At 36.9% G+C, this 144179-nt stretch overlaps 1 protein-coding gene across 1 annotated transcript; it reads left to right on the top strand.

The window, feature by feature from the left end:
* The first annotated feature begins 49037 nt into the window (after positions 1-49037).
* On the top strand, positions 49038-114736 carry LOC134528133 (uncharacterized). The gene is made up of 9 exons (XM_063361448.1): positions 49038-49124; positions 57375-57541; positions 59832-59952; positions 60848-60960; positions 76387-76513; positions 92518-92671; positions 99185-99272; positions 101033-101239; positions 106444-114736. The coding sequence occupies exons 2-9, from the start codon at positions 57397-57399 to the stop codon at positions 106932-106934; spliced, it is 1446 nt and encodes a 481-aa protein (XP_063217518.1). The 5' UTR covers positions 49038-49124; positions 57375-57396; the 3' UTR covers positions 106935-114736.
* The last annotated feature ends 29443 nt before the right edge of the window (positions 114737-144179 follow it).

The following is a 144179-nucleotide window of genomic DNA, read 5'->3' as shown; positions in this document are numbered from 1 at the left end:
TTCAATGGCCTTCAGGATAGTCTACGCATTCCCCTGTACACTCGGGCAAATAACGTAAGTTCATTGACTGCCGACTTGTAAGTCGTCCCGGCTGGTTTGTCTGTGATTCGATCCTTCTTTGGTTGAGGGTTTATAATTGGTTGAGATTCGTCCAGATGAACAGTAAGCCAATAGCAAAATCATCTAAGAGGTATATGTATTTGAATTTTAGTCTATTGGCGAATGAATCCGTGAATTTTTCCGGTCTCTAATAATTATACACACGCTGGTTAACTGTGAGTCTGTGAAAACAAAACACTCCGGTGATCGCGTGTGCAGACTGGCCATTACGTGAGAACGAATTCTGCAACGGAGCTCTCAAGGTCAAGGTTTATACACTAAGCAAAAAAAAATAATAACTAACACCAAGGAAACTGTTGCGTGTAAATGCTTTGGGCGGGGCTGAAGTAGCAAAAGTTTTAAAACCGACTCCACTTGAAAAGCTACGGAAATTTTCACAAATAAGTAGGCAGAATACTTTTTCATTGGGTTAATTGAGTGCGTATCCTGTGCTAAATTTCACGTCGGCGCCTTACTTGCGCGCGCTGGCCCCAAGGGCGGGCGACCTTGCAGGCTGTGTGTACCGCCCTTACGTCTTCAGTACCGCACGATGCTGGCTGCCAAACAACGTGTCGAACCCAGCCTCGCTGCCGCCCTCAAGGGCGTACGTCCAGTTCCAGGGCGTTCATTCATACTTTCATTCCACAAGGTTAAACTTACCGACTTTTTGATGGGCTCAACTTTCACTGAATGAAACAAAAAAAAAAAAAAATTCACACATCGCATATTTTTTTGCATAATTAGCTGGCAAAATTTCATTTATTTAAACTTTTTTTTTGCATTATGGGCAAAGAGAATTAAATGGAAAATAAAACTGGAGATTTTAGGTTAAAGGTGAATTTAACTGGCTGTTTTGTGATATGGTTTAATTTATCTCAGAAAAAAATATATTTAATTATTTTTACCCAGCCTTTTAAAATAATCAGAATTTTTATGATTTGAAACGGCAAAATAAAATTGAATATTTAAAAAAAAAAACTCTAACCATAACACGCAGTATGCACTAGCAATGTGTTTAAACTCAAAAATTTTTGCAGTTATTTACTTAATTTGGTTCTCCTATACATACTGCAAAAAAGTTAAAAATACAACTTTGCCATATAATTATGCAAACCGTATGCGTTCACTGTATATAAATTTCTTTTCCGTCTTGTCTGAAGTTCGGCCACTCATTAAGTGTATAAGTTTAACCGTGTGGAATTTAAAAATATAATAATGACCTGGAACAGGTACACGGGGCGAAGTCCAACACTTCTCTCTCGCCGGCCTTCAGGACTCTGGCACCAGCCCCGCACGGGAAACCTACATTCCTGAAGGTGTTTTCGGGACACACCCGAACGTTTTATCTTCGTGTAACATGGGCTTTTCTTTTATGTTTCCCTACTATACTTGCAAAACAGATCGCTATAATAATGACAAGGCCCTTAAAATCAGAACCTTTCGCGTTATTTTTCTTTCTTCATGTTTATCTGAAATTCAATCATCGATGATTTGAATCCTAAATTCCATTTATAGCGTATGTGCTTTATTTGGTTGAAAGTTTTATGTTGATGGGTTATAACATTGGTAATTTTGTGGGGAAAGCCACTTTTCTGGAAATGAAATATAAAAATTCCAAAATGTTAGTATCTTACCATTTTAACGAATGGTTATGTTAGGTATAAACATTACAAATTTGTGATGTGAGAATGGTCGGTTTGGTTAGCTTATATAATAAATATTTTAATATTGTGGGTGGTTGATTAGGTTAGGATAGCTACACTAAATTCTGAGGTTTGGAATTACAAATTAAAATGTAAATAACTTAAGGGGATTGGTGCACCAGCATCGTATTAAAAAAAACAATATATTTGTTAATGATTCAGCTGCTAGAGAAGATTTGAACCATTCTGGTGAAAAATTTATTTTTTTATTTTTTTATTTTAATTAAGTTATTGCTGATTTTCGGGAATTTTTTAAGTTCAAGCTTTATTAAAAAACTATAAAGAAATCAGTGGTAAAACTTTCGCAGATAAATTTTCAGACACGGGAGATATGACTGTGACCATTTTTTTTATCTGTAATCATTATTAATTTAACGTATTTACAATTTTAATTTTAATAAATGAGCTGCTACGAAATTGCGTGATATTCATTTGCGAATTTAATAACATTCGCGTTTTCATTTGTAATTCAAACGCCTACATATATGTCGGCTGAATGATTGACTTTATTTTAATCTTTAGCTTATTGTAGTCGGACCTAAAGTGAAAACGTAGCTGTAGAAATTTGAGCAGCGTGCAAGCTCGGATACGAGGAATTATGGAGCGCGCTGGACAGTAGTGACACCTTGCGACAGTTTTCCAAACTTTTTGCAGCTCGTTGCCACCCTGCCACAGCTGTCTGCCTTTTACCATTGAATATATATAACTTATAGAAGTCGCGAGGGGATAGGATTTATTATTTCAATTTTCGGATCCAAAACTGTGGTAGTTGTTAGCTCCGCCGCTAGATAGCTCTTCTTTCCACAAGAGGGTACTCGTAGTTACCAGCTTCCACGCCAGAGCGCTGTAGCGTCGCTTTTTTCAAGGTCGTGCGCGTAATTCTCTGTCTCACTCTATCGAGAGGCGGTGCCTTTTGTTGAAATCCGAGCGCTTAGATACGGGCGGGCGCAACTGAATTGGAGGAGTACGACCACCGAAAAAAAAAGTGCTGTTAAAAGATGCCAACATCAAAAATTAATTTTAATAATAAGATAACTACAGAAATTTCTTAAACGTAATAACGTAAAAAAAAATACTGACATTCGTAGTTCAGAATTTATAAAATGTTGTGTTAACGGAGTGGCGCATTGAGTAAAATGGCAAAACATAATTTGGAATAATTCTTGACAACGTTGAATGATTTTGGTAGCTATAAAACAACTTAATGACTGTTCAAACGCGTGCACGTGTTGTTATTTGTTATTAGTAACTGAAACTAATGGTATGATGTCATACTTTGTGGCTATGCAGTTTATAATTTTTTTAACATAAGATGAAGTATTTTTACATAATGTTTTGGTTGTTTCGTAATTCAAAATAAATAATCTTAAACGTTATATGGTGAATATTCCCAGTAACGAATGACCAAAAAAAAATCAATTTTGCCAACATTGATCTGAAAAGTTAACGATTTACTATGTTAAGTTGCTTATAAATAACGCAAATTTCCCGGATCTCCAAAGAAAATAAGAGTATTTGTTATAGCATTGAGTTCCCACTCTTTATATTCCTTGCTTTGAGGTTAGATACACCAGTTATGCTCGTAAAAACGATGCGCAAGTATTTTGAATACAAATATATTTTCTTTTAATAACCGAAAGGTAAATATTATTTCCATGAACTATAATACAATTCTTTAAACACAGACAACATATAAGAGCTATTTTTTGTTTATTATTCCATCTGGCGTGATAAATATTATATTTTAAAAACAGTTTGTGGATTTTTAATATAAAATAAATATTTATTTATGACATCAATTTAAGTTGTTCAAACAATTCACTTTGGTATGAATTCAACCAAATTCATGTTATTCAGGGCACAAAATTAGAAACTACCAAAAAAAGATTATCTACATTGCGGTTTTGTGTAAATCTGTGCACGGACTTAGTAAGTGATATATTTATAATTCCTCATTTTAGCAACCCATTTTAACACAAGAGAAAAATGATTTTATACTAAAAATTATTATGTTAAACCATTAATTAGCAGGAAACATGTATGAATAATCTATTTAAATTTGCATTTGAACAATGAATATTATTTTGCAATAATAAATATTTTTTATCATCGTATATTACGGATGAAAAGTTTGTATTTCCAACTAATCAGAAGTATTATGACACAGTTAATTAACTTGCTTTACAAGTTTTTATTCACATGAAAATCATTAAAAATTGGTTGGGAAGTTATATAAATATACAAAAAGAAATCATTATACATACAATTTTATTATCTTAGTGGATTTAAATAAATGGTGTCCCAGTGACTATTGCGAAGAAAAAGGTCTTGCGAAAGGTTTCCTCGTAATTGAAATTCGTAAAAAAAATCTATCTCTCATTTTTGGTGACATTTCTGACAAGTGGTACGATCAAATTTGAGACTGGCAAATGAATGTTGTGAAGCAATAAACAAAATATCACATTAGTGAACTACAAATGTATAATTGTTTTTATTTTATAATAAAAGTGTATCTAATAACCCGTGGCTTTGCTCACGTAATTTCCGGGTATTGCTGATATTCTACCATTTTAAGAAAAGTATGTATTAAATTCCAAAGATTTTTGAAGAATTATACACAAAGAACTGTCAAGTATAGAACATATTTAATAAATAAAAATATTTTTACGACTTATTTTTAATTGGTTTAGCGTAAGTCTATTTGAACTTTTATTTAAAATTAAGTACCTACCTTATTTTCTATCTCCCTGTATAGTGACTTTGAGAATATATTTTTCCTCGATGAAATCTTAACTCTTTTCCATCTGACGAAGAAGCCAATTAAAAAATAAACCAAGACTCGCGCACTTATTGTGTGTTAAGACTGCCATCGTTTTAAATTACTGTAATTTTTTTAGTTATAGTCATGCTTAGGATAATAACATAATATGCCTTATTACGCATACATTTCAGTATTCATTAACCAATGCATTTTTATTTGAAATTTAGAGCAGTTACCAAATTTATTATCTCGCATATTGATTTTTTGGTATGGCTAGTATTACTTAAACTAAATTTTTGAATTTTCACTGATGTACTCTTTTCCCTTTTCTATGTGATTTAGAAAATATAGCAATATACGTAAACCAATTAAACCAAAATCATCCTGAATTTTTATTACCGAAAAAAGTTAAATACAAAAAAATTAATATGCGTATTTTAATATTGAATTTATATATATCTTGCCAATACTGATTTAGTGGGTTCCATTTTTTTATTTTTAAAAATAATATCTACCCTGTTTTACTACTTAATAGATAACGTTGAATAAGAGAAAGTAAATTTGTACAAACGCGAAATATAGTTTAAATAAGTATTTTACTTTTAAAATAAAACCATATTTTGAACGGAACACTGACTATTGGCCCAATACAAAGTTTTAATAGCTAATTTTCACTTCACTCGGGTAAAGAATACATCATTCAGTGATTTCCGTGGCTAGCTTCTTTTGGGATTTCATCATTCTCAAACGACGGTAAGGGAAGCTCCTCTTCAAGGTCGCCTAACGATGCTGATAAGACCTGCCGGGTAATTTGAATCGTTGGTCTGGGATTTTCGCGGGAGAGGGGGGGGGGGTTGAAGGATGTCACGACTGGGCTGGTTAACCTAGTTCTGCCAAATACCGCCAGGGGCGTATACGGCCGATACCCAGCGATGAAAGCGATCGCAGCGGCGGAGCTTGGAACTACAACAATTCTTCTAAGAAACCGGACAGAAAATTTAAGAGGCCGTGTCAGTAAATTTTTATTTCCAATATTCTGGTCTAGAAGTTCTCTCTTTTAACAGTGAGATTTAGTGGCTTATTCAACCGAAGTAACTGTAACCGCAGCGCGTGATAAAACTACTATACCGCCAGATTACTCGACGAAAAATGTATCTGGTTCCTCGACAATCTGAGAGGATGACAATCTGACCGGCGGCTCACTAGGAAATTGCGGATGCAGGGATTCAGAATCAAGAAACCTCACATTTACAACTGTAGTATGAGTCGTATCTAAAAATTTTAATACTTTAAATGTATCGGAATACAATTAATCTTCAAACATGTGGTAATTATTCTTTATCTGGATGTAATATTCCGTGAAAAATAATGGTAGTTGACATTAAAAAGTATACGAAATTCATAGTGTAACGTTTTAAAAGGATAATAACATAAATTCTTATGCTTAGATATTGCATATGCATTACACACAATCTAAATACAATCTCACTTAAGTCAGACTACCTAATTTTTTTACAATGCACCATCATACAGTTTAACAGAGGTAGGAGAACCTCTTATCGATGTTGTTTCAAAGAATCTAAATTTACAAATATTACTATTTATCTTATTATGATATGTATCTTTATGAATAAGAATTTACACAAAAAAAAATGAATTGATTACATTACACTTTAACATTACAAAAGACTAAAACACTAACAAAACTTAGTTTTATATATTGTTGTAGCATATTAGAAGACGAAATAACTCACTAGACTAACATTAAGAGGGCTGTATCACAAATTTACTTTACAGAGGAGAAAATATCTTTTAAAGATATTTCATTACCTCATTGATTACATAATACTGCCGTTGATGTGATCGTAGATATAAAGTATTGAAAAATTAGATTTCATTATGTTTATGTAAATATTTAGAAAACGTTATTGCTTATAGATGCTCATTATTTAAATAATAAAGAATCTTTTACTTTTATGTACTGGACAAACAAAATACTTATAAGTTAATAAGCTTAGTTGAATAACATCTTCAATTTGTATTGAATTCAATGTACAAATTGAAAATCATGTACAATGAATGCAACTGATTGAATTCAATAAATATTTGATCTTGTGAAACGGCCATAATGGTGATGTAGATAATTATAGATACTCACATGCATTTTGAGAGTCCTTATAAAGCCTATTACAATTCTATAAGTATACATTAAAATGATTTTAAAATAGACATGTGTAATATAATTAAAACTTGTTTAAATAAGATCATAACAAAAAAAAATGAAAATCCTTCAACAGTAAGTTATGTTTTATAAGATTTTAACAAAACACACATACCATAAGAGAATATTAATCATGCCACATAATTCAACACAAAATATTCATTCCAATAGGCGCTACGTAAAAATAACTTCTATTTTTATGCTGATAACTTTGCATTGTTTTATATATATCATTATTTCTAACTTTTAATATTCTCCACACATTAACTGAAATTAAGTATTTTCAGAGCCTTAGCAAGTGTTGGTCTGTACCACATACAGTTCGTACGATATCTCTACGTGAAACACATACAGTTCATTATTTGTAATTTTAATTATATTTCCATGAACATAATGAAATTAGTATAGGGCCTAGGTTGTTCACTGTTGAGTACTTCTGAAGTATTTTCATTGTGAGTTAACATACATACCAAATGCCATTCTTCCAGTAAAGTTACAAAGAAGACAACAAGATAATATATGTATAATATATATAATATGTATAATATATATAATATATATAATATGTATGTAGTACCATATTTTAAACCCCTATTAAATGAATAATAACTCAATCTCTTTTCTGGACTATTAAGTAATAGTTTTTGATTACTGTTATTTGTAACTTAAATAAAATGACAACTAACAAATTAGTAAAATATATAATTACGTGCGATATAGTGACAGGTTTACTTGGACGGCAAACGAATATAATAAAATGTCTATGACAATGTTAACTTTACTCATTATTATGGAAAGAAACAAAATGGGCAGATAAGCATATTCTACGCTGACATTTAAAAATGCTCAATTCAAAATGAACATTTCTTCCCGATGACAAACAAAAAAGTTGTATGGTCGCGAATAATACATTCGTATGGCGTCACATCAGCGGAATATTCCCTTGGCATAAATGTGTGAAGTCTGTGACACAAAAACAAATGAACGAACAGCTTTTTTTTTTATCGGATGTGCAATCGGAGACCCTTGGGGTGGTTGAAGAGTGTCAGGTCGGTCGCCAGACCAGATAGTGAAAGCTCAGGGGCTTAGGATAGAAAAGGCCTATCTCCAAATTATTAAGTATAAATGTTGTCATGAAATAGTTAAAGACTTGATTACAACCAGGTTTTTAAACCCATCATGATCATGAAGACACTGATCGGAAGGTGATGTACAATACATTTCAATGGCCTTTTCAGTTTTTGCTAAATAATTATAAATATAAGCAAAATTCCACTGTATCTGGACAAATCAAAATATTGATTATATTTTTTTCATCACAGAAATAATATATGATATGATAACTAAATTTGAAAAAAGCGGTTATGTTAAATGTATTGTATACTTTCAGTAGGCAAAATTTCTGGCCCCTACCTCTTATAGACTTTGAGAAAAACTGCCTTTTAAAATAACATTGATATAGATAGGAGCGCAAATTTGTGACACGGCCTCTTAACCTGGGCTCGCGACTTCTATACATTATATATATTCAATGCTTTTACGAAGCGGGGACGGGATTTCGCGGGAAACTGATATGAAGATCAACGTACTCAATTTCAGTAGATAAGAGAACGTGTTTGGTCGAGCTCGGCGTATAATTGAATGGTTATTCTCTGTTATTATTTAGCACAGTGATTTAGCTAGATGTTTTTTGTTGTAAGCGTAAGATAAGAGATTATTTTACTATAGCTTTTTTTACCATATATTTATTTTTTAGAGTTGCGTATGTACAACGCGATGGACGCGATGTGACAACAAAAAGATGTGTAAAATTGTAAACATGTTTTTTTTCAGCAATGCGTGAACCATTCATAAACTATACTCAACATGTATCCGTATAATTACGTTTGAATTTTTTTTATGACAGGCATCAATGTTAACAAGTTTATTAAGCCACAATAGACTTTTATCAGAAAACTAAGTGTAGCAGAAAACACTCAACATAGTCTCACACAAAATCTGTTTACATGAATGCAGTTTTAAGAAGTAAGCTACGTAAATAATAGTTAAACATTATTTAATATCTGCTGGTAACGTTTCCAAAGTATCAGCTTCGCCTTCATTCACGAACAATATTCGTGAGCTTATTTATGTATTTTGCTGACTATTCGTTGGTGACTGTTAGGACTGCAAAATTAGTAAATATTTTTCACCCTATCCTGAGTTAAATCTAAGTGTGCGCGGTTAGATGAGGACCTAGATGTGTCTCAGGCTTACGCCTTTACACTCTACTCATGCGGAGTATTAACCATGCGCGTAAGGGCACGTTGCCATTGACCTGTAGGATAGTCTCAACAATCCTCTACGGACTCGAAAAATGTCACCTGCTCATTGGCTACTTGACTTGTGACAACTGTTTGTTGTAATGCCTGTGATTCATCGTTGATTTTGTTGAGGAGTTTTCAGTGATTCAGAGCCTCCCATTTAACTGTGGCCGAATTGAAGAAGCAGTACACATGTTACATGCTTGAATTCATAGGGAATGTAAACCACAAATATTTACTGATGTAGTGGTTGGTAAAAAAAAATATTATTCGTATCGCGTCCATCGCTTCGCACCATGTTGGCTCCTATATTATATGGATTTACAAAATATAACGATTCATTTACGACACTTAAGATAAGGTGTGTAGGATTTTAAGAATTCACTTGAATTAATATTTAAGAACATATTTCAGGATAACTTGTGAAGACGCTCGTACAGACGGCACCGGTTGTGATGACTCATTATTACCAGAGCAGGGGCCATCTCGTGTACACGAAGTGGCATGTGAAACCTCAACATAACTCGAAAATCAGTTAGTGTTACATTGAAATGTGTCCGCTACAAATGTTCAGGAATTATAATTTTGAAATCGAGTAGAAATATTCCTGCAATTAGCATTAGGTATATTTTAATAGACATTGAAAGCGAATCATTAAGTAGCTTCAAAATCCAAATACCAGAATACAGATAGTCTGTAACAATACAGACCTCACCGACTAGATATGGTCCAGTTTGTTAATACTAACACATTTGAAAAACTGACTAGTTACTGAATATGTTGAAATTTTGCAAACCTGTTACTTTAGATGATTGGTGATGTAATAATGTCTCTTGGAAACTACATAAGATTTTAGCTGCTTTTATTTCTCCATAAATTCGCAAATCACCATGGCGGCCATTTTACGATCACGATTTAGTTCTTAAATTTTAAATTAGTTTATTTGTTGAGAGCCTGGTACAATGTGTCTGACCACTAAAGCGACCCGAGCCGCGTAGTGTATACTACTGCGAGGTTGCCGAAGTAGGCTCGGGTCGGGACGAATTTCGCTGTGAAGAAACAAAGGTTTTTAATACATGGAAAACTATCCCAAAGCCGAAAATTTGTACAGTAGTAGAATGAAAATTTCTTAGTAACACGTCAAAAGTTTAAGTATTGGCGCAAACCTTGTGCGTCACACCAAAAACGAGCAGTTAAGTCCAAAATGACAATTTTTTGCAACGATCCACAATAATGGATATTGAAAATGCAGTTTATGGAGTAGACCGTCAGTATGGAACCCAAAATAATCTAGAAACATTGCCCTATCTGAGGATAGTGATAAAAAGCACAAAGTTTAAACATGTTTCTATGAAATAGACCTTTTAAATCATTAAAGTTAACTAATTCACTTTCATTCAATTTTAAGGAAATATAAATACATCTTACATAAACTTAAAGAGCCCAACGTGGAAATCGTTTAGAGTAAACGTTGTTGCATATTTATTCATCTTTAAATTGGTATATTTTTTAAGTGTCTCATACAATTAGTCTGACCACTAAAGCGATCCGAGCCGCGTAGTGTATACTACTGCGAGGTTGTCGAAGTAGGCTCGGGTCGGGACAAATTTCGCTGTAAGGAAACAAAAAATTTTAATACATGGAAAATTACCCCAAAGCAAAAATTTTGTACAGTAGTAGAATGAACATTTGTTAGTTACACGTCAAAAGTTTACCGATGAAAACTTGTGATCACACCAATAATGAGCAGTTGAGTCCTTAATGGTAAGTTCTACAATGATCCACAAAAATGTTTCGTAAATTTAATAACTTTAATACTTTTTTAAGCCGGTTATCATTATGGCACCAAAGTAATATAAAAGAATGTCCTACATGGAAACTGTGATAAACACCTCAATGTTTAAACGTGCTATTATTAAATTGGTAATTTTAATAATAAAAGGTAAGTAATATATATTTTTTTTTATAGAAATTTGACTACATGTTACATAAATATGTTGAGCGTAGCGTCAAAATCACTTCATAAATATTGTCTGTGTTTTTTTTGTAAGGTTTAAATGTATATATTTTGAGTGTCTGGTATAATAGTCTGACCACTGATGTATTTCAAGCTTCGTAGTGTGTGTGCAGCAGTGTTAAAGTCGCTCGTGCTGGGACGTTTTATGCTCCAGAAAACTAAGGTTTTTAATGTATGGTAATTCCAGACTGAAAGAATAAAAGTTTCCAAACTGCAAGTGATTTTTGCTGCAAACGTAGATAAAAATCTTCCAGGATGCGATTTGCTTAGGTAAAAATGTTAGTATGATCGACTCTTTAATTTATAAATTATAAATAAATAAAAACAATAGAACTTCCCGGAAAGTTGTGATGAACTGACGATATTACGCGAGTAGCAGACCCGTACGTGACTACAGAGAAAGGCTATTTTCCTTGACCGTTAGAATTTCTGGGACGAACATCCTCTCACAGCTGGGGTCATAAAATACGGTCAAACTCTTGCGAAAACATCCACCACTGCTCTTTGCCACTAGCAATTCAACGAAGTAAGCTAGGCGCAGCACTCCAATGAATTAACTTAGAAAAAAATACTAAATATGTAATTCTATCAATACATTTTACAACACAATTTATGTTTTATTTATTTTCTGGAAAAAAAATATTATCATACGAATTATGTTATAAAAGTGACAAAACTCAATAAGCACATTTACGGTGTATCGTTTTCTTCAATTGTTATGTAGTAAATTAATTTCATACAATTAAATATATATATATTATAATATAGGCTACATTAAAATTTTGCACAGTTCTGATCTAAAATAATTTAATGTATTAGAAATAAAAAAATAATTATATTTTTTGGTATTAAAATAATTCTTAATAATAAAATTTTTGTAACAAAATACGAACACACATATATAAAACCAGAGGTCCTCTAGAATTTTGATTTACAAGTTCCAAGCAGAAATTGTTTATTGTTAATTTTATTGTATCAAAAATCATTCATATAAGAAAAAAGAATATGTATATCTCAATAGATGTAACATGAATACACCCTATCATATGCATTAAATATATTTTAAGTATTCCCTAAATAAGACCAAGTTTATTGAGTGTCGCAATACGCAGCGTGTTTCAAAGCCCGCCGGCCGTGAAACATCAGTAGGGCTGCAGTACACTGCAACGCTCGGGCAGCTTTAATGAGGCAACTAATTATGCTAGACTCTTTATAAATATACTATCTTAAAGCTAAAAGTATAATCAAAAACATTTATTTAGACATTTTTTCGCATTGGGCTCTTCAAATCGGTGTAAATCGTATTTTTATCTGGGTGGCAAATATAAAAAAATATATGTCGTGAATTAATCGCTTTATATCATATCTTAAATATTAAATATTTAAATTTTTTCTAACATTAATGGGTGTATTACAGTTTCTAGATTATTTTGGTAAGTTTACGGACAGTCAAACATGATAAATGTACGTGAATTGTGTTTTCAACTACATTTCTAGACGCGAATCACACGTAGTTTCCGCACCCTCTGCTAGAATTCGTTACTGTAGCACCTACGTTGATTATCAAAATCATTAATTTTGCAGAGCGAAAGTTACAACTATAAAATAAAACGGCTCTGATACAAAAGAAAAAGACTTGAAAAAAAATAAACTCCGGATTTTGACCTGGTTTTTTGACAAGGAATTGTATTAAAATACTGCCACTCTTCATCAAAGTTAATACTTCAAAGTTTCCCTTTGATTTTGTGAACTTTGGATGGCACCATCCGCCATAGATGTCAGAACCGTAGTTCCATTCACGACATTACTACTACCGAAAGCCATATACCGAGCGCCGAGATGTTACACATCAAAAATAAACGGACAGCGCCAGCCAAGGATCAAGGACATTATCTTTGAAAGATTTGTGCAGTGGGAGTGCATGACTTGATGTAAGCTTCTGGACATACGCCATTGCTAAGCACTTTTTCTGTAGAATAAAACTAAAAAAATACCCAAAAGAAAAAACCACAAATTAAGCACCTGTGTTTTCGTACCATGTGCGTCTCTGCCTGAGGACGGGAGCAGATAGCAGTTCCCGAAACGTCGCTTGTTTCTGTTTTGGAAAAACTATTGTGTTTGTTTCGTTTTTTTTTTCGTTTTGTCGTGTTTTTGTCTCGTTTCAACTGTTGTGCTGAATTTTTTTGGGTTCAATATTTTTGTGTTGTCATCATTTGTGAGGGTTTTTTTTTCGTTCTCTTCTGTTTTGGAAAACTATTGTGTTTTTTTTGTATTTTCGTTTTTTTCGAGTTTTTGTCTCGTTTCAACTGTTCTGCTGAATTTTTTTTTTGTGGGGTTCAATATTTTTGTGCTGTCATCATTTGTGGTTTTTTTTTTTTCGTTCTCTTAGTCCATTTTACTTTGTTTTTCTTTGTTTGTTGACCATATTCCTGTCATGGAATATTATGTGGTGTTTATATCATGTTGACAACAACAATTTTTTTGCTTAATTTGTGTTTTTTTGTCTTTTGGGTATTTTTTTAGTTTTCTTCTACAGAAAAAGTGCTCAGCAATGGCGTATGTCCAAAAGCTTACATCAAGTCAAGGATGAAGGACACGTCACGAGACGCATTTGTGATGTCGGCAGGCGACGGTGTTCGGCGGACCGGCATGGACGTGGGTCGAGAGCAGGAAGAAGTACTACTGGCACGTCTTCACGCCGCAACAACCAGAGATCAACTGGAGGAACAGCAAGCTGGTGGCAGAAATGAAGGTATGATGACTTGCCGAAGGAAAAATACGCCACTTTATTATTTCGTACTCGTTAATTCTTTTAAAATAACTCAGCTCATTTTTTTCCAAATAAAATGTAATTTAATCATTTACCGTAATTCAGATCAATTTTAGTACTAATGTATAATGTGCCTAAACTTCGTAAAGAAATAAAAAAAAACATAAGAGTTTATAGAGCATAGCTGGTAATACGTAAATACAAATAAGTTTTTTTTGACGTGACGTCTAATAAATCGATGAACGCTGGCTGCACGCACGAAAAATTGTCCCACTACGGATGTCCCACTACGGATGTGTTCTGTTTACGCATGCGTGGCATCTCTCTGGTATGTTGCGGACGGTACAGAGAACTCGGCCAGCACGTGGTGGCGTACTGCTCAGGTTTCACCCCGCCATGCTGCAGGGATAGGCAGGTCGCGCCGGTTGGATCACGCCTGCGCATGTCGCCACACACGGCTTGGGGCAGACGACAACATAGCGGGTTTCGAGGTTATTGTTGTGCACCGCGCCACGGGATTATATTCGCAAGGAAATGGCGTTCTTACAAGTACGTATTATTTTAATTACTAGTGTAAATCAGTATATTTAAACAGTGTTGTATGAGTATTGTTTTAGCTGTGTAACTAAATATTTATTGCTGGTATGATACTTTTCACGCTTTAGTTTGACATTGGTAATTATTTGTCATGAGTTATTATTTGATCAACTAAATCACACACCGTGTTATATTTATGAGCCCACAAGCGTGTAAATATTTCGAGTCCAACAGAGAATATGCTGGTTATAAGAAAGTCAAACAAATATCGTGCGTGGAATATTATTAATTTATAACATCTGAAACAATAGTTTTTAATATGGCCTCGTGGCTGTGACTGTTGCTGTGACATCACTGACTGCCAATTCACAGGATGACGGTTCGAATCCCGGCAGAAGCGAATTTTTTTGTACTTATAAAAATAAAAACGACGCGCCCGACACTTCACAAGTAATAAATATATTTGAATTAATGAATGCAAATAAAAGTAAATTTATTAATTAAATTATACACTTCATTTCACTCCTTCTTTGTATCCATACAAAATAGTGATAATTCAATAAAAATGATTCAATTTTATTCATAAAAGTATGCAGAGGTAGATTTTATCATACAAAGGATAGAAAATTTAAAAAAAAAAATTGGTTGTCTGTAAAGTCGGTTTACGGACGATAGTTTAACGTGACAACGTCATAAAAAAACATTGATGAAATTATTGATCCAGAAAAAAAGGAAATATCATATTCGGCCTGAGACTGAGCCGTAATAGGTTTTTGCAACCAAACCATTTAGGCATTAAAAATATTATATTCTTTGAGGAAGAATTTTTTTTAATTTTTCTATATTTTGTATGATAAAATCTACCTCTGCATACTTTTATGAATAAAATTGAATCATTTTTATTGAATTATCATTATTTTGTATGGATACAAAGGAGTGAAATGAAATGTACAATTTAATTAATACATTTACTTATATTTGCATTCATTAATTCAAATATATTTATTACTTTTGAAATGTTGCGTGTGCCGTATTTATTTGTACAAGCACAAAACACAATCGGAGCTGCCGGGATTCGAACCGTCATCCTTATACCTACCATTAAGTTAGTAACGCTGACCACAGGGCCATGAGGGCATACTTGAACGTTACTAGTTTCAGACGTCATATAAATATGTATAAAAATTTTGTTCACGGTAGGGGAGTAATATTATTTCGTTTTTATAACACGATTTTATAACAAATACGCATCCCAAATATACCAAACTTATTAATAATGTGTTATAATATTTTTTTTTAAAACATTGTGCAAAAGATCCTGGGTGCAATTTGAATTATTATGTGTAACTGTAAAACACCATTGTTGGTTCAAAACGTATTTGAATGAAATTTTGCCAGCTAATTATGCAAAAAAAATATGCGATGTGTGAATTTTTTTTTGTTTCATTCAGTGAAAGTTGAGCCCATCAAAATGTCGGAAAGTTTAACCTTGTGGAACGAAAGTAGAATGAACGCCCTGGAACTGGACGTACGCCTTTGAGGGCGGAAGCGAGGCTGGGTTCGACACGTTGTTCGGCAGCGAGCATCGTGCGGTACTGAAGACGTAAGGGCGGCGCACACAGCCTGCAAGGTCGCCCGCCCTTAGGACCAGCGCGCGCAAGTAAGGCGTCGACGTGAAATTTAGCACAGGATACGCACTCAACTAACCCAAAAATAAATTATTTTGCCTACTTATTTGTGAAAATTTCCGTAGCTTTTCAAGTGGTGTCGGTTTTAAAACTTTTGCTACTTCAGCCCCGCTCTAAGCATTTACACGTAACAGTTTCCTTGGCGTTAGTTTTTTTTTTGCTTAGTGTATAAACCTTGACCTTGAGAGCTCCGTTGCAGAATTCGTTCTCACGAAATGGCCAGTCGGCACACGCGATCACCGGCGTGTTTTGTTTTCACAGACTCACAGTTAACGGGGAGCCTAAGATGTACATCAAATTCTGTCCCTGCCCGATTACACCCGAACAATTCACCTTCGGCCAACCTCGGGTTTATTTATATATATTTATATTTCTCTGTTTATTTTAATGTAGCTATACTAACCTAACTAACCGTCCATAGTGTTTTAAAGTGTTTTAATGTAGCTAACCTAACCGACTACTTTTAATATTTGAATTCATTTTTCCTGCGCAAAAATAAAACAAATCCTGAAGTTGGCCGAAGGTGAATTGTTCGGGTGTAATCGGGAAGGGACAGAACTTGATGTACATCTTAGGCTTCTCCACAGTTAACCAGCGCGTGTGTAATTATACCTATAGTCAAAACAAGCTTAAGTTTACCTAGCTTCACTCGCAATTTTACGTCTGCACTTACTCTAATTTACTTGTGGACGGAACTTGGCGAACAGTATTAAACTTACTTACTTGTCATCTGTACCCTCACGTAAACGCGAAACTTGAGCAATTTTTTTTGCGTGTTTGTGTGGAGCGTTCGGACTGACTTGGTGCGGACTAGACTATAGATTTTGATCAGCACGCGGTTGCTTTGAGCAACAGGGGCATATGTGTGTCATCATTCTTGCACGAACTCCGGCTGTATGCAAATTTACGATAGAGTTTAGTTCAGTAACTATATAGAGTGTACAGCAGCCTCTGCGATTTCTTACGACATGCATTTATATAACTTAAGTAATTACTTTGAAGCTCATGTTGTCTCCTCCTCAACGCCTTAGGGAACGCTTACACTGAAACAGACATCTAGTGTTTTCCGTCAGTTTACTCGACTGAACATTTATCGAGGTGGTTTAAACCATTTAGCAGAAGCATTTACGGCAGTGGTTCTAGTCTTATGAATGTACACTAATTAAAAAAAAATATTTAGTTCATTTATCCTATTGGCCACTACTTAATGCGGATTTTACACTCGTCGACTAACTCGGGCGAGTTATGAACTTTGAAAAATAACTTTAACTTTTGTATAGTAATTCAAAAAAGTTTAATGTATTTCTTATAATTAAAATTAGTTACCTTATGTGGTCATTGTATTGTACTTTAATGATTTTGTTAATAAGGTTTAAGGCGATAATAATGGTGTACTTGGTAAATTGATCTATTCTGGCACTATGCCCATATAAACATAGGGTATTTATTTAATTTGTACAAATTGTTTATGATTCAGGACAAAGGCTTGATATAGCGGGTTTAAAAATATTTATTTAATGCATTTTGCCTACATCCGGTGTTTCAGTCATTTTGAATGCCAATTTTAATTGGCCTTCGCAATTCCTCTACGAAATTTGATTGGGCTCTTAGACTACCACAGCTCATGCTTCCGCCCTGCTTGTCTCTCACTCTATTCACCACCAAGCTGATTGTCACAAGAATTTTTGCCTGCACTATATAATGGTTAGTGTCAATGAAAGCTTTTCTCTCGCTAGCTCACAGTGCGAGTTTCTTTTCGAATTATTTCAATTGTATTTTTCACTGCTCTTTTCCATTACATCTTATTAAGTTATTAGTTTTGACATGCACGTGATATAGTAATGTTGGACATATATAAAATAATATATGGCCAGTTTAATGTTGAAAAAAATAATTGTTCTTCCTACCCAGTTGTTCGGGACGGTTCTGACCCCGTTGACGTAGTGACCAGGATGCGTGACGTAGTAGTTGGCGTAAGGCTCCACGCCTTGCTTGGACTTCTGAAACCATTCTATCTGGTCGCTGCAGTAGTCAGGCACGTAGTCTAGGATGAACTTCAGACCTGCAGCAAAGACGCGGTGTATTTGGTTGAAGAAACTTTCAGAATAAGACACCGGAAAAAAAATATTCATCCTTAACAGCATGTAATGGATCTTGAACTGAAATAAGAGCTTTCTTTTTTGTCTTTACAAAACATTTTGTACGTATACAGGGCTCACCAAGTTATTTTGCGGTGGAAACAACATGATTTGGCAGTCCAGACAGAAATAAGCATTTATTATTGACAGTAAAATTTTGCAGTTACTTATGAGCAGAGACCTGAAAAAATCGCGGATTAGATTCGGTGATAGGCTAGAATTCAAACACATATACCTCTTAAATAATTTTGCTATTGGCTTACTGTTCATACGGACGAATCTCAACCAGTTATAAACCCTCAACCAAAGAAGGATCGAATAACAGACAAACCAGCTGAGACAATTTACAAGTCGGCAGCCAATGAACTTGCGTTATTTGCCGGAGTGTACAGTTGTATGTGCAGTCTATCCTGAAGGCCATCGAAACCGCGAATTTTGCAGGTCTCTACTTATAAGTGAAGCAGATGTACATGTGCTTCAAGACTACTTTGGCTACGCACTTTGCTGTGGTATTTCGTTTAATGTATTTTCTTCAGGAAGACGAAACATTTGCGTTGAATTATTTCAATATTGATTTAATCGAAGAAATAAATTTTTGACTAAATATCAGCTAAAGGAAGCCAGGTTTACTACGTAAACGAAAATTTAAAATCCAAAACGATTCTGGTCACCAATTAGAACTTAATTTTACATCAGGTCTCGAAATCTGATTAAAGTTAAAAGATATTTGTGTCAATAATCTTGTAATATGACAAAGAACCACCTATTCAGAACAATTCCAAAAACAAGGCGATTAAAATTGATTGATACTTTGAAAGAATATTCGTTGGCTATACAAAATTATACACAAATATAACCTTTCTAATATAGTATCCGACTAGTTGCCGCAGTATTGATATTTTTTAAGAGAAATTAACCAAGATAAACACTATAATCTTAATATTTTGGAAATGAATCAAACAACCCAACTATATATGATACTAAAATTCAATTCATAACAATAAAAAAACTTAATTAGAGTCAGAAATTGAATCCTTGCACCAATAAAATTACGGCTATTCAGGTCAAGCAACACGAGATACTCTCCACTCTATTGAACCACTGAGATTATAATAAAACACGAATGTTAGAATTAACAGATAACATACAAAAAATTATGAAAATATGTAAAAATTCAAAGGGAAGAAACGATAATGCAAGAATGCAAAGAATTAATCAAGTAATAGTACAAACAATTGGGCACTAATTAAATTTCGCACTAATAGACTAACATACACTACATTTACATACTGTTTCAGAAAAGTATTACATATCATTTGGCTTTACAAACACTTCTGGTTGTAAGAAATTATTTAGGGCATAATATATTCCTCTTGACTCAGGTGGATTTATAACTTCTGTCGATGTCTAAACAACATAGAAGACCTCTCTTGAAGGTTCTGCACGATGATATATTCAGCACAGTCATTGATAACCAAGACACACCAAAAAATGCAAATCATGAAGTCAACTGTCTGTTCTGAAGGTACTAGTTTCCGACCCCACTGTATATAAGCTTTCAACGTATAAAACTTGTAAACTTCCATTAATATTACCAGTACCAAAAATATTTCACAGAAATTTTTAAAACAGCGGAAAATTATAAAGTCTGGCTGTGGAATAGTTAATTCTTGCGTGTGACTTTAACACAAGACTATCTTGATAGTACAGTCATAAAATATCGTAGAAATATATAATTCTGCACTTAATACTTTCAGCCAATTGTAGATACTTTTAAATTCCTTATTTAATATATTTCAAAGATTTCAAACATCTAAAGTCAATGTCTATATGTCGACCGTCTTTCGCAGTGGCTAGGTCTCAAATCTTCCTTCTTAAAGCTGATACCCAATGCCACGACGGACATGACAGCAACCAATGAAATACAAGGTCGCTGTGACGTCAACACGACGAAATACGCGCCCCGAAGGCCCGCAAGAAATAGATTATAATTATTATTTTTTTTTGTCGTGTCGTATCGTACGACAGAAAGCAAAACGGAAAGCTTACAAAACTAAAATTAAAAAATCTTCATGCTTAAAAACCAAATTTCGTTTTATGTGTGGGTACACTAACATAGTTGTATAATGCGTTCAACTGTTTATGTAAAAGGATGTTATCGTGGCTATGGTTAATGTTGTTATTCTACATTCTGTCAAGATTTAATTTTAATTCTTCGCACAGCTAACAGAATAATAAATTTTTCTGTCCCTTATTAACTTGACTCATGGAAACCGTACTCGGCCAATCAATAGTGTCCTTGAATAATCACACTAATTTCAAGACACTATTTAAACACGATAATAAGTAATTTTTCATGAAATTAAATATATTCTGAGGTATTTTGCACGGAAAGAAACGACTGTGAGAAGCATTAAAAACCTCTAACACATTACATTAATTTACAATATCAAAATAAATGAATTTACTATCACAAAGCTTTCTTACTATTATTTACTATGCAAAAACTAGAAAATCAAATTTCAGTAGCATACATCTGAAGTTAAAATGAAGTTCTAAAAGTAACTTTAACAAGTTCATAACATAAAAATTAAGGGAAAAATTTTTTGATTAATTTCTAAACCTTTAAATGAGTTGAGGAAGAATATTCCCCACAATACCCACGAAAACATCTATCACAAGCCACTTCGAGAACAAAATAAAACTATTTTATCGTCACGACAACATATTAAGCTGGGTCTATGTTGACAAAAGAGCACGAAACTATTTTTTTTTCCTGGGTGATAAATGCCTGTCGACACTCAATTGCTAGAGATAGTAAATCATCAATGAAAATTTCGACGATCTCTTATTTATGATATTATTTGTGGTATTTTGTTTGTTATAAAAGCACTATTCGTTTTATTCACAATATAAAATTATGTCTTTTTTTTTTCATACGTACATACCTAGTTTATTCATTTTGGCGATGATCGCCTGGAAGTCCTCCATAGTCCCGAAGAGTCTGTGTTTCGAAGAGTAGTCGGAGACTTCATAGGTCCAGTCCTTATCCGGCGATTTGTGGATGGGCGTGAACCAAATGGCGTCAGCACCCAGCTCTTTGATGTAGTCAAGTTTCTCGAGCACACCTGTGGGAATAATTTACAGCCCTCTTTTTTCAGTAGTTCATCCGAAGATCAGACAAAAAAAAATAGTTTCCATTTTCCAAATGAGAAGGAAACTAACTTAGAATATTGCTGTGGATTAAAAAAAATACTTAACTGGAAATTATAAAATAAACATAAAAAGCAAGTTAAAAAACAAACACAAACTATCCGCATGAAAATTAAAAACAAATGCTTAACAGAAATAATAAATTATATCAGTATTAGTACTACAAAATTTAAACTGAACTTGTTTAATATGTCAGTATAAATGGAAAAATAACCATAGAAAAAAAATATAGGAATAGTCACCGGAAGAGATCGTATTCGTCCTAAATATAGTCGAAATTAACTCAAAAACACACACATAAAAAATAAAACTATCACAATAAACACAGATAAGGAATATAGATTCGTGTCATTCATAGCAGTTAAATTTACTCAGTAATTAATTCATTCCATTCATGAAAGACCCAGAATTCGAACCAAGAAACCATCTCACCGAAGCCTGAAATTCAACTGTCTGTGCTACGGAGGTAAACAAAAAATAGTAGCAAATAATGAAAAATATACATAAACCAATAATATGAACAAACAACGTAGTTTAGCTCACTCGTGTTATCCCGATGTTTGTTTATTTTATTGAGGAACGGGGAAGTTAATTTTAAAATATTATAGTAAATAATACGTAATTCATTATTGACAAGAAAATTTGACGGTAAAAGCATATCACGATGAAAACATGAGCAGAGAAAGGACACTGAGGACAGTCCAGTAATTGGTTTACAAAGCAACAGCTAAGTTTAATGGGTACCATCAACTTTAGTACCAGCAAAAAAACCTTAACCCGTAGACTATAAAAGTTCCGTGTGTTGCAGGGACTGTTTAATGGTACCTTCATCCCAGCATGTTGTTGTCCCTGTATTTAAAGAGTGTGACAAGCGAAGGGTGTATTTATTTTAATGAAGCGGAATGATAATTGAGAAACTGGCTGGTGCTTCTATTGAGGTCGCCTGTGAGAGCTAGCTAGTTTTGACGTGAATACGTCTTTAAAGTTGCTTCCATAGTGGGAGGCAATTCAAAAAACGAATGATAACAAAATCGGGGGATACAGTTTGGTGTTGCAGCTACATATCTATCATCTCAATCCAAAATTTAATTACACCACTGGATAGCTAAAGAATCAAATAATTCGTTAGGCTAAGTGAGGACTGTGACGCATCGCGCGCGGTGGAGGGGGAAGCACCGCCATTTTGAGGTCATTTTGCTATGTAACGAGATTTACATTTAGTAAAACTTTTGACTCGGAGAAGCCACGACTTCGTCAAAATCTATCGATTGCATATATAAAACATTAGTGTAAAATAGTTACAGTGAATATATATGGTGTTAAATTTAAATATATATATAAATATAATGTCGGCCTATACGCAACTTCTTATTGTTCAAAAATGATTATAACATACATAAAATAGCGTATTTTATATTTTTTATAGAAAATATTACATGTTACGTATACGTATTCACGCAGAACACACGACCGAGTCCATGACACAGCCACACACCATTTTTCATTGTGCGAAAGACAATGTGAGGCTTTCAGAACTGAACATCAACATTTTTATCCTGTGGATATTAAGGTGAAGTTGAAAAGCAAGTTTTTATGGTGCTTTCAAGATCTTGCGACGTGAGTTTCATACCTTATTGCACTGTGAAAACACCAATTAAGCTACTTTTACTCTAAAAAAATTTCAAACAATATCTGAAAACTGAATTACTATTCTGACCTAAACATTTCCTTAATTATTTTTCGTGAAAAGAAACCATTTTGATGTCTTGAGTAGTTTTCTAATTCGTGCGGGTTCTTTTGAAGCTCTAGACACAGCTTAAGAGATAACGTAGGCGTAAATATCAGAAAAATGTATGGAATATAATGGTTTCAACCACAATTATTTCAATAAACTCATTTTACGAAAGCAACAATATTTGTTGAGGTTGTAGAAATTTGTTTTACTGAACATTACCTAGAGGCCTAGTTTTTCATTTTAAATACTTTATTATTTCAATCAAAAGGTTGTACAGCGCCAATTCAAAAGCATATACTAGCATTAGGTATCTCTTTGGGCCTTAAGTTCTATGTATTTATCGCTCAGACTTTATTTTTTTTTAACCCATAGCCAAAGTGTGACGGTCGAATTCCGACACAACCAATACATTTTTTTTCTCATCACCATCCCTCAATTAAGAGAGACTGGGAAATTTCGTGAATTAATTTCGCAAAAAAATTAAAAATGGAATTAACTTTAACACATGTGCTGCTTCTGTGGTTAGCTCACAGTTTACCTGATATACCGTTAGCCAATGAGAAACCCTTACAGAACGAAGTATAGAATCCCAAATATCCCAAGTAAAGATGTCGCACAAGCTGGCAGCCAATGAACATGTGAGATTTTCCCGCGATTTTTTTCCAGTTCTTACCAATCGATAGTCCAACCAGTTAGCTCAGAGGCTAGAAACTTCAGGCTGGTTCGTCATTTGACCTGGGTTCGATTCCTTGTCTTTCATTAGTGGTAAATTTTCTTTCCAGGATTCAGGTCTGAGTGAGAGGTTGTCCATTCACCTCCATACTGTGGAAAGCAATGCAAAACCACACTCAGAATCATCTCATCTAGGCTACCTGGCATCACTGTGGTCATAAACCCTCGACAATGGTTGGGGATCTAAGTCAGTCTTCAGGCTAGTAACCACATCGTCATCAGTATCAAACCAGCATCTCAGCATCATCACAAGCATGATTGTCATCACCAGCATGATTGTCATCACCATAAACAGTATCATCACAAGCAGCATCATCAGCATGATTATCACCATCATCGGTATAATCAGCACTATCATCAGCAGCATAATCCTCATCAGCACCATCATAATAAACATCATCAGTATCATCATTGTGATCACCAACATTATCATCATCACATCATCATCAGTACCATCACAAGAAGTATCAGCCAGATCATCACCATCGTCAGTATCATCATCAGCATCATGAGTATCAACATTAGGATCATCAGCATTACCATAATAATCATCACAGGATCACCAGTAACATAATCAGCACTATCATAAGCAACATAATCATTATCATGAGCATTAACTTAATCACATAATCATTAATAGCATCATCATAATCAACATCATCATGCAGCATCAGTCAGATCATCAAACTTATCAGTATATTCATCAGAATTATCAACATAATCATCATTATCAGTATAATCATAATCATCATCACAGCATCATCAGTACCATCACCAGTGACATGAGTATCATTATCATCTTTATCATAATTATCACCAGTATCACCATTATCCTTATTCTGATCAGTATCATCAGTATCATGAGCATTAACATGGTCTATAATCATCATCAGTAGAGTTGTTCACCTTTGAAGTCCCCGTAGCCGTCCCCGTGGTCGTCCTTGAAGGAGAGCGGGTACATCTGGTAGATGAGCGCCGTCTGCCACCAGTCCAGCTCGTGGGTGTCGGGCACGGGCAGGTTGTTGCCGGCAGTCCGACAGCCCCAGGCCACGCAGCACAGCAGCAGCGCGGGGATCGTCCTCATGGCGGTCGCCGTGGCTCGAGTGTGCGGTGGGCCCAATGACGCGCGGGAAGCCGTTATACGCCGCTCCATCACACTTCACGTTACCACTTGAAACTCATCCGTTTCCCCTTGACAAAACAATGGAGCTTCTGAAGAAATAGTTTGGACATAGTTCGAGAGTAATGGATTTCGAGTTCACCTTCAACTATACAAATAAACCAAAACAAAAAAAGAAGATAACATTGAATATCCTTTACATAGATAACGCGGGGGTCAGGTGATAAAGTTCATGCTAGATTTCTCCACTGAGGGACTCAAGAAGAAAAAAAAATGGTCCTTAGAATATTCAATGGACACGAGAAACACTAGTGTATTAGCTAGGTAGGAGACCAGGTGAGATTTGAACAAAACGGAATAAATTAATTTTCCAGAACAATAAATAAAGTTCCATTTAATGGTTGATATCACTTGATAAGAGTCTCAGATAAAAAAATTAAATATAGAACGGATTTGCCAATATCACAGTGGGCTCCGAACCTTTTAAAAATGAAACCAGAATTCAATTTCACCGAGAGAGGTAAAGAGATAAGGCCATTTATAGTACTTCCGAGGAGAAACGATCTCACTTAATAGAGCAATTAAGCTAAATTATATATGCGGGGAGCATTTGGACGTCACGGCCCTGAGATCGCACGTCCCAGCGCCGCTGAAGTGACGACTGATGCGCGGGAAATTCAAATTGGCGCGCTACTGTTTTGGCCTGCAACTTTACAGGGTGCTATTCCTGACTTATGTTGCTTAACGAAAATTGCTTATTTTCGCATGCTCTACCACCCACCATATTCATGCCCTACAATTCGTGAATACTATGTATAATCACGGGTTTTTAGTGTGTTCATTGGTCGATAACGAGGGTCACAGCCTTTGACGGGTTACACGTGATATGGTAATCAACTTCCTCCTTATTCACAACTGGCTCAGGGCTGTCAAGGATGTGTCAGAAGCGCTGTCGTTCAACTATCATCTTGAAGTATGTGCATATGTGCTTCAAGTCTACATTGCTAACCAATGACGCCCTAAAATAATCGTGGCTCTAGCTATAGCAACAAGTAGTTCGCACATCGTAGTGAGGCGCGTTCTATCTTCGGAGGGCGTCGACGGGAATGAGTTAGTGGTGGTTTCTTATGGATGCAGTTATTTTGAGTCGGGGAAAACAAAGTGGTAAAGGTTGAAATAAGTTCCTATGAATCATTTATTTTTGAAAAACACTAACTGTGATGCCAACTTTTTTTTGCTCAAATATGTTATTGTACTGTTATCGAGCCAGTGTTACTAAGCAATATTCTTTCATTGGAATCATGGTGATAAAAAATTCACTGCAAGTTTAAATAACATTAATTTTCATAAATATTTTTAATTAGGGTTTTAAACGTTTTAGAAATTCAATAAGTGCTAGAGTGGGTGGAATGAGGGTCCAATAGTATTAAAAAAACTTTTCGTTTGTTTTAGGGTATTATAATTACCAACGGTGTCAACTTTGAAGGTCACCTTTCAGTATCAAAGGTCACAAAATTTTTTTATGGTCGCCAAAATCAAAGTTAAGATTAAAAATATGAAAGATTTACTGCATAACCACGAACGAGGCCACACATGAAAGTGCAAACATGTATATAATCACACTTATTTTTTGGTGATTCTAAATTAATTCTTAGTTGACAATTATGACCACGTGATGTACCTGTTTAACGTACTGTTGATGTCTACTTTTTCGGTCTTCAGACAAATTTCACGCAATTGGCATACCCTTCTGTACATACTATAAAAATATTTTATCCACACGAAAAGGCTAGTTATTTAATTAACAGTAGGAATTAGTGTTGTCCTTTGTGTTACAATGAATAGTTTTTGATTGTTAACGACAATTCTAAACAATTTCACTCGTATACTTAAAGTAATATTTTAACACCAGGACTTATCTCACTGTTAATTCTTAGGTACTCATTCATACAATAGGTTTAATTAACGTGTGAACTCTAAGTATTTACAGTTCATTTTAAAATTGGTTAAAATGATTTCCGTGCTGATGTTTTGTTTTTAATTTGCTGGCTTAATTCCTTCTTACAAATTCCCTATGTTATTTTTTCGTAATAGCTAATCTTTGTTCTGAACATAATAACGTTTTTTTTATTGAAGTGAAACTTCTTTGGGCGCGATGAGAGTAAAATTTCAAGGCCGAATTTTAATGCAACTTTTTCGTGAAAAACTTGTTATGAAAAGTTTCTGACGCATAAAGGACAGAGAATAGGTACTTGGCCATATATATATATATATATATATATATATATATATATATATATATATATATATATATATATATAGTCGAGGTTTGAACTACCAAAGAAGTTTCACTTCTTTCACGTGTACTGAGTTACACGTGCACTTTTATTTTATTTTTGTTAATCTTGCTTTACTGCGAAAAAAATTTCTCTGCAATGGCATATATCCTAAATGTCTCATCCATTTATTTTCCTTATTGCAACATGCTTTCAACGAACACACGTATATTTTACCACGAATCGATTCACCAAAAGTAGGATATAAAAGTGATACTGGATATGGCGATTTATATCATGATGTACCTACTTAATGAATTAAGAGAGATCACTTTTTGTTTGTCAAGGTATAAACCATAGCTTCCAGACCTTCTATACCTTGTTTTAAGCACATATTTACTAACAGTCTCTAGTCTGTAGGCGTCGCGAGGAAAAACAAATATTATTTCACGCAGGTGACTACAACTGTCATGATAATCACACCAGTTCACATGTATTGACTTCAACAAGTAGCCAAAGCCATGTCAAAACAAACAATTTATTGCAAGTGGTATCAAGATATTTGAAATTGGAAGATGGCAAGGCCTAACCCCTCTTAACGGGTCCAGCACGAATTTTATTTTTCGGGGAGGGAGGAAGATAGTATGAGAATGGGTGGTATATAATATCACCTAGATAAATGGGATGTCAAGATTTTTCATAGTATAACAAATTATTGTTTTATATGGTTATTAATGTTTAAAAAATCACACAAAGTACAGTATCACTAAAAAGTATAGTAAATATATAATTTAAAAAACTTGCTTGGCTTCAGACAATGGCCGTGAAAGCCTGCGATCTTTATTATTTACAAAAAATAATCGAACCGACAGCAAAGGTTTGGTGCAGACTTTATCGCTCTAGTTTTTCTGCATGTAAACATATTATCTCTTGGTGGCGTTTGGTTGGAATAATTTCGTGAATGAAACGGAAGTCGCATGGAACGGAAATGTGTAACCACGGTGCTGCCATCTCTGGCGGATGGCGCCAACTGAAGTTCACAAAGCTAAAGGAAAATTTATAGTATTAACGTTTTATTGAATTTTAACAAGTATGGGCAGTATTTTTAATAAAATTCCTTGTCAAAAATCAGGCCCAAAGCGGGTGTTTGGTATTTTTTTCAAGTCCTTTTCGTTTTTTCGGAGCCGTTTCATATTATATAGTTTGAAATTTTGGACTGCTGATCAAGATTCAATAGTCGATGTAGCTGATCCGGCAACGAATTCTAGCGGTGAGTGCTGACACAACGTATGATTCGCGTCCAGAAATGTAGTTGAAAACACAATTTGCATATTTACATCAAGCTCGGATTTATTTTAAAGAATTGTACGTTACATTTCGTGTCCAAGTTTCGTATTATAAGTGTATCTGACACATGAGAACACATGAATTTGCTCGTTACCGAGGTTAGAATGACTGAAAGACTCGCATTTTTTAGTTAAAGTTATAAGATGTTACAAGAGGAGATCACCCCTCCCAGATGACCACACTGTCTCTAAGGAAATGTTTCATATTAACTTTCATATCAGATCACAAAATAACACACAGCGCAATGACATACTCTTGCTACACTTCTTGCTATTTACTTAAAATTCGAAGTCTAACAACGTAACAATTTAAATGGCATAAATTGATAAAATACAATATTGAATTAATATCTGTAACACACCCACTGTACTGAAGCGCATTTGTTTCGATTTACATTGTAAAGATAACATCGAGTTTCCGAGTGTTTTAACATCTGAAGAACAATTATTTCGCAATGTAAGTGCTGTATCTTATCTTCTATATTGTTTTTTTTAATTTTCTCACTGTATTTTGAAACATATTTTATTTCTGTGTGTAAAATTGAAGTGGTAAAGGTATGGGAAAGGTTCCACAAAAAAGCAGTAAACTTTTTTTTTATGTTATTAAATGTCAAAAATTTAAATATTTATTTTACTAAAACCCGAACTCAAGATTCATGAAACAAATGTATGAGTGAATAATATAATACTACACTGTTCTTTTGCACGCCAAAGCGATTTATTTGTATAACTGTCCGGCCTCACAAACTTTATGCACATAGCTTCAAGTGTGGACGAAATGTAATTTTTTCCTTTCGAAAATTCACCAAGCATCCTCTCTGGTCAACGATTCTGACGACGACTTCGTGTGGCCGCACAACGACTGGAAGGTAAATGATGCTCTGTGGCGCTTCAACTAGTTTATATCCTGGTGGGGCCATTGGCGAAAACTCTTTTAGCATGTTGTTTAGTCTTCCGATTAGATATTGTTACGAATTTGAGCAAGGTTGCGTCACGCGCAGGTGCAGAGCTAGCTGGGCTGATATCACATGCCGCTGTAACATGAGATGTGCCGTGCGCACCTGGGTCGCCGTTTCCCCTCCCTCCAGCCCTCAGCTCCCCGCGCGGCGCTGTGAGTTTGACATATACATAAAACCTTACAGCTGCGGAGTTACGGGAGCCGCCGACACGTGTTTCGAGAGATTTCTGCCGTCGGGTCGGCGCGGAATGACGCGACTGGCCCCAGCCGCGCTCGAGAGTTCTGGAAGGTGTCTGAGGTTAATATAAAAACCGGGGGACGCCGGTCTGAGGAGTTCAGTGGAGTCGGGAGTTCTCCCGCGGCGGAGTTTCCGGGCGATAGAGCGGCGAAGTCCCTGGACGAAGGTCCCAGGGTGAAGAGTTCTGTTCCGGGCGATATTGTCGCGGGCGCGGCGAAGCTCCGAGCGAAGTTCCGAGCGAGGCGGCGAGTGGGATCTCGGCGAAGGGAGTGCGACGGCGGCGGAGTCCCGCGACGGAGGTCCACGAGGGGTGCTGCGGCGAGAGTTGCGCCAGAGGTTCAGCCCAGCGAGGTGTGCGGTGTGTAAAAACGAGTGACTGACGAAGCAACATTTTAAAGAACAATTGATTAATTGACATTTTAGATTATTTGCTAGTAATGTACAAAGTGGCAATAAATAAAGCTGTGTGTGTAATAAAATCTTTAATTGGGCTATCCTTAACGAATACCGCGGTTAAACGTAACTATACGTTACACTTGCCAAATGACAGCTTATTCGTATGGAATTCACGGGCAAAATGTTTACTGCTCGTTTAGATTCGTACGTTTTTCCTGCATCATACAACTGTGCTTCGAATCCTAGAATCGTGCCTATGGTCCAAGTTTCGTAAAGTCGTCATTTTAACTGAAAGTTGGAAGGCTTTTTTTTTTTTTTTTTTGGGTGTGTTTGGGTTTCCAGCAGTTGAAAGTCTACACCCGGTGGTAACTTTTCGTTGTTTTAATTTGTAATTTCGTAGATTTCGTAAGAAGAAACAGGTAACTGTATATCTTGAGCGGTAACATCATTTTTCAGGAAGCAAATCTTGCAGTTATATTAGTCGACTAGCTGCCCGACCCGGCTTCGCACGGCTATACTAATGGAAAAAAATTAAGCCACATCTCCCATTTACAGTAATGGTAAATAGAAACAAATTCAGTGAAAATTTATTACAATGCTGTATAATGTACCAGAGAGAAAATGAATAGCACCGATGGTTTTCCGACTCATGCACGCAACGTACAACTGATGTACCCGTACTTCGCTAAGGCAGTCTAGAGGCAGATCACTCTTGCGTCGCTCATTATACATGCCCCTCCTTGTGGGTACGCCACTGCCGCGCGATGCCCGTTGCCATGGAGACGCAGAAAACATGAACAATGCAAAATCCTGTTCTCATGCAGACAAGTACCCACTGTTGCCTGGTTTTAACACCCATGGGATCTAATTTTCGGAAAATGTCATTCTGCGTAACATAAGGAACATTACTGTGAAGTTTCAAGTCTGTAAAATATATATACTTGAAAAAAAATGGCAATAAAAAAATTAAACACAGAGAGAGTAAAAAAAACAATAGTTTAGGTTTGCGATTTAAAGCGATAAAAAGTATTTAAATATTAATTGAACTCTTATGAGGGTACTGATTGCTTCGTTGTTAATATCACACGGGTGTTTTTTACTTGTATGGGAAAATTAAGAATGATAAGGCATCTAGTGCGTGGCAACAATGTTAATAGGCAATAGGAAATAAACTTCTAGCGCCTGCGGCATTGTCAACACACACTTCGTACGTGTACTGCATGTTGTATCTAACACCCTACAACACATTTGATTCTAAAGTGGACTTTTGGTAAGGATACGTAATGGTATTGTTAATATAATATAGCCTATAGCCTTCCTCGATAAATGTACTATCGAACACTGAAAGAATTTTTTAAATCGGACTAGTGGTTCCTGAGATTAGCGCGTTCAAACAAACAAACCAACAAACATACAAACAAACAAACAAACTTTTCAGCTTTATAATATTGGTATAGATATTCAGTGTAGTAGCATTATACGTTTGAAAACCGGTGAGTCCAGTAAACCGTTCTTCTTCCAACTCTAGAAGCGGGAAACAGACCGCCCGCAGCTCCGAAGTGTGACCTGTCAATGTGTTATCGAAATGGCTAACTTATTTTCATATCTGTACAGCTTTAAAAATGAAAAAAAAAAAAAAGGGCTCTACGTTTGGCGTCGTAGTATATGTGTATTCGCAACACGAGAACACATGTTACCGAGGTTGAAAGTTACACATCTCTAGTGAGTAGTGAACATTTTTTTTCACACCGCACTGTACGAGAATGCCCGACCACGAGGAGTCGACAGGAATACCAGAGCGCCGTGTTCCTTGTCGCTCTCCGGTTCGCCTCAGGGGTCAGAGCTCCCTGCGGATCTCCTTATAGGTCGGGACCGGTGTGCACGCGCGGACTTCGCTACCGCAAGGACGCCCGTGGCTCACTTGCTCCCGGTCAGTCCCGAACATTCCCGAAGTCGGCCGCTCGCTTCGTGCAGCGCCGCCGGACGCTCGTAACCGACCCAGAACTGAACAAGATATAAAGTAGAGCTGTAGCAAACCGTATGTATTCGTTACTGAGTAACGGGTGCGGCATCTAGTAACGAGTAACGTAACGTTACACACGAATGCATTTCGTTACTCGCATCTTTCGTATGTTTCACGCATGCGCGCGCGTATTCGTTTCAAAGAACGATGTTTGTTTATTAATAAAAGTATAATTTGGAAATTCGTCGTCCATGTTTTTTACTGTGTGTGTAGACAAAGTTTTAGATTCGAACAGAAACAACGTAAGAAAGTATTTTTTACAAATTATAAATATGTATGTTTTTGTTTTTTATAATCGCGTATTTTCACGTTTTATGTTCTTATCTTAAAAGATATATTATAATAAAGCCGCTCTAATGAGAGTTAATTATTTATTGGTTATCAAAAGCTGTTAATTATCAAATATTTTTAATTGTTTATATTCGATTTATTTTTATTTACGCGACGTCATACTGTACGCGTACGAAATACGACTCGATTCGATGCTGTTACATAACATAGCATGTGCCATGTCATGCGGTATCAGAAGTAACGAGTAACGATACGAAAGTAACGAGTACTAATTGTTATAGTAACGAATACATACGGGTACACATTTTTTCGTTACTTTTACACCTCTAATATAAAGCGGATCACGCGTCCAAGTCCCCAACCCCCCCGCATGGTGGACTGTTTTCTACTCTGTCCAACTCTTCATCCAGACCATCCTCTGTCTCCTGTATACACCTATGCAATTAAGGCACGCCGTTGCAGGTTTTACCTGGGCCCAAATTTTCCAGCAGTTAAGGGGCCTCCCTAGTAGCATCAGAAGTTAGCGGAACACTATGTTTTTAAAATAATGATGGGACTTTATTAATCGACACTACGAATCTGAAAATTTTTCACCCACGAGAAGATAATACACGAATTGTCTGTATACTTTTACATTTTTGTTTTTTTCTATCAAAATATGAAATAAAAAATCACCAACTTGTCCAACTTTGGGGCCATTTTATACTGCTTAGGAGAATGACAGAAAAAAAGTACAAGTCTAGAAAAAAAGATAATTTTTTTCTGAAGAAATTCATGTATTTAAAACATATAGTCATCGCTTTGAATTCCGAGATATCTTTTCCGCAATTTCCGCAAATCCTGAAAGTTTTCCACCGTCTCGTGCTGCCGCTCGGCGAAGCCAGCTCGCAGCCCACACAGCTCAGGTAGCCGGGTGGAGGAACACGTGGCCGGAGGGGAGGCAGGCTACCTGTGTGTGCGTGCGTGCGTGAGAGGGAGACAACCCACAACCGCAAAGGTAAGATAATCCCGTGACCGAAAGAAATTCTCAGAATTGCTTTTAGTGTGCCTCGCCACAGTACCATGTGCTCGACTTACTCTGTGACTATATTCGTGTATCTCTAAAACATTGCTTTTGTTTAAACTACAAATATCCTAAAGCTTACCATACTAGATCATGTATTACGAAATAAAGTATTGAAACTAATCAATCAACACATTGAAAGTTGTCCTACAAACTATTTATTGGTGGCTTTACAGTCTCGCTAGCTAATTCGACAAAATTATATTTAACTTTTAACATGAAAATACACTTCATTGTTTTTCCTTTTATTTTTAATAAAAATTCAAGAAACAATTATTATACTACCCAATATTTTTTAAAATTATTTTAGTTTTCCAAAATGATTTTACACATCTTACAATGCCGGGGAAAAATTTTATACTGGTATTAATCAAATGGTTAACTATTTACAAAAGTTTTGATACTTAAAAATGTAGGTTTTATATAAAATGTATCTTAAATTAAAAGAAAAATCGTATTTTGAAAACTAAATGTCATTTTGCTATGCTTTTTGGTTAGATAGATATCTGATTGTCTGCACTGTTTTAAAAATGTTCATGGAATGATAAATAAAAAATAAAAACTAGGGAAGTTCTATATTAAATAAGCTAGTCAGAATTATGTAAATGTTCCTCCTGGCGCAGGAATCACGAGGAGGATTGAAGATGAGGTCAGTGACCGATCGCTCACATATGTAGTTATGGATGGAACGTTATTAATTAAAAAATTCAAAAACCATTTTGAAGTTAAAAAGTATAATTAGTGGCAATGTTTAATAAAGATGACGTAAATTTTCAGATAAACTTATTTCTACAGCTCAATTAATTAATAAGGGCAGGAAATAAATTTTTTACAGCAATTATACAAAATTATTAAAAAAATTTAAACCACAATTAATTTATCCAAAAACCAAAATTAAGTAAATATTGCCCACACATTACAACATCCACGAAAGAACCTTGCAAATTATTTTTGTTAGATGCATTATTTTGCATTCAAGTTCTTTATTTTTTTATACTTCACCTACTTATAATTGTTACATATTTGGCACATGGTCCGTCACGCCCAATTAAAGGGCCTGAATAAGTAGAACGCGTTTCTGATCAAATTGCACGCCTGTTACTTTACCTGCAACCCGGAGTGGTGTGAAATAAATTATTGTACATTCGTGACGTTGGCAATCAACTTAAATATTTATGAGTTAAAACCAAACATAACTATAACGGATAATCAAAGAAATTTTGAAATTTTGAAAGTTTGTTCTGTTTTTATATAGTACACAAAGCAGTTAAACCATAAATTATTTGTTGTTGAAAAAAAATAATCCTTAACCTTTCATTTTTTTTTTTCATTTATTTTTATTACCAGATATTTCCGTTTAAGTAATACCTATATATATAACAATATAGCAATCTAGAAAAAAAATTAAGGTAGCCTTATTCCAAATATGTTATGATAGACGTTAGTTAACTAAGAATATAAATTCGCTTTACAACCACAGCTTGTACACAAGTAAAAAAAACATGGTTCTACTTACAGGCCGTATTGAACGTAGGGTACGTTTATGACAAATACAACAGCAATAAACATATGGCTGAGTCTGCTTTCATGTACACTTTTTTTTTAAGTTATCACTTTTAAAGCGGGTAAAGGGTACCTATCAAGTAGCTTAGCATTACCCAAAGTGAATGTCGTGCTCCAGAAAATGTTCGAACTATGTAATATTTGTATCACTGTTGCGTTACAGACCTGCAACTTTTTTCAGTGCGCGATGTCACTCTCATGTAAAAATATGTCGTGTTTAGCGCAAACGTGTTCGAATGAATCCAAATCGAGCTGCCAAAGAATACCTATCGATGTCGGCAACATACATAAGTATACAAACCAACGTTTACAAGTGTATTCATACGTAAGTATAAAACTGGCGGCGGACCATGATGCAGTTTGTTCTTCGCGTACAGTTCACTGACGGGATAAGAAGCGTCAAAGATCTTATATGGCTATTCTGTAAACTTGTATGTCATTTCACTGCCTGCTTTAGACAAACAACATCCATTACTTTTAGCTTTGGCTTGAAAAGAATTACTCCGGCCGACTTTCTTATATGACTTATTTCAGCTCCTCGTGCGACCAGTGTGTATACCTAATTTGTCCGCGGCCTTATCTTTGGGTGAAAGTTATTTGTAAGGGAAGTTGTATCGGTAATGTTCATCATGTATTACATAACAATTCGACTTAGATACGCACATGTGTTTTTAAAATATATGTTTAATAACTTGCAATACAAAGTATGTGTTGAATTTCATGTATTGAATTTTTTTTTACATTATGTACGAACATAATAATCACAATATTTCATGAGAAATTTTTAAAACATTTTACAAAGTAATCTCTAATTTCTTCCACACCTCATGGTTAACCTTACTATTTTATTTCACGTTTCAGTTTATTTAAACTGTTTGGAATCATAATATGACGGACAATGAAGAATATTAGTTTCATTAAATTTTATGAGAGGATTTACTTATTACATTAAATATACCTCAATTTTTACCTCAAAGGAAAATAGTTGCATATCATTAAATGATAAATATTTGTTTCCCATTAATATAGTTTATGAACATAACTTATTGTGATAATACCTACATTAGTTAAATTGTGTTTTTGTAATGCTCTCCTATTGCAGTAAAATTTTTGGGCATATTGAATAGCATATAGTCGATCTTTAACATAAGCTTTTGGAATACATAAATATAATATATTATGTTCTCGTGATTTTAACAATTAAATATTTCTTCGCATGAAAAAATTAATTAACTAAAAAAATATTTCAGTAATTTATACTCAAGGACTAAAAATTTTTATTTTTATAATATAATAATATTGTATGTATGTATACTTTTCTGAAAAAAAGTAGATTCAAGAAAACAAATTTTCTTTTTTTTTTAAATTTTGTTCTTGAACCTACTTGACAAGCGATATTAAACTTCAACTTTATACTTTCGGTATAGCACTTTTCGATTTATTTTCTCCAAACGGGAATTAAAAGTAATGAATAAATAACATTTTCCTCTCTTAATTATTGCAGCCGTATACTGAAAAGTTTAACTTTCCTTTATTTGCATGACGCGGAGCTCCTAACTACACAAAATTTTTGTTATTTATTTTGAACGTTGTATTTATGTTTCCTTACAAACTTAAATGAACCTCTTAACATTTAATTTCATCAAAAGTTATACAATATAAGTATCAAGTTAAAATATTTTTAAGTGTATATTCTGCAGCATTAATTCCTATAAGCAAATACTTATTACGTACAATGTACTTTTAGTCCTGTCGCATAGTTATGCAAAAAATTGTATCAAAAGTATTGTTTCTTCTATGCGGTTATGGTTTAAAAAGAAAAAAAAAGTAATTTAATTTATTTTTAAATTCGGTTGTCAGTAAGAACATGTATTTAGTGTAATACGACATATATTATTCTGTTTATTAAAACATTACTATCGATAACTCCATTTTAGATTTATCTGTCTATGTTATATTTCAAATTGATTCTTTTTCTTCGGCTTATGACAGCAGCAAATTTTGTTTTATCGCATATGTAATGTTTTTATGTTTTGCATATTATAATTAATGAGTTAGTATTGTTGGCGGGTGAGGCTTTTACACAAATGGACGCGTTCTTGGCGGCTAGCAGGTAGGACGCGTGTATTACGCAGGCTGGATAGGGAAGTACGACTGCGGGCGAGCTCCATGATAGAAGCAACGGGAGTAGTATCACTCGGCTATTTGTATAGGTTGGGATAGCTGTGCGAATGGTAGAACAGACCACGGGACTATGGTGAGGAAAAAGGTCCCAAGCTCGACATCCCGACGATGAGACCGTTTACGAACTGTCGATGGATCATCAGGAAAGTTAACAACTTCTTCAGAAACTTGAGTCCCTCTTTCAAAATTCAGTTTAATACCTGGAGATGACTATATTCGGTGTTCTACCAAGCGAAGCATACTCTTAATTCATTACTAGTTGATGTTTAATATTTTGACGCAAAATAAAATTGCGAATCAGCTTACTTTGCTCATGCCAGGTTTTACAAGTTTTGTCAAAGTTAATTAAATGAATAAAAATTGTGTCCCTTTGTTGCTGGCTACCCGTAAGAAATTATCATGGTGAATAATAATAATAATTTTAAGTCGACATGTAACATTATGATTTTTATGGGATTGTGTTTTGGTAATGGTGTGTGTAACTGTCTTGTGTATTTTATTACATTCTCTTCACGTAACGAATTGTCTGAACGTAATGTTATTGTTTGTTTGTTTTAATATTTCGTTTTATTAAACAAAGATACATAGTTTGCCACTTCGAGCGACTACAGAAATGACAATACAATTAGTTTACAGTGTTCCAAACATTTTAGTTTCCTCTACTGTACATGGGGCGAATATTTTTTATGTTATGTTTACTGAAACCATTTTACGCGCTAAGTGAGATGTTGCGATTGAGTAGAAGGGAAAATATGTCTTAACACCCTGCGTAATGTTATGAATTCCATTCATTCGTTTACTCTGTGATCCGGAGGGTCTAATGTTAAGACTGAATACATGTGCACTTCCTCTATGTAGAGTGGCTTCATTGAGATGAAAGCAAAGCTCACGTTGATGAAATACTTATTAATTAAAAAATTAAAATGTTGTTTTATGCTTCAATTTCTGTTATTGTCGTACACAGATTAAAAATGTAATGCAGAGTTCCTCAGTTTTATGTATATTGAAATTTGCTCATGTGTAGAGTAGTTATTAAAAGCATAAAAAACATATATGACGAATTGTTGTGTATTATTTCCATTAGGCGTGACCATGAAAATAGATAAGATTTTATCATTATGTGAAATCTACATTTTAAATGTTGGCGTTTAAATATTTATGAAAGCGTGTGATCTTAAAGCACTATTTATCTATTTAGGAAGTAGGTAGTTTCTTTGATTTTAGAAGGGTTTTTTAAACAAACAACTAAATTAATTCAAAAATTTGAACTACTGCAAGCAAAAAATACTTTATTCCATTTTTATTTTAAAATTAGCCATTGTATTCTACCTTGCTTACACTCTATTATCGAAAAATATTTTTTTTTTTGACAGAGATGAATACCGTAAATTAATACACAAAACATACATGTTTTCGTATGATACAATAATAGCTAGTGACAGTGACGAAACCAAAATTATTTTGATAGTTTGTATAGAAAATCCCCAACAGTAGTGGTGGTATATTTAGGGATTTCTTTGTAGATGGGTACTATTCCACAATAAAAAGGAGTTATCGTCAATTATCAAAGCAGCCATATTTCGTATCTTCTTTGACAGCCTAAATACAGCACCAAATGACGTACTTGGCTAAAAATTAATTCCAGCTGCATGCGTAGATTCCGGGAGGAGGGGAGAATCTCAGGGTGGCCCGAACCTCCCTGAAATAAAAAAGTCCGTCTGAGGGGGCCCGCTTGCATTTGCAAAATCTTCACGTTATCCCGTGGGCCTCATGGGAATCCTACAAATTTTCGCCCGTGATTCCAGCTATACATTTCACTGACACCTTGAGCACAACAGTCAGTGCACACTGAGTTCTTCCATACCACCCGCACTTGTCTTCGATAAAATCTGAACTCAGGTGGATTCAGCGTGACTGACTAAGCCTGCAGTCTGAATCCACCTGTAGGCCGCTGTTGCAACAGCTAAGAAATGTACACTGCTCGTAGTGAACAGTCTGTATGTAACTCGAAACGGGATTCCAGTTCATTCGTGTATACTTATTCATCATATTATGCAACGTTAAAGTCATTAAAAAAATATGCAAAAATAAAATAAAATGCTAAACATGTAATAAGAGCCAGAAAATAATAATATGCAGTAATATTTAGTGTAACTAAATACGACGTGAACCCTAGAATACAAAGTTGACGATGTGTCGTTGGTGGGAACACTTGTTTGTTCCTGACATTTTTTTTCTTTACAGAATTTAAAAGTAAGTTTGACATGCACTTTTTATTCAGGAAGTAAGTTAAAAATTTATTTGTCGTTATTGCGATTTAAAAAGTTGATTTGTGTCTAAGAGTAAAAATAATTAATATTATTTTCATAATTTTATTCCCAGTTTTATTACTCAATTATTAGTAGGACGTGATTTCTCGTCGCGGTGCGGAATACTTTTATGAATGAAAGCATAACTGTTCGTGCAAAACCATTCATCACACAAATGTCAGTTCGAAAGTATAATGTTGGAAATTTTTTTAATGATATAATTTTTGCATTCCCCCCCCCCCCTGAAAACACAAGCTAACACATCGATTGTTGGTGACAGCATTTTTTGTAATGTATGAATATCTCTTAATTATGTAGAACGTTAATTAAAAAATAAAAATACATGTTTTAAACAGAATTGACGATTGTTTGCATTTCATGGATATGGACTGGATCGCAACACTAATTTAATGTTTCAAGTTAATAAACACTGTCAGGAAGCAAGCAAGGCAATGCGAGAACATTATCCTTTTGGTTGAATGTAGCGAAAGCGAAAAACAGTCACCTTTCTTGCCACGATCTTGTTCGCAGATAACGCAGGTATAAGTAGTAAATGGACTCCACACAATGACAACCCTCACATTTTTCCGCCCCCCTCGCTGAAACGCCCTCTCCCCCCTCCACCACGGCGCAGGCGACAGGCTCAGGTATATCGCCCCGCCCAACCACTGGCCATAGCACGTGGCCAGTGGCCCACCGCGCTGAAGATTTTTACTAGGGAGGCCCCTTAAGCCTATAGTTAAGAGCGAGGGGAGTTAGTCGTGGCACCAATCTCTGCCATGGCTGGCCAATCCCCTCCTAGCACACGATGCATGCAACCCTTCCCTGCATGGCTAATCCCAGCATTACTAGGTGTATGGACTTCGGCTTGAGACGCACTTAGGTCACTCCCCTAAATTGGACCCTCATAAACACACTTAGTTTTAGTTAGATTAAGAGAAAAAAAACATAGTGTCAAAAAGTAGCAGAGTACATAATTTAGCAGCAATTAAATAGGTCTACACCAAAGAAAAAAATTTACTGCTAGACGAACAACTTGGTTTTCGTAGGCCACATTCAACAACTTATAAATTGATCCGTATGACAGAACAGATAAAAACTTGCGTCTGCTCAGAATAGCTACAATCTCGCAGCATTTTTGGACATAGAAAAAATCTTTGATAGAGTATTTCTTGCAGGCTTAATTTATAAATTATATCATAATGGCTTCCCCGATTATTATTAAATTACTGTAATCGTCTTTCGACAATCGATCGTTTAAAGTCACGACAACAGGGACACAGTCTGAATCAAAAATAATTAAACCAGGAGTCCCACAAGGTGGCATTTAAAGGCCCGGTTTGATTAAATAATTATTTCCACGAAATGCCTAAACCCGCACACTGATCAGTCCAGTTTGGCTGCTACGCGGACGATACGGTGGTATTGTTTAATACATCTTGTATTTTATAACTCGCAGCAGACAGATTGCAAACCGCGTTTAGTTCAATGAAACAGTGGTGCACCAATTGGTGAATTAAGGTAAATCCTATTAAATCAGAAGCTATAGTATTTACGCGTAAACCTCTACCGCCGTTCGATGACAGGTCACTATGAACACTAATTTTTTTGTTAAATATCTAGGCGTGTACTGTACGTGACTTATGGGAAGATCCCTAGACACGGGTGTGGTGAAGAATGAAGAAGGGGGGGGGGGGGGAACCGGTCCCTACCCGGAAACAAGGGGGGTGGGCGCCAGTTATCGCTTGTCGCCTGAGCAGTGTACAGTTCTGCGCGCAAACATAGTTTCTTGTTTTCAAGTTAAGGCGCAACGCGTGGTCCGCTAGTATTTTTACTAAATGTATATATTTGAAATTTATAGGTAGTTATTTAATTAGTAATTACTAAACTCTACTATTTATGTAACTATAGATAAATTTAAATAGTAAAAATAAACCTAATTTTAGCAATGGCTTTTACCGGGAAAAAGAGGAAAGTTATACATAGTGAAGGACGCGAAATTATAAACACTGTTGTAGAGAAGTGTGACAACGAAGCAAAAGAAGGTAACTTAGCTTTTCCTGTAAGTCAAGCCACACGTCGCGCAGCTTTTCATACAGGTGTGAGTGAAGCGACGGTGAAGCGAATCAGAAAGGAAAACCTAGTAAGAAACGCTACAGATTCTACGAATAAATTATCAACACCTGGAAAAGATCGTTCTGCTTGGCGAAAACACACTACCATGACTGTAGATGATTTCGACAGATGCGTTGTAAGAAATGCTATACATGACTTTTACGTAAGCGAGAAGAAAGATCCGACAGTCCCGAAATTGCTGCCAATAATGAAGAATAAAATAGATTTTCCATAGGGAGCAAAATCACTGCATCGCCTAATTAAAAGTATGGGTTTCAAGTGGAGGAAATGCAGATCCAAGAGAAAAATTCTCGTTGAGAGAGCAGATATTGTTACGTGGCGTAATGATTACCTACGCAAGATACGGCACTACCGCGAAGTCGGCACTGAGATTGTTTATCTCAATGAAAGTTGGATTGACAACAATTTAACATTTTCCAAGTGTTGGCAGCACGACGATGAATTTGGAGTTGAGGCAAATTCAAGTGCAGGTAGGAGGCTTATTATGTTGCAGAATTATTATGTAGCCAGAATGGGTTTATTCCTAATTCGTCACTTGTTTACAAAGCTTGAACTGTTGCCGGAGACTACCACGGACAAATGAACAATGCAAACTTCGAAAAATGGATAGACGAAAAAGTATTACCTAATCTTTCGCCAAATTCTGTCATTGTGATGGACAATGCACCGTACCACATTGTGCAAATAAACAAAACACCGTCAAAGTATGCTACAAATCCGATGTTATGACGTGGCTCGAGAAAAACGGTGTTGGATTCAGTGAGAGCATACGTAAAGTTGATTTGTATAAGCTCGTAGAACTACACAAGCCCAAGGAAAAAACATACCGAATAGATGGTAAACTCAAGTAGTTTGGTCATACTGTACTTAAGCTACCTTCTTACATGTGTGACCTTAACCCAATTGAACTGGCATGGGGGAAAATCAAGAGGCTAGTCAGAGAAAATAATGTTACTGGTGACTTGTCACTTACGAAATTAAATGATCTGACAGAAGCTGTCATTTCGTCAGTAACAAAACAAGATTGGGAGGGATTTTGCAGGCACGTACAACACATTGAAGAAGGATATTGGAAGAAGTATGTCATAATTCCGGACGTTATTGACAGTTTAATTGTTAATTTGGGTACCAACGATAGCACTGATACTGAAAGTGACGAGTCATCATGCGATGAAGAGCCAAGTGATAGTGAATCTGACTCTGAACTGGCGAGGCCATTGTAAAAATTTAACATAAGTGGGAAGATGTATTTTTTAAGTTACTATTTTAAGTTACATCGTTTTTTATTTCGCGTGACTATCAAGAAACACGAGTACATAAGCAAATTCCACCAAGACAAATTCGCAGCCTCCTACACAGCGACTCAGCTTGCCTCTTCCTATTTGTCTATGCAAATGGAGTCAAGTATAAATGGTGAGTTAACATACATTTATGTCATTTTTAATTGTAAGTTAAATCAATGAAATGATTTTGTAAGTATGGATGATTTGTAGTGAATGAAATGTCCGTTATATATTTCTAAAGGGGAGTGTCAGCAAGTTGCCAACATCATTTATTTACAATAACTTCTGCTTTTAGATTATTTAGGAAAAAAATCAATGTGAAGCCATATAATATCATGTCATTATAAAAAAATATGTATAAATATTGGTTTGTTATAAAAAATTAGGAAAAATGTTTACTATTTTTTTCTTCATTAACTACTTGACGAGCGTATAAAAATAACAGCTTCTTCGGAACGTGCTCAGTTCATAGACAATATGACGATTTTTTTACGAAATTGGATTCAATAGCATGAAAATAGCAGCGCTTTATGGTTTTGTCGACGCTCTTTTTAATCTTTTAGCAAAAAATGACGGTTTTTAACGTTGGTAGTAAATAATTGTTCAGGTTTTCTTCCATAACATTCGTGTTTCGTGTTACTGGAAAATTTAACGTTGTGTACGAGGCGAGTAAAGGTTTTCGCTCTCCGTAGTAGCGCATATTCCCTTGTCTGTCTGACCTTGAGACGTCAGAGCTAGCCTCGGCAACCGCATTCCTTCCAGGGATCTTCCCATCAGACATGGATAGTACATGTATAGAAAACTACTATGGCGCGATCACATAGACGCGAAAAGGAAGGCAGCTTTCACTAGGCTCATGACACCGTCATGAGTAGACGATAAGGTAGCTCTGTGAAAAACGGTATAGTAATTTATAACGCGCTAATAAAACAAATAATAACGTACACGTTGAATGTGTGGAAAACAGCAGACGAAACGCATTAATAAAGTTGCAGAGAATACAGATCAAGCATTCGTATCGCGGCAGATGCGCCTGTGTATTGCCCCGTCAAGGCCATGCACAGAGAGTTTAAACTCGAACTTCGGAATTGCTCAGAAAGTTTATGATAAACGCGCAGTAAGAAGAAATCCTTCTGTTTCTTCTTTTGGGGAACATGATCCAGATTTGCACCGTAAATATAAAATGCCGAATACGATTCTTCAACAGAGACCTCCGTAGACGCGATGTGGTTGGCCGGCTTGCCTGACCACTCAAGAGCGCGGCGTCAAATCCGAGAGCAGACCTCAATATCGGCCGTAGTTGCCTGGTTAGATAACTTGGCGATGACACGTACACTGCGTAATGCGGCAAGCACTTTTAACTTATCAGTAGAGTCCCGGAAATTTCGCGGATTCCTCTGGCCTCAGGATAGAATTCAAAGTTATAGGTGTGCTAGACCCATGTTTACTTTCCCATTGGTTGATTTCTAAGCGAGAACATTTTTATCCTTGTTATTTTGCACTACCTGATTCGCTTACTTCTCTCCTAGCTGGACATCGTTGGCTCACGGTCGTAGAGGGGCGTGCCCAGATAACTGCGGTCCAATCATGAACACAGTGCGACAGTGTGGAGGTTTGCATTCTAGCTTGCGGCTAAATGAATCCGCGAAAATTCCGTGGCTCTAAATCAGTTTGCTAATTCAAAATGGTCCGAAGCACGCAGGTGTATGGTCGGCCTCCCTAGGGCTCTCTGCCAGTCGTGTTAGGGCTGACTCCTTATGTCCGCCTGGCAGTTCCTCTATAACTGTTGTTACATGCCTGCTCGTGGTGGGAGGTGAATCCGTCCGGCCTGAGAAACTCGTACCCTACTGCGCAGCTGCCTCTGACGTCATGCGAGTGGCGGTCCCACGCGGACGTAAAAACTCTTCAACTAAACTCATCGTCAATCGAAAATCATTGAGTCAAATGACTTAAACTTTTTTCCAATTTATTTACGAACTGTTCTGCCTGTGATGCTGTTAAGCTTTTTCCTTAAATTTAAATTATTTTACTGTAAACATATATATAACTTTATGCTCTTGACTATGGATATAAAAGTGCAGAGCGAAGACCAGCATGCGATCTTTTTTCCTTAATAGTAGGTGGGTATCAGCGAATAAAGGAAAATGAAATATTAGAAACAACATTTATGTTCCTTTATAATAATTCTGACAATGGCTGTTCTTTTGGTAGTAAATATAATACCTTGAATATTGTTGCAGCCTAGATCAGCGATCAGTACAAAACTTCTACCTAGATTTAGTAGTTACAGATTTGTTGTTCTTTAGCTTCAGTTCGCCAAATAGTTATATATATAACTATTTATATATATATATACATTATTTATATATACATACATACATATATATACATACATTCACTACAAGAATGTGAAATGAAAGCTTCAGAAGTAACATACGCAAAATAATGAAAGAAGAAAGAAGCATGTAAGACTGGTATCTACCCATCACTTACGAGGCGTATGACATTTTCTTAATAATTTCTAACGTTAAGTTAATAACAAAACTCTGGTAGTCGTATTTCTACATGCCGTGACTAAATGCTAGGAATTAGAATTAAAAAAGAAACTTGCTGTTATCTGTAACCATATGTATTATACATGTATCCATATGGTACCACAAACATTTGATTTACGTGTAGGTACTGTTTTTAGTCCATTATTTATAGTTAGAGTTCAAAGATAGGAAAAATGACTGTTTTCGTCATGTGGCTAAGGGTAGAGTGCAGGCTTAAAGTGCCTACTATGGTTTAATGTATTTTAAGTTTCGCTCGCGTTTTACTGTCATACTGTTCGTATTAAATATATAAGAAAGACGCTGCGATGTTGTGAAATCCCTACCAAGTAAACATTTTGAGCCTATTTTGTACGATAAAACATTTTATGAATAATAAAACAAATAATTTAATTCAATTCTTAACTGCGTAATAGTTCGTACTCGAACATTATGCTGCAAGTAGTTATCTGAATGATGATAATGAACTGCAGGTAACTATGAAATTGTAAATAAAATATTGAATAATGTAAATACTTAGTAAATATACTTATTATTAAAAAAAATTGAAACTGAAACAGTTAATGCAGTACTCAACAGTTTAAAAACATATCACACGAGAAGATTTTTTTTAAAGTTTGATATACATAACTGGGGCACAATTTCTGCATTACATAAAAACAGTTGAATCAGTGTTAAGGATTAACATAAGAATATAAATAAATAGAAGCAAATTCATTGCGAGATTATTTTTGCACTACCATAAAAATATATGACCATAAATATTACATATACTTGTTACTGAAAAAATTAATTTGAAATTAAAAGTGTATAATGCAACACATAACCATGAAAAAATATCGCACAACAAGCTTTTCTCAATTTAATATACACAAATGTATCAAACTTTATTAATTGTATTAAAACAGTTCAATAAGTAAGGTTTTGTAGATCAAAAATATATTTATAAGGAAGTAAATCATATATTGAGAGATTATGCCGTCAAATTAATCATTACACCACATTGAACTGCGACTAAACATTTTCAATGGTACTTTGATATTTATATATTTTTTAAAAACATTAAATTTACTCTACGTAGCATATAAACGTTTCCTTAGTGACAGCTCTCACAGGTCTTGACTATCTCTAAGCTCTAACTGACTTAGGAAGACAGCAGGAAGAACATGGGGTGCTATCACAACTTAGAAACACATAACTTAGAAACATACAAGATATAATCTTCTAAGTTATGCCTGTTCTAAGTTGTGTGTTTCTAAGTTATGACGTTTCTAAGTAGTGTGGTTCTGCGTTGCGTGTTTCTAAGTTACGTGTTTCTAAGTTATGACAGTTCTAATTTGTGTGTTTCTAAGTTGTGATAGTTCTAAGTAATGACTTTCTACGTTACGTTTCTAAGTTGTGTGGTCCACCGTTACATGTTTCTAAGTTACGTGTTTCTAAGTTATGACGTTTCTAAGTTATGTGGTTCTGCATTGTGTGTTTCTAAGTTATGACAGTACTAAGTTCTGTGTTTCTAAGTTGTGATGGTTCTAAGTTATGGCTTTCTAAGTTAAGACGTTTCTAAGTTGTGTGGTTCTACATTGTGTGTTTCTAAGTAATGTACGTTTTAACTTATGACAGTTCTAAGTTACGAGGATTTTTCGGTGTTTCTAAGTTATGACTGTTCTAAGTTGTGTGTTTCTAAGTTATGTGTGGTTCCCAAAGAGCATCACCACATTGGTGCGGACCGAATACTCCGACCACGGTCCACGGCGCGGACAAAGGAGCTGCCACTCAAACTACGTCACAAAGTAAGGGAGGTAACGGAGAAGAAGTGGGGGCGCATGCGCACGGTTTCACCTCTTTAATTACTCCCACCACGGTCATGACGCATGTCAGGTACCTGAGCGAGTCTGGCCAGCGGCCCCGCACGGGCGCTTACGTCACGCATGCCACGCGTGCCAGGGTCTGGCTACACCCCCCTCCTCCGTCCCCCATTCATCGTCCCACCACGGACTACATTCTCCGACACTTCAAGCGGCCTGGGTTTCTGCGGGTTTTCCGAGGCCACCGTGCGGAGTGGCGCGACAGAAAACGCCGGCTTTGAGAGCGCCCTTAGTTTTACCTTTGAATATATATACTGTATAGAAGTCGCCAGCCCAGGTTAAAATTTCTAACACGGTTTTGAGGTAGTTGGTTAATTCACCGCCGCAATCGCCACCATCTCTAGGGCATCGACTTGTGGTGGTCCCTAGCGGACAAGTGTCGAACTCTTCAAATACCCCTTCCCCCTCCCGTTGAACGACCTTGAGCTGCAGTGAATGATAGATTGGGGGGGGGGGGGGGGTTGCGGGGAATGACATCGGGCGACAGTGCTGCGCTCTAACGTGTAAATAACAACTAAGACGATACAGGGCGTTACGGCAGCGCACTGCAGCGGTGAAGTTCCCAAGCTGCTCATCACACGCTTCTGAAAAACGTAGAGTAAATCCTATCCACTCGCGACTTCTATACAGTATATATATATATATATTCAAAGGTTTTACAAACATGAAAGCGAACCACGCGTCCAAGTTCCCAACCCCCCCACATGGTTCTTACTCTTCCTCCAGACCATCCCATGTATCCAATTAACGCATGCCCTTGCACCCCGCACGACTTAGCATAGTTCTTAAGTTAGTTTTAAGAAAGGGCGCCAATCGCTGCCAAGGCTGGCCAATCCCCGCACAATCCACAAAGCACTCGATGCGTTCGACTATCTTCCTGCATGACTAGGCGTATAGGCTTCGGCCTGAGACACACTTAGGTACCGACCTCCCTACCCCGGACCCCTCCTACAAATACACTTAGTTTGAGTTAGTTGGAATAAAAATCATAAGTTCTGCGGAAATTAATAAATAGGCCCTACGTACGACTTCTTTTAGGGTGTTTTAAATGTTCCTCACTTATACAACAAATATTTTTATATTTAGTCACGATCACCTAGACCTCCATTAAAAAAAAAACGTTAAAGAACAAATTTCTCGCGAGGAATTTTATTTTTTAACAAATAATTTTACGTATTCTGTATGCAACTTACATAACCTAAGCAACACTTCATTTAGACTTGCGAAAACCTACCTTCCCGGAGAAAATTTTATTTTATTTTTTTAATTATTATTTTTTTTCCTCCGAGAATGTTAGTCACGTAACGCAACTAACCTAACCGGCCTCTTACTTCTGCAATAGAAAACAAAACGAGCGGAGATTTACGACCGCACGCGTCTGCCTCGCGCTCAGTGAATCTGAGGTTCCACGTGGCCGACCGTTCCTGGCCGGAGGGATCCTAGTCGATGATGCGTGGGAGGGGGGAGAGGGAGGGGGGGAGCGCGGTAGGAGTTACGTGACGAGGCTGTTCTGGGACAGTCTGCGGCGAACCGCAGAGCGCTGAGCGTCTCGTGCCGTGAGCGACCGGACGTCAGTGGACGAGCGCCCATTTGGCCCGACAGGGGTGAGTGATGCACCGTCCTGTCACGCGGGCAGTGGCGGATACAGAAAAATCTCAAGGGGGAGGGGGAGGGGCGCAGGTCTACCTCTTCCACACACTCCCTACGTCACCTTGGTTGCTTGGATGCAGCCAGAGATCTTTTTCCAAGCTCTATCCGTTTCATTTACGTCTCGCCCGAATATTTGCTGTTGTTGGTGCATAATTGTGTGCTATTTGTAGTTTAAAATGGCCAATTGTGCAGTATACAAATGTCAAAATCACTACAGAAAAACTAAAGATTCTAGACACATGCAAAGCTTAATAAAACTTTATTCAAACTGTTTCCAAGACATGAAGTCGTTAAAGGTAAGTGTATGAATGTGTATTGTATAACATCGGCGGCCGGGTGCGCGCCCTCCCCTTGCCAAGAACCATGCTTGGTGCTGGGCTGCCCTGGGCAAAGGGGGGGGGGGGGGGCACGCCCCCTGCCCCCCCCCCAATGAATCCGCCACTGCACGCGGGAAGCCTAAGATGCACATCAAGTTCTGCCATTTCCGATTACACCCGAACAATTCACCTTCGGCAAACCTTGTGTTTATTTATGTATATTTATATGTCTCTGTTTATTTTAATGTAGCTATACTAACCTAACTAACCGTCCATAGTGTTTTAAAGTGTTTTAATGTAGCTAACCTAACCGACCACTTTCTAATATTTGAATTCATTTTTCCTGCGTAAAAATAAAACAAATCCCGAAGTTGGCCGAAGGTGAATTGTTCGGGTGTAATCGGGAACGGCAGAACTTTATGTGCATCTTAGGTCTCCCCTGTCACGCTGACGAATATTTCTCTCGACATCCTACCTACACTGTACAATATAGTTGGAGGGGAAGTAGTGGACGGAAAATGGCTTCCAATTTTCTCCATCAAATATATTTGGAGTGATAACCTCAAACATGTTTTAAATCATGTCACACTATCAAAGTTTACATTTGGTCTGAGCTATCTCAATACTTCTCTTCTTTTTTTTTTTTTTATCTCAATTTGGAAATTAAATCCTATATCACAGTGATGGATGGAATTTTTTAACATGTTATTATGTTTGAGCATTTAAATTGTTTTTAAACATGAATACATCAAAATAAGAATAATATTCGTTACATAATGAAATAAAATTTCAGAGATTTTTTAAAGTTATAGAAACATAATTTAATTTTTTTTCGCATACGACATTCATATTGACACTATTTTAGTTATTTAACCCCTTTAATCAGCCATGTGCTCTCAGCCATTTTAAAGAATTGTTGAGACTGAAACGGATGTCATTTACTTTTCGATAAGGCACGATTTTGATTGGCGGATCGCATCCAACATCCTAACTTATTTTATAACCCGTCCTCTATGCAAAATATTTGATGGAAACTCAAGTCATCCGATTAGTGAAACAAACATGGCTGCGTTAATGACGTTTGCGGTGAAGTCATAACCCTCAAACATTATTTAACACAACGTATTGGAAGCGAAGTTTTGACAGCGTGAAAGGGCCTTCCTTAACCACGTACACCTGGCCTACCCTTCGCGCACACGCAACGGAAATGTGAACCACGGTGCTGCCATCTGTGGCAGATTGCAAACCAAAGTTCACAATACAAAGGGAAACTTTATAGCATTAACAGTTCAGTGAATTTTAACAAGATGGGCAGGAATTTTAATAAAATTCCTTGTCGAAAATCCAGTCAATAGCAGGGGTTTATTATTGTTTAAGTATTTTTCGCTTTTATCGTTTCATTATATACCTAGTTTAAAATTTCGCTCAGCAAAAGGAATGATTCGACAGTCAACGTATCTGCTCCGGCAGCTAATTGTAGCGGCGGGTGTGGAAACTACGTGTGATTCGCGCCCAGAAATGTAGTTGTAAACACAATTTTGTATATTTATCACGCTCAGCATTATTTTAAAGAATTCTACGTCAAATTTCGTGTCAGAGTTTCGTATTACAGTGTATTTGCCACATGATGACACATGCGTTTGCTCGTTACCGAGGTTAGATGTTAAACATCTCTGGCGAGTAAGACACGCTCACATTTATTTATTTTTTGTTGTATTTGGAATGAAATCTGTTCTCGTTAACTAGCTCAATATTCAAATCGAATTTCATTAATACTTATATTTATTTTGTTATATATACGTACATATGTTTGTTTTCTCCCTTGTGCGTTCCTATACCAATCATCCGATTACGATGCAACTTTGAGCTAGCTATGTGAGTGCCCGCGAAGGTGTCTGAATTAGTAGAACCATTTTACAGTACATAGCGCGCGAATCGACTCAACAAATGTGTGTATTTCATATAGTCTAGCGGCGTTTCGTGTGTTTCGGTGTATGATGAGTGCGCACGCATGACAGAATTGAAATAAATAGAAATAGAGAGATATAGTGATAGAGATGGAGAGATTTAGCGATAGATACAGATATAGAGAGATAGAAAAATGGACCCAGATAGAGAGATAAATGGATTACGATAGATACATAAGGAGATAAATAGATATTTAAAGATAAATTGATGTGTATAGCCTATATAGATATAAAGATAGAATAGAGATATTGGTATAAAGAGATTAGATAGATATACTGGAAAATATAGAGACATAGAAGGATAGAGAAAGATAAAGAGAGATAGAGATATAGAGATAGGGATATAGATAGTGATATAGAGATAGTGAGATAGAGCTAGATGGAGGCAGAGAAATATATAGATGTTGTCAGATATAGAGACGTATATATATAAATAGAGATAATGAGATACATAGAGAAATAGACAGAGGGTTATAGACAGAGAATTAGAGAAGGACAGATTGATGCTTTGCATATATGTACCTACTTCAAACAATATAAAAAAACTTTGAGTGAGACATTGCAACGCATACCAGACATTTGCTAGTGACAGATGAAGTCTGCTGCTGGTTTTTAAATTGAATGTCTATTTATAAAAGTGGTTTATTTTAAAAGCTTTTTCCATACACACAGCGTTGACAATTTTAGTACTTGGTTTGGAGGTCCCATCCATAATTTCAAATCAATTAAATATCTAAAGCCAATTTCAAAGTTTCAGGCAGGTTTATAAATATTTTTTTTAATGATTTATCTGAACAAAATAAATAAATTCGGGAATATTTAAGACGGTTCGTGTCCTGTTCTAGGATTAGTAACTTTTTTTTTTTTACTGTCGTGAACCCAGAATACATCGCGAAGAAAGTTGTAGCACCCATTGTCGAAGCACTGGAGTCCGATTCCGAAACGAAACGTTGTGTAGCCCTTTTTAATACGGTATCTGTATCGCTGCCCAGCCTTACAACGAGGTCATTAGGGACAGGTGAAGGAATAAGTTGTTTGAATGGGGCAGTGACAGACTGAATTAGTTGGGTCATAGCAACGTCCGCTACGCTTGAAATCCGCGCAGACTCAAACCCGGACTACCTTAGCGAGAAGAATGTGATCTGATCATTCTACCAACTCCCCTTTAGCTGAAATAAACTTAAAAAAATCTTAAATATATTTCGTGAAATATAACAGTAAAAAGTTGTTCGCAACTAACTGTTGAAAAAATTTCAAAGTAAAAAAAAATAAAGATATTTTTAATTAATTACACTGAGAATTAACTGGCTTGGAAGATTTTTTATGCATTACAAATTTGTTCTTTAAACGAAGACGTTACTTTACGCGCGTAACATTTAAATTTCGCGTTTGTTCGTTTGTAAATTTGTGCAATTCTTTCCATTTTAAAAATACAATTATGTTGTATGTCTTTTTTAATAGGGCCAGCCAGTTAAACTTGTATAGGAAAAAGCAAATTAAATTTTAACAACTGTTTAGGTTTTAGTAGAAAATAGTCAATGCGTAACAATATGCTTTCCGCAAGACACACATATATGTATTTCCTCAACTAAAGCACTATCGTTCGATTATGAATATCATACTAAAAAATTAAAGTAAGCCGCGCTATCTCTCAATGTTGTAAGGTGGTTGTGTTTAAACTTTCTTTGGGGTGACTATACCTTGGAGGGAGATCGAACTACTTCATTAGAATACTAAACTCCATCCAATATGCATTTGCGTCACTCGGCAGACTGAAGGTGAGAACTCACCTTGGAACAGGTCTTGGCTGGAAGTTTATTATACTGTAATTACCACAAGACTTTTTTTTAACGACCTTCGATAGGAATATGACGAGAATTTTCTTCGACCAATGAAAAACGACTGTCCTCAATTTGGTTTTGTAGTACATGTTCGAAACTCGGACATGAAATTTAACGTAGAATTCATAAATACAACGCCAAGTGTGAAAAATATGGAAAAATTAAGTTCGAAACTAAATTTCTTGATGAAAATCACGCGGAGTTTCTGCACTCATCGTTAGAATTCGCTGCTGGAGCAGTTACGTTGAATATCGAATCATTCGGTTTGTAGAGTGAACGTTTAAACTAGAAAATGAAATGGCTCCAATAAAAGAAAAAAAAGACTTGAAAATATACTAAACCCCGGCTATTGACCGGATTTTAGACAAGAAATTTCATTAAAATACTGCCCATCTTGTTAAAATTCACTAAACATTTAATACTATAAAGTTTCGTTTTGTCTTTGTGAACTTTGGTTTGCGCCATCCGCCACAGTTGGCAGCACCGTGGTTGTTACACATTCCCGTGACTTGACTTCCGTCGAATTCACGAAATTATTCCTACCAATTGCCGTATACCGAGAGCTAAGTTGTTTACACATTAAAAAACATCTTTAAATTAAAATAAATATTGAAAAAAATCTGATTTATTTTCGAATAGCTTCGAATACGAAGTAAAAAAAAAAATATACAAAGTTGTATTTTTAAAGCAAATAAAAAAAGGGGACTATTTTGTGACCGAGAAGGAAACCGTAGGAATATAGTTCATAGATAAATAACAAGTGGGATCTGGCGAAAAATTGATCTTTAAAACAAGCTGTTTTCGACGTCGTTGTAGTAAGAAGTAAGGCATGATTCAAGAGTAATTTTCCATGGGAAGAAACGCAAAAGTATACTGCGTCTATCTGCGTCAGACGTATAGCAGAATACCGAAATATTTGCTGCTTGACAACACTCCGTCGTGTTGTTTCGCATGGGCGAACCTAATTTACACCCCGCTTACGTCGACCACGTTACACCTAAATGACGTTATAGGAATTTAAAGACATACGTTACTAATGTTGGAACACAAGTTAATTCGTATTTATACAGCAAAAAAAAAAAAAAAAAAAAAAACTCTTTCTTCAGAAAGCGCAAGACATACATTTGGCGTTCGGGAAACATTCATTCAAAGAGCTAAAACAAGGGGAAAAAAATTTGCATTTTCGCACATTTATATTGAGCTGTATCTTTTAACTTTCCAAATGGATAAAAAACGAAACCTCCCAAGATACCGGTTACAAGGCAGAGTTAAACTGGTTTAACTTAACACGTTCAGGTAGCCATATTTAAAAAAAAAACATTCACTTGCTCGATAAGGATATGCATGGCAGGTTACACGGTAATCGATTGTTCGCAGCTCGAATCGATCAAGTGTTTGTATTCATGTTTCGTTGTTTATTAGGATTGCATGATAAAACGCTGTCATACAATCCAATTATCCTGAGATGTCACTCGCTTACATAAAACTAATCGGTTACGTTTTTCGAATGTTTCTTGCATGCGGAAGATTGAGTCAAGGTGTATTTTTGTACATAAGACATTGCTGATTGTACTGTGTGTCATAAGAAAACTCAATATGAGACATGAAAGATAAATATGCAAACACACCGAAAACAACCTATAATCATTTGATGTCAAAAAATTAAAAACATAGCACAGAAAATTCCGTAGAAGCTATTTGTCAAAAAAAGTATACAGCACAGACGGACACAGTGGGCTAGCAACGACCAAACAGTAGCAACAAAAACAGAAAATAAAAACAACTGACCTTAGTCAATACAATAACAATAGAATAATACAACAATGATAATAAATAAAACAAAATGGATAACACACAGACGCAAAGGCGAACCCACAAATATGACAAAACACTATTTTGGAGACCACGATGACAACTCAGACGATCACCGCAGGGAACAATTGCCCGACAATACACAATTTTCTGGCAACACAACTACGACAGCACAGACGAACACAACAAGGTTTTCTAAGACAACAGTTGTGAAGTGTTGGGAAGTGATGTAGGAAGCCTACTGTGTTGCCAGAACATAAGTTCTGTCACATTTGGGTTCGGCATTGCGTCTCTGTTTTGTCATTGTGTTGTCCAAGGTCGTTTTTGTCTTTATTTATTGTTCTTGTTGCTACTGTCTGATCGTTGTAAGCCCCCTGTGTCCCTCTGTGCTGCAATAAATTTTTGACTAATTTCTTCCACGGGAATTTTCTGTGCTATGTTTTTAATTTTTTGACATCACCTGATTTTGGCTTGTTTTCTGTGTGTTTGCATATTTATCTTTCTTGTCTATGATTGAGGTTTCGTGTGACTTGCAGTATAATCAGCAATGGCGTATGTTAAAAAAATACGTCTTAAATTAATCCGTTAGTATATTTTATTAACCTGTTGTTTTTTCTATTTCTGCATTATTTGCGTTAGGCCATCTTTTAAGCAATGGTTTGTTGACGTTACAACAGCCACTCACAAGCAAGTATAGAATCTATGGCTTTGTGAAATACTAGGGAAACCTATCTATTTTAAATTAATAATCCCCGATCGAATCATGTGCGGAATACACGTAACCAGATCAAACCTATTCGAAGTTGTTCAAAGTGCCGCGTAACCACGGCTTGAGACCCGTTCTAAATGACGCGTAAACGTTAAAACGGAAGCTGATTACGGATCCGTAAGATATTTAAGTTTCGCCATCCGTTTGCTGTTTCCGCAGTGCACGGAAACTTAACAAATGACTACCTATGAGATGGACTATCACGGTTACAAACGACTAATTTAGATGAAAAAATAAATCAAAAATACAGTAACATAACATTGTTAGGATATATGTATTAAAAATAAATCTCAAAATATTTATGTAACACTAGATAATCTTGTATTTGAAACAATTTTTAACGTACTTAAACGTAAACAAACTGTTCTTCCATCGCGGCCAAATGCTCGGCTTATTTTGGTAGCACGGATTAGCGTAAACCGAAGAGCTGAGCACATTGCCGAGCTAATCCTTATGGATCCGTGAAATTACATTTTATTGTTAATTTTCCCGGCAGATCCTACACAATAGCTTTTTTTTTTTTAATAGATGTCAGGCAAATATTCAACGATATGAATATTTTTGACAAATTCTGACATGATCGCTCACTGTCGAAGGTCTCACTAAACAGAGCAAATTACGCTCACTAATGACAGAATGACTCAGCCTAGTTTAATATTAAAATTCTTATTTTGTGTATCATCAACAATTTTAATTGGTTATAATATATTTTTATTAATTTTTTCTAAATAAATCAAAAAAACTATTATAAATCTAAACCCCAATTATTATTACACAGGAGAAACTATTTGTAGCGGTCGGCCACTACTGATACCAATGCATGCTATTAAATATGTTCTATGTTCGAATAGAGCCCAAATATTTCATTTTGAATTATATAAAAAATTATATCACAAAAACGTTTGGAACCAAGATGGAGTCTGTGTTACGTCTCATTAGAAGTAAAAACTGAATACTACCAGATGTTATTGATGAAATAAAAGAAGAAAATGTAATTTCCGAAATTATCATTCTAAATGTTTCCTTAAAAAATTGACTTTTTACGTACGTTAAATTTTTTTTTCATTACTTATAAAGTAGTGTCTAAAACGTTTGTGTCTTTTAACCGAAGGACAATTGAATGAATGTGTGAGTGAATATTATTTTATTACTTTCATATTTAAAATAGTTTGTATTGTTTATGTGAGTACTAAGCCTAAATGGTATTTGGAAGATGAGCAATCTGTAATTTCTGTAATATGTAATGTGTTTGTATGCAGTTTGAAATTATTACACGTTGTTTGTATCATATGGTTAGTGTAAGATAAGACGTGCACGTAAAAACTGCTGCACAAGATTCAAAAATTAAATACCATATAAAAAAGATCACACCGGAACAAGGACAGCTCTAACAGCAGATAGAGTGCAGGACGAGGCACATGCTATATAAGTTAATTTTCTTGTGTTTCCAGAGCTGAGCTATGTAAATATTTGTTGAGGAAGACCTGTGATCGCGCAGGGCGCAGCTGGGCAGATGAAGCATGGCCGGAGAAGAGGAGCCCTTGTTGGCCGGCCACACGGGCGGTGGGACGCCCAAGCTGTCGCTGCTGTTCTCAGTCATCTGCCTCGTCGACCTGCTGGGGGTGTTCCCCGTGGTGGTGCTGCCCCGCGCCCTCATCGACTGCGGTGAGCTCTACAGACCACATGACTGAGACTACATATGGGCTTTGAATATACCTATATACTGTATAGAAGTCGCCAGCCTAGGTTAAAATTTCTAATACGGTTTTGAGGTAGTTGGTTAATTCACCGCCGCAATCGCCACTAACTCTAGGGCATCGACTTGTGGTGGTCCCTAGCGGACGAGTGTCGAACTCTTCAAACACCCCTTCCCCACCCTCCCTCAAACACGCGTTGTTCTCCACCCACCCTCTACTCCACCTCTCATCCCTACAGTTTTGTGACGCACAAACTCCCGTTGAAGGACTTTGAGCTGCAGTGAATGTTGGGTGGGGGATGTGGGGGAATGACAGCGGGCGACAGTGCTGCGCTCTAACGTGTAAATAACAACCAAAGACGATACAATGCGTTACGGCAGCACACTGAAGTGGTGAAGTTCCCAAGCTGCTCATCATACGCTCCTGAAAAACGTAGAGTAAATCCTATTTACTCGCGACTTCTATACAGTATATATATTCAAAGATATGTGGGTACATGCTGCGGTGAGCTGTACATACCTCATGGCTGAGACTACATATGGATGCGTTGAGATGTACAGACCACATGAATGAGACTACGTATGGATGTGTTGAGATGTACAGACCACATGAACGAGACTACGTATGGATGCGTTGAGATTTACAGACCTCATGGCTGAGACTACATATGGATGCGTTGAAATGTACAAACTACATGACTGAGACTACATATGGATGCGTTGAGATGTACAGACCACATGAATGAGACTACATATATATGCGTTGAGATGTACAACCTACATGACTGAGACTACATATGGATATAGACTGCGATGAGCTTTACAGACCACATTACATGGACTACATATAGGCTGCAGTTAGTTAGAGAGACCATAACATATATGGATAGAGACAGAGATGAGCTATTGAGATAACATAACTTAGACATCATGTGGATATAGACTGTGGTGAGCTATAGAAACCCAGATTATAGACTTCATAAACATATAGACTGTGATGAGCTAAACAGAACAAAGACAATAGACTTCATTTGAATATAGACTGCGGTGAGTTATAAGAGACCACAGATCATAGACTAAATAAAGATATAAACTGAGTTGAGCAGTAGATACTACGGATCATAGACTACATAGGAATATAGATTGAAGTGTGCTATGGGGACCGCGTTCATAATCTTTATATGGATATAGATTGCGGTGCCTATAAGAACCACACAGACCATAGACTAAATATAGATATAGACTGCTGTGTGAGGGACTTTGAGAAACTCCTCAAACAAGCCTTCAGTCTAGAAGATCCTTGAAGACCATCTTAAAACAATTCAGCAATTTTTGCTGACCTTCGAACAGTTGCAAGGCTCTGACAGCATTTCGTGTAAGAACAAGTCACTCGCACCCTGTCGTGCATCTTTATCATCTTTGAGGGGTTCGTGGCGTTAATTTTTAGTAAAAATGTACCAACAATCTTTTTCTTAACCACCCAACTGCTGTCTACGTCCTGTTATGTTTATCTTTTACAGTCAAATGATTAACTCAATGTGTAAAAGTTAAAAATTTCCTGAAAACAGATTGTGAAATTTAGTAACCGCGAACTAATGACTACAGAAAATGGTTATTTATTGATATACCAGGTTGTATTAGCACCAAAAACAGCAGGAATATACGTTTGTCATCGATATTTTAATTTTTTTTTCCATTTAGTTTGGGATCAGGTTTTGTTACTCAAGAAAGAAAAATGGTTTTCGGAAATATTGCATCTAGTTTAAGAAAGATTGTATTTTAAACGAAACGAATAACGCTCAGAAATAAATGTGTGTATGTTTATATGTAAAAATATACATTCATACGTACGGTATTTAGCCCATATTCTGTTTTTTTTGAATCAGTAGGAAAATGGTGCGAGGAGAAAGGAACGGGTTTTCACAAACCAAAGTATGCCTATTCGTATGTCTTTGACAAAAAATGGATCAAAATGTTACTTTGATCATGAAGAACGAATGCACTCTGTGTGTGTATGTGTATATATATACCTATATATATACATATATATACCTATATATACATATATATATACCTATATATATACATTTTGAGTGACAACTTTCACCAAATTAAAAATTATATATATATATATGTATAATTTTTAACTTGGTGAAAGTTAAGTCACTCAAAATGTCTTCAAGTTTACCAGATTTAGAAGAGATAGTGGTACTGTTTTGTAAAATGAAACTGCTACTTTTAGTTTTTATTTGTTTATAGGCTGGTTTGGCATCCCTGTCTGCTTGGGTGTGTTTGTATTGGAGATCTACACAGCAGTGCTTCTCGGGAGATCTTGGACGATCGCATGCGAAATACGTCCTGATATTGTCTCCAAAAGCAGGTTGTTTATTGTTGACATTTTACAGTAATATAAGTAATTGTGTTTAAATTCTATGTGATTATTGCTATGCAGTTAGATTATTTTTAATAAATTATTTATTTTAAAAGCTGTTGCATCCCCAGTTTTAGAAATATAGCTGATTCTAACGCAGGATTCAGGATGAGAATTGTGAAGATTAGCTTTTGTATTGAATCCTGTGAACTTGATGGGCATATTGGATGACCTTTGTCTTTTTCAATTCTGTCTCTAGCTACATAACTGTCGGAGTGATTTGTGTGTTGAACAAGCTGTTTGAGTGCGCACTTAAAACTTTCGTAATGAAACTGCCCATGTCTTCTGTATTGAGGGGTTTCTCTACCTTTGTAGCTATTTACTTAATATCAACGTGAGGGACTGTTTAACTTGCTAATTATGATTTTATTTTTGTAAAATAAGCTGTCAAAGGAGTCTAAACTCCATGAAAAAAATTATCAGTGCCAATTTAATTAAGCATTAAAGTTGATTTTTCTTGCCTCATAGACATAATTCGCACCACTTTGACAGCTAATATAGCAAGCAATATGACGACAGGTCAATTAAGAAAATATTTAATTTTTAATTTTAAAATATTTATTAGTCAATGGGAACATTGATCACACTTTTGAGGAGCTTTACCGTTAAGGAAACAATTTTATAAATAATTAATTGAATCTTAATTGCTGTTATTTCATAACGTCATGTTCAGAATTATATTTTATTCGAGCGGACAAATTACTTTAACCTGACATAAAAGTTTAGTTCTTGAAGGTTATAAGCTGAAACGTTGAGTGTTTCGGTCGTTTTCAATTGTATTACTGTCTCGGAGATAGATAAGATTTCACGCTGAAGATAATGATGTCCCTGTGTCTTCTTACAGGTACCCGTATGCAGCTCTGGGCGAACTTGCGTATGGGCCTACCATGAGGAAATGCGCAACAATTTTGCTGAATATTTGCATGTTCAGTGCATCAGTACCCAATTTGTTGTTCGGTAAGTAAATATTTTGCCAAGCATATCGATTTGCAGCCATAGTTTTGAAAGCGCATTTCGGAGATAACGGAGATTATATAGGGAGTGAACCTAAATATGAAGCATCATCCAGCGCGTGCCTTATACTGGGGTCCTTAATTGCCATTATAGTTTTCTACAGATAAATTTTTTTTATTCCTAACAATTTTGTCGTAAACTATTTGACTTAACGAATACATATCACGTAACTGTACGGGGTGTGGATAAATGGTAGTGAATGGGCCCAGAAAGTATATCCTTTTTAAAAATATCTTGGAATTCAGTAATGTCTTTGTCTTTAAGAATGATTACAATTGTATTTATATTCTCTGTAGTCACATTTCCAAGGCCTTTGAAAATCTTTAAATGAATACCGCGTGCTTTTAAAAAAATAGATCTACCTTACTCATACAAAAAGGAAACATAATTTTTTGTCCATTTTTTTTCATTCCACAATTACCAAGAAATGAAGTTTTTGGGGTAAGTCTCTAACGTCAAACATTCTGTATCGTTCCTCAATCACAAGTTATTAAAAGAGTGAATTTTTTACAGTTAGGAAACAGTAGAATGGACAACAGTTAGCTACTTAGAAATCACAGTTTCACCCATCTCTTAGTTATCACCTTCCGGCCAGAAGATTCGGATTATCTTTCGGCGCCTTGATGACTCGGTCATATCTTTGACCTTTAATATCTATGTGACCCCGTGAGGTCAGCGAACCCTCCTCCCCCTCCCCCCAAACAACCCCAAGCTCGGGATAGTAATCATTTTTCACAAGCTCCGCCTTCACCAAAAACGTGTAGGTATGTCTTTCCCCGCTGTTTCATGACCAACTGGCGTACAAATAACGTGTTATCTGACGCGTTAACTTCGCCTTCGTACTTTTTTTTTTTTGCAATGGAAAAGTAAGCAACTTAGCAAGTCAATGCCTCAAATCAAATCTTTTCTTTCTGTAGAGAAACCATTTACAAAGGAATTCTCGTATCTCTCTCTAGAGGAATAAAGTCTGTACTTGTAATTTGGTATTTTTTAAAACAAAACAAAAAATTAATGAAATTGCATACATAGTTCAAAATCGTTTTCCTTTATTTTAGATGATAAATGGCTCAGAAATATAGTATCTGACCTGGAAATATTTTATAAATTGCATAGTTTTTAAATCGCTTAATATAACTGCGCGCCAGATATCCATTATCGAAGGATATTCGTTAATGTACTGATAAAATTCATGAATTTACGTGCTGGTGATTTATTAATTCATGATAAGTAGTATATAATAGCAGGTACCAGGCTTGGGTTTAACTATTTTGCATGTGAACTCACTTGAATTATCTTTGAGTATTTACAACACTTTCGGAAACTGGACCCCACAGAAAAATCACTCTTCTACCTTCCAAGTGCCCTGCCGACAACGGAACACACAACTCGGAAGACTGAAGCCTGCGTGGTTTCTACGAAGTTAACTTATCTGAAACTACAAAGAAACTTTGTTTATTGGAGGCGAATTATTTTTTTAATGGCCAAAAATTGACTACGTAATTTCAAACAGTGTTAGCCACAAAATAAGGCCTTGCAACTAACTATTTTAAGGCTGTAGGACCCGAAATCATTTTATTTCTATTATTACGTGTTTTCGAACATCTACTTAATTACACCTGCCCGGCAGCAAAGAGACGCGATCCCAAATAAACAACTGCATAATCTACAATGCAGCCTTGCATTTTATGCACTGTAGAGGCTCATCTCAGTATTAATGGCAACATTCGCCTTTCAGCAGTACCATAGCTGTAAACTGAATGGTTATTGGTTTAATTATATGTACAACATCTGTGCCGAAATCAACACGGACGGATGGAATGTCCGTATCATTGTCACGCCGGAAGAGTGGCAAGAACATTTCAGATATAGTACCCATATTGCCATTAACGAACCCGGGGCAAATTTTTTACCATAAACCAACTTTGGAAACACTCTAAATCGAAAACACTAGTAGTATATGATAGCCGGTCCGGAAACAGGCTTTAAGGCTGTGGAGCGTGTGGGCACGTCCGCCATCTTGGATTGTGACGTCACGGCGGCCATCTTGGATGACCTTGACCTTGACCTTTGACCTTGACCTTGAATTTGATCCTCAAAAATCGCCAAAATTTGACAAAATTGGACAAAAATTGTCCAAAATTCCTCAAAATTCGCCAAAATTTCCATTTCTGTGGAAAAAAATTCCGCCAAAAAATCTCAAAAAATTCCACAATTCAAAAATCAGGATTTCGAAAATCCTCAAAAGTCGTTTTACCCTAGAAAGAACCCAAATTCCTAAAAGCGGCTTAAAACTCCTAAGAGCTAGCCGCTCTAAGCCGTCGAGGTCATGACCTTGAAAATTAGGATGCCATGGCAGCCATATTGGATGATGACGTCACCGTTGCAATTTTCGTTACGGCCGCCATCTTTAACTTTTTTATTTATTATCCGATTTTAATGAAAAAAATTTAAAAAATTATAAAAAAAAATTAAATAATAAAACTTTAATAAAATATTAAAAAAAAACATACATTTACGACACGGAGTTCGGAGTCCTCGGTTCGAACCCGACGAGCGCAAAAAAAAAATAAAAATGGTGTCCGATCCTTCCCCCCGTGGTGACTTTTGGCAGACTGACTCCCACCACTTTTCTTAAAGCATATATATCGTCACCCAGTATGACGTCATGTCCGACATCTTGTCTTCGTTGCTGGAGACCACCATCTTGTATTCGTCGGCGAGAGTGCGCTGATAACATGTTAGTTTAGTTCTTATCCGCTAGAGTGCAGTAATCATTTATTACTGTGACACCTGCCATCTTGAAATTCGGCCGCCATCTTGGAAATCCGTAATTATTTAGCTAGGAATTCGGGAAAAGTTCCAAAACTCATTAAATAAATAGCTCATTAATTTACATATTGATTCGATCCGCTCCTGTCCTTGGTTCGATACCCGATCGATGCAATAATGTTTAATTTTATGTAAAAAATAATAATTGCAATAAACCATGTTCATCATATATATTGAAAGAACCTCTAAATCCTCTACGACCACCATCCTATCAGACATCAAGACCACCATATTGGAAATTCGTAATTTTAATGCTAGAGATTCGGGAAAAAATTCAAAATTCATTTAATAAATTTGTAATCTATATACTGATTGATTAGATCGAATAAGGTCCTTGGTTCGATCCCTGGCCGATACAAAAAAAATTTAATTTTAAAAAATACCACAAAAGCGACAGGTTTGAGAAAATAAAAACACCACAAGTTCTTTTAAAAAAATTTATTACATAAATTCAATACACTACTACAAGTACAAAAAAAAACATTGACAAATTACCAAAGCCTTTTGGATTCCTCGTTTCAAACAGTCTTCTTATTGTACGGACTAAGCCTTTAACATGACTTTAAATGTCTATCCGATCCGTTCATTACCTCAGCCAGAGACGGACTGAAGTCCATATCACCAGGGTCTCACTTATATAGACTCATCAGTCGGTACAACACATGAGTCAAAACAAGAACCATGTTCATTATACTCACACTTAACTTTCTCGGAGCATTTTACATAATGAAGATGTAAGCTATCAAGACGTGAAATTAGTTTTTTGCACTTATTGCACTGAAATTGTATTCTTTTAACATTATTAGAACAACTGCTTCTTTCATGTCTGCGAGCATTTGAGGTGATAGTAAATGATGCGTCACAGTATTTGCACTGACGCAATGTACGCTCTTCATTAGTTGAAGAATCCATTGCTGACGATGAAACTTCGGATGATGGTGGTATCACGTCTGTTGAAATCTCCTCCAATGTTGACATCGTCGGTGCACACGGGATCTGCTCCTTCTCCGTCGTAGCTGTCGTCAAGGTTCCCGTAGTCGATGGTACAACCTCCGAGTTCAACGTTAAAGACGGTAAAGATGCCATCGAGGTCTCAAGAACAGCTAATTGACACGACTTATGCACCAGAAGAAACAAACTAGGTGATCCTTACACCGCCGTCGTCAGAAACAAACTGAGCGTCCTGCTGTCTAGGACTCGCTTATATACATGCACCGTATGGAATAATACGCTAGTCAAATCAAGAACCATGTACAATAATTCTAGAGTCAAATCTACAAATTAAAAAAGAGGATCATTTGATCGAAAAAAAATTCGATCTCTCCAATATACGCCAGGCTCCAAGAGCTACAATTCACGTCATCAGATCCATCTACATTTTGCTCCTATGCTTCAATTGACCATTAGCTGCAAGTGCTCCAACAGCTCCATCAGCTCCAACACGTAATGTACGCAATGTACGCGCAATACATGCAATTTACACGCAATAAATGTAATGATTACACAGTACACACAGGAAATGGAACGTACACACAGTACACACAGGAAACTGAACGTACACACAGTACACACAGGAAACGGAACGTACACACAGTACACACACACAGGAAACGGAACGTACACACAGTACACACAGGAAACAGAACGTACACACAGTACACACAGGAAACTGAACGTACACACAGTACACACAGGAAACGGAACGTACACACAGTACACACAGGAAACTAAACGTACACACACAGTTCACACAGGAAACTAAACGTACACACAGTACACACAGGAAATGGAACGTACACACAGTACACACAGGAAACTGAACGTACACACAGTACACACAGGAAACGGAACGTACACACAATACACACAGGAAACGAAACGTACACACAGTACACACAGGAAACGAAACGTACACACAGTACACACAGGAAGCGGAACGTACACACAGTACACACAGGAAACTGAACGTACACACAGTACACACAGGAAACGGAACGTACACACAGTACACACAGGAATCGGAACGTACACACAGTACACACAGGAAACGGAACGCACACACAGTACACACAGGAAACGGAACGTACACACAGTACACACAGAAAACGGAACGTACACACAGTACACACAGGAAACGGAACGTACACACAGTACACACAGGAAACGGAACGTACACACAGTACACACAGGAAACGGAACGTACACACAGTACACACAGGAAACGGAACGTACACACAGTACACACAGGAAACGTAATGATCACACATACAGTAGCAGAAACACACACAGGCTTAGATGGAAATCAGAATACAAGAAATAAAAACATTAAAATTTTTACTTTCAATATTTTATTACTTCTCAACATTACACAAATACAAGTAAAAGAAGCCATTATTGTATGTAGCCAGCTTTCCTCAGTTCTTTGAGTATGAAGGATATTTCTTTGATGCACGGATAGTTTCCTGCACAAAGCGAGCCATGTAGAAGTCTTAGCCGGTCAACCAATATGTTTGGATCTTTCCATGATGTGTAATCAATCTCTTCTACCACCATCTTACTTGCTTGTTTATTATAAATACTTTTAATATCACAATCGTCCCAGTGATCATAATAAGCATTATCAGATTTATTTATTATAACACGACGTTTCCATCGTTTCGGTCTCAGGACATCGCCACATTCTTCGATCTTGTCAGCTCTAGGTGCTTCATCACAGTCTATGCCTTTGTCAACAGCCTCAGAGTCACTGTAACAATCACTGTAGAAGACATTCTCTTCACCCAGATTACCGTATGAATTCGCTATCGATGATGTCGAAGTGTCTTCATCGTCTTCATGCTTCCTTTTTAGGAGTCCATCATTTTTACAAAGAATGGAGGATCTACTGAATATAGGCTTGAATGTATTCTCACTTTTCACGGTGTTGATAGTTCCATTAGTTTCAGTCTTCCCGAAGCCATTAGCATCCTTCAATTTATGTTCTTCCTCACGATCGGGTGAGCTAATTCCATCACGCTCAGGACAAGGAAAATTATTGTCATAATGCAGATCACTCTTCTTTAGTCTAGTGGATCCATCGGTGTCCTCTATGCCGTAAGTAGTCTTGACTTTACATGTTCTACCATGTCTTTTTAAGCTGTCAATTCGTGTTAACAACCTGCTACAACGATTACAGCTTAACATGTTGCGTAGTGGGTTTCTAGCACAATCATTCTTCTCATGTCGTCTAGGATTCCTTCTCATGACAAAATCCTTGCCACAGTATCTACAGCGGCTTCCTTCCGATTCAGCTATAGATAACAAACCACGATCCATGGTAGCTTCTGTGACTAATGTTAGATACAAACTGTCAGTTTTCTCCAATTGGAACCATTTCTTAAATAGAGTTTTTGAAATATTACATCAGCGAGAGTTAAGTTATCTAATGCAAAGCAAATTGATGCAAGTAGTTCCGGCTGTCGTCAACAGATGACGCCACGTGTTGCTTGCAGGTAAATAATATATATTTCATAATGTGGGATGCGGAACGCTCACTATCGATCGCAAAGGGAGGTTGGCTTCGATAGTAGCCAAGGAGAAAAAAGTTCGTCCTTCCTGCTAGTGCTTCTCAGATTTCTCACGGTCCGCCATCTTGGATTATGACGTCACAGCGGCCATCTTGGATGGGTGTGACCTTGACCTTTGACCGAAACCGCAGGAATGATCGCAAGCACACGGATTAACCATCAAAATATTGATAAGAATAATCAGGAGCACACGGAGAAAACCATCATAATATTGGCAAGAATAATCAGGAGCACACAGAGAAAACCGCAACAAGTTTTCTTTGATATAATTAAAATACAAAAAAAATTAATAAAAAATTAAAAATAAAAAGGAAAAAAAAATTCAAACATTCTGCTAGCTTGTGAACTTCTCATTGTTGAGCAAAGATATAGTTCTAGTACAAGCCAGAATGTTTGAATTTTTTTTTTCCTTTTTATTTTTTATTTTTTATTAATATTTTGTATTTTAATTATATCAAAGAAAACTTGTTGCGGTTTTCTCTGTGTGCTCCTGATTATTCTTGCCAATATTATGATGGTTTTCTCCGTGTGCTCCTGATTATACTTATCAATATTTTGATGGTTAATCCGTGTGCTTGCGATCATTCCTGCGGTTTCGGTCAAAGGTCAAGGTCACACCCATCCAAGATGGCCGCTGTGACGTCGTAATCCAAGATGGCGGACCGTGAGAAATCTGAGAAGCACTAGCAGGAAGGACGAACTTTTTTCTCCTTGGCTACTATCGAAGCCAACCTCACTTTGCGATCGATAGTGAGCGTTCCGCATCCCACATTATGAAATATATATTATTTACCTGCAAGCAACACGTGGCGTCATCTGTTGACGACAGCCGGAACTACTTGCATCAATTTGCTTTGCATTAGATAACTTAACTCTCGCTGATGTAATATTTCAAAAACTCTATTTAAGAAATGGTTCCAATTGGAGAAAACTGACAGTTTGTATCTAACATTAGTCACAGAAGCTACCATGGATCGTGGTTTGTTATCTATAGCTGAATCGGAAGGAAGCCGCTGTAGATACTGTGGCAAGGATTTTGTCATGAGAAGGAATGCTAGACGACATGAGAAGAATGATTGTGCTAGAAACCCACTACGCAACATGTTAAGCTGTAATCGTTGTAGCAGGTTGTTAACACGAATTGACAGCTTAAAAAGACATGGTAGAACATGTAAAGTCAAGACTACTTACGGCATAGAGGACACCGATGGATCCACTAGACTAAAGAAGAGTGATCTGCATTATGACAATAATTTTCCTTGTCCTGAGCGTGATGGAATTAGCTCACCCGATCGTGAGGAAGAACATAAATTGAAGGATGCTAATGGCTTCGGGAAGACTGAAACTAATGGAAGTATCAACACCGTGAAAAGTGAGAATACATTCAAGCCTATATTCAGTAGATCCTCCATTCTTTGTAAAAATGATGGACTCCTAAAAAGGAAGCATGAAGACGATGAAGACACTTCGACATCATCGATAGCGAATTCATACGGTAATCTGGGTGAAGAGGATGTCTTCTACAGTGATTGTTACAGTGACTCTGAGGCTGTTGACAAAGGCATAGACTGTGATGAAGCACCTAGAGCTGACAAGATCGAAGAATGTGGCGATGTCCTGAGACCGAAACGATGGAAACGTCGTGTTATAATAAATAAATCTGATAATGCTTATTATGATCACTGGGACGATTGTGATATTAAAAGTATTTATAATAAACAAGCAAGTAAGATGGTGGTAGAAGAGATTGATTACACATCATGGAAAGATCCAAACATATTGGTTGACCGGCTAAGACTTCTACATGGCTCGCTTTGTGCAGGAAACTATCCGTGCATCAAAGAAATATCCTTCATACTCAAAGAACTGAGGAAAGCTAGCTACATACAATAATGGCTTCTTTTACTTGTATTTGTGTAATGTTGAGAAGTAATAAAATATTGAAAGTAAAAATTTTAATGTTTTTATTTCTTGTATTCTGATTTCCATCTAAGCCTGTGTGTGTTTCTGCTACTGTATGTGTGATCATTACGTTTCCTGTGTGTACTGTGTGTACGTTCCGTTTCCTGTGTGTACTGTGTGTACGTTCCGTTTCCTGTGTGTACTGTGTGTACGTTCCGTTTCCTGTGTGTACTGTGTGTACGTTCCGTTTTCTGTGTGTACTGTGTGTACGTTCCGTTTCCTGTGTGTACTGTGTGTGCGTTCCGCTTCCTGTGTGTACTGTGTGTACGTTTCGTTTCCTGTGTGTACTGTGTGTACGTTTCGCTTCCTGTGTGTATTGTGTGTACGTTCCGTTTCCTGTGTGTACTGTGTGTACGTTCAGTTTCCTGTGTGTACTGTGTGTACGTTCCATTTCCTGTGTGTACTGTGTGTACGTTTAGTTTCCTGTGTGAACTGTGTGTGTACGTTTAGTTTCCTGTGTGTACTGTGTGTACGTTCCGTTTCCTGTGTGTACTGTGTGTACGTTCAGTTTCCTGTGTGTACTGTGTGTACGTTCTGTTTCCTGTGTGTACTGTGTGTACGTTCCGTTTCCTGTGTGTGTGTACGTTCCGTTTCCTGTGTGTACTGTGTGTACGTTCAGTTTCCTGTGTGTACTGTGTGTACGTTCCATTTCCTGTGTGTACTGTGTAATCATTACATTTATTGCGTGTAAATTGCATGTATTGCGCGTACATTGCGTACATTACGTGTTGGAGCTGATGGAGCTGTTGGAGCACTTGCAGCTAATGGTCAATTGAAGCATAGGAGCAAAATGTAGATGGATCTGATGACGTGAATTGTAGCTCTTGGAGCCTGGCGTATATTGGAGAGATCGAATTTTTTTTCGATCAAATGATCTTCTTTTTTAATTTGTAGATTTGACTCTAGAATTATTGTACATGGTTCTTGATTTGACTAGCGTATTATTCCATACGGTGCATGTATATAAGCGAGTCCTAGACAGCAGGACGCTCAGTTTGTTTCTGACGACGGCGGTGTAAGGATCACCTAGTTTGTTTCTTCTGGTGCATAAGTCGTGTCAATTAGCTGTTCTTGAGACCTCGATGGCATCTTTACCGTCTTTAACGTTGAACTCGGAGGTTGTACCATCGACTACGGGAACCTTGACGACAGCTACGACGGAGAAGGAGCAGATCCCGTGTGCACCGACGATGTCAACATTGGAGGAGATTTCAACAGACGTGATACCACCATCATCCGAAGTTTCATCGTCAGCAATGGATTCTTCAACTAATGAAGAGCGTACATTGCGTCAGTGCAAATACTGTGACGCATCATTTACTATCACCTCAAATGCTCGCAGACATGAAAGAAGCAGTTGTTCTAATAATGTTAAAAGAATACAATTTCAGTGCAATAAGTGCAAAAAACTAATTTCACGTCTTGATAGCTTACATCTTCATTATGTAAAATGCTCCGAGAAAGTTAAGTGTGAGTATAATGAACATGGTTCTTGTTTTGACTCATGTGTTGTACCGACTGATGAGTCTATATAAGTGAGACCCTGGTGATATGGACTTCAGTCCGTCTCTGGCTGAGGTAATGAACGGATCGGATAGACATTTAAAGTCATGTTAAAGGCTTAGTCCGTACAATAAGAAGACTGTTTGAAACGAGGAATCCAAAAGGCTTTGGTAATTTGTCAATGTTTTTTTTGTACTTGTAGTAGTGTATTGAATTTATGTAATAAATTTTTTTAAAAGAACTTGTGGTGTTTTTATTTTCTCAAACCTGTCGCTTTTGTGGTATTTTTTAAAATTAAATTTTTTTTGTATCGGCCAGGGATCGAACCAAGGACCTTATTCGATCTAATCAATCAGTATATAGATTACAAATTTATTAAATGAATTTTGAATTTTTTCCCGAATCTCTAGCATTAAAATTACGAATTTCCAATATGGTGGTCTTGATGTCTGATAGGATGGTGGTCGTAGAGGATTTAGAGGTTCTTTCAATATATATGATGAACATGGTTTATTGCAATTATTATTTTTTACATAAAATTAAACATTATTGCATCGATCGGGTATCGAACCAAGGACAGGAGCGGATCGAATCAATATGTAAATTAATGAGCTATTTATTTAATGAGTTTTGGAACTTTTCCCGAATTCCTAGCTAAATAATTACGGATTTCCAAGATGGCGGCCGAATTTCAAGATGGCAGGTGTCACAGTAATAAATGATTACTGCACTCTAGCGGATAAGAACTAAACTAACATGTTATCAGCGCACTCTCGCCGACGAATACAAGATGGTGGTCTCCAGCAACGAAGACAAGATGTCGGACATGACGTCATACTGGGTGACGATATATATGCTTTAAGAAAAGTGGTGGGAGTCAGTCTGCCAAAAGTCACCACGGGGGGAAGGATCGGACACCATTTTTATTTTTTTTTGCGCTCGTCGGGTTCGAACCGAGGACTCCGAACTCCGTGTCGTAAATGTATGTTTTTTTTAAATATTTTATTAAAGTTTTATTATTTAATTTTTTTTTATAATTTTTTAATTTTTTTTCATTAAAATCGGATAATAAATAAAAAAGTTAAAGATGGCGGCCGTAACGAAAATTGCAACGGTGACGTCATCATCCAATATGGCTGCCATGGCATCCTAATTTTCAAGGTCATGACCTCGACGGCTTAGAGCGGCTAGCTCTTAGGAGTTTTAAGCCGCTTTTAGGAATTTGGGTTCTTTCTAGGGTAAAACGACTTTTGAGGATTTTCGAAATCCTGATTTTTGAATTGTGGAATTTTTTGAGATTTTTTGGCGGAATTTTTTTCCACAGAAATGGAAATTTTGGCGAATTTTGAGGAATTTTGGACAATTTTTGCCCAATTTTGTCAAATTGTGGCGATTTTTGAGGATCAAATTCAAGGTCAAGGTCAAAGGTCAAGGTCAAGGTCATCCAAGATGGCCGCCGTGACGTCACAATCCAAGATGGCGGACGTGCCCACACGCTCCACAGCCTTAAAGCCTGTTTCCGGACCGGCTATCATATACTACTAACACTATTTTTTTTATAATTTTGAAATTTAGGAGCATTAAGCCCCCCCCCCCCCTCCCTCTCCTTTCCGAGGGGGAGAAAGACGACGCCAGGGCAAATTTTCTACCGTAACACGACCTCGGAAAAACTATCAACATATTTACATTTAATATTTTGTATATAGGACATGTTTTAAAATATGTTGGATGTTGGATGTTGGATGCGATTGGCCAATCATAATCGTGCCTAGCTAAAACGGAAATGACATCCTTTTCCGTCACAATGGTTCATTAAAATGGCAAAGAACACATTTGCACTTAAAGATGTTATAAAAGAGTAATAACTTAAATAATGTTAATATGAAAGTCAACTGCGAAAAAAAATTGTATGCAAAAGGGAAATTATGTTCCTATAACTTAAAAAAAAATCACTGAACATTTATTTAATTATGTAACGAATATTACTGTTAATGAAATTTATACATGTTAAAAAATTTAAAAAAATGCACAAATATAAGTTCTAAAATTCCTTCCAATAAAGCGATTCGTTATTTAATTTCAAAACTGAGATTACTGTTTACAATTTTGAGATAGCTCAGACCTTAATAAACTTTGATATTTTGACCTAATTTAAAATTAATTTGAAGTTATCTGTTCAAATTTATTTGATGGAGAAAACTGGAAGCTAATTCCGTCCAATACTACCCCTCCAATTCTATTGTCACTTATATTTGAGACAAATATTTGACAGTGTGACAGGGCCTTTACGATCACGGTGCTTCCCGAGGCATATGTGTTCAGCGGCTCCACAGGTAGATGTCGCAACGCTATCTAAGTTCCTCGACCGCTGGTCTGCTGTCGCAACGCCGAACGATCGGCACGTGGCGTTACGCAATCACTCTGCTCCCACAAAACTCCACATTCCGTAGGAAATACAGACTGTGCCATCCAAAATACTCGTCAGAGATGCTGGCACATGTAAAGGAAATGTCAATGAACTTGGATCCACAAATGCTCCTGTTTGTCAGTGGATGTGTTATTGCGGACGAGTAGATACGTTGGATCCTGGTTACGTAGGACGCCGTATGGGCAAGGTACACTACCAACTATACCATATGGTGTGTTTTGTTCCGTGCACATGATCACCGATACGACATCCCACTTAACTGGGATGTAGCGTATTATTGTACACTGTAACGACTATCTATACTTAATATTATAACGCTGAAGAGTTTGTTTGTGTTTGTTTGAACGCGCTAATCTCAAGAACCACTAGTCCGATTTGAAAAATTAATTCAGTGTTGGATAGTACATTTATCGAGGAAGGCTATAGGCTATATTATATTATCAATAAAATTAGGGATCCTTACTAAAAGTCCAATTTAGAATCAAATGCGTTGGAGGGGGTTAGATACAACATGCAGTACACGTACAAAGTGTGTGTTGACAATGCCGCAGGCGCTATAAGTTTATTTCCTATTGCCTATTAACATTGTTGCCACGCACTAGATGCCTTATCATTCTTAATTTTCCCACACAAGTAAAAAACACCCGTGTGATATTAACAACGAAGCAATCAGTACCCTCATAAAGAGTTCAATTAGTATTTAAATACTTTTTATCACTTTAAATCGCAAACATAAACTATTTTTTTCCTCTATCTGTGTTTATTTTGTTTTTTTATTGCCCCTTTTTTCAAGTATATATATTTTACAGACTTATAACATCACAGTAATGTTCCTTATGTTACGCAGGATAACATTTTCCGAAAATTAGATCCCATGGGTGGTTAAAACCAGGCAACAGTGGGTACTTTGTCTGCATGAGAACAGGATTTTGCATTTTTCATGCCTTCTGCGTCTCCATGGCAACGGGCATCGCGCGGCAGTGGCGTACCCACAAGGAATGGCATGTATAATGAGCGGCGCAAGAGTGATTTGCCTGTAGACTGCCGTAGTGAAGTACGGGTACATCAGTTGTACGTTTCGTGCATGAGTCGGGAAACCATCGGTGCTATTCATTTTCTCTCTGGTACATTATACAGCATTGTAATAAATTTTCACTGAATTTTTTTATTTATCATTACTGTAAATGGGAGATGTGGCTTAATTTTTTTCCATTAGTATAGCCGTGCGAAGCCGGGTTGGGCAGCTAGTAGCTATATAAAGACGTTTGTGCCAGATAATATGCACAGATATTAAGTACATATGCTCATCTAGATGACCACATTTATGTTACAGTTGTTTTGCTAGAGAATTCTAATGGTTTGGGGGGGGGGGCGGGATGTGGGGGGCGTGATAAACTTCCAACGTTGTGTCATATGTAGACCTTGTTTATGCTACAGCAAGACGATCTCCAATCACTCTTTCACTAGTGTTTAAATCGAGGGCGTAGCTAAGGGAATGCCGTTGATATTTTGCTAACCTCTTCGTGTAGGAACACATTTATCATTTAGTGAGATTTACTTCCGGGAAACTGCAGTTTTCAAGCTATGTCATCATTAAAACTATGTGAAACCTATGTACCGGCTTTATGGAGGTCAAGAAACATACGGGAAACGAGAATTTTGTTAATCTTTTTAAAATAAACGCTGTGATAGTGTGTTCCGTACCTTTTCACTAAAATAAATTATATAATTCACTGTTCTTGGAATTCTGTTCAGACCGAGAACTGAAATAAGTGTTTTCAAAAGCAGCTTTCAGTTCAAATGCACGTAGCCTACTTAAAAAGTAATTATTAAATATGAAATTATTCTATCCTTATACAACACTGATATTAGAACTAATCACTGGTTCCGATAAAAGTTTCATGTATACTTTTAGACGTCTGTTCAACAAATAATTTATACATATGTATATTTTTAATGGAATGTGGTTTAGGATCAGTTCTTAGACTCAATATTGTTTATTTGAAATGTATGCGTCCAATGTATTTTTTATGATTTGGTTTAATTTCTATACGAAATGGTCTAAGCTTTAATTTTGTGAACTTGAGATGGCGTACAAGTCCTAATGAAACACAAAAATATTGCATTTATAGTAAAAACAAAATTGATTGTAAAAAAATTTACTTGGATCCATTTCTCATGCAGTTCACCAAAAAGGCAATATCAAGTGCACATTAGTGTGGCTCATTCTCAAGACCACTATCTGGACAGTAAGTCTCACAAAAAATATTTACATGTTGAGAAGAATATTTTTGTATCCTTGCTCTAACAATTATACTATTTGTTTATAGAATAATTTAGTATGATCCTAAATACTATACCTATGAGTCACAGTTGCCTTTTACTTTGTAGTGTGCTTCAGTCTGCAATTGTTTTTTTTTTCCTTTTGATTTTTATATACTTTACATTTTGTTTCGATGAGTTTCCCCCCCCCCCCCCCTCCTACCCGAATAACAGTTTACAGAGAATTGGTGTTAATTTGACCCTAAAAGGGTGATTTGCGTTGCAGTCTTCGCGTATTTTAGTGACGAAATTTATGGTTTTATTTATCAGGCTTGTAAAAAGACACCACTTTTATGCTGGCTGGATAATTTGAGATGACATATAACTAGGTTAGGGACCGGAAAAATTCGCGGGTTCAATGACCTGTAGGATGAATTCCATAGTTCTACGTACACTCGGTCAAATGTCACCCACTCATTGGCTGCTGTCTTGTGAGACGTTCCAACGTAGCAGCCTGTGATTCGATAAAGCTTTGGTTGGGTGTTTCTCATTGGCCCAGAGTCATCCAGGTGAGTTGTGAGCCAATAGCAGAGGCAGCACTGAGGTATAACTATTTGTATTTTAGCCTAAAGCGAAATGAATTCGCGAATTTTTCCGGTCTCTACATATAACTCAGTATAATATACTGAATTAATTTAACCCATAAAAACCCATAGGCCTATCTTTGAAGGCATTTTAACCCAGTACCTGCCACATCACGTAAAATAATATTTTTTTAATTAATTTTTTTCTTTCAAATGTTATCTTTTTCTTCTCAAGTGTCCCAGAGTCTGGAGTTGCTGGGGACCAAAACCTCTGTCGGCTACATGTCGTTCTGCAACTGGCTTCCCGTGCTGGGACTCGTGCTGTGCCCCATCATGTGGATCGGCAGTCCCAAGGATCTGAAGTGAGTAACCCGAAACGGTTCGTTCTTGTATGAGTGTGTGCATTCGATGAGTAACGCGCAAAATGTCAGTGGGATACCACAAGCAAACACAATAGAGATGATTACAGGATTGTTTTTAGTATATATTTTGACGTGATAACCGTCTTATAAATCGATGACCGCCGGCCGCACGCACGAAAAATTGTCACGTTCCGCCTGAGCCGAGTGTGCAAGAACCGGCCAACCACCGTACGAGAAAATCTTCTATAATATCAAACAGGTTAAGGAGGGCTATTTAACAAATTGTTCGTGATTATATTTAAACAAATTATTTAAATAAAATTTGCAAAAACTGTAAATAATATTTGAAAATTAAAAATAATGCAATTTTTCATCAATGTTTTCTTACGACGTTATCACGTAAAATTATCGCCCGTAAACCGACTTTACAGACAAACCCCCCCCTCCCCCCCTTTTTACATGAGTTAAGCGTCTGGTTTTCAGATATGTCTTGTAAGACGGAAAAACTCAACAACACAGCCAAAAGAAAATGGGAAAGCAATCGGCAATAGCCTATTGTTAGGAACCATCCCATATTTTTTTTTTCCTGTAGAGAAATCATGAAACAATTGAAAAAATAATTTAGGTTTATTGCACCGGGATTAGAACCAGAGTCGTCTGGATTGGGAGTACAATTTTTCTTTTAGTTAACTTTTAAATCTCTTAAGATGAATTATATTTTTTGCCTTGGGGCACCCTCGGACCCTTGTGGGAGGGGAGGGGGAGTGTGCCGTCAATTTCCCTCGAGATTTCCGGGACTCTGAAAATCTATTTGGTTGTGCATTTCGAGGAATTTATAATAAAAAAAAATGTAATTAAATATAAACTAAAAAGTAAAAATGAAAATTATTTTTTTAAATACGCTTTTATTGTTTTGTGAACTAAAACGTAAAGTGTACTCTTTAAATTAAAGTAATTATTTTTCAACAGCGATAGATTGTACACGATAGATTGAACTACACCTCTGTATAACATACATATATATTTTTATTAAGCTTAAAGTAAGAATCAAGTAATAAACAAAACAATCAATTTTAATTAAAAACAAGCCTGAGGTGCTCTCTTCTGTCATTTTCTTAATTACTATGTCTTAAAGAACTAGTTACTAAAACCATTAGTGCTAGAAAATATAAGGAAACTGATATCAAACACCCCAGTTTTTTTTATTAATTGTTTTGTTTATTACTCGATACTTACTTCAAGCTTATTTAAAAAATACGTAAAACATAGTTTTAGTTCATTTTATTGATGTTGAACAAATTACTTCAACTTTAAGGTTTTCTTTTTCTTTTTAGTTCATACAACAATAAAAACTTTTTTTTTTAGTTTTTTGAAATAATTTTATTACATATAAGATAACAGAGAAAGTATTTAAAGTGGAAACCTAATAGTCTGGATAATTTTTAATTAAAAATAGTTATACAACCACAGAAATGATTTGTCTTAAAAAACGATTTCATTGAAATAATTAGGGGTAGCATCGTTAGTTCTTGTACCAATTTTTTTGCGAAGAGCGTTGCGTAATCACTGCAACGCTCAACTACTCCAGTACCGGTTAAAAAAGTCAGCGAACTTGCTCGCTGCTGCAAAAAAAAAAGCGAAGAAAAAACTGGCTGATGTCCAAGATTACATTTACTCGGAGAGAGTCATGTGTTCGATCCGAAACCCCCACCATTAATTACCTCGAACATGACTGCCTACGTCACACTCGTGTGCGTATCTAGATTCCCTCACCACAACCAGTGATGAAACCAGACTAGTTTCCACACGGGGAAAGAACTAACCAAACCAAGGCCTTTTCCTACACCACCTCATGTAGCCACCACATATTAATTCCACTATACCAAATGCTTTTGGTTTAACTTAGATGGCAAATAAGTAAGATTCATTTGCAGTCGCAATGCATCGCAAGTTAGATAATACGCGAAAAATACCAGTTCTTTTTTAATATTGAACGCTATCCACTTATGCATCTTTCAATAAAAATAATTGGTTTCGTTTGCCCTCCAACATGTATGTATTTTTTTTGATGTAACACTACCACATGCAAGTAAATCCCTTCTAATGCGAAAGTGTATATGTCTGTTTGCCCTTCTTTCACGCAGCAACGGAATAACTGTTCGACATGATTTTTTTTGTACATAGATAGTTTGAGTCGGAGAGTGACATAGACTACATATAAAAATGAAATTACATCCCTAAGGTAGTGAAAAAATCCCTTTTGACACAGGTTACATGCGTAGGTATATTTCGAAGTACCTACTTATTCTGGAAACTTGAAAAAATTCTGGAACATTTAAAAAACTTAATAGTAGTATATGATAGCCGGTCCGACGGCAGGCTTCAGGCTGTGGATGGTGCGGATTGTGATTGTCTGTCCGCCATCTTGGATTTTGACGTCACGGCGGCCATCTTGGACGAGCGTAACGTGACAATATGCGTAACGTGACACTTTATCGTGCGTGCAGCCGGCGTAACGGGACACAGCGTAACGGGACACAACGTAACGGGACATAACGTAACGGGACAAGTATATCACGGCGGCCATTTTGTATCCGACATTTTTATGACGTCATTGTGTTCTCGAAAATTCCGGCGATGTGTTTTCCGCCATTTTGAATCATGACGTCACCGTTGCAATTTTCGTTACGGCAGCCATCTTTAACTTTTTTATTTATTATCCGATTTTAACGAATTTTTTTTTAAAATTTATAAAAAAATTAAATTAATAAAATTTTAATAAATTATTAATAAAAAAATTACATAAACGACACGGAGCTCGGAGTCCTCGGTTCGAACCCGACAGAGGCAAAAAAATAAATAAAATGACGACCAATCCTTCCCCCACGGTGGATGCAAGCAGAATGACCCCCACCACTTATGTCAATGCACATATACCATCAGGTAGTATGACGTCATGTCCGTCATCTTGAAATTTGGACGCCATCTTGGAAATCCGTAATTTTTATGTTAGAAAATCGGGAAAAATTCCAAAATTCATCAAAAAATTAACGTAATAGAATTCTGATTGATTATATCGATGTTCGTCCTTGGTTCGAAACCGGTGAGGGCAAAAAATAAAAAAAAATCAGATCCTTCCTCCACAGAAGCCACCTACAGACTGACCTACCACCACCAATAACTAGGTATTTACCATCAGCTGGTATGACATCATGTCCGCCATCTTGTATTTGTCCGCTGGAGGGAACCATCTTGTTTTCGTCTGCTAGAGTGTGCTGGAGTCATGTTAGTATAATGTTCTGTTCACCATAACTTTGACCTTGACCTTGGACTTTGACCTTGACCTTGAAATTTGACCTTGACCTTGAAATTTGACCTTGACCTTGAAATTTGACCTTGACCTTGATGTCCATCACGGATCCGTCATTTTATGTTCAGTACATGTTACCAGGAGCTGCCACATGCTAGTGGTCATTGCCACCATCATGTTTTCGTCTGCTGGAGGACTCCATATTGTGTGTACTCGTCTTACCATCATGATAATTTTTTAATAACATGCTACAGTGCAGTAATCATTTATTATTACTCAGGTGCCCGACATCTTGAAATTCGGCCGACACCTTGAAATCATGTAATTATTTAGTTAGAAATGCGGGAAAAATTCCAATAGTCTCCGTAAAAATCAATTATTAATTTACAAATTGAATCGATGGATCCCTGTCCACGGTTAGATTCTTGACCAGAGACAGTTGTAACTAATTATTAAATAAATGTTAGGTTCTGTTTTCCATAACCTTTCGCGGAGTTAATTAATCATTCACTCTACGAAAAAAAAACTCAAGTCAATATACCGGACCAACGAATTAAATCAGTGCCGATTAGCCTATTATAAAAGTCTAATTTTTCAATAATCTGAATAACATATAAACCGTTCATGTACAAAGCCACACATATAGATCAATTGTCTTCAGTCCATGAGACCGAGTCATGTCATTATCAGACGTATAGGCTAGTCATTTCAGGACCACATGACCTTCGTAATCCATCGTGACATTTTTATACATTCTAAAGGACCAAGTGACCTTGAAAAATATTTTAGTAACACCAAGAGGTGATAAACTAGTATATATTCAATCACTACATTTTGTACTACGTGCAATCAACAAAAAAGGAAGCACCAACAACGAAAAGACAGCACCACCAACGAAAAGGAAGCACATTTGGAAGCACCAACAAAGAAAAGGCAGCACCGCCAACGAAAAGGAAGCACATTTGGAAGCACCGACAAAGAAAAGACAGCACCGCCAACGAAAAGGAAGCACATTTGGAAGCACCGTCAACGAAAAGGCAGCACCGACAACGAAAAGGAAGCACATTTGGAAGCACTGATAACGAAAAGGCAGCACCGACAACGAAAAGGAAGCACATTTGGAAGCACTGACAACGAAAAGGCAGCACCGACAACGAAAAGGAAGCACATTTGGAAGCACCGACAAAGAAAAGGCAGCACCGCCAACGAAAAGGAAGCACATTTGGAAGCACCGACAAAGAAAAGACAGCACTGACAACGAAAAGGAAGCACATTTGGAAGCACCGTCAACGAAAAGGCAGCACCGACAACGAAAAGGAAGCACATTTGGAAGCACCGACAACGAAAAGGAAGCACATTTGGAAGCACTGACAACGAAAAGGCAGCACCGACAACGAAAAGGAAGCACATTTGGAAGCACCGACAAAGAAAAGGCAGCACCGCCAACGAAAAGGAAGCACATTTGGAAGCACCGACAAAGAAAAGACAGCACTGACAACGAAAAGGAAGCACATTTGGAAGCACCGTCAACGAAAAGGCAGCACCGACAACGAAAAGGAAGCACATTTGGAAGCACTGACAACGAAAAGACAGCACCGACAACGAAAAGGCAGCACATTTGGAAGCACTGACAACGAAAAGGCAGCACAGGCATCGAAAAGGAAGCACATTTGGAAGCACCGACAACGAAAAGGCAGCACCGCCAACGAAAATGCAGCTCATTTGGAAGCACCGACATCGAAAAGGAAGCACCATCAACGAAAAGGCCGCACCATCAACGAAAAGGAAGCACATTTGGAAGCACAAGTTACGAGAACTTAGTCTTAGTTAGAAATCTGTATACAAGAAAAAAAAAACATTAAATTTTTATAATTGCAATTATTTATTTCTTTACATTATACAAATACAAGTAAAACAAGCCATTATTATATGTAGCCAGCTTTCCTCAGTTCTTTGAGTATGAATGATATTTCTTTGATGCACGAATAGTTTCCTGCACAAAGCGAGTCATGTAGAAGTCTTAGCCGGTCAACCAATATGTTTGGATCGTTCCATGAAGTGTAATCAGTCTCTTCTACCACCATCTTACTTGTTTGATTATTATAAATATTATTTTCTCTGGTGTCTTCCGTTTTAACTCCATCCTCAGGGTTACTTTCATTATCGAGACAATGATCATCACAAGCTTGATCCGATTTATTTAATATATCACGTTGTTTCCATCGTTTCGGTCTCAGGACACCACCACAGTCTTCGATCTTGCCTGCTTTAGTTGCTTCATCACAGTCTATACCTTTGTCAACAGCCGCAGAGTCACTGTAGCAATCACCGTAGAAGGCATCATCTTCACCCAGATTACCGTAAGAATTCGATGTCGATGATGTCGAAGCGTCTTCATCGTCTTCATGCTTCCTTTTTAGGAGTCCATCATTTTTACAAAGTAGGAAAGATCTTTTTGAATTCGGCTGGAATGTATTCTCACTTTTTACGTTAAAGATTCTTCCATTGTCTTCATTCTTCCATAAATCATAATCGTCCTTCAATTTAAGTTCTTTGTCGAGATCGGAAGAACCGCGATCATAATCTCTCCCAAGACAAGGAAAATTATTGTCGTAATGCAGATCACTCTTTCTTAGTCTAGTAGAGCCATCGTTGTCCTCTAGCTTGTACACAGGCTTGACGTTACAAGTTCTGTCATGTCTTTTTAAGCTCTCTCTCCGCGTAAACGACTTGCTACATCGAACACAACTTATCATATTACGTAGTGGATTTTTATCACAGTCATTCTTCTCGTGTTGTCTTCCATTCTTTCTCAAGATAAATTCTTTGCTGCAAAACTTACACCTGTGTCCTTTCGTTACACCATCAGTCACCGAATCAGGATTCATATTAGTTACTGAGACTATGGTCAGATGCAAACTGAATTAATTAAATTAGATACATTACTTAAATATAATTTTTAATATTTCATCTGCAAGAATTAAGTTACATCATACAAAAGAAATTGTTACATGTGGTCTCGATTATTAGCATGTGATGTCGCCACGTGTTGTGTTGAGTCATAATTTATTTAGTTGTTTTATGTGGTATGCGGGAAGCTCACTAACGATCGCAAAACAAGGATGGCTTCGCTAGACATCTAGGAGAAGGAAGTTCATCTTACATGTTAGTGCTCCACGGATGTCTCATGACATATTATTTGACTGAGTAATGGTTGCTTAATTTTTATTTCCACCTGGTAAAAAGTTACAAGTGCTGATTTAGTAACAGATATTCTCGAATTAAATGTAACTCTAAATAACACGTCATGACTCATTAGGTAAAAAATCCGTCATGCAGAGAGCGGTTTCTCATAATAGACAGAAACACTTGAAGAATCCACAGGAATAATCAGGAGTTCATGGAGAAATCCATCATAATATTGAAAAAATAATAGGGAGCACACGGAGAAAACCATCACACGTTTCTTTGTTATCATATAAATACAGAAAAAATATTTAATAATAAAATAAATTAATAAAAAAATTTAAATTGAAAAAAAAATTAAATTGAAAGCAGGAATAATCAGGAGCACACGGAGAAAACCATCATAATATTGACATGGATAATCAGATGCACTCGGAGAAAACCACCACACGTTTTCTTTGATATCATAAAATTACAGGGAAAAAATTTTTTAAAAATAAATATGATGGTTTTCTCCGTGTGCTCCTGATTATTCCTGCTTTCAATTTAATTTTTTTTTCAATTTAAATTTTTTTATTAATTTATTTTATTATTAAATATTTTTTCTGTATTTATATGATAACAAAGAAACGTGTGATGGTTTTCTCCGTGTGCTCCCTATTATTTTTTCAATATTATGATGGATTTCTCCATGAACTCCTGATTATTCCTGTGGATTCTTCAAGTGTTTCTGTCTATTATGAGAAACCGCTCTCTGCATGACGGATTTTTTACCTAATGAGTCATGACGTGTTATTTAGAGTTACATTTAATTCGAGAATATCTGTTACTAAATCAGCACTTGTAATTTTTTTACCAGGTGGAAATAAAAATTAAGCAACCATTACTCAGTCAAATAATATGTCATGAGACATCCGTGGAGCACTAACATGTAAGATGAACTTCCTTCTCCTAGATGTCTAGCGAAGCCATCCTTGTTTTGCGATCGTTAGTGAGCTTCCCGCATACCACATAAAACAACTAAATAAATTATGACTCAACACAACACGTGGCGACATCACATGCTAATAATCGAGACCACATGTAACAATTTCTTTTGTATGATGTAACTTAATTCTTGCAGATGAAATATTAAAAATTATATTTAAGTAATGTATCTAATTTAATTAATTCAGTTTGCATCTGACCATAGTCTCAGTAACTAATATGAATCCTGATTCGGTGACTGATGGTGTAACGAAAGGACACAGGTGTAAGTTTTGCAGCAAAGAATTTATCTTGAGAAAGAATGGAAGACAACACGAGAAGAATGACTGTGATAAAAATCCACTACGTAATATGATAAGTTGTGTTCGATGTAGCAAGTCGTTTACGCGGAGAGAGAGCTTAAAAAGACATGACAGAACTTGTAACGTCAAGCCTGTGTACAAGCTAGAGGACAACGATGGCTCTACTAGACTAAGAAAGAGTGATCTGCATTACGACAATAATTTTCCTTGTCTTGGGAGAGATTATGATCGCGGTTCTTCCGATCTCGACAAAGAACTTAAATTGAAGGACGATTATGATTTATGGAAGAATGAAGACAATGGAAGAATCTTTAACGTAAAAAGTGAGAATACATTCCAGCCGAATTCAAAAAGATCTTTCCTACTTTGTAAAAATGATGGACTCCTAAAAAGGAAGCATGAAGACGATGAAGACGCTTCGACATCATCGACATCGAATTCTTACGGTAATCTGGGTGAAGATGATGCCTTCTACGGTGATTGCTACAGTGACTCTGCGGCTGTTGACAAAGGTATAGACTGTGATGAAGCAACTAAAGCAGGCAAGATCGAAGACTGTGGTGGTGTCCTGAGACCGAAACGATGGAAACAACGTGATATATTAAATAAATCGGATCAAGCTTGTGATGATCATTGTCTCGATAATGAAAGTAACCCTGAGGATGGAGTTAAAACGGAAGACACCAGAGAAAATAATATTTATAATAATCAAACAAGTAAGATGGTGGTAGAAGAGACTGATTACACTTCATGGAACGATCCAAACATATTGGTTGACCGGCTAAGACTTCTACATGACTCGCTTTGTGCAGGAAATTATTCGTGCATCAAAGAAATATCATTCATACTCAAAGAACTGAGGAAAGCTGGCTACATATAATAATGGCTTGTTTTACTTGTATTTGTATAATGTAAAGAAATAAATAATTGCAATTATAAAAATTTAATGTTTTTTTTTTCTTGTATACAGATTTCTAACTAAGACTAAGTTCTCGTAACTTGTGCTTCCAAATGTGCTTCCTTTTCGTTGATGGTGCGGCCTTTTCGTTGATGGTGCTTCCTTTTCGATGTCGGTGCTTCCAAATGAGCTGCATTTTCGTTGGCGGTGCTGCCTTTTCGTTGTCGGTGCTTCCAAATGTGCTTCCTTTTCGATGCCTGTGCTGCCTTTTCGTTGTCAGTGCTTCCAAATGTGCTGCCTTTTCGTTGTCGGTGCTGTCTTTTCGTTGTCAGTGCTTCCAAATGTGCTTCCTTTTCGTTGTCGGTGCTGCCTTTTCGTTGACGGTGCTTCCAAATGTGCTTCCTTTTCGTTGTCAGTGCTGTCTTTTCTTTGTCGGTGCTTCCAAATGTGCTTCCTTTTCGTTGGCGGTGCTGCCTTTTCTTTGTCGGTGCTTCCAAATGTGCTTCCTTTTCGTTGTCGGTGCTGCCTTTTCGTTGTCAGTGCTTCCAAATGTGCTTCCTTTTCGTTGTCGGTGCTGCCTTTTCGTTGTCAGTGCTTCCAAATGTGCTTCCTTTTCGTTGTCGGTGCTGCCTTTTCGTTGTCGGTGCTTCCAAATGTGCTTCCTTTTCGTTGTCGGTGCTGCCTTTTCGTTGACGGTGCTTCCAAATGTGCTTCCTTTTCGTTGTCAGTGCTGTCTTTTCTTTGTCGGTGCTTCCAAATGTGCTTCCTTTTCGTTGGCGGTGCTGCCTTTTCTTTGTCGGTGCTTCCAAATGTGCTTCCTTTTCGTTGTCGGTGCTGCCTTTTCGTTGTCAGTGCTTCCAAATGTGCTTCCTTTTCGTTGTCGGTGCTGCCTTTTCGTTATCAGTGCTTCCAAATGTGCTTCCTTTTCGTTGTCGGTGCTGCCTTTTCGTTGACGGTGCTTCCAAATGTGCTTCCTTTTCGTTGGCGGTGCTGTCTTTTCTTTGTCGGTGCTTCCAAATGTGCTTCCTTTTCGTTGGCGGTGCTGCCTTTTCTTTGTTGGTGCTTCCAAATGTGCTTCCTTTTCGTTGGTGGTGCTGTCTTTTCGTTGTTGGTGCTTCCTTTTTTGTTGATTGCACGTAGTACAAAATGTAGTGATTGAATATATACTAGTTTATCACCTCTTGGTGTTACTAAAATATTTTTCAAGGTCACTTGGTCCTTTAGAATGTATAAAAATGTCACGATGGATTACGAAGGTCATGTGGTCCTGAAATGACTAGCCTATACGTCTGATAATGACATGACTCGGTCTCATGGACTGAAGACAATTGATCTATATGTGTGGCTTTGTACATGAACGGTTTATATGTTATTCAGATTATTGAAAAATTAGACTTTTATAATAGGCTAATCGGCACTGATTTAATTCGTTGGTCCGGTATATTGACTTGAGTTTTTTTTTCGTAGAGTGAATGATTAATTAACTCCGCGAAAGGTTATGGAAAACAGAACCTAACATTTATTTAATAATTAGTTACAACTGTCTCTGGTCAAGAATCGAACCGTGGACAGGGATCCATCGATTCAATTTGTAAATTAATAATTGATTTTTACGGAGACTATTGGAATTTTTCCCGCATTTCTAACTAAATAATTACATGATTTCAAGGTGTCGGCCGAATTTCAAGATGTCGGGCACCTGAGTAATAATAAATGATTACTGCACTGTAGCATGTTATTAAAAAATTATCATGATGGTAAGACGAGTACACACAATATGGAGTCCTCCAGCAGACGAAAACATGATGGTGGCAATGACCACTAGCATGTGGCAGCTCCTGGTAACATGTACTGAACATAAAATGACGGATCCGTGATGGACATCAAGGTCAAGGTCAAATTTCAAGGTCAAGGTCAAATTTCAAGGTCAAGGTCAAAGTCCAAGGTCAAGGTCAAAGTTATGGTGAACAGAACATTATACTAACATTACTCCAGCACACTCTAGCAGACGAAAACAAGATGGTTCCCTCCAGCGGACAAATACAAGATGGCGGACATGATGTCATACCAGCTGATGGTAAATACCTAGTTATTGGTGGTGGTAGGTCAGTCTGTAGGTGGCTTCTGTGGAGGAAGGATCTGATTTTTTTTTATTTTTTGCCCTCACCGGTTTCGAACCAAGGACGAACATCGATATAATCAATCAGAATTCTATTACGTTAATTTTTTGATGAATTTTGGAATTTTTCCCGATTTTATAACATAAAAATTACGGATTTCCAAGATGGCGTCCAAATTTCAAGATGACGGACATGACGTCATACTACCTGATGGTATATGTGCATTGACATAAGTGGTGGGGGTCATTCTGCTTGCATCCACCGTGGGGGAAGGATTGGTCGTCATTTTATTTATTTTTTTGCCTCTGTCGGGTTCGAACCGAGGACTCCGAGCTCCGTGTCGTTTATGTAATTTTTTTATTAATAATTTATTAAAATTTTATTAATTTAATTTTTTTATAAATTTTAAAAAAAAATTCGTTAAAATCGGATAATAAATAAAAAAGTTAAAGATGGCTGCCGTAACGAAAATTGCAACGGTGACGTCATGATTCAAAATGGCGGAAAACACATCGCCGGAATTTTCGAGAACACAATGACGTCATAAAAATGTCGGATACAAAATGGCCGCCGTGATATACTTGTCCCGTTACGTTATGTCCCGTTACGTTGTGTCCCGTTACGCTGTGTCCCGTTACGCCGGCTGCACGCACGATAAAGTGTCACGTTACGCATATTGTCACGTTACGCTCGTCCAAGATGGCCGCCGTGACGTCAAAATCCAAGATGGCGGACAGACAATCACAATCCGCACCATCCACAGCCTGAAGCCTGCCGTCGGACCGGCTATCATATACTACTCTTAATGTACCTAACATTGTATATGTTTTCCAATAGCCTAAATTCCAAAATGATTAGTAAAACATTTATCATATTCCATCTAGAGAAAATGTTTTGAATGTTTTTAACTCAATGCATCCAGCATTGAATAACTTAGGACGATTTTTCTTATTATGCCTTCTAAGGTAGTAGTGAATATTTTTGACATTAATTTTTTTTAATCCCTTGCACTAATAAGTGGGCGTACAAAAATTTGCTTTGGACCAAAGCTAAGGATAATATTGACATGGTTTAAAATAAATTCGAACGAATTTTTATAGTAAGGAAGTATGAATTTTTTTTATTGCAATCCTCCCCCATTACCCTGTTTCTACTGAAATGGTTCGTCATCAAAAATTGTTTCAGCCAAAGGTTTTAGATAGTGTATAGGCTTTTTACAATAAATTATAACGTATTTTATTGTATATCTGCTAAAATGTTAGGATTTTTTTTTTGTCTTTTAACTTTACTTTTTCCACCCCTTGCTGTAATAGTTAGTTACATAAAAATTTGCTTTAGACATAAGTCTTAGGCCAAATTTAGGAATATAAAATACAAAACACCAGATTCAATAGTGTGCATGGTACGGAAATTTATTTATTTATTTTTCATTCCAACTACTGGTTTTTTCAAACCAGTAATGGTTTGTCTTATCCAAAACGTTTTTCAGACGAAAGGTTTATATAATTTTTAGAAGATTTACAATCAAGTGTTATATATTCTACCGTGTACCTAATAAGGGAGTTATAAGTTTTTCGTTCCATCCTTCGTAGTAATGGTTGGTGTTATCAAAAAAAAATGTTTTATATTGTTAAGTTTTACAAACAATCTGAACGGATTTAATAGCGTGCCTACTAAAGGAGTTATGGCGATGAATTGTCAAGCACTTGTTTCTTACCACCTATTGCTATAATTGTTGGTCGTATAGAAACATTTCGAAAGAAAGTTTGAAATATTATTTTACGGTTTTACAAAAAATAACGGATTTATTAGTGTTCTTGGTACGGAAATTATATAATTTTTATTCTAACCCTGTTCTTTCATCCACAGGCTGCAATGGTTCGTTTTATAAAAAAAATTTAAGACAATTTTTTTAGATAAAAACTATACAATTTTCAAACAATTTGACCGGATTCAATAGTTTGTCTACTAAGGGTGTTATATTATTTTTGGCCTTCAATAATTTGTTTTTTTCCATTGTTATTCTAATGGAAATATGTGGAAAATATTTTAAGGTTTTTCAATAAATAAGATGGGATTTAGTAGTGTACGTGGTACGTTAATTATTATTTATTTTATTTCCACCTCTGTTTTTTTCATCCACTTGCTGCAATGTATCGTTTATCAAAATGGTTTAATACACATTTTTAGATAAAAACTATTCGATTTACAAACAATATGAACGGATTTTACAGTGAGTTTACTAATTGATTTATGCATATGTTTTATTAATTCTAACCTTGTTTTTTCATCCCTTATCTGCAATAGTAAAAAATTGTTCCAAGAAAATACCTTTAGATAAAAATTTTACGATTTACAAACAAATTTAACAGATTCTAAGGCAGTTAGAAGTTTTTTTAAATTCCTTCCCAATTTTTTTCATCCTCTTTCTGCAATAATTCGTTTGATCAAAAATTGCTCCAGAAAAAGTTTTAAAATAAAATTTTTACTATTTACAAACAATTTGAACGGATTCAATGGTTTGCCTTCTAAAGAAGTTATGAATTTATTTTTATTCCTACCTCGATTTTTTTTCATCTTCTGTAGCAATAGTTCGTTATTATCAATAATTGTTTCAGACCAAAGTTTAGGATACAAATGATATAATTTACAAAAAAGAAAAACGGATTCGATTATGTACCTACTAAGGGAGTTACGATTTTTTCCCTTCAATCCTTGTTTTTTCCACCTCTTGCAGTTGTGGTTAATCGTATTAAAAATTCATACTAACAAAAAGTTTTAGGTTTTAATCCTACGATGTATAATACATTAGACGGATACGATATTCTTCATATTAAGAGAATTATAAGTTTTTTTTTTTTTTAAAAAACCTTCTTTCCCCCACCCCTTTAGTTAGATTTTGCCATTAACGAACTCGATGAGATTTCCGATTACTATATTTTATGTATCATATTGGAAGTCTTTTGTGAAAAATAACGGCGCAGTTGTGTCCATAAAAAAGTGATATATATATAAACTCTTTGAGTGTGTATATATATGTATATATATGTATATATATATGTATATATATAAACCTTTGATTTTTGGGGTCCATGGACCATGAAACGAAAAACTATATAAATATTTTCCGGAAGTCGCACCATGGTAACGGCAACAAACTGTAGTCTTACTTCGAAATCTCCCTAAAAGGGGTAAATTCAGTTTTATATAAGAAAATCATAGGAGGTATGTAATATACAAACAAACAGGGAGTTCGTCATTTCTCTATGTCCGTCACACGGTGAAGATCGGCGTCCCGATTTTGCTGATGCGTAACCTTGATTCACCGAGATTGTGCAATCAATGGGACTTTGAAAAATCAAAATTTACCGATTTCCAAATGTGTGTCCTACAGACTTGAAACTCGTTAGTGATGTTCCTTATATTACGATGTGTTTAACCCGAGCAACGCCGGGTACTTAAAATAGTGTGTGTGTGTGTATATATACATATATATATATATATATATATATATATATGGTGTTTTGTTCTTTTGTTCTTTTGTAGAGGGTAAGATAAACTGAACGGGCGTGTTGGTGAACCCATTTATAAAATACATATTGAGAGAAAATTCTATATGGGTTCAATTGTTTTTCTTATAATATATTTTTAAAATATTTTTTCTCAATTTTTCTCGAAATTTGACCTCTTAACCCCTATAGTTTTTTTGTTATTGTTTTAGATTTGATATTTTAATTTACGTTTTGACCATGATGCATCAGTCAGTGTTAGCTGTGAAAAACGACTGAAGAATTAATTCTGAACTCTCAAAGTTAGAAAAAGGGAAACAAATAGGAAAACATTTCAACTTTAACTCAAGTTAAAAATATAATCGTGTTGAGGAAGTTTAAAATCCTTTAAAAACTTATATAGGTATTTTATTACTATGGAGTACTAAATTGGTATAAAACTCTATAAGCTTATATACATATATATTCAAAATTAATCTGCCAGTTTAGCGCCCTCCCTTCACAAATGCGGCGCCCGGGGCACAAGCACCGTCTGCCCCCACCCCACCCCCTTTACCATTTTCGTCCCAGACCACAACTGGTCTAACGCAGTAACCTGGCCCTGGATGCAAGACGCCGCGGGGTTTGTCGTCACCCCGGCATGCGAGGGACACCAGGCGCTGCGGTCGCACCGCGGGTCGATCCACGCGACGAGTGACGTCAAGCGACCGAAGCCCCACTTCGCCGACGTGCGAGCACACCCGCCCCGCCCCGGAAGGGGCTTCCCACGCTGAACCGTCGACTCACAAGCTCGCAGCAGATCACATTTCGCCTCGCCGCCAGTCTCGCTTGGCCGTAATACACACGAAAACTTCGTCGCCAAATATGCGATCAATTCTCGCTCGTACCATTCAGGTTATCATTAAAAAAAAATGCAAAGCATTTTTAAGATATTTCCTGTGCCGTTACTTACATAAATTTTCGCAAAACAATATTTAAATTTTTGTACTTGAAAGGTATTTTTTTCAAATAAATAAATGTTTGGCTACACCTTTCCACCCTAAATGTGCAAAGATTAAAGTGGTGACTACTAAAGTCCTAACTTGCTAATTCCTTTTTTTTATATAAAAACTTCAGTATTTACCGCAATCGACCTAATGGCAATGTTTATTCTGATAAGTGGTGGAAAGTGGTATTATGTTGATACGAATAAATAATTTAGGAAAAGCTTCCTCACTTTTAATAATCTTCTGCAGGAAAAAAAGATTAATTTTCTGTTCAAACTCTCTGAGCTAACACATACATGACAGAACTATCATAAATTGTATATCATCATGTCGCTATTTCTAGTTTTTGGTTACTGCTTACCTGTCAACCAATCACAGTAACAAGGACCGCAGGATTTCGCGGTCATTACATTTCTTGGCTTATGAGTTTCAGATGCGCCGAAGGCGAAGGGTTTACCGACATTTCGGTCGATACTGCGGTCACCCCGAAGAGAGCGACTGCATTGTTGACCGAAACCTCAGTGAATCCTTCGCCTTGGACATGGCTCTAACCCACAAGCCACGAAAACTCAATAAGAGTGATGTAAGGTATTCTATTTTCGCATTATTTCTCTGTGTGAAAGTGTTCACCTAAACTTGGTGCAACGTTGGTGTTATTTGTGCTCTTGCTTGTTTTCCCAAGCAATTTCTTTGACTTGATCTGCAGATGGCTGTCCATCGTCTCCGCGTGCGGTGTTCTGACGGTGACATTGCTCACGTGGTTATGCATGTTCGAAGAGCCTCCTGGACCGTTCCCCGTGCAGCCTTCATCCCCGACGTGGCAGTCTGTGTTCCTGGCATTTGGCATCATGGTCTTCTTGGTGAGTGCCCACTACAGAATACAGCATTTGGCATCATGGTGTTCTTGGTGACTGCCAACTACAGAATACAGCATTTGGCATAATTATCTTCTTGGTGAGAGCTAACTACAGAATACAGGATCTGGGATCATGGTGTTCTTGGTGAGTGCCCACTACAGAATACAGCATTTGACATCATGGTATTCTTGGTGAGTGCCAACTACAGAATACAAAGTTTGTCATCATGGCGTTCTTGGTGAGTGCTCACTACAGAATACACCATTTGGCATCCTGGTCTTCTTGGTGAGTGCTCGCTGGAGGAGACAGAAGTTGGCAACAGGGGTATTCTTGGTGACTGTCCACTACAAAATACAGCATTTGGCATCATGAGTTTCTTGGTTAGTGCTCGCTTGAGGAGACAGCATTTGGCATCATGGTCTTCTTGGTGAGTTACAACTACAGAATACAGAGTTTGGCATCATAGTGTTCTTGGTGAGTGCCCACTACAAAATACAGTGTTTGGAAACATGGTCTGGGCGAGTGTCCACTAGAGAAGACATCCCACCCCTCAGAAGAACCGAGATGCAATTTATGTATGGATCTTGATTTCATCCAACCATTCGAGTGGAAGATTTGACCTTTGTCAAATGGTTAGAATTTCTGGTCACTGTTTTGAAAGTGCTAGGTTCAATTGCCAGTGGAATATGAGTTTTAAAATCTATAAATCTTCATCCCAATCTTTATATCGTGGGAGTTTTTAGAATAGTTTTGTAGGATCACCTTTTGAAGATAACATTTAGCATGTTATTAACACATCACCATTACTCGGGAGTGTGTGTGTGTCAGAAGAATACTAAGTAAATAACCTGGCATTAATTCATTTAGGATAATTTAGAATAAATACATAGTACATTATAAACTCATATAGACAAAGAACAGAGCCTACGTACTGAGATAATATTGGCACTGTTGGCTTTGCTTATGTTGAATTAAATAGAATATTTTATTTATATGTGGATGTTATACTGGTATAGAGCCTTTGATACTTTCCAATACAATATTATGAATAAAAAATTATCAATTTTAGGCCTCGTCAAGCAATGCGTGGTATATATGTTTTAATTATCTTACAAATATACGCTTTTAAATCAAAATTGCAAATGCTCTTTCATGGTATTCGGTGTTCCAAAAAGTAGTAGTTTATCTTCACTACACTTTAATATTTAATAAATGATATTCAAACTTTAATGATGAATTGATGAAGAAAAGATGCTGATGAAAAAATAAATATTTTGGAAGTATGTTTGTGAAACTATTCAGCAAGATATTTCAGCTATCCAGATCAGGTTTTCCAGTTAACAAACGTCTCTGAATTACGATAGCATTAACTGTAAAACCTTTATTAAAAAGCAATGACATTAAACGTGGTGTCCACTATTAATATCTACCTTTGAGCTATATTAGATGCCAAGCTTTTTCTTCAACCAACATGTAGATAATACTATTAGTTACATATGAAAATCTTAGGTCTTATTAAATTTATAACTTTCTCTGCATCAAAACCTGATTGTATACTTCAATTGTTTTTCAAATGGATGAACTATAAAGTATAATAGTGTGTTGTAATTTAGAATTATATAACTAATAATTATTGTAATAGAATTGAGACTATGCAGAAAAAATTTCTTTAATTAATATTTTAAATTTTAGGCATTTAAATTCCTTTTAAATATGCTGCATTGCTATATAAATTTTATTTGTTTTGCTATTTATTAGATGTTCAATCAGTTATTATTTTTTTTCTTGTATACATTTTATTACCATTTTTGATGCTCCAGACATAAAATCTCGGTTTGGATTAAGAATTCTAACTTATAATTATAGAATTAGTGCCACTTTTAAAACCATTAGTAACTATAAAATGTGTAAAAATGATAATTTTTTTGAATACTCTTGAAACATTCATTGGTAAAAAAATTTAGCAACAAGTTATTCAAAACCTTTATAATCTAATAATTTATTTTGTATACACCATTTCAGTTTCCGTTCAAGATTTTTTTTTTTTTTGCGAAAACCAAAGTAATGAATTATAACCAATTAGTTAATATGAACTTTATCAATATTTATTTATCTGTATGTTGTATTGTTTCGTGTTTTGTCGTAAAGTTATTGATATGTATCAGTGTATGACTTTTGTTAATGTGTTTTTGCTTGTTATTCTACGTGCATATATGGTACCTATTTTTTAATGTTTGTGTCATAATTTGTTTATAATTTTTGTAAGGCACAAACAACTGAATTTCAATTTTATCTGACAGTTTTTAAGAAGCAGAACAGTATGCTACGCATAGTAATATTTTTTATTTCTAATAGAAAAATTACTTAAATTTTAGCAGAGTTTTTTTTTAAAAGACTGCAAGCCTGTGCAAAGCCCACCAACATTCGATGTACGAGCCTGTCATCCCTAGAGCGCCTGTACTGTTTGACCTGTGCTAACAAACACTATACAAAAATTTTTCCCTCGAATTTCATTAACATTTTGTATACTTTAAATAATTTAATATGAACATTAAAAACCTTAATATCTGAGGTTTTTTTGTGTTATATTACCGTAATAATGAAAACATTACATAAGAAAACCCTTGAATATTTGCATTGGATTTTAACTCATTAAATAATGATCTACAATTACTTCAATTACTCCAGTGTGCTAAAATGTAAAATTATATGAAGCTAGTTACATTACGATTATACGAGTAAGGTCTTTTCCCCATTCCGTAGAATTTACACGAAATTTTGGCAGAATTCTCCTTCGGCCAATTTTTGTTATGGCAGTTTTCCATAATGTTATCTTTCCGTCATCTCCGTCAAAACAGGATGAAAAATGCCACAATGGAAAACTACCATATACATTTTTTTTTTTAAATCGTCGTAATAAGAATACAGTGCTGCTCCCTATAATACATTTTTGGAAAAAAATATTTCCTCTCGTCCGCAATCTGGAAGTAATTTTTGATTGCAACTTTCACCATCAGAATCGCTATCTGTAACATTTAAAGTTAACCTGAGAAACAGCGCTACCTACAGAGTATTCTATACACTACTTCAAGAGCAATGCCGCTGTACTCTTTCCATAGAGTGTATAAAAAAATATGGCAGAATGCCGCCGCGTTCTTTGAATTTATAGCATTTTTCCGTTATGGTACTTTTCCGCCTTTTTCGAAGAGGCCAGGCGGAATACTGTCAGTATGGTAGTTTTCCAGTATGGTAGTCTTCCGCGCCCCTTTTCTTTTTAAAACCTGGGTTGCCTGGGTTGATAACCTGACATTTAACTTTATAAATTTTAACTTAATCTTGCGTCAGTTACAGAATACTTAGTTAATTTTTGACTTTTTTTGGAGTACGGTAAAAAAAGTTCCAATAGAACAAATTTTTTTTACAGTATATCTTAATTGTCCTGATTAATTCACCCTTGGCCCTAATATCAATAGCCCCATAACAAACTTAGCATATATACAAACTTGAAAATTATATTGGCCCTGCATGCCTACCTTAGTTTTATAATGATCCAATCAACGGTTTGAATGTTATCGTCGGATAAATTCACATTTAATTATATGTATGTATATACACATACACAAATGTCTATTCTCCAAATTTATCTCGAGACTTCGCTTCTTTCGGTTGACTAGTTAATTTGGTGTTTAAATGATAATACCTGAATGACCGAGTTTGCTCGGTATTTTTTTTTTGTTAAATTGTAATTTTTTTAGAAATTATATTTAAAAACGAATAACATACTGATGAAATGATGAAATATGAATAATTTTTTTTTTCAGCGGCCACACGTTGTGCCGTACGCTCTCGTGAAACATCTATCTCATAAGACCTTTCTGCTCGTGTAATGTTAGTCAAGTTGTGCAAGCATCTTACTGTAGCAGCACGTGTGGGACGAGCGGAAACCTGATTATTTTCATGAAGGTTTTCTTGAAATGAGTCTTCACTGTGTGACGTTTGAGCAACCTGACCAGTTTGTTGACGATGTTCTTCAAGGTGTTCTTGAGACGAGTTGCGGCTTCGTGAAGTTAGATTTATTATAAGCGTTTTTTTTTTTCAAAGATCGTTTAGGCATTTTTAAATGAACACTTGAGTTAAAAAGACACAAATAATATAAGTAAACAATTCATTTTCTCGGTCTTACCTCAAACCAAACACTCATTGGCTTAGTGTTGCTTAACAACGCCATCTACTGGAGTACCTTTAGTGTTGTTGTGCCGTTAAAGCAGTTAGTAGCTCCCAATTAAATAAATTTGTATTATTGCTCGCCAATAGATGTTTATGTTTCAGTTTATTATCGATAAAGTTGATTATTGAAAACACGGATAAAACATTTACTAGCTAGATCGATTTCTCGCCCCCAAAAGCCCCTGCATACTAAATTTCATGAAAAACGTTGGAGCCGTTTCCAAGATACATATTTTATATATATATATATATGTATGTATATATATATATGTATATATATATACACAAGAATTTCTCGTTTAAAGATATAAGATATACCTAATATCTGATGACATTAATTAAATTCGCCATGCAGTCGTCAAATCCTTCTAATTGTGCTGAAACTGGCATCCATAAAAGTACATCGTTATTGTTACCTACTGAAGAAATGAAATGATGATAAAAATTTAACTAAGTTACTATTCAATTTTATTTGAACTTGTTCCATTCCCAGAAAATGTTAAGACGAAATTTCTGAAGTCTTGAACACACAAATAAAAATAACCAACTAAAGAAAAAACCGACAAAATTGGAAACTTTTTCCTTTCTAATGAATGCGGTCATTAACGTCCTTTTATCTGTTCTACTCTTTTCTTCGACTAGGACAAGGTAAAATCAGATCAGATAAATGAAACAATTGAATTTTTAAAAAAAGGACGCTCTTAAATCTTGGCAGCTGGAGGATTCTCTGATAAATCACGGACAGGTTTTTATGATGTAGTAAATCAAACCATCTCGTGCCCTCCAAAGACCGATGCATTCCCTGGGGTTTACGCTTCAAGCCCAAGAACCGGATCAAACACTAGACGCTTCCGTGACCGTTCGAAGGCCGGACGCCTTCAGCACGCCTTCGAGTCAGTATCGGGACACTTTTGTTTCCTCTCCGCACATCGTCCCTCGAGAAGGCCTGTTGACCCGGAGCTCTCGGTCCACCAATCAGCACTCGTCGGGAAAACCTAAGCACCGCCCCCCGCAGCCAAATTTCATGTTTGTGGGCACAGTTTCATTGTTATTTCGTGGAATTTTTTTATATACGTTACCTTTGTACACCGGTACATTATAATTGTCATTTGTATGAAATTTTGAAAAAAAAAAAAAGTTTTTGGTTCAATATACGACTAGTCTTGAAATACAGTTCGCCCGTTTGCCAGAAAGTAAGAAAGACGGGCCAGTCAACCTTTATGGCACCGTCAGCTGGCTGGCCCTACGGCCTTGGAGGGACAGCCCAGCAGGACATCCTTTTGCAATGTATGCTTATCCCGCCGTTGCCTTTTTCGAAGGGTTCCGTTCGGCCATGCTGTAGTGCAGAGTTGAAATTACTGAATATTCGACATGGGATCTTTTAATTAAAACCATCTATGGATTCACCGACACCTTAAACACATTCATAATAACAAATAAGATAAAACAAATTGAATGTACTTATCACAAAACAACGAAGATCCCATTAATTCAAGAACAGATTAGAAATAATAAATATTACACAATTAAATAGAAACACAAGTTCAAGTTGTAGAGAGCATAAAATTGAAATAAATATTTACTAAAGACAACTGAATGGTCTTCGACGCTTCCCAGCTCTCTGCCACATTATATTGTAATTATATTCGCGTTATGTCTTTTATTCGTGCTCTATTTATGATATATTCGTGTTTGGCAGTAAAGTCCATCAGTTTGCAACAGATTAAGTGTACAATTAATAATTTGCGAGTTCAGAGTCGTTAGTTATCTTGTTACTCGAAGTTTTCTATTTTCAATTTAATCATTTTATCGTTATTATATATATATATATATATATATATATATATATTAATCGTTTTAAAGCGTTAACTCGCTAACTTTCTGCACTGATTTAATAACAGGTTTACAACGTAGTATGGATATCCCATAAACAAATGCTACTTGTCTCACAATAATGTTAGGGCCTTACGTCTTGTCACCAGCAATGCCCTCAGAAACGGACAGTCAACTTACAGAATTTGGGAAAGGAAATTGTCATGTCCTCAAGCAAACACCTGAACCCAGTACGACTATTCGTGGAGTTATTTCAATAAATAACTAAATGTGAAAAATATAGGCCGATAACTGTGACCGTAGTGGGTTTTGATTCCGAGGCATCCCGAATGCAAAAGTTGTGTTTTACTGCCACGCTACCTCACACGGTAAATGTGGTCATTTGAGACTAAACTTTACATTGACTGTTTTGAAAATGAAGTAAACTTTTGTTTCTTGTAAAATGTTTTGTTTCAGTTTGAACTGCATCCCACAGTGCTCATACTTCAAGTTGACATGCGAGACAAGTTTGCGGTGGGGAACGCCATTTTCTGCTGTTTTGTAGGTAATTTTATTTCTACTGTAAGTAATTAGATTACTTGTTCACATTTTGCTGATACTGTAGTTATATTAAAAAAATTATTGAATGGAACAGAATTTGTGGGTATTTTTTTTTTGTGATTATATTCCCTTTTAAAGCCTTTTTTTTTGTCGAATGTTGTGAGTGTGTTGGTGTATGTGTGTAGTGTAAATGTTCATCCCCCCCCCCCAATTATTTAATTAATTTATTCTTAACCGTTTTCAATGAATTTTCATAATTGCAAAATCAATAACATTACTTTACTTTTAATAATCATTAACGTCTGAAATACTCATTGCGTTTGAAATATATTCAATTAAAAGTTTCTATTATTGTTCTTTCATAACAAAACAAATAATAATTTAACTTTTTCACTTAAAATATTTAAAAAAAAATTAGTAATTTAAAATATGTTTTCGTTCAAAAAACCAAAGTTTGGTGAAAGTTAGTATATATACATAACTATGCACTTAAAAACATCGAATTATATAATCTGCAATACCACAAATTAGTTTAATCGTATCAGTTTCATTTCATTGTTCTTGTAAAAATTAATTCTCTGGTTACATACCTACATGACGCCATGTAGGTATAAAATATACTTTTATTCACCAAGTTTTGTTTGAATATAAGACCTTGAGAATTTATGGTTTATGCATAGAGAAGATCTTGAGTCACCAGACTTTTCAGCATGGACCGATTAAATTGCGGACCCCCCCCCCCCCCCCCCCCTGTTTACATGACGCCCAGTATATACCAGTCTCTCCATGGTCATGACAAGGGAGAATTTCGCGGATTCGATGACCTTCAGGATAGACTATACAGTCCTCATGTTTACTCTTTACTCGTGGCGATGACGCCAGTATTGACTTGCGAGTCGTCTCAACTGGTTTGCCTGTGACTCGACACTTCTTTGGTTGAGGATTTCTCACTGGCCCAGAGTCGTCCAGATGAACACTGAAATAGCTAAAGAAGCTTAAAGGCATATGTATTTGATATATTGAGCCTATCTCCATATGAATCTGCAAAATTTTCGGGTCTCTAGTAAGGACGAAAATACACAGGATTCGCAAGAGGAGCCCGCGGAAATCCGAAACTCTAGGGGGAGGGGGGGGGGTCGTTAACCGACACATGTCATCTCTGAATATGGTGCTTGCATGTTGTACAATTCACATATTTGGGCCTAAATGCATGCAATCGGTAGAAAACATTTCGTGAATGCGACGGAAGTCAAGAGACGGAAATTTGTAACAATGGCGCTGCCATCTGAGGCGGATGGTGCGAACCGAAGTTCACAAAGATAAAGCAAAATTTATAAGTATTAACTGTTTAATGAATTTTAACAAATTCGTCAGTATTTTAATAAATTTCCTTTGGCAAAAGGTCCAAAACCGGGGTTTATTAATTTTGCAAGACTTTTACCGAAGCCGTATCATTATATAGTTTAAAATTTCGGCTGCTAATCAAATAATTCAATAATCGACGTAGCTGCTCCGTCAGCGTATTCAAGAGGAGGGTGTGGAAACTACGTGTGGTAGGCGTCCAGAAATGTAGTTGTAAAACAAAATTTAAATTATCACACTCGGCATTATTTTTAAAAATTCTAATATTAAATTTTGTATCACGAGATCTGAATGTTAAGTGCATTTTCAAAATGAGAACACATGAATTTGCTCGTTGTCGAGGTTAGATGTCACATTGTCTGTGGCGAGCACTGAAAGACTCGCGCACTTGTTTATTTCCAGTGACCGGAGGGCTGGCGCTCGCCACCGCGGTGCTGGCCGAGACCAAGTTCGGCGACGTGGTGCGGCCCAACGTCCTGCAGCACCTGTCCGGCAGCGCGGCGCTGTACGCGGACGTGTTCGTGATGTCGCTGCAGATATTCCTGTCCATGGCCGTGGCGGAGACGGCGCTGTTCCAGGACCTCGAGGACCAGCTGCGCATACCGCGGGGTGGGTGTGCCTCGCCCCTCGCCCGTCTTTCCCTCGCTCCAAACTCCACGCTCCACGCTCCACGCCCCACGCCCCACGCCCCACGCCCCACGCCCCTCGCCCTTCGCCCCTCGCCCCTCGCCCCGCCCCTCGCCCGTCTTTCCCTCGCCCGTCTTTCCCTCGCTCCAAACTCCAAGCTCCACGCTCCACGCTCCACGCTCCACGCCCCATGCTCCACGCTCCACGCTCCACGCTCCACGCCCCACGCTCCACGCCCCACGCCCCTCGCCCCTCACCACTCGCCCCACGCCCCTCGCCCCTCGCCCCACGCACCTCATCTCTAGCTCTTTTCCAACTACCCTTCTACCCAACTAAATAGCCCTATACTCCACCCACAAACCCCAAACACTACTCCCTATATCCCCTCTACCAAATTCACACTGCACCGTTTAGCTACAACGAGTACAAAACAAATGTATTCGGGCAGTTACAGACGCCCCAGTGTATTGTGCTGTAGCAGCCTTGCATCGTGAAACGAAGTCGGAAACCTTACAAGACTTCTACATCAGAACTACACAAACTTTTTACGATAAATGCGCAAATAGTTTAAATCCACATATTTCTACATTAGGAAATTATGACCCAGACATTAATGAGAAATATAAACGCCCAAAATCTATCCTGTCACACCGCCCGCCGTAGACGCGGACGTGGCGGGACTGCTCTCTGATTGGCCGGCAGCCTGCGGACCAATCAGCGCGCCCCCTCCCCCTGCTCCGAGCGCGAGAACACGCGCGCGGAGCGCACGCACACAAGCTGGCAGCTCACGTACATTAAGTTAATATTAAGTTAAGTTAATATTAGGCCCCAATTATATATAAGCACACATCCCACTACACACTGCACAACACAAACTATCAGGCGAATCAAATAGTCGTGCTTTGGCCCAGCGGGGCCCTAATGGAATAAATAAATTATCCTTCGAAGATTAACAGCGTAGATGGTAGGCTAGAGTCTTTCAATGACAGAAGGTGGCAATTTTCTCTAACTGACTGACTGCCTTTTGCTGGCAACAGGTCGACCTGAAGCTATGTCACCATTCTGGAGTCTGGCTCGATGCCCTGCTCGCGACCGCAGCTCACACAGCGTAGTACTGCAGCTAGGACTTTTCAATGACAGATGGTGGCAATTTCTCTAACTGACCGACAGCCTTTTACTGGCGACAGGTCGACCTGAAGCTATGTCACCACTCTGGAGTCTAGTCCGACGCCACAGTTCGCGACCGCCCCACTTACACGATCATATTACACAGCCACAATGAGTGCTAACTGGCAGCACGACGGGAAACGGCATAAGCCGCCCCCAAAAAGACCAGACCTGACCAAACCAATGCGGACTAAAAGTCCAAGTGCCCCACCCCTTGCATAGTAGAACTTCTACCACGCCCCACTCTTCTTCCAGGACCATCCTTCTATTCCTGTAATCCACCTGCTTGTAATAATGCATGACCTTTGCATCCCGCATGTATGTGCCCAGGGTTTTCCCTCTGTCTATGGAGGTTTTACCTGGGCCCAACTTATCTAGTTTTAGTCTAGAATTAAGAGTGAGGGGAGTTAGTCATGGCGAAAACGTCTGCCATGGCTGGCCAATCCCCTCCTAGCACATGATGCACGTGACCTTCTCTGCATGGTTAAAAACCCGCATGTTTAGAGCATATAGGGCTTGCCCTGAGACGCACTTAGTCTTCCCTACCTAGACCCCTCCCTTACACACATAGTTTTAACTTATGTTAGGAAAAAAAAAAGACAAACGTTTCCTCCCCTCACACTCCACACTTTCGCCATCAACCAACATCCTCTCCCCTCTCCCACTACCTCTGGCCCCCCTTCACTAACTAACCCCTCCACACAACCCACAAACCCTCACACTACTCCCTATCTCCCTCACACTAAAGCCCCAATACACGCCCCTCTCTTGAGCACAGGCTGAGGTGTGCCTAGGTATAGTCTGTTCCAGACATGGGCAAGCTTTTTAACGGGAGGGATTGATAAAATATAATAAAAATATCTAGGCAGGCCGAAAAAAATTGAACAAAACACATTTTTATAAGTGATAAACTTTATTTTTGATTTTTAGATCACACACAACTTATAGAATATGATACAATGTTAAAAAAAACTTGGAAAAAATTACAAAAAATTATTATTCTGTAGAAAGAGTATGAAGGCGTATATGACAGATGTAACTGCGACTGAGCAAAGTTGTTCATAAACTGGTAGGAACTGGGAGTTTGCACGCAACCTACGTGAAGTTGCGTGTTGTAATAGTTAATTTTAGAAGCGATTTTACCGTACTTAAAACGAAACGAGAGATACACTTTATTCTATTCTAGCTACGCAGAAAATAAATTTTTTCCTGTGTGTAATTGTAGGGGCTTTAAAAACCATGTCGCGGGCCTGATTGACTAGCCCGAAGGTCCGTACTTTGCCCATGAATGGTCTATGCCATTAACGATTAATTTTTTTTTGACAGATTCAGGTTATGCATTAACTCCACACACTATATAAAAATAAATAAAATCAAGTAACCTACTTTGTATTCTAAGTTCTAAGTCTAGTTTTTTGTAAAGCATGTATTTTATTTATTTTTTATCAAATTTCATTCCGCAGATTGCACGGACAAATTATTTGTGGCCCCAACATTGAACTACTTATTTGCCAGTAGGTCTGTTAAAAAAAATTATCATGATGGTATCAGGTGTACATTTAGCGCGGCAGTTGTCTAGTATGTTACTTTCTTACTAGTGCGTTTTTAACGACATGGTCTGTCTCATATTATTAATTCGTTTTTAATCGTTTCAAGATTAACGGATCTGTGCGAATCGTTAGCGAACGTCTGCCCCGTGTGCCTTGCACCTTTCAGGCTGGGCACAGATCACCAGTCTATGGCTCACACCATCGCAGGGTAAAGGCGGATTTACAATAGTCCGTCGCCTCCGTCCGTCCGTCCGTCCGTCCGTCCGTCCGTCCGTCAACGCCACGCATATAGCCAAGCGATTAAGGGGCCCGCCTCGTCAGGGTTGTATCTGTGTTGGTGAGGCGGGATGATAAGCGCGACGCTCGCTGGTGCTTCCAGCGCGGTATCGCCTCTAAGCGCAAGGCTCTGAACTGACGCGCAGTCTTCTCGTCGTCACAGGATAACTGTGGAATTTGAGCTGTGACCGTAACATTATATGGCGGAGAAATGAAGATAATGGTGTAATGCAAGTCCCCTTAAGTGCTTTCAAGAATCTGACTGGTTGTTTTAAGCCTAAAAATTACTCTGAAAACATGCGTTTTAGCTATTTTAAGTCTTCTAAAAATACAACTATACCACTCAATTTTGACAGCATTGACAAAGTTTCATAAGTTACCTAGTTTAGAGGAATTATAATCGTAACTTTTGTTCTTCAGGCGAGCACAGATTGATTCAAAACTATTATTTTGCCATTGGCGAAGGTCGATTAATTTTTTGGTTTAAACTAAATTTTATATATGTATACATACATATATATACACATATATATACATATATATACATATATATCTGACTGCCAGTGCGGGCTAAGAAGGGGAAAGGAACGGTCTGCCTACTTCATCCAACACTTGTCTCATTACGCCTTCTTCGGTGAAGTTTCGGCCCTCGAGGGGGAGGGGGGGGGGGTGTTGGTCCAGCCACCATTAAAGCCTTTGGGATTGAATCAACAGTAGTAACACCAAATCGATAAATTAAAAAAAAAACAATAAATACATGAAACTGCTAGATTTGATAAACATATTTCATGTACTTAGTAGTTTAATAAAATACACAATAGACTAATACCTGATAGATCCCAGATTTTTTTTTTATGAAATCATGGGGTTGTTACGTCAGTCGGGTAGATGGCAGACGGTATGGCCAGTATGAACAATGTATCTGATTAATACGTAGGTATGTTACCAACATTATGACAGCTGAAATAACTTTCTTTTCTCTTAGACTAACTATTTCTAATAATTATACATATTAACGGAAGAAAATAAACCTCCAGTGCTTCAAATTTCTCAAAACAGAAGTTAATCACTTTTGACTCCAGATAATCTATAGAGATAATAATGTAAATGTTCGTTCGTTCAAAATCTTAAATCTCAGAAATTTCTCCCGATTGCTTTGAAATTTTTTACACAACGTTGCATTCGAATACGCGCGTGTTTTTATGTACTATGTCAAACCTGAAACAGGTCAAAAGATAAATATATAGATAGGTAAAAGAAAATATATAAAACGAATGTTTGTGTTTCGCCTTCTGTTTTGTAAAGATAAAGATATAGATAGGGAGATAAAGACATAAATAGATAGAGATGTATACAAAGATGGACATATACAGATATATACAGAGATTGAGAGGGATATTTGTAGATATATTGAGATGTAGTGAACTATGGATAGTGAGGTGGATCCAGATACAGGTATAAATATAGATACATGGAGATAAAGAGGGATATGGAGAGATATGGATATGGATATATAGAGAGATAGTGACTGATAGAAATAGAGAGCTATAAAGAGATTTTTTATCCATAGAGAACTATAGTGAGATTTATAGAGGGATATATACATGCTTTGTGTATGTGTAACTACTTCAACAAAATTACAAAAAAAATTATTAAGAGGCATTGGCGTAGCTGTGTTCATAAAGTTGGGGGGGGGGGGGGGACAAATAATGATTTTGATGTCATGTAAACCCATTCCCCTCTTACTAAGACGGTGGTCCGGGGGTCCTCCACCGGAAAATTTTGATTTTAAAAGTGCAAAATAGCGCTTTTTAAGCAGTTTTTGTATCTAACCATTGGATACATCGATGTTAAAATTATTATTGTTTCCTTAAGATACAATTTGATGAGTGAAGAAATTACAAATAAAGTTGGGCAGAATAATATTATAAAATAAAAATATCACGGTCTAGAAAGTTGGGGGACAGTCTCCTCCACCCAAAAAGTTCAGGGGGACACGTCCCCCCTCTCCCCCCCCCCCCGGTTCCTACGCCCATGTTAAGAGGCATAGCAACGCATGCCGGGCATTAGCTAGTATAATATGTAATTTAACAATTTATCCATGAAATGTTTTAGTGTTGACACCTGATGCCGCTTGGTTGTCTCACCTGGTAGTGGGTGCAAGTGACGTGACCGCGCGTGTTGCTGCCGCAGAGTTCTGCTGGCAGAGGTGCGCCGTGCGCTCCGCCGTGGTGGGCGCCGCCGTGCTGATCGGCGAGCTGGTGCCGCGCTTCGACCTCATCATGGCCGTCATCGGCGGCGCTATCACCTGCCCGCTCGTCTTCGTCTTCCCGCCCTTGTTCTACGCGCGGCTGCGGCGCATGCAGCGCGACGCCGCGGCGCCTGCCGTGTCCTCCTCCTCCTCCTCGTCCTCCTCCTCCTCCTCCTCCTCGACCTCCTCGCACTCCTCCTCGGAGGGGGAGGCCAACTGCGACGGGTCGCTGTTCGCGCGCGCGGCGGCGCGCCTCCTGGGCGGATGCGCGTGCCTGAAGGTGGACCAGCCCCCGCGGCACCTGGGCGCCGGCGAGAAGGCCTCGCTGCTGCTCGTCGTGTGCGTCGGAGGCGTCGCGACGCTGCTGGCGTCCTACTTCAGCGTGCACGCCACCGTCGTCTACGGCGAGTTCGCTCCCCCCTGCTTCCTGTGAAAACACCTCGACGACGACGATCCTGCCCGAACACGGAACCCAGGTCGCGCGCCGGGAATTGGGATTCCACGTGTCGGTCTCACGCGCCGTGATGGTTATTTAATTTTCTTGCCGTTACTTTCACTGAACGACTATTCCTATAAATTTACCTCCATATCAAGGGTACCAGTCAGTAGACCGTCAGTCATTTGACCGAAATGTTGGTCTAATGCCTTTCGTTAGTCTTTTTTTTTGGAAAAAAATAACTTTCGGTCTAGTGCCTTTCAGTCCGGTGTCTGTCGGTTAAATGACTGTCGGTCCAAAGTGCCTGTCGGTGAAACAACGAAATTTCGGCCTACTGCCGTGCTACCGATATTGTATTACAGTTTTGTGTGTGTGTCGTCACAAAATTTCGTCAACATATGCTTAGGTCTGCGAAGTGGTATTTTACTTCCGCAAAAAATTTTCTACTGATGGACGCTTGCGTGAACTTAATAATACCTTTAAAATAACGTTTAGAAAATATCCGGTGAGAATAGTTGTAACCAAAAATAAAAGTGGCCCGTGATCCTATTTTTTAAAAATAATTCTGTATGAAGTTACCTGTGATTCTATTCTGACACGTTAAAGTAATTAAATATCAAGAATCTTTACATTCTTTCCACTTACAGGGTTTAAGAAACCGTTTATTATAACAATTTCAAGCCCTCAGACAGCAATTCTAAATTTTTCTTGGAGTTTTTAGTTTGATTTGTAAGAACCAGATACATAATTTTTTAAAATGCATTTTCTCCCCTTTCGTGTAGAGTTAAACATGATACCTAAATGAGTGAATAATGTCAAAAATATTTTCTGACGAACGTGCGACGTTGCTAGTGTTTTTGTGCTACACCTGCCTTTGCTTGGGTGGTTGTCGCCTCAATCACTCTTCAATACCACCATTCCTTAAGGCCATGCACATACTGTCAACATTTTTCTTCCAACACCTTCCAAAAAAAAACTTTGTCAAATAATATTGGACGGTCATATCGACACCGAAAACTTCACTTACGCATTCATATTTGTTTGACAAGTTGTATGATTAATAATATATCAAATATTTCGTATATTGGACTGGTTATAAAATAATGTTAAAAATTTGACGGAATCAATTAGAAGCGCGACCTACGAAAACAAGAACGGAAAATTTCCTTATAAGAGAATCTTTAAATGTCAAACACATGGGCTATTAATTAATTTATTATAAGGTAAAAATAGCCAAAATAATGTTAATTATGTAATAATGTTAATAATGTAAGTAATGTGTAAAAAGCAAATGATTTTTCTTAAACTTTCGATGATACGGGACATTTATTTTGCTATACAAATTTGTTATAAATTAATAAGTATAAATTTTCCATTCAGCACTGGTTTGCGTTAATTGAATTTTAAAATAAGATTAACATTGGAAAATTTTCTGCTAGCTCAGTATAATAATAAATTTAATATTCTGACATGATTTAATATTTTTTGGAGGTTATTTGACCAACTTAAATTGATAGCGAAAATTGAAAGCCATATTTTGTTCAGTATAACCCTCTAACTTTATATTTAAATGAAGTCGGAGGCGAAAATTTGTCCGTGTAGCAAAACATTTTAACTCCACATACAGTTGTTCTATGTTGTTATCGCCACCCATGCACATAAGCCAACTCCTTGTGGACAGCGATGCCTGCAGGAGGAAGCACAATAAAGGGAGGTAGTGTACTGACACTAGCAACACTGGGTCAGCATTTCCGCATATTCGCACAATTTCCCGTTGACTATGAACGGGTGTATACACATTCGACATACGTCAACATTTTTTCGCCTATGGTATCTGAAGTCTTTCACGCAGATCGGCATAATGTAACAACATGAAAGAAAAATTAAAATTTCTGAAGATACTGCATAATTAATGTAAAAATAACTAAGAAACGATATCTACATAGAACTTTTACTGGATCACGGGGTAACGAGAACTTAAACTTAAGTATCAATAAAAGAAATCTCTGTAACTTATAAGAGTTACAGTTAATAAATAAAATGAGATCTTTAACCGGATTACAGAGTAACAGGAACTAAGCCGAAGTATATGTTATAGAAATCTCTGTTGCTTATAAGAGCTATAGCTAATGAATGAAATGAGCTACCACAGAGATCTTTAACCGGATCACAGGGTAACAGTAAATAAGCCGAAGTATATGTAATAGAAATCTCTTGTTACTTATGAGATTTACAGTTAATAAATGAAACGAGCTACCACAGAGATCTTTAACCGGATTACAGGGTAACAGGAACTAAGCCGAAGTATATGTTATATAAATCTCTGTTGCTTATAAGAGCTATAGCTAATGAATGAAAGGAGCTACCACAGAGATCTTTAACCGGATCACAGGGTAACAGTAAATAAACCGAAGTATATGTAATAGAAATCTCTTGTTACTTATGAGATTTACAGTTAATAAATGAAAGGAGCTACCACAGAGATCTTTAACCGGATTACAGAGTAACAGGAACTAAGCCGAAGTATATGTTATATAAATCTCTGTTGCTTATAAGAGCTATAGCTAATGAATGAAAGGAGCTACCACAGAGATCTTTAACCGGATCACAGGGTAACAGTAAATAAACCGAAGTATATGTAATAGAAATCTCTTGTTACTTATGAGATTTACAGTTAATAAATGAAACGAGCTACCACAGAGATCTTTAACCGGATTACAGAGTAACAGGAACTAAGCCGAAGTATATGTTATAGAAATCTCTGTTGCTTATAAGAGCTATAGCTAATGAATAAAAGGAGCTACCACAGAGATCTTTAACCGGATCACAGGGTAACAGTAAATAAACCGAAGTATATGTAATAGAAATCTCTTGTTACTTATGAGATTTACAGTTAAAAAATGAAACGAGCTACTACAGAGATCTTTAACCGGATTACAGGGTAACAGGAACTAAGCCGAAGTATATGTTATAGAAATCTCTGTTGCTTATAAGAGCTATAGCTAATGAATGAAGTGACCAAGGAAAGTCCTAGCACAGATATTTAACTGGATCACAGGGTGACAGGATCTAAGCTTTAGTATCAGCAGTAGAATGCTCAATACTTCAGGCTGGCCGGAGCGACAGGTCTGTCCCTCGGGTAGGGCAGCCGGCTCCTGTGTCAGCCCCATCCCATCCATGCAGACCCTGCCTCAGGCGGGAAACTACATGTCAACAATAATTTTTTAATAGAATGCTCAGTAACATAGCTAGTTTGTAAGACTAAACAAACAGTCTTCGTGCGTTGTAAGAGCGGGAAATTTTTTTCATTATAGGCATAATTTTTATTTAATTTGATGGTGTTTTTAATTACTTTGTTTTCGATGCCTGTAGACAAAATACCAGTGTAAGGAGCTTACTATTAAGGCCATGCGTTGAAAGTTGAGTACATAACGGACTCTAAATTAATCGATAAATGATTAGTTGCCCGAAAACTATTTATTTCTGAGAAGGTAGGGACAAGTTTAGTTTCGGCAGTAGAATGGACCCTGGGAATGAATGCTCAATGAAAACTTCACTTACTGCATAAAATAAAAATTATGCTTGGAATAAATTAATATATTTGTTTGATTAAAAATAATTATGTATTTTTTTATTGATTTTTTAAAATCCATTTTGCTAGTCATTAGAACTTAATCTTTTCAAAGAAACCAAATGACCATTAAAATATTTTAAGCGAATTTTAATTTATTCAAACATTTTATTTTGCAATTGTAAAAGAAAATCATTGAAATATATTTCGTTGTAAGATTTGAATTCTAAAGAGGTTTTTATGTGATTTTAATTATTAAACAACAAAATTTTATTGAATATTCGTTTATTTTTGGTTTCAAGCCCTAATTTTATATAAAAAAAGTTTGATTTTTTAAACTATAGACCGTTTTTTACTTTCTATACATTCAGTTCTTCGTGATAAAAAAAACCGACACATTATTGTTTTTGTATTCTCGCATTTCATGCACGATGTGACCTTCCCTGTCTTCTGAATCTACGGGTATTAGCCTATGTTTTTGGGTACTTAAGAATTAACAATAAGAATTGGTCCTGTACTTAAAATATGATCTGAATATTCGAGTGTTATTGTGTATGGTATTATATAATATTATGTATGATATTATATATGAGACCCCGCGCTGAAGATGTTCGAACAGCTGGTAAACTGCCAATCATAAACCAATAATTACACTTGTATACACAGAGTAATATTCTTACTTTTATCACTTAAGAATTCAATCGTAAATTAGACTAAGTGCTCTGAATGACTCTGTTACGAAAAACAATTTTTGTTCGACATTGTGCTTGCATTTATTCTTCTTCCTGTTCACACAACCTGTTCCCACAATCTGCGTGCATTGCCATTTTGCAAATTACAGTTACATATCAACTTTGATATCTTGGGTTATTAGCATACAGCAGTAATGTTCATATAGAACACGAAGTGTTCCGCCATAAACCAACCACGTTAACATTTTTTTTATTCTAAAAAGGAGTAAAATAAACTAAAACTGTCGTCGATTTTTATAACATTTTTGCGCCAAAATATTAACTTCTTGTATGAGCATTTTGTAAAAATTTCTGTACTATATTAAAATAAAATAAGTCACTTAAATATGTATATTTGTTTCAACGAAGTTAAAATTTTGTACCTTTTTTAGTGTTGTAATTTATGCAGGAGAGTTAGATGTATTGTTCTATTAGCGTAGGTGTCTATTATACATTTTACCTCACTTGCTAAACAAACCGTAGCTGCATAAAGACTAGTGTTAGGAGATAATTTGTTCCATTAACACGGCAAATATTGCTCACACCCACTCCATTTTTATTTGCATAAATCAATACTAATATTTCTATGGAGAACTGTCTAACTTTCAATTGTGCGTTAATGGAATTACTTGCTGCGAGAGTTGTTCGTTAATTCCTCCCCTCTTTGCTAACTACTAAAACGTTTTTACATCAATTTGTGCCTTGGATTTTGAAAAATAATTTTCAATATTTGTGCTTTTGTGAAATGTATTTTAAACAGTGATTCTTGAACTTTACACCATTAAAAAACCACGCATCAGACAACTGTACTTAATCATGACTATTGCAAAATAATATATTATAAATGGTAAAGAATGACACCTTAGTTCATATGTTACTAAGTTAATGACGCCAAAAACCTTCCGAATAAAAGAAGAGGAAAACGAATTCAATAAAAACTCTTTGAACCATAAATTCGTTGTAATATTATACATTTTATTTTATCTGTTCTTATGAATACTGCTTCATATTTTGTACTTACTGAATACAAACATTTTTTATCATATGGTGTTTTATTGAATGTGATTTATGTAACACTGAAACTAAAATATGAAGCAACCATGAAATGCTATCAGGTTCAAGACCAGGTTGGTTGGTGTTTGAGACTACTTAGCGCTTAGGTCGTTATGGCACAAATTCTCGGGATTCCCTATTCGGATTCCTTGTCAAAGAGTGGTTTTGTTTCCCTGTTGGCTGATAATCCACTTAATATTTCAGTACCTACTAGTATAACTTCACCACGCACATGTGCCTACAATTCACTGAGTAAATCCATTGCATTAATGGTGTATATAGTTTTATCTAAGCTCATGTTGTGTCTCCAAGAACAGCTAGGCCACCTACACACCAACTTCCCAAGAAGGATGTATCCTTCATGGTCTTCCCTGGCATGTAAAGTGCAGCTACTGCCACTGTGAATTCAGCATGAAATTATCTCCATATGACCAAACGATCGGTATATATTAGTACTACAGAAACAAAACAAGCAATCTTACAGAAGTGAAATGGCGTGGCAGCTTTTTGATGCAGTCCCACTAATACATCTGTCGGGTGAAAATTCTGGTCCGGGGCTTGCCCCATTGCAGAAAACTCCAGCCGCAATCATCAATACAACATAGCCATAACAAATTTTACGTGCCATTCCGATCACTAGCAACGAGGGAAATTAGTGGGCTTGCCATCAAAAATTTTGCCTTGGATATTAGGAAGTTAATTGGCCGAGAGAGACCCTCTAAGCGATCTAATTGGTAATTGTCTACTCCACGTTTTGGATTATTTCGCAGTGGTTGGGCCTGTGTGTGTAAATTAGTTGGCCAATCACGTTAGGCCGTGTTGCTAGTCATTTCGGTCACTTCTTCTGGAGTTTGGCAGACATTACAGTTTTACTTGCCTAGATATTTGCTGAGGCAATATTGTAAAAACGGCCTGTGAGGTGTTGAAATAGTGGAAAAGGATGTATGAGTCGAGCACAAACCCGTCCTAGACGTCGGACTCTGGGGCCAAACTCCCTAATCTTCAGTGCGTAATGGGACCATAACAACCAGTCCACCTGCTGCATGGTTCCATTCCATCAACCAAGGAAATCTACTCGGAGATTTCTGAGTATTTGTACCTAAACGAGTAAGTCGGATGATTACTACCGACTATGTCTAGCCCCAGAGATCAGAATGAGCTTGCTTGCACGACAAGTCTGCAAGCTTGGATCAAGCTGGAATCAAGCTTACAAGTCCACACGTAATCAACTTGCTGCAAGGTTGCTACAGCCTGTAATTCAGATTTCCATCGCATGACTGAAGCATTGCATCAAACTTATAAACTTGTATGATGGTTTCAATCACGAGTTAACTTGGCAAAACTATCCCAAAGTTGTAACAATGTTGTGAAAGCAAGTCAATATCTTAATAAAGCATTGTTTACCCTTTAATTTTTTTAAAATCAAACTTAGTAATGACAAGCTTGCCCAGTACGTCTAGCTCGCGTTGCTCTGCAAATCTTCAAAAAAGCGAAAATGCTACCTGGAAAGTAATTACTTTGTGTGATAAGCCAAATGATCTTTGCATGGCTGAGAGTGAGCCAGTGACATAAGTTACGCCTGTAGTACCTCACTTGAATTAAAATCAAGGGTGGCAGGTTGAAGCCAGTTTGTCACTTAGGTCAGAAAGGATCCATAGTAGTCGTTAGTATCTTTCCATTTTGTTTCTTGTTCAGAGGGTAGCTTCTTCTGTCTGATCTTAGGGTATGTACATTCTCACATCGCAACGATCTGAAACCTGTCTCAAAAAAGCATCTCACACATTCTCTAAGAATAATTGCCAACAAATATAATTGGCACTTTTCGTAGCGGGCCGAATATTAAATATAAGTATACCGATGCACCCGGTCACTTAGCTTGTTATATATTTTTTTCAATTTCCAGCTCCTGTTCTTATCTGTATGAAAATTAGGTTCTACCCACCTCATAACCAAGAGAGGGCTTAAATCCCAAATCATTATCCCTGATTTAAGTTTTTCATGTTTTCGCGAAATAACTCCAGGCATTTGTTGGGATGGTTCCCTGTAATAGGCCATGGCCGATTCATCCCTCAATTTACCTGATTTGTAATACGCCCATCTCCAATTTCATCGCTGGCTATGAGTTTATCCAAAATAGCTACCTTGTGGTGCATGCTGCTTAATTGAAGACGAATTTTGCCAGTTGGTGAAAATTTGGTTTTCAATATTCTCATATAAAAAAACATGCTGTGTCCTGCACAACGTAAGACTGTGATAGTAATATAAACTAAAAAAAAGTTAAAAAAAAGTATAAATATTCATTCCTATTTACCAAATATATTCACATTCTGCAAAAAATAATTTCGAACAATTCCGTGGTCGAATAACTATTTGAAATAAATCGTGCAAAGACCTTTTGAAGCATATTATTATAATTAATTTTTTAAGTAAATGCTTTAGATGTTTAAATAATTCAGTTATAAATAATTCATACCTGCTATATCATTCGGTTCCAAATTACGAACTTTCTGTTACAGTTTTTTCAACTAATTCTACACAAATTATTATTATTTTTATTTTGCGTTTATAGGTGTAGGTTATATGGTGTACATCTATTACCCATCAAAAAACATGGAGAAAGGTAGGTAATGGCTGCATAAAAGATATTAAATGTGAATAAATTCAACTTTCCTTGTTATAAAAAATTACTGTAGAAGGCAGCATAAAACAACCTAAAAATTAGTTTTCCCATGAAATCATATAGATGCATTTCATTCAAAGAGAGATCTTTCCAAAGATATAAACTGAGTGCATGTGACATATTGTTGTTTGTGTTCAGTCTCACGAAATTTCCATCGGTATTTGAGTCGGAATATTTGCCAGATTTTCTATTAGTAACTTGTTATTATTTCAGCTCCTGAATCTTTACCTTACCTCCTTGTTGAAGATCGTCAGCTGTATTCATCTTAAGTTTTTAGCTTTCCTTCGACCATGACCTCAGTGGTATCACCAAAAACACTAGAAACAAATACATGACAGCTTCATGTTCTTTGTGCGAAAATATCTGCAATTTTTGTCACACCACTTCAATAGATGAAAAAAAAAGGTGCAGTATTGACTCAGTATTTGTTTAAAACCTACGATGCCAAAATTATGTTTTATTTTTAATAACAAAACCATTTTTTGTCGTTAAAAATTGATTTTGAAAAACTTCCGTTGTTTCAAATTTCCTTAAAGTAGTGACAAAAGTTTGTCACCACATTTAAAAAGACTCATAATTAACAATGCACTAATGACAACAACTTGCTGCTAGGTTATTGCATGTTCACTTGATAGAAAATAATTATCTGGAATCGGTTTTTAGCGTAGGTATTTGGTACTCACCCAGTATTTCATTCTCCAGAAATGTTCTGCCATAACTGTGTTTTTATTTATTTTTTTGTGACCTAATTGTAAATTATTTCGGTCATTGTTAGTACGAAGGTTTTTTTGTAATAAGGTAATTTTGTAATAAGAAAAGTACTGTTCATATCATTGAAACTTTTTTCCCGTATTCTATATACTTTTATCTAATTTTCTACAAAATTTCAATTTTTGTTCAAGCATATATCACACCGCTCCACAAGTATTTGAATTCCAACGTCAAAGAAATCTGCCGCCTGTGATGAAGAAAACCAATCCATGGCAGCAGATTTCACTTCGTCGTCGTCACTGAACCATTCAACATCAAATAAATTCTTTAAGTGCCGAAACAAGTGAACATCACTGGCTCCAAAGTCTCAACTGTAATGTGGTTGATCCAGTTGTCTCCGTACAAAAGACCTGGCTGGACCTTGTGTTACTTTATGACGGCCGAACTCCAAGGACCATCCTAGAGTTCACCTTCCTGGTGAACTGAATAAAAGGGTTAGTTAGAGTTTAGCATTTCTTTCGAATCAAGGTCGTTGGAAACGGACGAATGATGCAGCGGTGAGGGGGATGGAAAAAACGACGGAATGCTTTGATGTGGTGAATGGGAGTACTCTGAGAAGGACCACTTGCGCGAGGCAACTTACACCAGGTTTCCCACTTGTGGTGGATCCGGACCTGGCCCAGCCGAGAACCGAATACCGAACGCCCTGGAGGAAGGTGAGTTTTCTGAACACTTAACGGGCATAAGGCCTCGCCATCTTGCAATTTGAAATATTTTGATACCGCTTGCGATACAGCTTCCGTGATAATTTTTTTGACTACTTGTTGAAGTCAACAATTGAGACTGGTGTGATTATTATGATAGCTGAGGTTGCACGCGTGAAATAATAATTTTTAAAGTAAAACTTCTTTGCTGAAGGGGGGTAACAATTTTCGAACGTTACGAAAATTCTGATCGCATGAGGGGAATTTGCTAGGTATGTGGTAGGGGAATAGTTAGGTATGTGGTGGGGGAACCGGCAGAGGAGACGGCACGGCACAAACATTTGCACACTTTTTTGCACACACTTATGCACACACTTGCACAACTTTTGATCACACTTGCACAAACTTTTGCACACACTTGCACACACTTTTACACACACTTTCTACTTCTCACGGCGCTTACAGTAAATATGTGATTGAAACAATGTGTAGAAGGTCTGGGAGATACGATTTATTCCTTGACATGCCAACAAAATTGGGACAAATAGTTACAAAATTATAATTATAGCAAAAAGATGGGAAAACCAATATTGTTTGGCCTATCTCCCTTAACCACAATAGTTCTTGTGTTGCATCGAGCGTCGTTCATAATTCATAATTATAATTCATTAGAACTTGGAAGTCGTCACGTTATCCAGCTGTGGGTTTTCAACTTCAACTTCAAGTGTTTCTGCTTCTACGTTTTATTATTTTCTACTTTAGATTATCATGTGTGGATTTTACGATCACGAGTATTTTTTTTTCTTTTTTATCATGTTAAGTAGTTTACCGGATTTTACCCCATATCTGCCGATACTTGACAAAACTTTATACATCATTCTCCTTTCCTTCGAGAAGCATACGTTTAATGGGACTAGTGATAAGTACCATCATTCCTGTATGATATTCTTTGATATCTCTCGAGTGCAATCTCATATCGATTATTTCAGCTATATGAACTGATGTCTGATGCATCCTGTTTTTTATATATTTTTTATCATGAGCCGGTTTCGGGGTAGCCGGCGACGGACATTTGGACTTCGCGTCTTGCCTCGAGAGCTTGTCCGCAACGGGAGACTATCCCCACCCCCTTTTCCCCTCCTCAGCTTTCCCCTGGGGGAGCGCAGTACTCGTTTTTTGCGCCAGCTTATGGCATCGGCGAGTATCGAGCCTTCTTCGCTGTTTTATTCTCCGAGCTGGCAGCATGCACGTCTGTTAAGTTAATTTAGTTTTGTCGGGTCTTCGCACGAGGACGGCGTGCCAGATGTAAGTCATCTCAGAACATAGTAGTAGTTTTCAATTTTATCAATTTTATTTCGGCCCCGCCTGTGAAAATAACGTTTGGCATTAATATTTTCAATAATTTCGTTTTTTTTAATTGATTTCTGTAACGCGTTCATATAGCTCGATGAGAGAGTACAGACTAGCTATAATTCGTGATGTGAAAATGTCATGTTGGCCTCGCATTTGGTTCATTGGCGTGGTCACTGATTTTTTAAGCGAGTGTTCGTGAGCATTAAATGCATTATGCGAGGAACGTAGAGACATCGCTTGGTAATTGTTCTAGTCATGTTAAATCACGTGTGCTGCAGCACCAAGTATTTTAACTCAACTTCCCTGCATTTCGTTACGTTGCTCGCACCTTCATAAGGTCCCAGGGTTTTTATCGCCGATGCATGCGTTGTGTCATGCTATCGGGATCGGAAAACGGAATAGAGTTTGTTTGTATGTCTCACGTTGCGGCGTTCGCACCCGTGCAATAAATGTAATGCCTCTGTGTTACCCGAATGTAATGCGAGTATTTTTCAGTAGAATTTTCGGAATATTTAATCATGGTATTGTTTTAACTCGGAGGTGCTCCGTTTACATGTAGATTACGTAAATACGTGGTTGTAAAGTACGTTAACTAGTACAACTGTAAAATTGGCACGTAATACACGGGCTAGTTTTTTGCAACATTTAAGTTGTCAGTTTATAACCATGTTGTTTTGGGTCGTAAAGAGTGTACAAGTTATGATACTGTAAAGTCACACTCACTATAACTTGTTTTGTGCGTTTTTTTTTCTAGCTTTGTAATTTGATTTGGTAAAATATTTGTAATCGCACTAAATCTCATCTTGTGTTATTCTCATGTCAGACCATTTATTTAGATTTTAAATAATAACTTGATACACGCGCACGGTCATTTTACCAGTCCCAATATTGTAAACTTTTTTTTAAGACTTTTCCGCCTGTGGGCCTGCGTACAGCATTTCATGTGAAAGATATATGCGTTTTTTCCCCTACTTTGAAAACCTTTAAGAGTCTGTGTTTTGAATTCTGATTTGTTCTGTTTGATCAACGGTCGCACGTTTCCGAAACTATAACTGCTCTTCCTGGTAATTGCAGGTCATGCATTCGACACTTAATGAACAAGGCTGGAGACTTCATTCGCTTCTCCACCTACACTTGTAAAGGAATCAAGGGATTTGGATCAGCTGTGAGGGTTTGCAATTGATGCATAGCTGATCCCACCCCTCCCCACAAATTCCGTTGGTTTTTAAACGTTAAGTATTTAAAAAAAGAGACTCAATAATGTATATATTTTTAAAGTTTTAGTACCATTCAGTACTGTAATTTATTACGTAGTTTTTAATAATACAGAATTGTCACTCCATAAAAACGATCTTGATTTAGCGGGAGGACACGTGGCCGTGGAAAAAGAAAAACGACCTTGCAGGCGCCGGGACGTAGGTCGAAAAAACGACCGATTGGGAAGTGTGTTGGCAGTCGGAGGCTGAGCGCTGACCGGCCGGCGCGTGGGCCGCAGACGACAGTTGGAGCGGGCACGGGCCGGGAGAACTCGGTGCTGCAGTTTATAAACTTACATGATTCGCGTTCAAAGCAATCGGGTGAATGATTAAGAATTCGCGTAACCACGCAAGAGAAGCGAGGCCAATGGTGTTCGGCAAAAAAAGCGTTCTTCACGTACTAAGCCGGAAGAAAAAACTAATAAAAGCTCGCACCATTGCAACCCAGCAATCCCCATTATATGTAATATATTACTATATATATATAGTAACATTCACCGCAGCCAACGACTCTTATTGGTTAGGATGGCCCAGTGTGTTTGCAAGGGCCACTGTGGACTTTTCTGGGACATCGCCTTCAGATTCAAGTAAGTGACAGTTCACATTTGAAAATTTTGTATCCTAAAAAACCAGAAAGAAACCATATTTCCGCCCAAATCATTAATAAACTTTTAAAGATCTGTTCATTTGGCACTAAGACTTGTTCCAGGGTGAACCTCGTGTCAAAGTTTAATTATTTTAAAAACTTCACAGTGACCTATTTTAGTGCCCACCAAAGGACTGCGAATATTAACTTTGTGTGTTTGTAAACTTTAGGCATAAACTTAGTTTCTGTAACTCGTGAAGTTGACGACAATTATCTACGAACAAAAAGTTATTGTATCATTATGATAGTCGATAAAGCATGCTAGCGTGAATTTTTATCAAGCTGCAAGGAAACTACCAGTACTTAATTATTATAAAGAAAAATACAATTTAGAAACTTGGTGACATTTTATGCAACACAAACGTCAGATTTTAGTAATGCATCTGAGTAATATTTTAATATGTGTAACTTTATTTGGCATCTAATGTCTCAAAATTAAATGTGTAAATTTGAATGTAATGCGGAAAGTACGTATTTATTATCAGTAATATGATGCCTTGATGCCTTCTATTTGAGAGTTAACAGCATATTTTTCTCGCAGTAAATATACATTTTTAAAGCATATCTCATATGATAATTAGCGGGCGTTCCTACATAATTTCCTAAATAACTTTCAGAATAGTTCTCAAATTTTTTTTAACAATAAATTGTGAGTTTGTGATACTTCCTCATGTCACTTAGTTCATGATTACTGGAGGAATGGGCGTAGCAATGCTGACAGAAAGCTGCATATGCGAGTGGGATTTTGGTCGAAGATGCATTGGTGAAATGAGCGCTCAACCTCAGTTAAAACGGTGCTAAAAATCATTAGGTTCTATGACGCAAAATCTCTAAGCAGTTTCAGTTTTCAAGGGAGTCATCATTTTCTTCTATGTTACTCAGTCTTGAGCTCTCTTTTCCCAGTCGGTAAACCACGTGCATACTTCTTTTCTGACGCTGGAAAATAATTGTAAGATTTTTGAGCCACATGCGAGATAAAGGTAATTTTCCTGTAACCACTACACTCATTAACATTAATATTTTTAGGTTAATTTCGAAGAAAGACTACCTATTATAGACGTTACCATGGTGTGAATTCCATAAAATATTAATATAGTTTTTCGTTTCATGACCCCAAAACCACCGTCGACTGAAAAGTTTATATATATATATATCTAACACATTTTTGCCCTCACGAAAACTGCCGTAATTTACACAAATCACTTCCAAACTGATAAATAAAATATAGTAATGGAAAATCTCGGTTCAGTTCGTTAATGGGCAAGATCCTACCAAAAGTGTAGAAAAGAAAGAGGAAATGTTTTTTTTGAAAATTAGAAGACAAAAAACGTCATAACTCCGATACTTAAACGAATATCGCATCCGTTTGAACGTAACATAACTCTTAGAAGTAATACCAAAAAATGTTTTCTAAATATATTTTTGATACGACCAACCATAACTGCAAGGGGTAATAAAAAAGGTTTAAGGACAATTAAATTCATACTTCCCCTTAGTAGGCACCCTATCGAATCCGTTCAAATTGTTTGTAAATCTTATAATTTTTATCTAAAACTTTTAGCTGAAATAATTTTTGATAATTCATAATATTCCCGAAAGGGGTTGAATAATACAGTTGTAGAAATGTACGCTATGAAATCCGTGATTATTTTTTGTGAAACTTAAAAATATAATTTACAAGTTTTGTCCGGAATAATTTTTTGTATGACTAACCATTACTGAAAGAGATAGAAAAAAACAGGATTTTAAAGGAAAAAAATTAATAACTCCCTTAATAAGTACATTATAAATAAGTTTAAACTTTTGTAAATCTTATAAATATTATCATAAACTTTTGTCTTAAACAATTTTTATACAACCAATCTTCCTGATATGGATGAAATAAACAGGCATTAAAGGACAGAAAAATGGCTAAATCCCTTATCAGGAAACCTGTAAAAAACTATAATAAATAATTGTAAACCTGTTTAAAACGATTTAAAACTTTGGTCTGAAACAATTATTAAAAAGGCGAACCATTAGTACAATGGGTAAAAAAAATGGAGAGAGAGGTTTAAAACATTGTTTTTTAATTTCCGTACCATGTACACAATTAAGTCCGTTTTTATATATTGCAAACATCAAAATATTATCTGCAACGAAAGTTTTAAACATAATTGTGTATAATTTTTTTATATCCACCAATATTATGCATTAAGGGATGAAAAAAGGGAATGCGGTGGTTTTTCAGAATCTCAATGAAGCAGTTATATGTTTAACAGTAATTTTCTTATTATTATGAATGTCATGTGCGCAAATTTTCACAAGAATGATAAAATACCAAGAAGAACATTGCTCGAGTATTTAAAAAAATCTCTGATTGGAATATATATTTTATTTAATGATTTCGTAAATAAATTATTCTGATTTTTTTCTATTATACGAGTATAGTAATATGTATATCTTTGACGAAACGAACTACTTCCGTAAAACAGAGGTTGAAAAAAAAATTCAAAACTTCATTAATATCAAATTTGTCCGAATTTATTCTAAAAAATCGTAATATTATCATGAAACTTGATCCGAAGCAAACCTTTATACCACCACGTATTAGTGCAAGGGATAAAAAATAGTGTTTGGATTTAAAAAAAATAATAACTACCTTAGTAGCCATATGAAAATCTTTCTAAGCTATTCAATGCTGGATGCATTGAGTTAAAAACATTTGAAGTATATTCACTGCATGGAACATAAGAAAATGTTTTATCGATCATTTTGGAGAACATAAAGGATGTCATTTACATTAAGTTCTTAAAAGGTTTCAGAAGTTGGTAGAAGTTTCCAGAACATTTCCAGAAGAAATATGCAGGCACTTCGAAACCTTCCAAGCCTGTAGGCTGGTGTAAGATACGTGTGTGTGTGTGTGTATATATATATATATATATATATATATAGCTAATAATTTGGTCTAATATACTTCTTGTAAGGGAAAGAATATATTTACACAAAACGCATCCTGAGGTATCATTATTAGTATCATTTAAAGCCACATTTAAAAGTTACTGTTTCATTTTTTTTTCTTTAGTCCCTGCAGCTTTCGTGTTACCATATATTTTCAAAGAATAATGCTTTATCGAACGTTCACGTGAAAAAACTGTATACATCAAAGAATTCTGGCCATGCTGTTTTATTTTTTATTTTTGGACAAACGTCTCATTTTACATTTTGATTGTTTGTGCCCCTTTTGAGGTTAGTTTCACGGGGAATAATTGTAACACTTCACATTCCTGACTAAACTGTAAATTTTTTTCGTTGTAAATTGAACGTAAATATTCAAGTTAAATTACAGATATTTGTAAATTTATACACTTACAAGAAAATAACTGTATCACTACTAAAATGTTACGCAGTAATACTGGTTTCAGATTCTTGTCCGGGCATTTATGCTTTATGTTGTCCCAGAACTTGCAATTAAGTTATTTGTAAACCGTTATTTCCCTGAATAGCTTTCCAGTATTAACTGCACACTCAATAAGCATGATATAACAAAGCAAAGTCAAATTATTGTCTATTTGATTATCTTTTACATATGCTTGAATGAATAATCAATTAAAATATTAAATTTTGCGCCTGTGTTCGTAAAAATAACCATAGCCACGTATTTTGTAAAGTTACAATATCTTTATTGTAGTATTACTAATTATTTCTTGGCAACTGGTTTACAAATGAATATTTTGTAAAGGAAAATTTTTTTTTGCATATATTTCAATACCACTTCACGTGTGAAATAAACTGAGTCTCAGCAGCTTCGGAGAAAGTTTCACATGCCGCTGAAACTTTTCTTTGGGCCTAGAGTTTTGTTGACATTGAGGTATTTGGAGACGGCAACAACAAACCATGGATATATGCAATAAATGGAGCATGGTCTATTGCAACAAACCATCACAGCATTTTCCTAGAGATATAGTATAAGAAAATCACGGGAAAACCGACACTCCGGAAAGAAAACAAAACAATTTTCTAGTTATACTTGTATTACTTATAATACATACAAAAGTACCTAAATTTCACATGGATTGGAAATAACGTAAAAGGAACCAAAAACGCTTAAACAACTGTCTTTTATGTATAGACAGAAACCTAAACACCAAATTCTATATTTCTAACTTAAAAAATGACAAAATTTCCTTACAAATTTTCATCCACTATTTTAGCCCATTAGGGGTTGAATTTTCAAAAATCTAATCTCAGTTCTCATCTACGTTATATAAGGAATTCATATGCAAAATGTCTTGCTTCAATACCCACCGGTGTAAGCTGTGCATTGTCAGTCAGTCGGTCAGTGTTAGAGAGTATTATTAAGTAAATATATTTGGGCTTAGCCGGGTCAGGAATGCTTCCGGCACCTTCGTAAATTTACATCCTCGGCATGAATTTAGTGTAAAATGTACTCGTACTTATCAAGTGCCTTAAGCTTATAAAATGCTAATTCTTTTCTTTCTTTGCTTTGAGGTGCTAAGTGGCCGAGTGGGCGGTGAGTGTAGCCACCTACCACCGGTGGCACTTGCGTCCATTGCTGGCAAAAATCCAGGACTGGGCACACCATATGAAAGCAGGCCTAGCGTTCAACACAACCCCCGCATGGTAGACGGCTCTGCCCCGACCAACTACACTGTTGATGCATGCCATTTGCACCCAGTAATTCTCTGCTCAGGGTGTTTGTTATCTGGGCCCAACTTAACATAGTTTTAATACTTATTTAAGATAGGGTAATTGGCCATGGCTCAATCACTGCCATGGCTGGCCAATCCTTGAACAAAACACACGCTGCATGCGACCCTTTCTCCCTTCGTGACTAATCCAAAGCACGACTAGGTGCATAGGTCTGAGACGCACTTAGGTTCCTCCCAAATTTGGAGCCCTACTACAATTATTTACACTTAGTTTTATTTAGGTTAGGTAAAAAAATCACAATAAATTGCTCCAGAATGTACCGTATTTGAAAAAGAACAAGGATCAGGTACATTTTTTTAAAGTTGGAACTACGGACAATTAATTCCCTAAGTTTACGGTACATTTCCCGTAAATTTACGGTCGTAGCTCGACGGCCTGCATAAGGTGCTTGGATACAGCGTTGCAGCTGAATGACGCAAAGCGGAATGACGCAAAATGTATTGACGCCAAGCGTCTAGTACCTACGTCATTGAACCACCCGCTGGACGCACTCACGATCAAGTTTCCCAGGAAACGTGTCCTGGCAGCGCGCCCCCTTCCTCACACCTGCCCCAGTCCCAGGTGGACACAGCTGGAGCAGGACTCACTTTCGTTCCAGTTCCCATACACTATGTCCAACCCGGAAAAAATAAATAAAAATTTACAAGCCTATATGTAACTCATAGTTTGACATTAAAATTTCATGTCCTTTTTTTTAATAATTTATCAAAACCTTTAATTGCTATTATTTTTAAGTATGATGAACTTAATTTAATTTAATTTTCTATCAAATACTGAATATTTTGGAAAACCAGGTAGGCCACATGGCCTTCTTGCTGCGAGGAATCCCATTTAGTGGTCAGAACTTTTGTGAAATACCCGTGAATTTTGTGCGCGGTTTGTTTGATTCCACAAAGACAGATCGCCAGACAACAAACATATGCCTTCCATCAATTTATTACTGTAAAAGCAACTAAATAAAATATTACATAGCTCTACCATAAGATCAGGGATGATAACGAAGTGATCTCTCTTTTTCCATACGGATATATTTAAACTATTTGTTGCACACCAACGCAGAAGCCTAGCATTTAAACGAAGTTTTTTTATATATAAAAATATCTCACCCATTCACTTACAATGGGTATATAGTATTTTAAAAGCAAGATCATAATGATTTCATGTTTGTTGAGCTTGCGATTCTGTATAACGTCTATAAAGAAAATAATTGCGGAGATTCAATAGCATGGAGTGGCCACTCTATACTAGTACTTTATTTATTTCACGTTCAATACTTGCAATTGCAGTCCATTATTCGTTAATTGTGGATAATGGACTGGATGGACTACACGAATATTAGCTATAATCAAGACGTCACCGTCGGTTTTGGCGAAGGAAGGTTAATCTTGCATAAGCTGGAAATTTTAAGTAAGAAGTAAGAACGTATGAGATAAGAAGTAGTCACCTACCTAAATTGGGTTAAGGTGGTCACCTGCTTGTGCTGCCATTTGGCGTATAGAGCTTTGGATGTTCATGCGTTATTTTCAATCCGCTAAAGATTTATTGAAAGTCATATTACGAACATCATTTACACTGTTAGAAATTACAGTAAATATGAAGATATTTCAAAGAAGAATTCTGCTAAAATTAACGAAGAGTTCTTCGTAATTTGAAATAATTGAATCTTCGTTCTAAATACACTATATTTAAATTTTTGAGCTCTGTTTGTTTGTTATAAACAGGGTGAACATACACGTGGAAGACACAAAAGTGTTCTTCTAAGTAGTCGTTACAAGTTTTTGAAGATTTTCTGATACACTAAGATTATTCTTGTGGATTCATAATCAAAGGAAGTGAACTAGTATCCGAAAAATATTTACCTAGATAACGGTAAATTTAAGAAGATTCTTGAAATCTGTAACCAGTGTCCTTCGTAAATTTAAGGTGTAAATGTTTAACGGTGTAAGCGCCATTGTACTTGCCGATACAAGATTATTTTCATGGTTTCCACCTTTAACATGTATTTTGTTTTACAGAGGAAAAGGCTAAAACAGATGCTTTAACGGACGTTTTCATGTAGGAAAAATTATAAGCCTAATATTGTGAAAAGTATAGGGAATTTCAGGGGGAATTATTTGTATTTAATTTCCCAGATTAAATTCCATTGAATCAAGTTATCGAAGCGAAGACTGAGTGTGTCGGTTAGGTGCATATCACGTAAAGGCAAAGAGGCGTGTGAAACTGGAGCTATTGTCGCCCTTATGATCGCGCCATTGCCGCGCGTCAGATCTCGTGCACCAAGCCAGACGACCACCTTAATGCAATTAATAAGATTTTATGGTTTTATTTTTAGTCCAATTTCGTTTTTAACACAGAAAATTTCGATGTTTTGGTTTTAAATTTTTTAAAGCTGGTTTGTAATCCTAACTCCACAAAATAATAATAAAATTTATCCGTTGTATTTGTACGATAAAATATTTTGTAATAAATGTAAATAAATAGTGAGCTTTTATAAACTTAAAAGTGATTCAATAAGAAATGCATGATAATAATATTAAATAAAATTTTCTGATCCAAACACTGTGGTGCAAATTTTTGTCTGAAAATAATGATATTCCTTGAATTACAAACATTATAGTATAAAATTGTTATGATTTGAATTAAGTTTAGTTTAAACGCTAATTTTTTTTTCATGATATAACTTTCATTTTGGCGATATGCGGTGTACTGAAATGTTTTTTTGGTGTTATTTAGCTTTATCGCAATTCACTAGATAATCTTGACTTTAGCAATTAATTAAGGGTGTCTTCACCTGCCACATTAGGTTATGTAGAACAGTTTATACAGGCTTGATGCTTAAGAAGCATTGCATTTTGTATTTTGAACCAAATTATGTCGCCCGGTATACACATACTCTGTTATATGTAATTTGAAAATTCAGGCACATAATTGTAAATTAAAATTTTTTACTGACTGTTCGACTCGCTATAAGACATTTCCGTAGTTTGTACAGCTTGGATATACAAAAACTTTACTTATTAAATCCAATTTTTGAAATATTTCTTCATTAAACCTCAAATTATATATATATATACATATACATATACATATAGGAGTACAAAGCTGTAGGATTCACAAGAGGGACTCGCGGTAATTCTAGGAGGGAAAAGAGGGGAAGGGGCGGCGGCCCTATATGTTTGCACGTGAATTTTAACCGATACAAGTCATCTCTGGAAGGGGTGCTTGTAAGTTATATGCCACCCATATGTTGGCCTGTATGCGTGCAATAAGCAGAAAACTTCAAAATACACAGGTAAAAACATTGAACAAATATTATGTATATATAAATATTATATATATTTATATGTATACTATATTCAATGGTAAAACCGAGCTTAATCACATAAAACCTTATTGTTAAGGGGCAGTGGGGAAGGTCACTAATTTTGAGCTATGTATAATATTCAGGATTCTAGTATATTCGTGAGTTCGGGGCATGGTGGGAATTTACCCCGCGGTCGACTGATATCCTGAGGGGAAAAAAAGGGGGGGGGGGAGGGGGAGAATTAAAAAAACCAAAATTACGAAATTTTAAAATTCAATGCTTATTCGATTTGGAGTGTTTCCGAACCAAAAGGTTGGGTTATGGTGGAAATGTGCCCGGGTAAGGTTGGAGGGGGGGGGGGGGGGGGAACGTAATGCCCCTAAATTACGTAAATGTCAAAAATATATTCTTTTTGATTTAGAGTGTTTCCGAGGTCGATTTATAGTGGAAAAGGTGACAAGGGTTTGTTAATGGCAATATGGGTACACTATCTTAAATTATCTGGCCACTTTTCTGGCGTGATCAAGTGTATGATACGGACATTCCATTACTCCGTGATTTACATATATTTAAACCAATAGCCATTCAGTTTCCAGTGAAATATAGCTATGGTACTGCTGAAAGGCGAATGTTGCCATTAATACTGAGTTGGGCATCTACCGTGTATAAAATACTAGGCTGCACTGTAGATTAGCAGTTGTTTATTTGGGATTGCGTCTCTTTGCTGCCGGACAGGCAGTATTATCGTACTTGAAGAAAATTCGTACAATGGACGTACAAGTTAAGAGAAAATTATGTCTATATTCAAATAAAAAATTGCCGCCAACAAATTATATTGGAATACAGAAAAAAAAAACACCCCTATCTACCTGTCCCACCACTTAAAGTTCAAAAGAGGAGGAGAAGTATACTGTTTACATCTGATATTCATTAAAAAGAGTTTATGGAATACGTAGTGTTATTAAAAAAAATTCTCCATTCCCGTTTTTCATCCCTTTAAAAAGATTTGTCACACCTTAATGAAATATTTCACACTTTATATTAAAAACAAATATAAAACTTAACCTTTTTCCTGGCTACATGAATTTATGTAGTAACTTCCCCATTTACTTTACTACTCATTAAAGAAGATTTTTGCCTCTCTTTGGTGAAATTTAGAATTGCCCAAGTACAAACAAAAATGTACTTTATCGTCAACATCCTACTCCTCGCCTTGGCTGCGTGCGGAGAGTACAACCCGCGGCTCTTAGGCGAACTGTGACGTCACGCAGAGCAGCCGCTCGCCTTGGCTGCGTGCGGAGAGCACAAACTGCGGCTCTGGGGCAACCTGTGACGTCACGCAGAGCAGCTGCTCGACCTGGCTGCGTGCGGAGAGTACAAACTGCGGCTCTGGGGCAACCTGTGACGTCACGCAGAGCAGCTGCTCGACCTGGCTGCGTGCGGAAGGCACAAACCGCGGCTCTGGGGTGACCTGTGACGTCACGCAGAGCAGCTGCTCGACCTGGCTGCGTGCGGAGAGCACAAACCGCGGCTCTGGGGTGACCTGTGACGTCACGCAGAGCAGCTGCTCGACCTGGCTGCGTGCGGAAGGCACAAACCGCGGCTCTGGGGTGACCTGTGACGTCACGCAGAGCAGCTGCTCGACCTGGCTGCGTGCGGAGAGCACAAACCGCGGCTCTGGGGTGACCTGTGACGTCACGCAGAGCAGCTGCTCGACCTGGCTGCGTGCGGAAGGCACAAACCGCGGCTCTGGGGTGACCTGTGACGTCACGCAGAGCAGCTGCTCGACCTGGCTGCGTGCGGAGAGCACAAACCGCGGCTCTCGGGTGACATGTGACGTCACGCAGAGCTGCTGCTCGACCTGGCTGCGTGCGGAGAGCACAAACCGCGGCTCTGGGGTGACCTGTGACGTCACGCAGAGCAGCTGCTCGACCTGGCTGCGTGCGGAGAGCACAAACCGCGGCTCTGGGGTGACATGTGACGTCACGCAGAGCTGCTGCTCGACCTGGCTGCGTGCGGAGAGCACAAACCGCGGCTCTGGGGTGACCTGTGACGTCACGCAGAGCAGCTGCTCGACCTGGCTGCGTGCGGAGAGCACAAACCGCGGCTCTGGGGTGACCTGTGACGTCACGCAGAGCAGCTGCTCGACCTGGCTGCGTGCGGAGAGCACAAACCGCGGCTCTGGGGTGACCTGTGACGTCACCCAGAGCAGCTGCTCGATCTGGCTACGTGCGGAGAGCACAAACCACGGCTCTGGGGTGACCTGTGACGTCACGCAGAGCTGCTGCTCGACCTGGCTGCGTGCGGAAGGCACAAACCGCGGCTCTGGGGTGACCTGTGACGTCACGCAGAGCAGCTGCTCGACCTGGCTGCGTGCGGAAGGCACAAACCGCGGCTCTGGGGTGACCGGTGACGTCACGCAGAGCAGCTGCTCGACCTGGCTGCGTGCGGAGAGCACAAACCGCGGCTCTCGGGTGACATGTGACGTCACGCAGAGCTGCTGCTCGACCTGGCTGCGTGCGGAGAGCACAAACCGCGGCTCTGGGGTGACCTGTGACGTCACGCAGAGCTGCTGCTCGATCTGGCTGCGTGCGGAGAGCACAAACCGCGGCTCTGGGGTGACCTGTGACGTCACGCAGAGCTGCTGCTCGACCTGGCTGCGTGCGGAGAGCACAAACCGCGGCTCTCGGGTGACATGTGACGTCACGCAGAGCTGCTGCTCGACCTGGCTGCGTGCGGAGAGCACAAACCGCGGCTCTGGGGTGACCTGTGACGTCACGCAGAGCTGCTGCTCGATCTGGCTACGTGCGGAGAGCACAAACCGCGGCTCTGGGGTGACCTGTGACGTCACGCAGAGCTGCTGCTCGACCTGGCTGCGTGCGGAGAGCACAAACCGCGGCTCTCGGGTGACATGTGACGTCACGCAGAGCAGCTGCTCGACCTGGCTGCGTGCGGAGAGCACAAACCGCGGCTCTGGGGTGACCTGTGACGTCACGCAGAGCTGCTGCTCGACCTGGCTGCGTGCGGAGAGCACAAACCGCGGCTCTCGGGTGACATGTGACGTCACGCAGAGCTGCTGCTCGACCTGGCTGCGTGCGGAGAGCACAAACCGCGGCTCTGGGGTGACCTGTGACGTCACGCAGAGCAGCTGCTCGACCTGGCTGCGTGCGGAGAGCACAAACCGCGGCTCTGGGGTGACCTGTGACGTCACGCAGAGCTGCTGCTCGATCTGGCTGCGTGCGGAGAGCACAAACCGCGGCTCTGGGGTGACCTGTGACGTCACGCAGAGCAGCAGCTCGACCTGGCTGCGTGCGGAGAGCACAAACCGCGGCTCTGGGGTGACCTGTGACGTCACGCAGAGCAGCTGCTCGACCTGGCTGCGTGCGGAGAGCACAAACCGCGGCTCTGGGGTGACCTGTGACGTCACGCAGAGCTGCCGCTCGACCTGGCTGCGTGCGGAAAGCACAAACCGCGGCTCTGGGGTGACCTGTGACGTCACGCAAAGCAGCTGCTCGACCTGGCTGCGTGCGGAGAGCACGCACCAAGCTGAGCCGGACGGGGCATCGATAGCCAGTTCTTAAACTGTGTCTTCAGGTGTGGAAAATATACTCGACGTCGTATTTTCACTGCAATTTACACGCAAGGATGATAAACTTGTCATTTTAAAAATCATTTATGTCCATGAAAGAGTGTCCCCTACTTGTAAATTTAATGAGTAGCGACCGTAAACATTTTAAGAGTTTTGGTTCGAGGTTTGCAATTAAAGAGTAACTAAAAAAAAGTTTTAGATTGGCGCTTACGCCAGTAGTGCCTTGTTCTCTCGCATGCAGCGCCAGCTACGCAAAATGGTAACTAGTTTTGTTCGGCAATTTTCTTAGAATGAATCTGTATTTTTAGCCCAACATGCGTTTCGTTTGTACGATAATCGTTGAAGGTCCCTGACCGCTGGATTGGTCGTAATGGTCGAGATGTCAGAGCTCTTTTACGCTGGCCTCCGCGTTCATCTGACATAACTCCCTGCGTTTATTTTTTTTTCCTTCGGGGCTTTTAATGCCCGGCTTCATAAACGATTGTGATTTTGTTCCTCCGCTAACTAATGATTTGAGAAGAGGTATTGCTTCCATTACTCTAGGCGTGTTAACCAAATAATTAGTATTTAAGTGGATGTGTGCCGTATAACTAAATGTGCTCACATTGGACATTTGTAAGAAAATATGCTGTAGTTTAACTTCGATTTGATGTAGGCAAGTTAGCCAAATAATTATAAAAAAAACATAGTATGAAGATAGTAAAAATTATGAATGTTGGACAGCAGCCTTCTTAAACATGTGTACTTCGATAATACATGATCAGAAGTACCAAAGGTAAGCTAGTTGTATGTACCAAAATACATTATCCAAAAATGATGCAAAGGGCCATATTAGGAACACCTGTTCCGAATAAGGCCCAGCAGCAGTACCAAATAAGGCCCATGTTTAAATAACTGCCAATTGATATCAAATAACAATAAAGTGTAATGAAATTATCTATACATTACAAGGTGCAATGGTGGTAGTCCACATTCAGATAATTTGAATTACATTGCAACATTTTAGAACCTCTATCGATAAATATTAAAATTCCTACAGCTGAACATGTAAATACTAAAAGTTCGCACTCGAATCACAAACCAGAAATTTTAAAGAAAAGTCACAGCTGAAAATAAACATGTAGGTACACAATATGTCTGTGAAACTAAGTAGCCTACAAGCACAAACTGGGCAAATGAAATTTGGTATTTTGTCCTTAGCAGTAAGCCCCACACATTCTTCATGAACATAGTGGCTTCACTTTACACACAGTCTCATGTCAGCAATCCTGTCCTCTGTGCAAATGAAACAATACCAGGCTTCTTTTCCTTTCTTCTTCGTGTCACTCGATCCAATAGCAATATGTTTTTGTGTGGCAGGTTCAGAGTGTTTTTTATTGCTTTTAACATTGGAACTTCCTGGGGCAGCATTGCCTGGCTTGTTGTCTTGATTTTAATCATTCTGAGTCTTCATTTTGTCTTCAAATAATGTCTTCGTTACCTCAACAGCTTTGTAATTAAGCGATTTTTTTTCGATTTACATTATTCTTTTTCATCACCTCAGGTGTCCGTACGATTTCTTTGAATGAAATGTTTATACTGGGTTCTGTGCCATCACAGGATACAAGAGAAGAGTCACTTGAATCACTTGTTCCCGACGATGAGTCTTCTGCATACCATAGTTTGTCAGCTATTTTTCGAGTTTCCTCTTTGACCTGCCCATGCTTGCTCTCTTGTGGGTGAACTGGGGCTGCAAACTGTGATCCTTGTACTGTTTCATCTGGGTTTTCTATTCTGGAAGTTCTGAAGGAGCGTAAGCACTCTTGTGGATAACAGTAGGGTCAAATGGGTAAATGACAGTTGCAGAAAACCCACTTGCTACATTACTAGGCATAGCAGCTTTGGTCCAAACCCTACTAAATATTTTCCCAAAAATCCTTTTGGTTATTGCGCGGTCTTGAATGTTTGTCTGCTTTGACCAATGTAGTAACACTTCATCATCCCAAAATGTTTCATAAGGACCGAAAACAGATTTATCAAAAGGCTGCAGCTCATGTGTTGTGTTGCTTGGTAAGCAGAATAGTGTGATTCCGTAGGCTTCAGCAGCTTCCACAATGCCTATGTCCAAGTGTGATAATGCACAATCAAAGATAAGAAAAATGTTACCTTGTGGTTTGAATTTCGCAAAATGATGAATCCATGAAATGAAAGTTGCTGTTGTCATCGACCCTTTCTCAGTCATCTCAACCTCTGTTCCAGGCGGAAGGTTATCTTTCCATTCAGGATTAAATCGCTTTCCCTTAAAAAGAATCATTGGTGGTATGACCTGACCCAGTGCATTCCCATACGATACAATAGACACATTTTCACAATGTTCAGGTGCTACAAGATTGACTCTTTTTTCTCCTTTTCTGGCATACACATTTTGTTGTTTGTGGAGGGTAAGTCTACAGCCTTCCTCGTCAATGTTGTAGATTAGCTGGGGCTTGTCAAAAATATCTAAACAGGTCATAACTGCCTTCAGTTTATTTAAAATAATCATCCACGATAACCTTATTCAACTTTGCAGCCCTACCAGGATTCATGTTTTGAGTTTTCGCTTGGATATTTCTGGGTGACACTGTAAGAACAGTTTCAACCATTTTCTTCCAGCCAGTCCACGTGCTTTATCGAATGGGTTGGCGATATTACATTGTTCACAAAAATTTCAGAAAACGTATGTTCTAAATAAGGCCCGCGGGCCTTATTTGGTTCTCAAGTGTGGGGTTATTTGGAGTTTGTCGCAAACACACACTTTCTTTAAGTGTTTTACTCACAGTTTAATACACAAAAAGAGTTCAGAATATATAACCATACTAACATATTCTGTAAACTACGGGCTTTAAAATGGTATATAGATACTTTGTGTCAGTTACATTACCTTAATGTGAAGTCGTTTTTCACGATTCGTCGAAATTAGTAACCACAGCCACTACGAATTCCTTGCTGGTCTCTAATGCGTGTAAAATGGCGAACAGTTCGCGTCCCAACAAGTAGTACCTACATTGACCGCTAGATGCCAGAGGCTGTCCGCAGCATGTCTCGTCCGGTGAAAACCTCTTTGCTATCCTAGTAAACTCAATGACGGGCCTTATTTGGATCCGGGCCTTATTTGGTCAAGGTAATGATTTGTTGTTAATAGTCTAAAATTTATTTCATATACCATTGAAACGGGAATTTTTTATGAACATCTTGTACTTTAGTTTGCAACGATATTGGGTAGTACATGGATTTTAAACGCCGTGGAACATTCTAAAAACATTTCGTGAAACTTCTCGTATCAATGCCCCAAAGTTATTTAGTAAATACTCAGCTTTTCGATTTAAAATCTTGATATGATGCGCTCTTAAAAACATTTGGATTTTAAGGATATTTTAATAGAGCTACTAAGAAGCTTGTTTTTAATCCAGTTAATTTTTTACGCTATATGTTGTACGGAACTGGAAGTCATGTAAGTATATTAATAAAACAGGTTTTCGACTTTTATTATGTTTTTATTATTTTCAATAGTTTAGATACATCTAGTATTAAGTTTTTAGTTTCGGAAAAGTCACAGCTAACTGGATTTATTTGGATTGTGAAAGATTTGTTTTTATTATTTATATTTTACCAAAATATATGTTCGTGTAAAACTAACTTCTTTTTACCGTATCCCAATCTAATTCCCTTGTAACTGTTTATTTTTGCACTTTAAATTGGATTTCTTAACATCGGGTCATATGAGACTTATTGATTAAAATATTTGGACCAGTTTTAGTATTATTTTTAATTTTGTTTATTAAATTTTGTGAAACTTCTAGCCGGGTGTTAAGCTTGTGATCGCTCGTCCAGGAGGGAAAAAGTTGTGGGTTCCACGAAAATTTAGGAGCACCGTGTCGGATCCAATTTGTACGAAGCCCACTAAATTCTTGGAGACCCCGTAGCCTTAAAGCCTTCGTTTGCGTAAACGGTGTTTCCTAAAGGTAGAGTTCATTAACTAAGCAAGAAACGCAATAATGCAAAGAACACAAGATAATTAACAAATTCAACATCGTCTTTTTTTTAATACTCTATTATAAACTACGCAACACGCAAAAGAGCAACGCAAGCACCATCCAACTTTGAGCGTTTTGCCTTTCGACTTCCATGTTTGAATGTAGTGTTCCGAAAACTTTCTAAGATGTTTTGTGCGCAAAATACCACCTCGTTAATTTCAGTAAGTATATGCAGTACGTTTTAAATTGTAAAATGTCACTTAAAATGAAATATATGTGGATTTTGTTTTACGGTTTTTTTGACAGATATGAATCAAAAAATTTACCATTTCTAGTTGAATGGTTGGAGTCGTCTTCCGTGATTTACAAAAGACAGTGAGATTTTTTTCTTTGCGTTGGTTGACGTGTTCCGTTATTGCGTCATTGCGCACCTTGCGTGGTTTATAAACCCGTCCTTAATCTGTTTGGGAAAAAAAAAACATAAACAAAATATGTAGCGAGGACATCTATTTGCCTCAACGTAAGCAAATCCCACACTTCCAGAGCGAACGTCACCGAGTGTTATTTTTGAAAGTAATAAAAAAGAAAGAAAAAGGAAAAAAGAGACCGTGGCTTGCAGCGTGTCCATCTTTCAAGCCAGCGCAGCGACTGCACGGCGGAGCGTATAAAGAGGTTCGCAGCCGACGTCAGACCAGTTTCCGCCGCGGGACCGGATTGCGAACACCGCGGCTGGGGGCGCTCGGCGGAGGTAAGGCCGCGCTCGGAGCGGGCGCGTTCCCTCCATTCGACTGGGTGCCTTCCGAAATTACGCGTTTTTGCTCATTATTTTTATCGAGTTTATAATAAAACTAACGTTAATTTTCATAAAGAGTTTCATAGATTAAATGCGTATTCATTTAATACTTTTTAGAAACATAAGAGCAATTTTATACGTTATTAAAATGATTCATGCAAAGGAAAAATTAATTTAATATAATTTTATGCTATTTCAGTTTTTGCACTGTTTATAATAAAAAAAAATTAAAATGCAAAATAAGAAATGAAAAAATTTATATATATAGGGTAAATCCAGGAAAGATGGACCACCTTTTTTGAAACTCTTATAATTTTGTTATTTGTCAAGATATTGGTGAAGTAAATTTCGCTATGATATTCTGGTGATCTATGTATATGAAAAGCAAAGGTATATGTAGAAAATTTACGTTAACAAAGTGAAGAAAAATGTTGAAAAATGTTGCAGTACTGGACCATCTATACCATATACCTAGGGTTAGATGGACCAGGCTATATGGGAGAGATGGACCAGCATTGAGAAAGCTATCTAATCATTTATGACTAACTTTAAATTCAGATTTAAGCACTCAATTAAACAAAAATCGTTTCTGACGTTCAAGTCTACAGTTCCTATACATTAACATGTTTTACAAGGTCTTTCTTCTTTCAGATGTAGTTTTTCAAAACCCGTAAAGATTTTAGTTCTTTTTTTCCACATACATCGCACTTATTTTCGTACTTTGTGCAGTTCTCATGCAACCAACGGGAACACACTGTGCATTTAATCCAGTCTTCTGTACTTTTTGTAGTATTGTAGTCCTCATTAAACCCGACACATTCATCTTCGTCCCAGTCACCATCATCACTGTCATCATACAAAATTGGCTGAGAAAATCCTTTGATGTTTGGTTTTTTATGTTTGGTAGGTCTAAAAGTCCTAGTTAGGATAGCTTCTTCTCTCCGTCCTTTTCTTTCTTCTTGTTCTTTTATTTTCTTCAGTTAGTCATGTTTTCCTTGGGTAATACGTTGTACATTATCCTTAAAATTTAGTACTTTCGAAACACTTGCACTCTTACCACGGGCTGTAGTTTTTTTTGTTAAGATTGGAATAAGTGAAATGTTGTTCAAAATTTTTGTTGGCGTGGGGTTGTCGACCTCTTTGACTCCGGAGACACTGGTGGGTCCTGATGAAGTTCCAGGAGTCGCCAGGCATTCATCACTGATAGGCTTTTCGAAATGTCTTATAGGCAGAGCAGATTCGAGTGGAGGGGTAGACCTATCGGTGACTATAGTTGTTTCTTGGTTTGATGTCAAACCAATGTCTGGAGAGTGTAGTTGAACTAAGTTCGTTTCAGTAGCTTCAGAAAGTGACGTTTCACTAGAACCTCTTGTGTCAGGGGTGATGATTGTTGAATCTTCGCTAGGTGTAAGGTAAACGTAGTCTGGTATTGCAGACATGTTTAGCGGAATAATTCCACATGCCTTGAAGCCGGAAACTGCATTTTCTACAGTCGCTGATTTGGACCAAGTACATTCTAGCAACTTGCCAAATTGCAGTCTCGTAATCTGCCGCAATGGGTTGTTCCTCATGAATACTTTGCATTCTTTGTTGTAGTTAAACTTCAAAGATTTAAAAAACCTTCTGTCAAGTGGCTGGAAGAAATGGGTCGTGTGACTAGGAAGGGTAAGCAAAATTATATCATTTTCATCAGCGAATTCAAGCATTTCCACACTGCTGCAATGGGAGGAGGGTCCGTCAAGAATCAACAGTACTTTTCCAGCAGGCTTTCTTTGCAAAAAGTGATGTTTCAACCAGTCGAAAAAAAATTCAGAGGTTATGTAAGCAGATTTCACGTTCATTGCAATCATGGAACCCGGAGAAATGTCATCATTGAACTCCTGTTTCTTATTCTTCCCTTTAAAAATGCAATAGGGAGGAATGTAGTTGCCCTCGTCATTGAAACAACATACAAGCCATGCGGACGTGCTACCCACTAGACCAATAAGTCAATTATTGCATACGTACTTTTAAACAAATTTATATCTGTACTAAACCAAGGTCAACATAATAGGCGTATTGATCTTCAAAATCAAATTTACATTCCAATATATAATTAATTTTTATACACAAATTGACTGAATTATATTTCAAATGACTACAAAAAGTTGTAAAAAATTATTAAAGGCTGTACGAGGTAAAGTGAGCACTTCGCAACTTTTAAATACGAACAAGAACACGCGACTAATGAGAAAACTTCATGTAATAGGCTCATAAGCGATTATTTATATCCTATTTAAAAGTGGCCGTAAGATAATAATTTGATCGAATGATAAAAGTAACTATGGCCTCAAAAGTGCTCACTTTACCGCATACAGCCTATATTGTATTTTTGTTTTTTAAGTAGGCCTAACGGAGAGAAGGATTTACATTAAAAGTTTGGAAATTAACCTACAAATTACTTAACAATATGTTTTGTGACTAATTTTTTTTGTAGAAACGACATTACAAATCTACAGCCTACTCATTAATAATACGTAGGCCCATTTAAAACGATGGTCCATCTCTCCCACTTTATTTTGGTCCATCTATCCCGATCGTTAGGGAGAGATGGACCAGCCGCCATTACGTCCCTGTTGTGCCCAGCGTAGCTACAGAACACTACAAATATACGTTTAGCTTGTTTACATGTTGTAAGGAATGATGGTTCAAAAATATTGCAAAATACTGTCCCTACGACACAACTGCGTTCACATGAACAAAATTTTTGACCTACCTGTTTTCTATTTTCTTTAATATCTTCTCAATTTACTCATACAAAGGAACTAAAACAACACAGCAAGCGCAATACAGTTGCCACGACACATTCCTACCAACCATGGCGCTTTCTATTAGCAGATTCGTGAACTATGCCACCGGTCCATCTCACCCGGTGGTCCATCTCTCCTGGATTTACCCTATATATATATATATATATATATATATATATATATATATATATATATATATATATATACCCACAGAAAACCAGCCTGAATCAGCTGATGTCAAACAAAAAAACTGACAATGAACCTAAACAGGTGTTATAGACAACAAAACGACGACAGCATAGTATGTTCCAACTGTGTTCGTCTGTGCTGTTATTATTTTTTTTTACGACTAAATTCCTTCCACGGAATTCTTGTGCTGTCTGATACTTCGTATGTACTGTCGTGGTGTTGTCCATAATACCTGTGTGGGTCCATATTTGGGTTTATCTGTTTGACACCAGCAGTGGACATATGCTTTTTTTTTAGTTTTTTATTTTGCTTTTAAGAATTGTTCCCATGACAAACAGTGCTAACATACAGTGGCGTATGTCCAAGAAATTGTATTAAGCCAATTTTGTGCTAACCCTAGCATGAACTAATAGCATTTAATCATGAAGTATATAGTTCTAATTTAATATTTTGTGTGTAGTCTTTACTGTGTATTGATTTATTTTTTGAAAATAATTCATAAATCTAAAAAAAAAGTTTTTTTTCAGGGTTTTGGGATATCCAAATTTTTATTGATTTGTGGCTAATATAGCTACAAAACATTAAGTAATTGACGTCAAGGGCTACACACAAAAGATTATTTTGAAACTGTATACAGGACGATTATATACTCTTAATTGATGTTAGGGTTGACCTATAAATGGTCCTTTAAGTTTCCGAAACCTTATGAAACAAATTCGTATTTAATTTATAAAATTTATGAAATTATTTAAAATACTGAGCTAAGACACAGACTTACGTAAGCAAAACAATGAAGGATACTACCCCCTCAAGAAACGCACGAATCACCATGCGTATGTTTTCCACCTGTTCCGTCTGGAAATCTACGAGCACACGTTCCTACCAAGCACCGTTCGAAATTACACTAAATTTACAGACTTTCCAACACAGAATCCTTTCTAGTCCCAGCTAACTGAATCTCCGTAGAAACTTCGTAATTCTGGGTTACGTTGTAAACAGAGTGAACGTATACATAAAATGGGAAAGTTTTTCTTTGCTGAGGACTTATTTAATTTTTTTTTGGATGGACATTATTGATACTTCTAGACGATCCCTGTGACTTCCTAAACAATTGCTAAGGTCCAGTGGATCATTTTCAACCAATGATTTTCGTTGGTTTTATATAAAAATTGTTTACCGTGTGGGTTACGGAAACTAGTAGCATCAGTTTCAAGCTCAACATTATTTTCATTATAGTTAGATTTATTCATCTTAGCTTAAGCTTGAATGTTGCCACAATGCGTGGAGATTTATTTATTATAGTTTCCGTAAAATTTGCCGAGCCGCGTGTTTAGTTCTGCTAGAAGATAAAATATTTTAAGAACGTTAAATACCCAACCCTTGTGCCCATGTTTGACGGCGAGTACCATTATAATAATGCTATAAAAACCAACTTTAACATAACGCAGAATAATTATTTCATCGATGTTTTGATAACAATTGCTTCTGGAACCCATTTGTAACTTTATCACCAGATATAGTATTTTTTTACGTTTTGGGCAAGCGTTTAGTCGCTTGCCAAAAAAAATCATTACCTACTACGCAGTATAATGAAGATTTTGTTTAGAGCATGTTAGATTTAAGTTGACTCGTATACAGGAGATTGTGTAGCATTAATTTCCAGCCAACTGTTGAGGTGAATTTTTATCTGTGGTTTATTAATCAATTTCCAAGTATATGTTTCAAACGTGTTTTATACTAGTTGTTATAATTTCACAACCAATAAATAAGGAATATTGTTTACTCATCACAAAATATTTTAACATTCTTTATTTTCAAGCGTTCTAAAAAATAAATTAATATCAGTAAATATTAAATTCGATATATCTATAAGGGTCATAACATTACTGGTAGGTAATGGAACATTAACCTTATGTGAATGCGGCAGAGCGATGTTGGTACAATCTAGGAGCAAACAGTGGAAACAAAGATGAGAACCATTACATCATCAACGAAGATGGCGACCTCCAGCGGAACAAAAATCTATGTTGACGACCTCCAGCAGACGAAACAATGTAATCCAATATGGCGTCTGTGACATCTGAATCCAATATGGCGGACATGATGTCAAAATACAATATGGCGGGAATGACGTTATAATTCAAAATGACCTAAAGTTCTAGAAAATCAAATGGCGGAATCTGAAAAGGCGTAATACAAGATGGCGGCCAGGGTTCAAGTTCACCAAGATGGCCTTTGTGACATCATAATCCAAGATGGCGGACCTAGGCTCCAGCTCCGCATGTAGCTCCCAGGCACCGGACCTACTATTATACACCACTCCTCATGCTTTTAATAGGGGCTAAACCCAATTCTTTTTTTGTTTTGTTTTATAAATCTATTTTACTTTACTAGTTTTAATTAATGACGTCTGACACTATTGCAAGCGGTTTGAGACGTTTGTTTATGTATTAAACGGGACCAGTTAGTATAAGTGTCAACAGTAGCATTTTTTTTTTAGAATTCTATGTAAACTTACCAGAAATATTATATTTATATTTTTTTACGAGTTAGCTACGCAACGAATATTCTTAAATATCTGAAGGTAGAAAAAAAAAGTTTCAATTTGCCAACCGGAAACTAGATACAGTATCTGAAATGCATTTTAGTAAATCTAGTCTTCAACTTTGCTAATATTAAAACCCTAAAATTATACATGCACAGCATTAAATTTATTTTCTGTATGGAAAGATAAAGATAAAGCAACAGGTAAAATTTACTTGGACTTAAAATTCATTTATAACTCGGGATTTGTTTTATACAAATCAGTGAGTTGGTTCAGTAAAACACTATTCTAAAACAGTTAGCACCTTTCAAAGTTATTACTTGCGCAAGTTCTGAAAAATCATAATTATTTTTCGGTGTATAATGGAAAACTTTCCATCGAAGTGTTTAAATGATGTTTGTTAAAGAGTGTAAGACACATGTTGAAATTTTTCATGAAATGTCAGCTATTTATGATGAACTAGCTTCCCGACCCGGCTTCGCACGGCTATACTGATGGAAAAAAATTAAGCCACATCTCCCATTTACAGTAATGGTAAATAAAAAATAATTCAGTGAAAATTTATTACAATGCTGTATAATGTACCGGAGAGAAAATGAATAGCACCGATGGTTTCCCGACTCGTGCACGCAACGTACAACTGATGTACCCGTACTTCGCTACGACAGTCTACAGGCAGATCACTCTTGCGCCGCTCATTATACATGCCCCTCCTTGTGGGTACGCCACTGCCGCGTGATGCCCGTTGCCATGGAGACGCAGAAGGCATGAACAATGCAAAATCGAGTTCTCATGCAGACAAAGTACCCACTGTTGCCTGGTTTTAACCACCCATTGGATCTAATTTTCGGAAAACGTCATCCTGCGTAACATAAGGAACATTACTGTGAAGTTTCAAGTCTGTAAAATATATATACTTGAAAAAAAAAGGGCAATTTTTGATATTTAAAGTACCTGCAAAATTTTAACGGTGATGAGGACTGCACTAACAATGAAATAGTCGTTGCCATAGAGACGAATGAAGCATCAACAAAGCAACAGCCGTTGCCATGGTGATTTCCTACCAAAAACTGGAAATTTTGATATTATACGCCCCCGAAACTTTTCTTGGGATCGGATTTCCGCAAAATCCGTTCTTAGTGAACGTCTGAATCACAAAATGAGTAACTATGACAAATTTCAAGTCAATCGGGTGTATAGTTTTAGAGATCTCGTGATGAGTGAGTAAGTGAGTGGTATTTCGCTTATATATATATATATATATATATATATATATATATATATATAGATAAATACAAGTCCTTGTCAGAATTGTAACGGGAGATGAAAATTATTGATGGTCCGAAAAATGAAAATTAATTAAAAATAATAAAAATAATTCTAGTAAAAGAAAAAAAAAACAAATTAAACACAGAGAGAGAAAAAAAAACAATAGTTTAGGTTTGCGATTTAAAATGATAAAAAGTATTTAAATACTAATTGAACTCTTATGAGGGTACTGATCGCTTCGTTGTTAATATCACATGGGTGTTTGTTACTTGTATGGGAAAATTAAGAATGATAAGGCATCTAGTGCATGGCAACAATGTTAATAGGCAATAGGAAATAAACTTCTAGCGCCTGCGGCATTGTCAACACACACTTCGTACTTGTACTGCATGTTGTATCTAACCCCCTCCAACGCATTTGATTCTAAATTGGACTTTTAGTAAGGATCGCTAATGTTATTGATAATATAATATAGCCTATAGCCTTCCTCGATAAATGTACTATCCAACACTGAAAGAAGTTTTCAAATCGGACCAGTGGTTCCTGAGATTAGCGCCTTCAAACAAACAAACAAACTCTTCAGCTTTATAATATTAGTATAGATGAGGTATGAAGTGTGGATAAGAGCGTGAAAAGCCTAACAGATGAGGTGTGTAAAAATATGGTATCTGCTAAAGCACCACTGTTGCGACTTTTTTTTATGCTAATTCATAGCTTCAGTACCTCTTGTAGAGTGTATTATAATAAATTCATAATATATATTATAGTTAAACTACTTCGTGTCACGCATACGAAATATGTTGATTACAGGTTTCAGAAAGAGGGTATAAATTATCCAATGTTAAAGCAATTTTACTACATAACCGTTATTAGTTTTTGAGAAAGTCAGGTATATATATTATAAATATTGCAACAACCGTCGTACAAAAAAAATACTATTTATTTTTTATAATTTTTATTTCTTTCAAAGTTAACGATTTTTAATGGGTTGTTGAAGTTTCCTTGAGTTTTCTTTATTTTTCTTTAATTTTTTATGATTAGAATAATCAGTTATGAAGTAGGACTAAAGATGCCGTTTATCTTAAAGTATTGTCTTCTTTTTTTTCGCACGAACTTAGTTATTGCAATAGCAAATTGATAAATGAAAACAAATTTGAGAGCATGAGTATTGAATTTACGACCAGTTTAATATAGACTATAGCTGCATATGTACATAGACGAATACCAAACAATATAACAATTACTCACGTAAGTTTTACCATGTTACAATGTCAGTCATTTAGAGTAATTAAAAACAAGTAAAATGTTAACTGTAAAAACAAATAAGCACTTATAAAAGAACGAAATCGACGAG

Source organism: Bacillus rossius, chromosome 1, assembly GCF_032445375.1.
Source record: "Bacillus rossius redtenbacheri isolate Brsri chromosome 1, Brsri_v3, whole genome shotgun sequence".
NCBI classification, from domain to species: Eukaryota; Metazoa; Arthropoda; class Insecta; order Phasmatodea; family Bacillidae; genus Bacillus; species Bacillus rossius.
Note: the sequence above shows the minus strand (reverse complement) of the source record. Positions and strands in the feature narration are given on the sequence as shown.

What these genes read in the sequence shown, in the direction of transcription:
- LOC134528133 (XM_063361448.1), top strand. Translation starts at nt 57,397, where the DNA reads ATGGCCGGAGAAGAGGAGCCCTTGTTGGCCGGCCACACGGGCGGTGGG. An exon ending in GGCAGTCCCAAGGATCTGAA is followed by an intron (nt 76,514 to 92,517) that starts GTGAGTAACCCG and finishes CTTGATCTGCAG; the next exon opens with ATGGCTGTCCATCGTCTCCG. An exon ending in CCAGCTGCGCATACCGCGGG is followed by an intron (nt 101,240 to 106,443) that starts GTGGGTGTGCCT and finishes TTGCTGCCGCAG; the next exon opens with AGTTCTGCTGGCAGAGGTGC.